The sequence below is a fragment of the Schistocerca nitens genome, chromosome 6, assembly GCF_023898315.1.
Source record: "Schistocerca nitens isolate TAMUIC-IGC-003100 chromosome 6, iqSchNite1.1, whole genome shotgun sequence".
Taxonomy (NCBI): domain Eukaryota; kingdom Metazoa; phylum Arthropoda; class Insecta; order Orthoptera; family Acrididae; genus Schistocerca; species Schistocerca nitens.
In genome coordinates this window covers 282,902,506-283,046,684 of record NC_064619.1, presented here as the reverse complement: position 1 = coordinate 283,046,684, position 144,179 = coordinate 282,902,506, and the positions used below count along the sequence as shown (strand labels likewise).

Sequence of the window (144,179 nt, the reverse complement as noted above, 5' to 3'; positions counted from 1 at the left end):
CCTGCACTTTTTTTCTAGTCACTTGGGCCTGTGCGCTGGGTGAGAGATTCACGATAATTGCAAGCTAGGTAAGGGGCCAGTTCCATTGAGTAGTCTCTGTAAAACTGAACTGAGATTTCATCTGGAAACATCATTTGCACGTTCCCTTTTGAACCCAGGGTGCAACACCCTCTGCTTCCTCATAATTTTCTGAATTTCACTGTTAAAACATGATGGGTCTTTTCCATCCTTAATACACTTTCTAGGGACATAATTCTCCTGACCATAATTTACAATCAGCTTAAAGTTTTTCCATAATTTCTTTGTGTCCATCTCTCTGTGTAAGTGAGATGCTAATAACTGCTTATCTGCTCTTTCTAGCATAAACGCTCTCCTAGCCTTCTTGACTAATTTATGAACTTTCATAACCATAGTTGCTACAATGGCATCATGATCACCAATCCTCATCTCTAATCTGACACTGTCAATAAGGTCTGCCTATTTGTAGCTACAGTATCTACGATATTTCCATTGTGTATGGGCTGCTGAACTAGGTGCTCAAGGCTGTTTTGAGAAAATAAGTTCAAAAGTACTTTGCACAACCGTCTGCCGTTTGTCTGTACACCTTGCAAGGAATTCATAGGCAGCCTAGTCTATACTTCATAGGTTAAAGTCACCTCCAGTTAGTAATGCATGATTATATGCTACTGACTGTAGACTTTCTTTTAATGACTCTAGAATTGTCACAGTAGAATCAGGTGGCCGTTAAAAACATCCAACAACTACCTTGGTTTCACGTAGATGTGTTATATGTGATCTTCCATCTTGACATTTCTTCACTGTAACTACTCTTTGCTTCACTCCATTTTAGTTTTCTACATCTCTCATTGTCTTTCCCACCTATTTTGCACCATCCCCCTCCTGCCTCATTACATACAATGCACTTAGTTTTTCACTCTTATTAACGCACGCATGATGTTTATGCAGTAATCTCTGTCTGCATTTTACCCTGTCTTCCACCTTTAAGCTTTCAGGTTTTCAAATCTCATCTGATGCAGTCCCCAACAATTAGTCTTTCCTTCTCATCCCATATGGTAAGTCTCCCCTGATCTGCGGTTCTGGATGACATTCCTAAAATCAACCCCTTTTCCTAGACCTCTCCAGTTCTTTTCCTTCAAACCTCTTCTTTTCCCTTCAACCCTTCTGCCTGAAGAAGGAGCCACTGGCTCCAAAAGCTTACCAGTTACAATCATCTTTTATATGTGTCTTCTGCTGCCACTTGGCAAGTAGATTTTTTACCTATCCTATTAAATAATTTTGCAGATAACTTCACTATCACATTCAACTTTGACCTCAATAGAGACAACTCAGCAAACATATCTTTCTATGGCTGGTCACAGTCATAGGCTTCACTGGAGGAACAGATGTACTGCAAAACTGGATCAAGCCGTCAATAACTTCTGTGGACCAACTGCAGGGTGACAAAAAGCACATGGGCACATAAAACGTAGTTTCATGCTATGTTATATGACTTCTACACAGCTGCAAAGATTACTGTTTCATTAGTTTTCACCTTCTTTGGAGAAAATAATTAGTAAATTAGTATCATATGCTATAATTGGAACACAAAAGGAACAACTGCTTGTGTGTCTTTGATAAGTAGGCAAGTGGAGAAAAAATGAAGACACAAAACTTAAACATTCAATTATATTCTAGCTTTTTAGGTCTTAGGAGGTTCATCATCAAAGAAAGATAATACAGGAAACATTGTAAAGACAGCAAAACATACAGGCACTTGCCACCCCAGTAAAGGTTTGGGCTGGGTGTGAAATAAATATGTTCTGGTGTAGACTGACATAGTACATATCCTAGCAGTCCTGCAGTCTAAAGCTAAATCTTTGAGTTCACTATGGTTCACCAAGTGCAACTAATTGCACACAAACATGGAAAATATTTTATTTATTATAGAAAACCATGTATTTTGTCAAATGTGACATTGAGATTGGTGCTACCAAAAATCCTTCCCCCACCTCAAATAGCAGCTCCCATGCACAAAAGGGTGACTAAAGTTTTTAAAGCCACTGCTTTCCTGAATGTTTTGATACAGTCCTCCATCTTTTCCTATCTTATGGTAATCTCTTCATCTCTACATTCGACATCCTCTATAATCTGTTTTGGATATTTTAGTCCTTGTCAACCAATACAGTTTTTTCCTCTTCTGTTTCTCCCATTAGGCAATACAACACCTCTCAAACCCACTGAACTGCATCATTGTAAAACCTGTCCTATGAATTCTTCCGGTATCATTTACTGACAAAATATGCATAATCAATAGTGTAATGACATGTCAGAGCTCACATATGACATATTAACTGAAGTGTAAGTTTAGTTCAGCATTTACACTGATGAATATTATTAAAGGAAAGATTATTAGGGTTTAACATCCCATCCTTACTGACATCACTTGAGATAGGAATATTATTAAACTGTTGATTATAATGATGAAGTGCTGTGGAACATAACATAAGGACCAGGGCATTTATTTCACAAATAGGAGTACCTGGAGCTTTTGTCAAATTACATGACTGTACTTGCGGATATCTTTCAGAAAATTTGAGGAGGAACAATGAAAATTTCTTAAGAGAAATAACTACAAGCAATAAGAGTATGTACAAAATAAAACAGAAACTGATGTTGGGTTGACATTAAATTGCAAGATATCACTTGGATCTAAAGAACAACAGGTAGTAAATTATATAAAATTTGAAACATTTCTATAAATGTTTGTATAGATCAAGAGATTGAAATGCAGATTAGTCAATAATTAAAATAATAACATTCCATAAGTAATACTAACTGATGTGTATAAAGGTGCCTCAGGTATGAGGAAAGGAAAAAAAAACAGTTCTTCAAAACTGGATCAATGATATAATTGTTCTTGTTCACAAGAAAGCAAACAGCAAAAACATTTTCTCCATAATGTACAAAATTTTCACTAAATACATTACAAATCACATGGGAAAAGTGCTTGATTTTAAAGAGGTAAAAAATAAGGTATTCTTAAAAAGTAAAATGCACCATTCTGTAAGACATGAATAACTTTATAGACTGGAATTAATTCTCTATCAGCACCCTGGTTTGTATACAGAAATTTTGTGACAGCTTTTCACTCAGTTTCAGCAATACTTGTAATAACAGTCCTTGGAAAAGAATGTGTTGCTTCTACCTCTGTTAGCACAATGGAGAATATATACTGAGGTGCTAAGTGTCATGGGATGTTCTTAATATTGTATCAGACCTCCTTTTGCCAGGTGTAGTGCAGCAGCTTGGTATGTCATGGACTCAAAAAGCTGTTGGAACCCCTTGCAAAAACATTGCACCATGCTGCCTTTATAACAGTCCATAATTGCAAATAAGTTGCCTGTGCAAGATTTTGTGCACAAACTGACATCTCAGTTAGTCCACTGAAATTTTGATGGAATGCAAACTGAGCAATCTGGGTGGCTAAATCATTTGCTTGAATTGTCCACAATGTTCTTCAAACCAGTCATGAAAAATTGTGAGCTGGTGACATGATGCACTGTTATTCATAAAAATTCCATTTTAGGTTGTGAACAAATGGTAATGAAGTAGCCAAACATAACCATTTCCAAGTCAATGATCAGTTCAGTTGGACCAAAGCACTCAGCCCATTCCATGTAAACACAGCCCACAACGTTGTGGAGCCACAACCAGTTTTTACAGTGCCTTGCTGACAACTTGAGTCCATGGCTTCAGGCGGTCTGTGCCATACTCGAAATCTACCATCAGATCTTATCAACTGAAATCAGGACTCATCTGACCAGGTCACGATCTTCCAGTTGACTAGGGTCCAGCTGATAAGGTAACAGGTATAGGAGAGGCATTGCAACAGTTGCTGTGCTGTTAGCAAAGCCACTCATGTCAGTTGTCTGCTGCTATAGTCCATTAACGCAAAATTCTGCCATACTCCCCTAATGCATATGTTTGTCACACTCCCACATTGATTCCTTCAGTTACTTAACAGAATGTTGCTTGTCTTTTAGCACTGACAACTCTGCACAAATGCCAAAACTCTCAGTCAATAAGTGAAGGCCATCGGCCACTATGTTCTCTGTGGTGAGAAGTAATGCCTGAAATTTTGTATCCTCAGCACAGTCTTGACACTGTAGATCTCAGAATATTCCATTTCTAAAATGGAAGTCCCATTCATATATCTCCCACTACCGTACTGCATTTGAAGTCTGTTAATTATTGTCATACGGACATAACCACATTCCAAATATTTTCTTATGAATCTCCTACTACAAATGACAGCTCCACCTATACACTGCACTTTCATACCTCGTGTACATGATATTACTACCATCAATGTGCATATCTCTATCCAATGACTTTTTCGTCACCTCAATGTATAGCTCAGAACCAAAGCTTCCTTTACATTCATTGGGATAATGGAAAGTCACAGCTGAGGACAGACACAGAGATCCAGTATCAACAAAACTATACTAATCAGCAACAATTGAATTTTTTAGATTCACAAAATTCAATAGAACATGTTGGTTTGAGATATGTATTATTTCGTATATTAAGAGGCTGAATAAGTGTCTTGTTTCTCAAGAGCTGTTAATATTGATTTGTTCAAACTGAGTCAAATGCTTTCTCAGAATTTATGAATTCCAAACAAAGAGGTAATTGTCAGTTGTCTGCTGCTATAGTCCATTAACGCAAAATTCTGCCATACTCCCCTAATGCATATGTTTGTCACACTCCCATATTGATTCCTGCAGTTACTTCACAGAATGTTGGTTGTCTTTTAGCACTGACAACTCTACACAAATGCCAAAGCTCTCAGTCAATAAGTGAAGGCCATCGGCCACTATGTTCTCTGTGGTGAGAAGTAATGCCTGAAATTTTGTATTCTCAGCACAGTCTTGACACTGTAGATCTCAGAATATTCCATTTCTGAAATTGAATGTCCCTGGCATCTATCTCCAACTACCGATTTGTGTTTGAAGTCTGTTAATTTTTGTCATACGGCAATACCCACATTCCAAATATGAGGGCGGTTCAGAAAGTAACCTCCGATTGGTCACAGTGAGGGTTGTGGGGGGAGTAGCGACGCCATCTGTGCATTCATGCACTCAACTGGTCAGTCGGCATCAAGCCGTGGTCGAGTGAACGTCGTACCTGCGCTAGTTTAGTTTTTGTGGCAGTTTGAAATGTGTGCTGCAATAGAAAACCCCGCCAAATGTGAAGTGCGTGCTGTCATAAGGTTTTTTACAGCCAAAGGATATTCTGCAGCAGCTATTCATCGTGAGCTTTGTGCCGTGTACGGACCAAGAGTTATGAGTGAAGGAGTTGTCCGTGAATGGGTACGTTTATTTAAAAGTGGACGAGAAAACGTTCATGATGAAGAGAGGAGTGGTAGACCATCATTGGTGACTGACGAACTCGTTCAGACACTTGATGCAAAAGTTCGTGAAAATCGACGTTTCTCAATGTCGGAGTTGTCTACTGGTTTTCCACAGATTTCTAAGACTCTCTTCTACGAGATAGTGACAGCAAGATTGGGTTACCGTAAGTTCTGTGCACGATGGGTGCCCAAAATTCTTACCGACCACCACAAAACTCAAAGAATGGCCTCTGCATTAGACTTTCTGTCACGTTATGAAGACGAAGGAGAACCATTGTTAAACAGAATCGTGACCGGTGACGAAACCTGGATTAAGTACGTGAACCCTGAGACAAAAGAACAATCAAAGATGTGGGCACATTCAAATTCACCTACCAAACCAAGAAAAGCCTCGCAAGATTTTTCTGCCAGAAAACTGATGGCAACGGTGTTTTGGGATGCCAAAGGGGTGTTGTTGGTTGAATTCATGGAACGTGGTACGACCATTAATCAAGACTTGTACTGTGAAACAATAAAAAAGTTACGACGGGCTATACAGAACAAACACCGTGGTATGCTGACTTCCGGTATCGTTTTTTTGCACGATAACGCCCGTCCTCACTCTGCTCGCAGAACAACGGCCCTTCTTGAGTCCTTCAAGTGGGACGTTATCAACCATCCACCTTACAGCCCAGACCTGGCGCCAAGTGATAGCACCTCTTCATGCATTTGAAGAAATGGCTCGGGTCACAGCGGTTTGATGACGACGAAGAGCTCAAAGATGCAGTCACAGGCTGGCTACAGGCACAAGCGGGTGATTTTTATGCAGAAGGAATTTCAAAGCTTGTGAAGAGATATGATAAGTGCCTCAATTGCTATGGAGGCTATGTAGAAAAATAGTGCAAAGATGTAGTTGTAAGATGTATATATTAAAATATTTTTATTTAACTTGGTGTATTTATTTAAATCAACCGGAGGTTACTTTCTGAACGGCCCTCGTATTTTTTTATGAATCTCCTAGTACAAATTACAGCTCCACCAATGTACTGCACTTTCATACCTCGTATACATGATATTACTGCCATCAATGTGCATATCACTATCCAATGACTTTTTCGTCACCTCAATGTATACACTCCTGGAAATTGAAATAAGAACACCGTGAATTCATTGTCCCAGGAAGGGGAAACTTTATTGACACATTCCTGGGGTCAGATACATCACATGATCAGACTGACAGAACCACAGGCACATAGACACAGGCAACAGAGCATGCACAATGTCGGCACTAGTACAGTGTATATCCACCTTTCGCAGCAATGCAGGCTGCTATTCTCCCATGGAGACGATCGTAGAGATGCTGGATGTAGTCCTGTGGAACGGCTTGCCATGCCATTTCCACCTGGCACCTCAGTTGGACCAGCGTTCGTGCTGGACGTGCAGACCGCGTGAGACGACGCTTCATCCAGTCCCAAACATGCTCAATGGGGGACAGATCCGGAGATCTTGCTGGCCAGGGTAGTTGACTTACACCTTCTAGAGCACGTTGGGTGGCACGGGATACATGCGGACGTGCATTGTCCTGTTGGAACAGCAAGTTCCCTTGCTGGTCTAGGAATGGTAGAACGATGGGTTTGATGATGGTTTGGATGTACCGTGCACTATTCAGTGTCCCCTCGACGATCACCAGTGGTGTACGGCCAGTGTAGGAGATCGCTCCCCACACCATGATGCCGGGTGTTGGCCCTGTGTGCCTCGGTCGTATGCAGTCCTGATTGTGGCGCTCACCTGCACGGCGCCAAACACGCATACGACCATCATTGGCACCAAGGCAGAAGCGACTCTCATCGCTGAAGACGACACGTCTCCATTTGTCCCTCCATTCACGCCTGTCACGACACCACTGGAGGCGGGCTGCACGATGTTGGGGCGTGAGCGGAAGACGGCCTAACGGTGTGCGGGACCGTAGCCCAGCTTCATGGAGATGGTTGCGAATGGTCCTCGCCGATACCGCAGGAGCAACAGTGTCCCTAATTTGCTGGGAAGTGGTGGTGCGGTCCCCTACGGCACTGCGTAGGATCCTACGGTCTTGGCGTGCATCCGTGCGTCGCTGCGGTCCGGTCCCAGGTCGACGGGCATATGCACCTTCCGCCGACCACTGGCAACAACATCGATGTACTGTGGAGACCTCACGCCCCACGTGTTGAGCAATTCGGCGGTACGTCCACCCGGCCTCCCGCATGCCCACTATACGCCCTCGCTCAAAGTCCGTCAACTGCACATACGGTTCACGTCCACGCTGTCGCGGCATGCTATCAGTGTTAAAGACTGCGATGGAGCTCCGTATGCCACGGCAAACTGGCTGACACTGACGGCGGCGGTGCACAAATGCTGCGCAGCTAGCGCCATTCGACGGCCAACACCGCGGTTCCTGGTGTGTCCGCTGTGCCGTGCGTGTGATCATTGCTTGTAGAGCCCTCTCGCAGTGTCCGGAGCAAGTATGGTGGGTCTGACACACCGGTGTCAATGTGTTCTTTTTTCCATTTCCAGGAGTGTAGCTCAGAACCAAAGCTTCCTTTACATTCGTTGGGATAATGGAAAATTCCCAGCTGAGGTCAGACAAAGAGATACAGTATCACCAAAACTATACTAAGCAGAAACAAAATTCAAAAGAACATGTTGCATTGAGGTATGTATTATTTCGTATATTAAGAGGCTGAATAAGTGTCTTGTTTGTCAAAAGCTGTTAATATTGATTTGTTCAAACTGAGTCAAACGCTTCTCAGAATTTATGAATTCCAAACAAAGTGGTAATTGTCAGTTGTCTGCTGCTGTAGTAATGCATATGTTTGTCACACTCCCATATTGATTCCTGCAGTTACTTTACAGAATGTTGCTTGTCTTTTAGCGCTGACAACTCTACACAAATTCCAAAGCTCTCAGTCAATAAGTGAAGTCCATTGGCCACTATGTTCTCTGTGGTAAGAAGTAATGCCTGAAATTTTGTATTCTCAGCACAGTCTTGACACTGTAGATCTCAGATTATTCCATTTCTGAAATGGAACGTCCCATGCATCTATCTCCAACTACCGATTTGTGTTTGAAGTCTGTTAATTCTTGTCATATGGCCATAACCACATTCCAAATATTTTCTCATGAATCTCCTAGTACAAATGACAGCTCCACCCATGCACTGCCCTTTCATACCTCGTGTACATGATATTACTACCATCAATGTGCATATCACCATTCAATGACTATTTCATCACCTCAATGTATAGCTCAGAACCAAAGCTTCCTTTACATTCGTTGGGATAATGGAAAATTCACAGCTGAGGTCAGACAAAGAGATTCAGTATCACCAAAACTATACTAAGCAGAAACAATTGAATTTGTTTGATTCACAAAATTCAGTAGAACATATTGCATTGAGATATGTATTATTTCATATATTAACAGGCTGAATAAGTGTCTTTTTTTCTCAAGAGCTGTTAGTATTGATTTATTCAAACGGAGTCAAAGGCTTTCACAGCATTTATGAATTCCAAACAAAGTGGTAATTGTCAGTTGTCTGCTGCTATAGTCCATTAACCCAAAATTCTGCCACACTCCCCTAATGCATATGTTTGTCACACTCCCATATTGATTCCTGTAGTTACTTCACAGAATGTTGGTTGTCTTTTAGCACTGACAACTCTACACAAATGCCAATTCTCTGAGTCAATAAGTGTATGCCATTGGCCACTATGTTCTCTGTGGTGCGAAGTAATACCTGAAATTTAGTATTCTTAGCACAGTCTTGACACTGTAGATCTCAGAATACTTCATTACTGAAATGGAACGTCACATGCATCTATCTCCAACTACCGATTTGCGTTTGAAGTCTGTTAATTCTTGTCATACGGCCATAACCACATTCCAAATATTTTCTCATGAATCTCCTAATACAAAGGACAGCTCCACCAATGTGCTGCCCTTTCATACCTCGTGTACATGATATTACTGCCATCAATGTGCATATCAGTATCCAATGACTTTTTCGTCACCTCAATGTATAGCTCAGAACCAAAGCTTCCTTTACATTCGTTGGGATAATGGAAAATTCCCAGCTGAGGTCAGACAAAGGGATTCAGCATCACCAAAACTATACTAAGCAGAAACAATTGAATTTTTTTGATTCACAAAATTCAATAGAAAATGTTGCATTCAGATATATATAATTCCGTATATTAACAGGCTGAATAAGTGTCTTGTTTCTCAATAGCTGTTAATATTGATTTGTTCAGATTGAGTCAAAGGCTTTCTCAGAATTTATGAATTCCAAACAAAGTGTTAATTGATACTCTTTGCTCAATTGTAAAATTTTGTTCATCACTTGTGAATGGTTCGCTATGCTGTATCCGTCTTCATACTCTCATTTTCAGCATTTATTTCTTTTTCCAAATGTTCCTTGAACCTTTTCACATCTTCCTGTAAATATCTTCAAATAGTTTTGTTTAATTTAACACATTGTATCACGTCTTTGCTTTCTCCTTAATAGCTGCCATTCGTTTCAGATTTTCTTTTCTCTGGCTCTCTTTATACCTGTGTACATAAGAAGCAATGTCATATACATTACAGGCACACCACAATCTACATCCTACCAAAGAAATTAAGAATGTTATTAACTCCTTCAAAAACAAAAACTTTCCAGTAGTTGATAACATCAAGTTGTTGTTGCAGTCTGCAATCCAAAGACTAGTTTAATGCAGCTCTCTGCACCAGTTTATTCTGGGCAGACTTTCTAAGCTCTGCATAACTAATAAAACCTACATCCATTTAACTTACTCAACATAATCAAGCCTTGATCTCCCTCTACAGTCCTGATCCCTCACTACTTCTATCCATTACCAAACTGATGTTTTCTTGATGCCTCAGGATGTGACCTTTTCAATTGACTGCTTCTTATAGTCAAGCAGTGCCATAAATTTCTTGCCTAGTTCAGCACCTCCTAACTAATTATTTGATGAACATAGCTACTGTCCATTAAATTTTGGTCATGTGGCCAGGCAAAAAAATCTTCCTCCACTGATATTTTGGCTGCGTATCGTCTGGCCATCCTCAGACTGAGTCACAAGACTGACGACAAGACACCAAGCATGGCCTTATATGTTCCCCTGTGGCAGTACTGCATGTGTGGGTCACAGACAATGGTCATTGACAAGGAAATACACTTACACATGCACCACCTGTGGTGTAGGTGTACTGGCATTGGACTGTGGTGACTCGATGACAGCTTCTCTGCAGTTTAATTATCTCAAGTGCCGGATTCCATGTTTTGTCCAAATTAAAACCATTATCTCTATTTATTAAATTATTAGCTAATCTAATCTCTATAGCTTGAAGACAGATGCCCAAAAGGAAGAGGTGGATGTTAAAATCTTCACATCACTGTAATTCAGGGAATGACCTGTATCAATACAATGTTTGGCAACAGCTGACTTGTCTGGCTGTTATAAGAATGTGTATCTTCGATGCTCCACACATCTCTCATGAACGGTGTGAGTTGTTTGACCTATGTATGACTTCTCACAATTTCTGCAAGGAATCTGATACACACCCACTTTACAAAGCAGTAAATCGTCCTTGGAGATGAGTAAAGCTGCAATCTTCATGGGTGGCCAGAAGATCACCTTAACACAGTGTTTCTCAAGAATACAGCCTATCTTCGAGGAAACAGCGCACACATAGGGCGGAAATGTATTTGATCTGATGAAATTACTATCTTCTTCCCCATCACATACCTGCTTTCTAGGTTTTACATTGAATGCTCTACGAATTTGCTGAGGAGAAAATCCATTCACATTAAAAATCTTCTTGAGGTATGTGAGCTCTTCTTGCAAATTATCTTTATTGGATATACAGTGTGCCCTATGCACTAAGGTCTTAAGAACACATATGGTCTGTGAAGCGTGATGGCAGCTACTGGCATGTAGATATAGATTTGTGTGTGTTGGTTTTTGATATACAACGTGTCCTAATGTGCCATCATCTTTACGGCAAACGACAACATCCAAAAAGGGGAGGTAGCCATCTTTTTCTATTTCCATAGTAAATTTTATACTAGCATGGACAGAATTCAGATGCTCAAGAAATTGATGTAATTCATCCATCCCGTGTGGCCATACCACAAATGTGTCATCCATATACCTCCAGAAGACCTTTGGTTTAAAACTTGCTGAGTCAAGTGCCTTGTCCTCGAAGTCTTCCATGAATAAATTAGCTGCCAGTGGAGAGAGTGGGCTTCCCATAGCAACGCCATCAATCTGCTCATAAAATTCACCATTAAACTGAAAACAAGATGATAAAAGCACATGTTCAAATAAGGCTGTAATGTTCTTATCAAAATGATGGCCGATAAGAGATAAACAGTGATTTAAAGGTACCTTGGTGTATAATGATACCACGTCAAAACTAACAAGCACATCTGTACTATTCAGCCTGACATTGCTAAGTCTCTGAATAAAATCCATAGAATTACAAATGTGGTGACTGCATTTTCCTACCAATGGTTTTAATAAGGAAGCTAAATATTTGGCAGTAAAATACGTTGGTGAACCAATAGTGCTCGTTATAGGCCTCTCAGAGAAGTCCTCTAGACGCTCATCCTTATCCATCTTGTGAACTTTAGGAAGCCCACAAAATCTCAGTGGTACTGCACCTCGCACTTTTAAACTTCTTATGACTTCCTTTGGTAGTGATGAAGCGTTCAGCAAGGCAGCAGTCCTTATTGTCACCTTTTTGGTAGGATCTTTGTTAATCTTCCAGTACATGCCAGAACTAAGTAGACCACATATCTTTTCCTTATAGACTTCCTGAGGCAAAAGGATGGTAGCATTACCTTTAACAGCACGCAGGACGACTGTGTCAGTATCCTCACACAGTTTTCATATCACACATCTTTCTTCCTTGGAAACAGTACTTCTTTGTGGATGATGTTTCGTAATTGCTCGGCAGGTTTCACGTCTGATTTCTTCAGCAGAATCCTCTGACAGCGATCGGACAGCTTCTTCAGTGGCACTGATGAAAGATGATATCGGCAAAGTCTTCGGAGTAGGGGCAAAATTACTTAAGGCAGATAATGTAGCTTCATCCAGATCATTACCCTTTAAATTTATGACAGGACGTCGAATAACAGAGTCCACCTGAGAAGGCTGGTCCTCGTCTGTACTTGGCAATCTGTCTTTTTTGTAGCCACTTCGCAAACCCAGTGAGACTTATCCCATGTCATGCAATCAATCCAGTCCCATGAGTCAGGAGATAAAACAGCTGCTACCTTCAAATGCCGATGATACAGGAGTTCAGAAACAATGTCCAGCTTCCAACAAGTGAAACGAATTCTTTCTCTGGCATTAGCAGATCCAACCCTATGCAAAATTCTATTTACTGCAGCATTCTTAACAAACTGGAGGAAGTTTTATCTACACGGCTGCATGCCCGAAATTTAATGGACTATTCATTATACCAAGAGAAGTTGAAAATGCACATCAAGTACCTATGCAGGGAGGAGATGGTTTCATGGGTCCATAGTTTGGACAAATTACGATACCAGAGAGCAAGACTATTGAGTGCCTTGAGTTTCTTACTGAAGTGCCAGGGCCATGGAGTTGTCCCAAAATTTGCAAGGTTGGTTCACTGTACTCATTTTAACCTTTTACGTTTTAAAATAACTGCGCTTACAAACGACAATTTTTTTTTTTAAACAACTTGCTAGTTTAAATAACCCTTAAGAACGAAATTCAACAATACAAGCTTGAAAATTTAACATAGGGTTTCTGTCTGGTATCATCTTCATGATTGTTCAAAATATTTTGAAGTAATCTGTCAGGATGGCAATCTACAATACAATGTTTGAAACGTTATTATTCTGAGAATGTTGTCTGCTTCTACTTAAGCCCGCCATATTTTCCCCATGAAAATGCCGGAACCCCTGAAAAGCTGTGATAAACTAATCAGCAGTTTCTTAAATACTGTAACGTGTGGGCTTCAGGATGCAAAACCTGACTCTACTTAAATTTCTTGCAGAAATTATGGGGAGTATCAATTCAACGCTCCATTACTGTAATTAATGTGAAAGCTCTGTGGTTTTCTATATTTAAGCTTTGATTTAATGACCATAGTTTAACAAAACATGTTGATATTGGGAATGTTTTACATTTTTAAACACATTCTTATACAAAAAGAACATAAGCAGAATATCTAATAATATTTGAAATAAACTTCACAACAGTTTAAAAATTTTATTTATTTATTTATTTACTTAGTTGCTTTTTTTGGCGAAAGAAGAAGAAACCAACTTTCGTTTGTCTCATTTATTGTGGTGCAGCCTGCATGATATCAAATTTCCCCCTCTGTGCAATCAAATAGTACGTGGCATTGCAAATTTTGTATTAAACTTTTTAACTAAGCTTTTTTTCTTCGAGGAAAGGTTATTTTTATTTTATGTTGGAACAAAAGGTGCATTTGCGTGAAGACATAACAGCAGTGTTCACACAAATTATAACACACCACATCAACCAACAAGACTACTTAAACTTTGTAGTCTGTCTTCTCTGCCCACAGAAACCGCTAAATTCTTATAAGAATAAATGCGAGAAGAGTCAATCCAGCACACCTAACTGCAAGAAATTGCAAAAATTATTTGCTTTTTAAATTAGAAAGACAATGTCAAGAATATTCTGAACATATTTGCGTTCCAGCTAAAATTCCGGCGTCGCTGGAAACAGAAGCCAGAAAGGGGCTGTCCCGTTTTCTTTACGAGATGAATTCCAACCAGCAGGTGTGCTTCTACTGTTCACTGACAGCGTAGAAACAGGCAGCCGGCCGAAGTGGCCGTGCGGTTAAAGGCGCTGCAGTCTGGAACCGCAAGACCGCTACGGTCGCAGGTTCGAATCCTGCCTCGGGCATGGATGTTTGTGATGTCCTTAGGTTAGTTAGGTTTAACTAGTTCTAAGTTCTAGGGGACTAATGACCTCAGCAGTTGAGTCCCATAGTGCTCAGAGCCATTTGAACCATTTGAACAGGCAAAAATGAAATTAAATTATTCTGCATTGTCATTCTTTCATAGCACAGTTACTTCGAGTAATCCGAGTTGGTCAGTTCATCACTCTGTGTTTAAAGGAAAAATCTTTGTGCTTGTGTGGCGTGTTTAAAGCAAAAAGCTTTGTGCTCATGTGCAGTGTAGTACGATTGGAACTGAATACAATCCTTCTTTCTTTCCTTTTAAATTTTTTTTCCTTTGTTTTGACTGTTGGTTAACAATTTTGTAAACGCCTTAATAGAATGACAGTGAAAAAAGCAAACGTGCTAAATTAATTGGAGCAGCATTTTGAAAATTATTGAAGGAAACGTGAGAACGAGAAGCCAATGTTCTAGAAAACGCTTGGCAGAGTAAATAAATTTTTGGCAAAAAATGTTGCTGGTTCGACTTCGAGTTCAAGTAGTACGGATGATATTTCTGGCACTGCAGCTGTTGTAAAAGACGTAAATACAGGCGAAACAAAAGTTGAAAATGAAGAAAAGCAAATAGTTCCTGATTTCGACTTTCACGATAAACTAGGTGTGAAGTCAGACATTACAAAAATAAATAACCTCGTTAGTGATGATCCTGCAGATTGGCGTGTCAATTAATCAACAATCGACATTCTCTTACAATGTGGCATTAATCAAAATTCTAACGTGATTTTTCTAATTCAAGAAGATCAATAGGCGATAAAACCAGACATTTGAACAAAAATGTATTTTACCGTAAACTTTTAAATAGTTAATCAACTTTGCGTGATTTTCTAATATACTCCTGTAGCACCGGTGCTGATTTTTGTGCAGCATGTAAATTGTTTGGAGGTAAGACTGCGATTGTTACTAATGGCACTGCAGACTGGAAAAATATTTCTAATATTTCATCTCATCCTGAGGATTCACTTGAACTCAAAAATTCTGAGTTATCACTCTTAACAAGAGAAAAGTCACTTGGAACAATACTGGTAGTTAATCATTTCGAGTCATATGTTAAGACAGAAAAAATGTACTGGCGCAGTGTGTTAAAAAGGGTGTTTGCAGTAGTGAAGAAGCTGACAAGTCATGAACTTCCCATTTGTGGACACGTTGAATCATTCTATTCATTACATAATGGTCAGTTTATGATGTCTCTTGAACTTACAGCAAAGTTTGATCCTTTTCTCACAGAGCACATTGAACAATATGGAAATCCAGGGCAGGAACATACAAGTTATCTTTCAACAACAATCTGTGATGAAATAATAGAGCTTCTTTCTGAACGAGTAAAAAGATTTATCATAAGTGAAATAAAACAGGCTAAATATTTCTCTATAGTAATAGATTCTACTGGGGACATTTCACATATTGGTCAGTTATCTTTCCTATTAAGATATGTGAACGTTTCCTTCTGTTTTTACCAAACTCGGGTCACAAGTCCGAAAACGTAGCTGAGGCCATACTAAAAGCCCTGTCTACAAATTCCATTGATATTACTGACTGTAGAGGCCAGTCGACAACACAAGAAATATGTCAGGAACCTACATTGGTTTGCAGGCATCCATTAAAGAATGAAATCAGAAAGCACATTATGTGCCTTGTACAGCACATTCTTTGAATTTAGTCGGCACTAGTGCTGCAAGCTGTTGTCAGGATGCATTTTCATTTTTCAATGTAGTGCATAATTTTATCTCTGCTTCTACACAGTGCTGGGATAAACTTCTTTCTTTCATGAAATCAGGAAGGAAAACGGTAAAAAATTTATCAAAACAAGTTTTTCACCAAGAGATGAAGTGTGTGTAAGTCTATATGAAAACTGGGCGGGCGTTATCAATGCCCTTACACATATTGGCTATAATACACTCCTGGAAATTGAAATAAGAACACCGTGAATTCATTGTCCCAGGAAGGGGAAACTTTATTGACACATTCCTGGGGTCAGATACATCACATGATCAGACTGACAGAACCACAGGCACATAGACACAGGCAACAGAGCATGCACAATGTCGGCACTAGTACAGTGTATATCCACATTTCGCAGCAATGCAGGCTGCTATTCTCCCATGGAGACGATCGTAGAGATGCTGGATGTAGTCCTGTGGAACGGCTTGCCATGCCATTTCCACCTGGCGCCTCAGTTGGACCAGCGTTCGTGCTGGACGTGCAGACCGCATGAGACGACGCTTCATCCAGTCCCAAACATGCTCAATGGGGGACAGATCTGGAGATCTTGCTGGCCAGGGTAGTTGACTTACACCTTCTAGAGCACGTTGGGTGGCACGGGATACATTCGGACGTGCATTGTCCTGTTGGAAGAGCAAGTTCCCTTGCCGGTCTAGGAATGGTAGAACGATGGGTTCGATGACGGTTTGGATGTACCGTGCACTATTCAGTGTCCCCTCGACGATCACCAGTGGTGTACGGCCAGTGTAGGAGATCGCTCCCCACACCATGATGCTGTGCAGCATTTGTGCACCGCCGCCGTCAGTGTCAGCCAGTTTGCCGTGGCATACGGAGCTCCATCGCAGTCTTTAACACTGGTAGCATGCCGCGACAGCGTGGACGTGAACCGTATGTGCAGTTGACGGACTTTGAGCGAGGGCGTATAGTGGGCATGCGGGAGGCCGGGTGGACGTACCGCCGAATTGCTCAGCACGTGGGGCGTGAGGTCTCCACAGTACATCGATGTTGTCGCCAGTGGTCGGCGGAAGGTGCACGTGCCCGTCGACCTGGGACCGGACCGCAGCGACACACGGATGCACGCCAAGACCGTAGGATCCTACGCAGTGCCGTAGGGGACCGCACCGCCACTTCCCAGCAAATTAGAGACACTGTTGCTCCTGGGGTATCGGCGAGGACCATTCGCAACCGTCTCCATGAAGCTGGGCTACGGTCCCGCACACCGTTAGGCCGTCTTCCGCTCACGCCCCAACATCATGCAGCCCGCCTCCAGTGGTGTCGCGACAGGCGTGAATGGAGGGACGAATGGAGACGTGTCGTCTTCAGCGATGAGAGGCGCTTCTGCCTTGGTGCCAATGATGGTCGTATGCATATTTGGTGCCGTGCAGGTGAGCGCCACAATCAGGACTGCATACGACCGAGGCACACAGGGCCAACACCCGGCATCATGGTGTGGGGAGCGATCTCCTACACTGGCCGTACACCACTGGTGATCGTCGAGGGGACACTGAATAGTGCACGGTACATCCAAACCGTCATCGAACCCATCGTTCTACCATTCCTAGACCGGCAAGGGAACTTGCTCTTCCAACAGGACAATGCATGTCCGCATGTATCCCGTGCCACCCAACGTGCTCTAGAAGGTGTAAGTCAACTACCCTGGCCAGCAAGATCTCCGGGTCTGTCCCCCATTGAGCATGTTTGGGACTGGATGAAGCGTCGTCTCACGCGGTCTGCACGTCCAGCACGAACGCTGGTCCAACTGAGGCGCCAGGTGGAAATGGCATGGCAAGCCGTTCCACAGGACTACATCCAGCATCTCTACGATCGTCTCCATGGGAGAACAGCAGCCTGCATTGCTGCGAAAGGTGGATATACACTGCACTAGTGCCGACATTGTGTATGCTCTGTTGCCTGTGTCTATGTGCCTGTGGTTCTGTCAGTGTGATCATGTGATGTATCTGACCCCAGGAATGTGTCAATAAAGTTTCCCCTTCCTGGGACAATGAATTCACGGTGTTCTTATTTCAATATCCAGGAGTGTATGTAGAATCGAAACATTTCTTCCAGTACTCGACAAATTTAACGCCGAATTGGTGAGGAGGAAGGAAAGGTATAGAACACTGTTGGACTCCTTCAATGTTTTCAGTAACCTTTAGAACAGTTTACCTGACGATATTGCTGAACATGTAGCAAAACTTCAGGCATCTTATGACACAGATTTAGAGACTTCCTTCCCTAGTGAATGTGTACATTTTGCAGAACTTTTGAAAGCTTCTGAGATTAGTGATATACCAGTCGAAATGAGTAAATTTTTACAAAAAGAGAGTTTACAGTCCGTGTTTCCGAATGTTGACATTGCTCTTAGAATATTTCTATGTACGGCACTTACAAATTGTTCAACAGAACGCTCATTTTCGGCTCTTAAAAGAGTGAAATTGTATCTACGTTCTACGTTGCCTGAGCGGAGACTGAACACCTTATCCATCCTTCACATCGAAGCCGATCTCCTAACTGATAACTGTCTGAGCTATGAAGATATGATAAACGAGTTTTCTGCCGTCAAAGTCAGATGGAAACTTTGTGGTGGCAGCACCATCCAACACACAAAGGGCTGACCTATGGCACTGCCGACACAAGTAGGGGCAGCTGTACCATTACGCCAAATTTCGGCAACGGTGCGTCGCACACTGGATCGCATGGGGACAAAAGCAGGCGGACAGTGCGAGCTGGTTGACGAGACGCGACACGCATCTCTGTTCTCCCGCCTCAGACCACGTGCGTCGAGTCAACGTGACTCCGCTGTAAATGCGTACGCACAGTCATAAACGCAGTCGCCATTCCGCAGTGTGCACCATACTGTTAAAGTGTCTTTCGCTCCTTCGCGGACGTTACGGCACCTCTGGTCACGCCAGGAGCAGAACATTCAGTGACGTGGCCTTTTGTCTTGCTCAGTCCATGCAGTCGCGCCAAGGCACATCACTGGAGTGTATACCCTCTGGGATCGGTGATCAAGCCGTGCCACCCAGTGAAGCGGGAATGTGTGGTATCTCCGCTTACAGTCACTCACGTGCAGTGAACCGGCTTTATCGCCACACCCACGCACTATGCTCAAGGGAGACGTACGTGGTCCGAGGCGGGAGAACAGAGACGCGTGTCGTGTCGCGTCGACCAGCTCGCACTGTCCGCCTGCTTTTGTCCCCGTGCGGTCCGGTGTGTGACACACTGTTGCCGAAATTCGGCGTAACGGTACAGCTGCCCCTACTTGTGTCAGGAGTGCCATAGTTCAGCCCTTCGTGCGTTGGACGGTGCTGCTGCCACAACTTTGTTGAATGGTGAGTTTGTTTGTTTATTCATATTAGTTTTAAAAATTTAAGATAATAATGTGATTTTTATTATGACTTACAGAACATTGATTGGACTTACAAACTACATATTACCTGTTTATTTTACAATTGCCAATGGCAGAATGTGGTACTAAACCTCGTTTACGTGAAGACGTGACCGAAGGCGCCCGACAATACCCGAATGAACCAGGCCGCTCGGCACTGTACAGTCAAGTCATACTGATACTGTTGTACATTGCAACTGATGCATATTCTTGGCGTCTGCTGAAATGTTAGTTATCGCGGAAATATACGTTATCAGAGAGTACATTCAGATGAAAAAGTGTTAATAAATAACGTGTTCTGTCGATAAATAGAAAGAGCTACAGTGTGAGCAGTAGCTGCAGTATAAGTTATACTGTATAACACTGTTCAACCCTTACATGGGTTAAAGGCATGGGTGCCGACTTATAAAATATATTTGGGGGGGGGGGGGGGGGCATACTGGGGTGGGGAGGTCTTGCCCTGGTAAATTTTCTAAATTTTAGATGAAAAATAGTGAGTTTTAAAGCTTTTTGAGAATTTTAGAGTCATATGATCAACATTAGAACCCCGAAAACTGGATTCTCGATAACTCGACACTCCGGGAAACTCGACAAGCCTAACATATTTTTTGGCTTTGAAAAAAGAAACAAAACATATAAACGCACGGTATTTTTGTAAAAAGCAAATTTAATTTACAGTAATAATCATGCTTATAGGCTATTACAGAGCAGTGAATATATAGCTCTGCAAAGACTAAAATTATATTTAAATAAATCCTAAACTATCATTAAAAGAATAAAACATAAAATGTTGCTGTCACACAGTAATAGCACTTTGATTAATAAGTGAAATAGCTAATTTAAGCTTACTTTGAATAGGGCTCAGGGTTCATTAAATAAAAATGATGTCTCAGAGATAATGCTTTAATACAGTTAATATGGTATACCTAACACTTTCAGTCGAAAAGTATGTAAATAGCGGGTTTTAATTGGGTCTTACACCCTAAAAATATTTAAGTATTTGAAAATAAATAATACAGTACTATATTAATATAGTAATACAGTACTAAACTAGTATTAATATTTCGAAACTGAATATATAACATTATGTATGTATTTAATTTTCTATTTTATAAAGATTTTTAATATTGCTCTAAATTCCATTAGTAGGGCTAGAGTGTCTTTAGAAAGGGCAAATGTCAACCGTCTGACTGGATTACTGAATATGAAGTCGTTGATGACTGGTCGGACATCCAGTTCATCCAAAACATCTGGTGGGCATGAAGAACAGCCAAGTTGTTCAATCGCTTCTGTCCCATTGTTGATCTAAGATACGACTTCAGACGTCTAAGGAATGACCGTTCTGCTGTTGCTGTCGTGATTGGAACTACTTGGAGAAGCTTAATGCACTTCACTACTTCACATAACATTTCTCCAACTGCAGGCTCTTGTGTAATGTAATTTCTTACATCACACATTTTTTTTTTTAAGAACAGTTGTTTTTTATTAGCGATGTTGACTAACATATTCAAGTGCAAGCGCAGTCTCTCAATGTCTAGGTCATTTTTGAAAAACTAAGTTGATTTTTTTCAAATTTGTTTCACCTCTGTTTACTAAATGCGAGCACTCTTGTTCAACTGCAATGACCTGTGTGAGTCCACTTGAAGCAAACCGCTCAGTAATGCAAGGTTGCATCATTTCACAAACTTCAATGTAAGTAGCTTTTTAGTATTCCTTTGGGGTTTTGAAAGTGTGTGGTGAGCTGGCTTCGTTGTTTTCATACTTCTCTGGTATACTTCGATTCCGAGGAAGTAAAGGACCATCTGTGTGAAAGTTTTTCTTTTAAACTCAGTTCCCAAAAGTGTTCAAAACTATCACACCTTCCATTCAATATACAAATCAAGCTCTCGTGTAGTTTTCCAGATTAGCAACATTTAGATGGGGGCATTGAATTTTTTCATTGACATCCTTTACTGTGTTCACTGCATGGCAATAAAGGTATAAAAAGAAATAATTCTTGAATTGTAACATTGACTCAAGGTGGCCTGCACATTTGTAACCTGCCTCTGTTTTGTCCTCTGCAGAAAATGTTTCAAAAAACTCTAGAAGTTCTTCAAAGTTTTTCAATATTCTCAAGACACTAGAAGCTCTCATAGTCCATCGAGTTGGGCAAAGGGGTCGCAGACCAGCTTGGTTGTTGCTGCTCTCACAGCGTATGCTTCTGAGAAGCCCCATCCTTTTGTTGGATTCCCTTGCGGTGTTTATTAAGTCCTTGGGTAAGCCATAATATCCACATCCTAGACGTAAGATGGCAGAGACTGTCTACAACTGCCAAGTCTAAACTGTGAGCAGTGCAGTGCACACACCGTGCTTTTGGTTGTATATCCAAAACTAACTCTTTTAGTCCTTTGAACTTACCTCTCATATTTGAGGCACCATCACAGCACTGTCCTCTTAAGTTATGCATTGACAAATCAAGACGAGCAAAAACGTCTTTTAAAATACTAAACAAAGTTTGTGATTCAGTGTTGGAGGCCTCGTATAAGCCAATAAAGTCTTCATTGATGATTAAGGAATCATCGACAATACGAATAGAAAATGACACTTCTTCTTGAACTGAAGAATCACTTGTTTCATCAACCATAATAGAAAATGTTCAGTCTTCTTGATTGAAGCCAATGCCTTTCTCAACACGGACTTTCCTAGTAGATCAATGATCTCGTTTTGAATATTGTGGGACGTCCACTTACACACCGAACGCCCTAACCAATCTTTAAACTCAGGTATGCCATTCTTTCAGAGTTCCAACAATAGAAAAAAAATTGGAGTTTACATCTTTGTGCCCTCTAATTCCTAGTCCTTGTCGGCATAGAAATTGCATGGTGGTAAAAATTGTCTCAAAAACTAAACGGCCTTTCTTCATATCACCATGTAACTGTTCATTCAGTTGGGAGGCCACACTTCGGTTGTCCAGGTTTCGGCTGTGAATGGTTCTCGCCTGAAGGTGACAAAACAATTGACAACACAATAATTGTTGGACGTTGACTTGCAGGCAGTATCATCAGCTTCCGAGCGCGCCTTTTTGGTAACAAATTTATCCATTGCAAACTTAATTCACACTACACTAAGGGACTAAAGTGAATGAATAAAATATATTCATATAAAATAGTCCACTAGACACTAAAATCAGAACGCTAAACACGTCTGCAACATGCACTGAATGAAACTATTCACACTGAAAGACTGTGACAACAGGCTGGGCTTTATGTAGCCGCGTCATCGTAATGTCTCGAAGCGACAAGGCGAAGCGAGGCAGAGGGTTCCAGGCGCTTCTGCTCCAGTCCTTTCCTTGTCACCGTGGCCGCAGCACTGGCCCGCTGGCGCCAGACTTTACCCGACGGTTCGCACACCGGGACAAATTCTAAGTGTGGCCGCAGCACCGTAACACTATCATGATTCACACCATTCGTTTTCAATTAACCTGCCTACTACCATAAAAATTATTTGTTTTAACTCATTACTGAATGTATTTTAAAAGGTACCGGTAACTATCATCAAACAAGGAAAATAAAAAATTCCAACATAATTTTTGATTTTACAAAGCATAATATATATAATAATTTTCTTAAATTATTGGGTGCCTCCGTCCCCACAAATGAATTTTTGAAGGGGCTCGGTCCCCCTCAGGCCCCATAGAGTCAGTGCCTGTGCTTAAAGGTATTGTGTACACTAATAATGCAGCATCTAGCTACACAGACCCTAATGCTTTACACGTTAACTATTAGATTACAAAACTAATTTGATTTTTACACACTAGTCTGTAAAATTATGTTATAGCAAATCTAGTTCTCTGTTTGTTTGTCTGTATTTATTTATTAGTTTGTGCACTGAAATCTCTATTTCATTTTCATTTCTTATGCTTTCCTATAGATTCACGTATTATTACCGTACGTGGTTTTTTATCTGCTACACATTAAAGTTATTAGATCATAAAATGACAGTTTAATTTTAATTTTGAATGCATCTCTGTAAAAGTATGCATTAATTTCTGATGTATGACACATTTGCTTCAATTTTTAGATTGTAACACAACTTTTTTATTTTCATTTTCAGAGGTTTTGTGTAAAAGAACACATTAAAAGTGAAGAAGAATCCGTTGTCTCCTACACACTCTGCTGAATTTTTACGCCATAAAAGGAAAAACTATTTTCCTTGTGTTCGTTTCTGTTGTCTTTTGATAGAAGGATGTGTTAACACAATGCAGTTTTAAGTTTTTTTTATCCGCTGCTGTAAACCAAGTACAGCTCAGGAACCATATTACCGTTTGATTGAGGGCGACTAAACCACTGATGCGTCCTTCAGAACAACAAATAGCAGAGTACAGAAACAGCTCACAGCACTATCACCCAAAACGGCAATTGTGAAGTAATAGTTGTTATTTTAAACTTTTTTTTAGGGGGGGGGGGGTTGAAAAAAATATGGTGTGACTAGGACCACAAAATTTTTAAATCCGTGACTGCTTCCTTGTATAGACCCTGTATATACTCCTTCCACATTTCAGCTCTCCCTTCTTTGCTTAGGACTGGCTTTCCATAAGAGCCCTTGATATTCATACAGCTGCTTTTCTTTTCTCCAAAAGCCTCTTAATTTTCCTGTTGGTGGTATATCTTTCCCCTAGTAGTATATGTTTCTAAACTCTTACATTCGTCCTCTAGCCATTCCTGCTTAGCCATTTTGTGCTTCCTACAGTCTCATTTTTTAAACTTTTGTATACTCTTTCACCTACTTCATTTGCTGCCTTTTTATATTTTCTCCTTTCATTGATTAAATTCAATCTCTCTTGTCTTATCGAAGGATTTCTGGTAGGCCTTGTCTTTTTACATGATTCACCCTCTAATGCCATCACTATTTCATCTCTCAAAGCTACCCATTCATTTTCTACTGATTCCTTTCCCCTGTTCTAGTCAGCCGTTGCCTAATTGCTCCCTCTGAAACTCTCAAGAACCTCTGGTTCTTTCAACTTATCCAGGACCCATCTCCTTAATTTTCTACTTTTAAGCAATTTTTTCAGTTTTAATCTACAATTCATAACGAATAAATTGTAATCAGAGTCTGCATCTGCGCCCGGAAATGTCTTATAACTTAAAATCTGGTTCCAAAATCTCTGTCTTACCATCATATAGTCAATCTGAAACCTTCTGGTGTCTCCATGTCTCTTCCACGTTCACAACATTCTTTCATGGTTCTTAAATCAAGTTTTAAGCAATGATTAAATTATGCTCTGTGCAAAATTCTACCAGGTGGCTTCCTCTTTCATCCCTTTTCCCCATTCCATATTCACCTACTAATGTGAGTATGTTCCATTACTCTTGTCTTACTTTTGTTGCTGTTCATGTTATAACCTTCTTTGGAGATACTATCTATTCCATATAACAACTCTTCCAAGTTCTTTACCATCTCTTACAGAATTACATTGTCACTGTCAAGTGTTGAGTTTTTTTTCCCCTCATTGAACCTTGATTCTTTCTCCAAATTTCTCATTGGTTTCCTTTATTGCTTACTCAAAGTACACACTGAATATCAGTGTGATTCAGTGTGATCTACTACAGTCTGTCTCACTCCCTTCTGAGCTTCTGGCTCCATTTCATTTCTTCACTTCTCATACTTGCAGCATGGTATCAGTACAATTTGTTCCCTGTATTTTATTCCTGCTGCTTTAATAATTTCAGAGAGTGTGTTCCTGTAAACAATGTCATCAGGTTTCCCTAAGTTACTAGTGTTATAAATGTAGGTTTGGTGTCTTTGAGCCTACTTCCTAAGATAAGCCACAAGTCAGAATTGCCTCACATTGTTCTGTAGCACCAAACACAAAACTAGAGGGATGAATAGAGATTACCAGGAGTTATGAACAAAAATGAGAGTTATGCTATCTCTCTCTCTCTCTCTCTCTCTCTCTCTCTCTCTCTCTCTGTGTGTGTGTGTGTGTGTGTGTGTGTGTGTGTGTGTGTGTGTGTGTTTTGTACTAATTTTTTGTTGTTGAAAATATATTAGAATTATTAGAAAAGTGAAAGTGCTAACATTCATTTATTATGTTAAATGCATGAAAAGAATTAGAATTTGTTATCAGTTATTCAAAGAAATAATTTTCACATCTTTTATATCTGTGGATGGGATAAAAGCTGTAGCACATAATTACAGGGAAAAGATGAGTTACATGCTCTGTCCTTCTAAATGATGAAAGGTGATCAAAATATTTCATATTTCTTTAAAATTAATAGTGATGTTCAGATTGCATATTGTGTGAGGTACAAGGGTGCAGCACATCTGCAAGACAGGATGATGAGTTTAGTGTCTCCACTTGCTGTAAGCCATTTGTTCTTAGATGTCACAGCTTTGAGATGTGCTGTGCCAGTGGAAGAATGGTGTTCACAATAACATAAGTGATGTCACAGAAGCAAAAACGCAAGAAGTTTTTAAACTGTTATTCTGCCATCATTTATTAAGAGGATTAGCTTTGTCAAAATGTATTTCCATTTATGCAGTCTAATGAGACAAGACATTATGTAATTCAAGCAATTGTAAAATGATTGTATTATACATATCTGGTGGGAGTTATCTGTTGATATATAAAGGACTGATAATTGAAAGAAGAAATTTTCTTGGGCAATACATAGATTTGACAAGAATTTCAGCTCTCTTTCAACCTCTAGTACTGAAGCCACTGCAAAGGAAATGAAGTCCATTGAGAAGAACAGAAGCACAGTTATTTGGATCTGACTAGCAGGTTTGAATCATAATTAATTCATGACATAGGTGACCACAGAAACTATATTAAGTACCGTTTATTGATCAACTAAATAGACAAATAACCATTTCAAATGGCTGCAGTCAGGTAATTTAGAACTTCATAGAAGTGGCTGAAGTGACTTCCAAATTCAGCTTTCAACATGGCTCCCATGTGTCGTAAGTCAGAAATTCTGTGTGCTGTCTCATCTAAATAGTTATTTCACAGGACATGCAGGAGAGACAAGAGCTTGTTTTGCTATTTCTTCAAAGGACTTCAAAAGCTTAAGGCACTGCTCAGTCAGACACCACTAATGAGTTGTCAAATTAGTACACATATTGTGATCAGTCATGTACAGCAACATAAACCGTTTTTGTCCCAACAGACATCATAATACACCTACCAGTAGTGGTCATTCCTGTTACTTCAGGCTGGATCTTCACTGACCCAGTTAGAACCCTCAGAAGCAAATGTAGGAAACATCTAGCACAGTCATACTCAACTACAACATCTTTCACAATGTTAGCACCACTATTATGAATGAATAGATGTATTTTGTTTTGATCAGCATTCCAGTGATCAGCAATGGTATTAAGCTCCCTTTCTACGTCTCCAATTTGAGAACCTTCAAAAGGTTTCACAACAAGAAATTATTCCAACTAGAATTCAGGAGGCATCCAATGAGTTGTGGAACTCAAGAAGCTTGAAGTTACAGAAACCACGAAAGCACCTGAAATGTTTCTTTTGGTTTATTCATAAACTCTTTCGCATACATCAGAAACAATGTTTAGAGAAATGTATGTAGGGCTTGGTATTTTATAGAGGATTAAGTCTTGTTCAAGGACTTTTGTAAATATGTTTTTTTGTATGATGGTGCAACCTTTTCTGTTATTAAATAATGATAGTTTTTAGCTTCATTGTTGTGGGCATCCCAAAGCAACTTCTTTTCAAAAGATTTTGACATTGTCAACTGTTTTTCAGTCAATGCCAAAGACGAACTTTTACAGGATGGCTAAAGGCAGTTTGGGCAGAGGAGCAGCTGTACTTTTATTAACTACTTGGAATTTATCTGGATATTTCATTTTAAAATGATTTCTCGTTACTGAAGAAGCTGTTAGACAAGAAATATTTCATTTGGTTCAAGATAGGTTTTGTATTTTCTATTAGTTTAAATCACTTTTTTATAACTATGTTTGGCAAAAATATGTACACATCCCAAGCCAGTTTGATCAAAACGATATTCAGTAAACAGGTACCTACTGTTTGACATTAATCATCATACCTATGGATGTTGATCAGTGTAATAAAACAACTTCAAACAGAAGAATAGAAAACAAACTTAGGCTTGAGCAAGCTTACATATCTCCTTGTTTTCCTTCTTAAAATGCAGAAAAGTGGACAAGGGTGGGGTTAGGGGTGGGGAGAGGGGGTGGGAGGGAGACTTACAACAATTTTTTGAATGATCAGATTGTTGACATATTTTTCAGTGAGAAAGTTTATTGCAACTGTAAAGCTGACTCACTCTGCATCATAGAAAGTGGACACAATTATGATTAGTGGAACATGAAATTAACTAATTAACAATCAAGTTTTGCTGTATGCATTATTACCTTCATTATTCAAATGCACCTTACTTCTACAGCTGATAATCTTTATTGTCTAAATTCTGAACTTGAAGCTTAATTTAATATTATGTATGCCTCATTATTATTAAATAAAATTCTTGTGATCTGAGTTTCTGACTGATGAGTTTGTTTCTTTCTATCTTTGTATCTGTTTTCACTCTACAGCAGCTTATGACTCTGTGACCACTTTTAAATTTACAATGGTATGGGACCTTCAGATTCCGCACAGTTACTTCACTGTTTGATAAAATGTAGGTAATTTCATTTTTAATTCTATTTTGTCCTTGCAAGGTCCAGTTTCTATACATTTTCTTCTGGAAGACTGTATTATGGACAAATATGAGGGGGTTCAATAAGGAATGGCATACATTCTTTTTCCTGGCTAATTTTGCTTCAAAAAAGGTGGTAGTCATTGCAACAATGATAAATAAAAGATTTAGGATTTTGAAAATAAACAAAGAGATACATTTCATTCTGAAATTAGTACACAATAAGGCACTCTTAACTGATGCCAGCCTCCACTGACATAAAAAAAATTCCCAGAACAACATACAGAAAGAGCACTGACCTGTAAGTACACAAGTTTAATTTGAGAACAGTTTGGAGAGAGAATACTGATCCATCAGAACTAGGTTTGGGCAATAAAAGGGGGTGGGAGACTTAAGTGAACATGATTACATGGCTGGCACTACCGTTGTCCCACAATATCACATAATATTTGTAATGACCCAGCGACCAAAAGAAAATCAAATCTGAGCATCATTACTAAATTGTGTCCAAAGTAATGAACCATTAAAATGGCAGCTGGTGGTTCCTCCATGATGATGTTGCAGAATGCCCCAGAGCAGCAGTGTACAGGAGTCTTTTCTTTTCTTGTTTCTCCTTTTTTTTTAAAAAAAAAAAGAAAGAAAGAAAAGAGCTGGTCAGCACCTCACACTAGTGTGCCTATGGCTGACAAAAGCATTTCTGGTGCCCTAAGTGATCAAGCAGCTTGTTATAGCCTGCTGGGTCATAGCACTGACTGCATTTTTCCACCCCAAAGATTTCCTAACCTGGTGCGGCATCAGCTGTTGAAGCAGCAGGTTTTTCTGTATTCATATGTGCCTTAAGACCAAGAAGATGCTATATTTAAACTTGAATCTTTTTAATGGCCACCACCATATTGAACAATTTATTAATTGCTTCCAAAATGATGCAGCCCAAATCTGTATATAGATTTTGGTTTCTCGGTATCTAGAGAATCATTATTCTAAGGTTTCTTTCATTTGTGTAATTAACTTGATGCTCTAATTTGCTGTTGAACTTCTAAGTCAAAATAAAATTGATACTCAAATTATGGACAGAGCAGCAATTTGTTCCTTATCAAAAGTTCCCAAATTTGTCACACGATTCCACATTAATTAATTACTGTTCAACTCATCCTTTGTTTCTGGCCTTGAGCAACTGCCCACAGGCTTGTCACAGCAGCAGATGGTGCTCTTAGGGCAGTTCTTAACAAGGTGTTAAAAACCCTATCCATGATGCACTAGCTTGCTAGTGCCCAAAGAGTTTAGTAAGACTTACGAATAATGCTGAACATCAGTGCAGCTATGCTCCCAACCATCTCAAAACAGGCACAAATGTTTCTGATCTTAGAGTCAAAGATCAACAGAACCAGGTGTATAATAATAATGTGCCAGTAGAGACTTCAAATATCCAGTCAGGATATTAATTTAATTCTTAGCCAATCAGTCTGTCTCTATGTTGCCCATAATAGATTTACTGGAGAAGGTAGTTTGGTGAGATAACCATCCAGATTTGTTCTTCATAAAGTGATTCACCATGAGTGATGTATTATATGTACTAACTGCTAAATGGCATCAATGTCTGGAGTGGACATTGGAATCTACCCTGGTTGGTCTCCTTACTCACACTAAGATGTAGGCTTACACAGTGTGACTGAAAAGTTGCATACATGATAATAAATGTGTGTAAAAAGGAGTTGCATTGCATTCTTTTGATCACTACAAGTATTAAACAAATGAAGATGCCAATAAAATGGGTAGAGGTCAACAAACAATCTGTAGCATTGTGCAGTTGATTGCTTGGTAAACATGTCATTTTCCCAAGAACAATGACTTTTCATGGTTCACAAGAAATGCTGTGCCCCAAAAAGTTCAGCGCATGAATTGAAAGGATTTTTTAAGTTTTATGTTGGTCGCTTAAAGGCAACGGAGGCCAGCTTGGCGTAATGGGCTAATGAAGCAGGCCACTGGGCAGTACTGCTGACATCATGTGAAACACTGTGGCCATATAGGTTTGTGACACTGTCCACAGGCCAAGCACAAGGAACGGCTAACATTGCAACACAGTGTGACCAATGTTGAAGTAATGTCTTGTAATTAGGTATACTTATATGCTGCCGAAAACCCACACACTGTGCATATGACTGCACCTAGCAAAATATGCTCAATGTGGAGCCCTGGAGCAAGTCAAGAAAAGCTGATGGGACAAGTGAAGTGGAACACACCCACCCCCTCCAGTAAGACTACATCAAAATCATAGCAAAGCGTATAAATAATCAAGCCTGGAGGTTCAAGTTATTCAATAGTACTGCCATTCTGCCTGCATATTGAACTAGAGAGAATGACGGTCTATTGAGTTTCAGAGAAACTGTGGCAAACCCTTGGGTGATGGAGATCTCCTGGGTGCCTGCCCGCTGACTTAGGAATTTCACTAATGTGAGAAGCTGGTATGTGGCCAGCTTCCACACTCTGAGGGACCTCAGTCAAGGGGCTGCAAGCTGTCTACAATCTGGTTGGGGGAGGTGTGCCCTCATGGCCTCCTAAACTTCATCGGCCACTGTCCTGGTCAACCTCTGGTGGGTGACTGGGGCTACTGCTGCTCGGCATCAAACATCTAGTGTTGGCTATGGCACCCAAATGCACAACATCAGGACCTCAAGTAAGCGCATGCATGCACAGCTGGACAGACATTGAAGGCTTGAGTAGGCCATGGCTCTTCCTTTGCCTGCTCATACTGCAGTAGCAGCTGCCTGTGACTCAGGGCAGTAGATGCTACGAGTGCCATCGGGCATTAATGCATCCTGATGCACAGTTGCCCTGTAGAGGCTGGATCATGACTGTATTTTATCAGCTGTTTGTATGCATGTGTTGAAGACATGTTCTGTGGTATAAATACAGATGCCACAGTAGCAAACATTTCAGTAATAAGGAGACTAATTGCACTGGCTGAAGTGAAGAATATGAAGCTGTGTTTGTGTTTGAGGAGACTATCTGCCCAAACTCAGATATCATATGGCAGTGTTCAGAAAGCAATGCAGGAGCTAAAATTTTGGGCATATCATGTTTGTAGTGTGCAAGAATGGAAACTACTTCATTAAGAAAAGCCTCTAGCATACTGTACTTGGTTGCAATCATTGGTTGAATTGCATGGAATTGTAGAACTGGACCATGTTTACTTACCTGATATGGTGTGGTTGGATACATGAATACTCAAAACACAAGAATTTTGTCAACAGAAAATTCACATGTATGTAAAATAAGGGAGAGGTAACCATTCACCTACAGCGAACTGTTGTGTAGCGCATACACACATAACAGAAAACAGTATTAAGTAGCTTCTGAGCTCTGGTTCTTTTTCTTGCAAAATCAAGAGCACATGGTTACTTGAGAGCATTTGCCTGGGCTGATGGAGGTGAGCAGCAGGTAGGTTGCATGAAGGAAAGGGGGTAGTTGGATAGTGCAAGGCAGGTCATTTGACAGATGACTTAGCGACTGCACAACAAGATGAAAGTTCAGATGGTAGAGAATATTAGAGATGTAAAGAGAGACAGGGGGGGGGCAGGTTGAAGAAACAGGGGGGGAAGGGAATGGGAGTGTTGTGAATTGGCAGGAGCCAATTCACGGGGTTTGGAGGAAGCCGAAAGGCACGCGTTTAAGCTCACGCAGGCTGGCATGAGGTCTGGAACAGGTAAAGTAATTATACTATCAAGAAAAGTACGTAGCTGCTGGAATACTTAACTTTAATCCATAATTGGTGAACATCGGTCTGACTGTACATGCATCACAATATAAATAGCAATTGATAATGGCGCCTTGCTAGGTCGTAGCAAATGACGTAGCTGAAGGCTATGCTAACTATCGTCTCGGCAAATGAGAGCGTAATTTGTCAGTGAACCATCTCTAGCAAAGTCGGCTGTACAACTGGGACAAGGGCTAGGAAGTCTCTCTAGACCTGCCGTGTGGCGGCACTCGGTCTGCAATCACTGACAGTGGCGACACGCGGGTCCGACGTATACTAGCGGACTGCGGCCGATTTAAAGGCTACCACCTAGCAAGTGTGGTGTCTGGTGGTGACACCACAGCGAGAAAGGTAGAAAAGTGAAGAGGGAGAGAAAGAGAAAGTGAAGGAGAGGGGTGTGAAGAAAGAGTGAGAGATTACCCACATACAAAAGCATGGGGGGGGGGCAGAGGGGAGAGGGAAGAGGAGAAGGGTGATGGGAGAAGGAAATATATGGTCTGGGCAGGGAAGGAGTGTTGTGGACAGAAGAAAGAAGTGGAAAGGTAAGGTGAGGCAGTCAGCAACAGGTTATGGAGGTTGAGGCCGGGGAGAATGTGAAAGCACAGAATACACTGGAGAGAGAATTCTCACCTGTGAAGTTCAGAAAAAAATTGTGCGGGAAGGGAGTACCCATGTGCCCTGTACAGTGAAGCAGTCGTACTCTGTGTGGTGGCGTGCAATATTTACAGCAGCTGGACGGTCAAGCCTGCAGTTTGCCACAGTTTGACAGTGGCCATTCATGTGGGTAGAGAGTTGGTTACCCGTCATGCCCACATAAAATGCTGCACAGTAATTGCAGTATAGCTGATATTTCACACATGGCCCTGCCTTTTTTGTTGGGCAGGATATACACGTGGATGGACTGCTGTAGGAGGTGCTGGGTAGGTGTTTTGGACAGGTCTTGCACATTGGTCAACCCATTAGGTGCAGGATTGGGATAGGATTGGAATAGGGATGGACATGGATATTCTTTAGGTGGGGTGGCTGGTGGAACACTGAGGTCATTGGGATTTTGGGTAGGATTATCCCTCATCTCAGAACACAATGAGAGGTAGTGAAAGCCATGATGAAGGATCTGGTTGAGCTTTTCAGGGCCAGGTGATCAAGAGTTTGGGTTGGTGGTTGGTTAACAGGTTAATATGTGTCAGAGAAGGAGATGGAATGGGAGATGCATTCACGGGTGGGGAGGCTGTAAAGAATAGACTTTCTGACATGGAAAAGGTGACAGCTGTAAAGCAGAGGTACTATTGGTGGTTCGTACACTTGATATGAATGGGCATATCTATGGAGCCATCAGAAAGATGGAAATCGACATGTAGGAAGATGGCTCATTGAGTTGACAACGACCAGGTGAAGTGGATCTAAGAGTGTATGTTGAGGTTACTGGGAAAAGAGCAAATGTTGTCATTACTATGAGTCCAGGTCGTGAAAATGTAGTCGATGAATCTGGACCAGACAAGGGGTTTTCAGTTATTGGGTGGACAGGAAAGAAACCTCCAGATGGCCCATAAATAATTTGGTACAGGATGGTGCCTTGCGAGTACCTATGGCAGTAACATGGATTGTTTATACACATGGCCTTCAAAAGGGAAATAATTGTGGGTTGGGCTGTGGTTGGCTAAGAGGATTAGGCAAGAGGCGGTGGGTTTGGTATTGGAAGGAGAGTGGGAAAGGTCATGTTCCATGGACACAAGGCCATGCATATAGAAGATGTTGGGGTATAAGGACATCACATCAACAGTGACCAACAAGGAGTTTGGAGATAAAAGTGACAAAAATGGAGGAGACACAGTAAAGAAGTGAGAAATGTCTTGAGCGTAACCTGGGAGATTACTGACAATAGTTTGGAGATGTTGGCCAACAAAGGCAGAAGTTTGTCTGTGGGAGCATTATACCCAGCCATAATGGCATGACCAGCATAAAGATCTAAGGGGCTGAGTATTTTGAGTTTGTGGAGTACATAAAAGGTGAGAGTGCGTGGGAGGAGATTGGGGTGGCGAGGTTGTTTGCTGATGGGAAGGGGGAGATGGATTCAGATGCCAGGTTTTGGGATGAACCTGAGGTTCTGAGGAGCACCTGGAGGTAATGCTGGACTTTTGAGATATAATTGTGGTCATATGCTTTGTTTGCAAAGGTGTTGGAAAGTTGGTGGAGCTCCTCAGCCACAATCACTACAATTCATGACCACTGTGGTGGAGCCTTGGTCCATGGGAAGGATGGTAAGGTCTGGACTGGTGTTTGTGTTACACATAACTGATAGACGTGTGTTACATAGGACTGACGTGGATTCATTGGGGAGGGATGTAGGATAGGATGGTGAGGAATTCCTGAAAGATTACCAGGGGACAGCTGAGTGCAATTAGAGGAGGATCATGAATGGACTGAGGCTGAAATTGTATTAAACAAGGTCCTATGTGGGGTTTGGAAGGAAAAAAAAGGCCTTTTACAAGACCAGCATGCTGGAACTTAGGTTATGGCCTAAAGGTGAGGCCTTTAGAAAATACTAAGATTTCTGCAGAGGTCAGAGTTTTGGCAGAAAGGCTGGGGACATTGTTACAGGACCAGTGTTCAGGAGCAGTGCGTTTTGTGGAGGGTTCAGTAAGGCATGGCCAGAGTGCTATGAATGTTTGACAGGGGAGTCAGGGGGGGGGGGGTCTTAATTAGCGTTAGAGTCTCTTGGCTGTAAGTAATCCCATGCTGGCATGAGGCAGGGGTAGCTGGGGCACTTTCCCAAAGGAAAGTGCTGGTAATTCTGTTCCAACTGTTGAATGACAAGAGTTTCTATTGCAATAATAGCCTTCAGGAATTTGTCGTCACAGAGAAAATGGATTTTGCAAAAAGGGCAGAGCCCGTCAAGTATAGACTGAGCTTGGATTGCATGATTATGAAAGTGCAGTGTCTTTGAATATCGAGAACAGCACAAGAAGTATCGACCATTGCAGAGATACTTCACAGAAAAGCAGTACCACAAGGCACCAATGAGATGCTAGGAAGAAGCTGTGCCTTCCGTAGTTCCAAGGCACCACTGCTGTGCCTATTCCATGAAACAGAATCGCCAGAGGAGAGGAGCGCAATTCTGTTGAAGGTTGGATCCTGCCTGCTTCCAGGAAGTTCCTCTCAGAGTAATGTCATTGTGTTGCCTACTCACTGTGAGACAGCCCATGTCGATTGTAAGGTAGTGAAGATACTTCTGTCTCCCGTGAACTGTGCCTATACACCAATGTTATTGGAACTGTGTCAACAAGTGTCTACGAGCTTTGTTTTCTAGTGACTATAGTGATGCCACTGCTCAGCCATTCTGAACTCAGTAACCACATGTTAACTAATCCTCTCTTGCAGCAGTGCTATTTTTCTGTTTGTGTGTGTTAATGCAAGCTTTGCAGGGATAAAGGATTGAACAATTATTACAAGCACTGCAAGAAATTGTGGCAACACCACGGCCACCACCCTTTTCAATTGGAATCAACTCAAAAAACGATTCAAGCACATAAATTCAGAGCATTTCTAGGGAAAGCAAAGAATAGGCTGATTATGTTGTGTAATTGATGGTGCATTTCAACACCTATGGCATAACTCGTAACCAGCGTGTTTACAATTTTCTCTCCACCAAAGGCTCAGATGTATTCTTGTTGGTAGCAAAATTGTTTCCAGATTGGCAACCTCATGAGGTCCCCCATGATGAATTAGCTGAGAAACTGTCAAATTCTTTAAATCAAAAGTGCATGTAGTGGCTGCTTGTTATAAGATTTTCAGATTAAAACAGCAGACAGGACAGTCCTACAAACAGTGGGAAACAGAATTGCATGGCCTTACTAGACAATATCACTCTCAGTGTTCACGTGGGTTGAAGGTTGGATCCTGCCCGCTTCCAGGAAGTTCCTGTCAGAGTAATGTCATTGTGTTGCCTACTCACTGTGAGACAGCCCATGTCGATTGTAAGGTAGTGAAGAGACTTCCGTCTCCTGTGAACTGTGCTGATGGGAAGGGGGAGATGGATTCAGACGCCAGGTTTTGGGATGAACCTGAGGTTCTGAGGAGCACCTGGAGGTAATACTGGACTTTTGAAATATGATTGTGGTCATATGCTTTGTTTGCAAAGGTGTTGGAAAGTTGGTGGAGCTTCTCAGCCACAATCACTACAATTCATGACCACTGTGGTGGAGCCTTGGTCCGTGGGAAGGATGCGATTACTCAGAATGTGTCCGATTCCTGTATTCGTACTGCCGTACTAAAGCATCCAAACCATGACCTTGGTATAGTTTGTCAATTATTAAGTCACAGGACATTGTCGATGTAATTGATCATGATTTTCAAGCACCTGCAATATGTGTTGTCAAGAGTGAGAGAGTTCAGGGGCCAACCACACTCCCTCCACCCACTCATTTCAGATGTCACCCAACATGTAGGTCTTGTGCACACCAGTCGCACCACCAGGCTGCGGCACAGCCCACGCAATTGCATAAGTTCTGTCTGCATTGCTTTCAAACACATGATAAAGCACAGTCTAGTTACAAGATGGCATCAGTTGCGGAAATTTTGAATATAGACGTTTGTGAAAATAATGTTATACAGTGTCAATTTTGCAAAAAGTGCACGAAACTGGTTAAAATTGGCTTTGTCTGTTTCCAGTGTAACCATAAATTTCATTTTCGTTGCGGAAAGGTTGATCCTTCCCTGAGAAGTGACGATAACTGTGCGACTGTGGAATGGTGCAGATTGTAAAAAAAAAGGCTGCATCCCTTAATGATCGAGAATCGTGTACTTGTGATGCAGCAAGGAAGACTGACAGCATCAAAAAGGAAAACCTATCATATATTACAATTATTGGACTCTTGAAGGACGAATTAAAAAAACTGTATGAGAAATATGAATTAAATCCACACAAGTCAGAGCAATGGCGTGGTAAAACAATGACCAAAGATGTGAAAATCAGTGCTTCATCCTCCAAAATGATCTGTTGTTAATTATTGCTGAGCTGCGAGAGGACACAAAAATTCTGAGAGATGAAAACAGAAGACTCAAGCTTAAATTGGAAGAGAGTGATCATCAGGTATGTCTTAATATCTCCAAACCCATGGAAGGATTGCCAGGAAGTGAAGCTATGACTAAATTGGCTCACAACAGGCCTAGCAGTAGATGGGTAACTGTAAAATTGAAGGGGAACTCTTACAAACATATTAACAATAAACATAGGCAGGACTTTGTGTTACCATTAAATAACAAATATAATTCTCTTCAAAACACAGATTACATAGAAACTGTATCAGCATACTCATCTGATAAGGTAGTGCAGGACACTCAAAACTTAGCGAACAGCCAAGTAAGGTATAAGAAAAAATGTAAAATCAAGATCTATTCAGACAGTTACGCCAGAGGATTAGCAGCTATGTTAGAAAAGCGGACCTCGTGTGATTAACGAGTTTGAAATAGAAGGTACCATTAAATCAGGAGCTGGTTTACGAGACGTTTCAACACCAATCAAGAACGAAAGCACAGCCCTCGCGGACAGAGACTTTGTAGTGGTAATGGCCGCAGCAAACAACATCAGCAGAAACAAAAGGAAGATAGCTACTTCGACACTGAAGAAGACTCTCAGGGTGTTAACCCACACCAACATGATTGTCATTAATGTGCCTCATTGACATGATTTGCCCCAGTGGTCACTTGTGAAAAAGGAAGTGGAGTAGACCAACAAGGAGTACAAAGCTATCTGTAAGCACTTTAAGAATGCTCCCTTAATTAACACCAGTAGTTGTAGCAGAGAATGGCATACCAAGCATGGTCAACATTTCATTAATCTAGGTAAATGTGTTTTAAGTGATACAATTCTTGGAATAGTATTGGATAAGCTAGAGAAGGAAAAAAGACCAGTAATGTGTTTGGATTAAGTTTCAACTGAGATGACAAAAAACTTGTATGAATAGACCAGGCTGGGTGTTCTAGTAACATAAGGACACACCCCGGTCAACTTTCATGTGGTAACATTAGGTCATGTCAACTACGTGAATATGCAAAAAAAGAAATGCCTAAAGTAGAGTTTAAAATATGCTACCTCAATATTCAGGGTATGGCAGATAAAAACTTAATAGTCAATGAATTTTCAAATGAAAACGTGGTAGATATTCTATGTTTAAGAAAACATTGGTGTAAAGAGGATGAGCTTGGGTACAAAGTATTGTATGATTACACACTACTTAGTTGCTATTGCAGAAAACAGCACTTACATGGTGGGGTAGCAATATATGCAAAAACACCTCTTGCACCAAACTGCGGCAGGATGGATCTCAATATCCTTTGTGATGAAATGCATTTTGTAATATCAGGTCTAGTAATTGAGAACGTTAAGCTAATGATAGTAGTAGTGTACAGGCCACCTAGTGGTGACCCCCATATCTTTCTGGAGAAACTTGAGGAACTCTTAATGTACATATGTATACCAAAATGGAAAAAATACAATATTGTCATTGGAGGGGATATCAATTAAAGTTTTGATGTCCTGAAGGACAGAGCTCAAAAATGTGCTTCAACAATTTAACCTGTACTGTGTTAACTGCAAACCTACCAGAGACTCATCCTGTCTAGACAATATATTTACAAATATTAAGAGAACTTGTAGGTCCACTGATGTAATTAGTTTCCCTTACTCAGACGATGATGCAGTATATCTTAGTCTTAATAATGTAACTTCAGACTGCGCCAAACCAGAATCTAAAATTGTGATTAGTAGATCAGTGAGCAGAGAGAGGATGGATAGGTTTAGACATGCCGTCACTTACTTCAGTTGGGACACACATTTTATTAGGCTTCAACACTGTTCATCTGATATTGTTTTCACCAAGTTTTTCTCCATATTTTTAAATATATTTGAAAATAACATCCCTCTGAAAAAATGTACAGTGAGTATTAGTAGTAATCACAAGAAAAGAAAAATGAAGGAATGGTATATTCCACAGTTAGGGCAAATGAAAAATACTGTTATGCTGTATTCTAGTCTGTACAAAACCAGTAAATCAGAACTGTATAAAGAACTGTATGCTAAAGCTAACTACAAGTATAGGACGGCAATAAATGAAGCAAAGAAACTGAATAACATAGTAAACATTGAAAAATTTAACAATAAATGCAAAAAGGCCTGGAGTGTAATAAACTCCATTGCTCACACTAAACACAAAGAGGAAATAGCCATTACCCCAGAAGAATTTAATAAATATTGCATTCAGTCCATTGAAGAAATTAGTAGCTCAATAAACAAACCCCCTGAAAATGCACTTAGTATTATGGACAGCTGCTTTGAAAAGCTTCCCCCAAGCGCCTTCATTTTCACAGAAGTGATCCCACATAATATCCTAAAAATAGTGAAAAATTTCAAACCTTCAGTTAGTGTTGATTACTATGATATTTCATGTAATTTGTTGAAAGATGTTATAGATTGTGTGATTTATCCCTTAACTTTTTGTATTAACAAATGCCCAGTTGAAAGTAAGTTCCCCGACATACTAAAAATTTCTAGAGTTGTGCCCATATATAAAAAAGGGGAAAGAACTGTCCCACTAGTTACAGACCTATATCCATGACCCCAATTTTTCAAAAATTTTAGAAACAATTATGTATGAGCAAGTTAGTGTCTGCTTGGGTAAACTAAATATAATTAGTGATAAACAGTTTGGATTTAGGAAAGGTAAATCCACAACGGATGCAATGGACACACTCGTAAAATTAGTACTAGATGCGTTCGAGGCTAGGGGCTACACCAAGGCTTCATTTTGTGACCTGAGCCTTTGACCAGTGCTTTCCTCTCACGCAACTATCCTGCAGACCTTGTCCACAAACAGATCTCCTAAGCAATACATTCCTCCCCATCCAACAACAATGTTTCTACCCCCAGACCACACAGAAGCATCCCCCTTGTCACCCAATAATATCCTGGCCTCAAATACATCAACAGATTACTCCGCCAGGGATATGACTTTCTCAAGTAAAGCCCTGAAATGAGATCATCCCTAGACAATATTCTCCCCACACCACCCAGAGTTGCTTTTCGTCGCCCCCCCCCCCCCCCCTAACCTCCGTAACATCCTTGTCAAATCCTACAATATTCCCAGACCACCTTCTCTACCCAGCGGTTCCTACCCCTGTAACCGACCCCGCTGCAAAATCTGCCCCATGCATCCCCCGACAACCACCTACTCGAGTCCCGCTACTGGTAAAACATACACAATTCAAGGCAGGGCCACATGTGAAACAACACATGTCATTTATCAGCTGACATGCCTGCACGGCACAGCCTTTTACATCGGTATGACGACAACTAAACTGGCTGAGCGCATGAACAGGCACAGACGAACTGTCCGCCTAGGAGATGTCCAATACCCAGTAGCAGAGAATGCCGTCCAGCATAATTGTAGGGACCTATGAACCTGGTACAACGTACGTGCCATTTGGCTTCTCCCACCCAACACCAGTCCCTCGGAACTGCGGAGATGGGAACTTGCACTCCAACACATCCTTTCATCCCGCCATCCCCCTGAATTGAACCTACGTTAACCAACCTCACTCCCATTTACTCTTCAGTCTTCCCCTTTTTCCCCCCCTCTTTAGCCATTCACGCATCTTTTCATCCTACATAGTTGTGTTTATCTTTATACTATATAGCTGTTTACTTCTGTATGCATCCTCTTTGGTTTGAAGCTGGCACAGTACTTAACAGTATAATATCTTTGGCTTCCCTCTGACAACCATGCCTCCATCCTTGCTACCCTCCCTGTTTGCCCTTTCCTGTTGCTTCATAACCTGGGTTGTGAGTACTGAATCCACTTTCCCTTTTTCCATTTTTTCCCCTCTCTCCTCCCTGATGAAGGAACAAAGTTCCAAAAGCTAGGAATGTAAATTTTCTGTTCTGTATTGTGAATCTATCGGCTGTACTGAGCTGAGGTAAGTACTGGCCAGCCCCCCCTATCTCTTTGTTAGGAATTAGAAATTTAAAAAGACATGTTCCCAATGACTATGTGAGATCAGCATATTTTGCCTTCTTATGAAGCATCATCTCTTATGGAATCTTACTGTGGGGTAGTAGCTGTCATGTAAATGACATTTTACTTTTACAGATGAAAGTAATAAGAATAATAACAGATTCTGATAAAACAGAACACTGTAAACCTCTGTTCATTAAATTACAGTGTCTTACAGTAGTAAACGTATTCATCTAAAATGTTTTATTGTACATTAGAAACAATGTGTCTAATTTTGTGTTGAGAGGTGATATTCATAGCCGCAATACTAGAAACAGAATATCTGTAGACATGCCATATCAAAAATGGCTCTGAGCACTATGGGACTCAACTGCTGTGGTCATCAGTCCCCTAGAACTTAGAACTACTTAAACCTAACTAACCTAAGGACATCACACACATCCATGCCCGAGGCAGGATTCGAACCTGCGACCGTAGCAGTCGCACGGTTCCAGACTGCGCGCCTAGAACCGCGAGACCACCGCGGGTGGCAGACGTGCCATATCATAGATTATCAAAATCGCAGAACTCCTAGCTAGTTCTTGGACTAAGGATGTTTAATAGACTAAGTGCTGACTTTAAAGAACTGCCTGTAAATATTTTTAAAGCTAAATTATACAAGCTACTAGTGAACAATCCGTTTTACACCATTGATGAACTTTTTGAAGATGAAAATACTGTATTCTAATGTGTACCTATTTTATGTAAACCAATTTACGTCAGTATAGTAGTTTATGTAGAAATATATGCTCTTGACTTTGTCTATTGCTGTAATCAGCCGAATGACAATAAAATTTTATTATTATTATTATTATTATTATTATTATTATTATTATTATTATTATTAGTGCCTGTGCAACAAAGTGTTTTGCATGTGGCAAACAATGCCACATACAGATAGTATATTTAAGTGTACATGGTGTTACGCAGCTCTCATATTCTGTGTAAGAGAGTGATTCTAATGAGGTGTATGTTGTGTCTGCTGTGCAACAGTCCGCCAATCCTGTTGTTGTTTTGTCAGATTTCCAGGACACAAACTTTGCACTTATCAATCAGCAATCCATTAAGTTGTATGTTCAGTTGTGTGTGTTCAACAAGTGTGTTAATTACCAGTTAGATACTGATGCTACTGTTACACTGCTTAACTCTGCTATGTTTGAATGGTTAGGTAGCCCACAGTTTCAAACAGTCACATAACTTGTTGTCACCATACAATGGACAACTTATTCTAGTACTTAAAGTGTGCAGTTTACCAGCCTCATTCCATGGTACTGCTAAAACAGTGTTATTTCATGTGTCGTGCTCTCGTGAGTCTACTAACGTTTTTGGCAATGACTGCTTTGACTTTTTCAGACTGTCAGTTCACGGGAAGATGTTTCAAAATTAATTCATTAGGTTTTCTGGCCAATATTAATGCATTATGTCACAGGTATGGTCCTCTGTTCCATGGTAGTTAGGCAAGACCCAAGGGTTCGAAGCCCATCTGACACTGAAAGACAGTGCGCAGCCCAAGTTATTTCACGCTCATCTAGCTCTCAGGCATTATGGGACCAGATTACCACAGGGTTGCAGGACAGTGAAGTCATAAAACCAGTCTCATCCAGCCAATGAGTGTCACCCCTGGTGCACTGTCGGGCAAGTTGAGATTCTGTGCAGAGTTTAAATCAACCATCACATTAACCCACAAACTACTGTTGTTTCTTTTCCATTGACCTGACCTGAGGATTTGATGGACAAATCTCTAACCGCCTCTCGCTCAAGAGTTAAATAAGATTTTTGTGATCAACACACACAAGGGATTACTCCAGTTTCAGCAGTTACTATTCGGTAGCACTTGCACCACAGCTATTTTCCAAAGGAACATTGAGCAACTGATATAACAAATACCTTCTTGCTCTAACTATTTAGATGATGTAGTTGTCTGTGGTCACATACCAGCAGAATACTTACAGAATTTAGAGGCATTGTTTCAGGTACTCTCCAAAGTGTGACTGATGTGTAACCATTCTAAGTGTTCCTTCTTTCTCATTGAAACTGAGTATCTTGGCCTCATGATTAATGCACACAGCATTCATCTGTCACAGTCACACTTACTGCCCATTTAGTCACACTTACTGCCCATTTGTGACTTGCTGCGCCAACCAGCGTATCTGAATTGCAATCTGTAATGGGGAAGCTAACCTGTTACATCCATTTTAATCTGAATGCTGTTCAGATCGCAGCACCTTTCAATCAGTTGTGCCACTTGGTGTTCTGTTTGTATGATCAGCTGAATGTCAGACCACTATCCAATGGCTGAAAGATGCACTACTCAGTGATTGGTGTTTGGTCCACTTACACCCCAGCAATCTTGTCATTCTTGCAGTAGGTGCCTCATCTTACGGCATCGGTACAGTGTTGTCACACCAACTGGGCTCCAATGACAGGCCAATTGAGTTTGCATCAAAGACATTGACCAAGACCCAAAGCAATTACAGCCAACTTGAAAAGGAGGCGTTGGCTATCATTTTTGGGATCACACACTTCCTTTAATACCTGTACATCTACAGATTTTCTCTAGTAATGAACCACAGACCATTGATGACTTTGTTCAGGTTCTCCCATCCTGTCCCAGCATGTACAGTGCAGAAGTTACAATGGTGGGCACTTCTCATGTCCAATCACCAGTACAAGTTGGCATACCAGCCCACTACAAACATTCCTTTGCCAAGCCCCTGTCGAGGCTCCCTATTGGCTCCGCTGCTGCATTTGATTCCTCTCAGGACTCCTATCATCACACTGATTCAGAAAAACTCTGGCTTTCGGAAGATTTTCTGGTGACACAGGAGATGGCATCGGATCCAGAATTGCAGATGGTGCTCAGATTTGTTCATCATGGGTGGCTGCGGAGTCTGAAGGAGATCTGCCACCTAGTGGTTCGTTGCTATTTTGCTCATCAGCATGCCATCTCTGTACAGATGGGTGTCATCCTGATGCACATCAAAAGTGTCAATGCAAGAGTCATGGTCCCTGAGTCCCTCCCTCAGGACATTCTTTGGTTGTTGCACCAAGGACATTGGGGTACTGACCGCACCAAGCAGTTGGCAAGGCACCATTGTACATGGTCAGGAATGGATGAACAAATACAGGCCATGACTTAGAGTAGTGTACAATTCAAATTATGTGCAGAGTATCAATAAACTTCCCCACAGTGGTACTTTGAGTGGCCATGTCCTGGCAGACCTGCACTTAGATTTTATTGTGTCACACTGGAACATATACTGGCTAGTGAATGTCAATGCATATAGCAAGTTTCCCTGCGTCCTTTCAATGAAGTCTACCACATCAGTCAGCACGTATCAGCTCTTAGTTGATCTTCTGCACTGAAGACTTACCAGATGTGACAGTATTTGATAATGGGACACAGTTAACATATAGGAAGTTTGAACAGTTTTGTGCAGACAATGGCATTCAGCAAGTCCTTACTGTGTCCTTTCATCTGCAGCTGAATGGTGAAGCCGAATGCTTGATAAGGACCTTCAAATCACAGGTGGACAAATTGCGAGCCACCAACAAACAGGACCAGGCTTTGAAAGTTTTTCTATCATTTTATTGCTCCTTGCCCAAAGATGGAAAGTCACCAGCAGAGCTCCTGAGTGGTTGATGCCACAGGACTGCTCCATTTGCTGCATCCGCCGTGGAGACCTTATGTCCCCCATCTGAGTCATAGTTTCTGCCTCAGCACCAGTGTTCCTTCTTGTGTTCGGCAGGGTTCACAGATGGGAAGGTGGTGTGGTGTCCCGTTCCACCTACATCATCCAAGGTCCGACAGGTTTGGACAGGCAACATCAGAACCAGTTATAGCCAATCCACTTGGGAGATTCTGCCACCCCATTTTTGTTCACAAATCCACATGTACCAGGGCATGCAGCAGCCACTGTCACAATCACAGACAATGCGTCTGACAGCACGGTCATCTCCTCATTGGGTGATGCCCATGGACGTTGACCTAGTGCCGCCACCAGCATTGCAGTTGTGCTGACAACCTGTGACACAGCCAGCAACAGGGTCACGACCTGTCACCCGGCCAAACGACCTGGAGGACCCGCGAGTGGGTAGTCGGTGCCTACCTCTGCAATTGCAACAGCACTCCGTCCTCCCCTCCGCTGCTGTGCCCCTTCTCCATAACCAACAGTGGGGTCAGATGTTTGTGGGGGAGAAGTGTGGTAATGTCGCATTTCGAGAGCAGTGCAAGTAGAATTGACCATTACAGAGATACTTCACAGAAAAGCAGTATCATGAGGCACCAATTCGATTCTAGGAAGAAGCTGTGCCTCCGGTGGTTCCAAGGCATCAATACTGTGTCTCTGCCATGAAATAACATTGCCAGAGGCAAGGAGGGCAGTTGTGTTGAGGTTGAATCCTGCGCATTTTCCAGAAAGTTCATGTCGGATTAATGTTGTTGTGCAGTCTACTCATTGCAACACAGCATGTGTCAACTGTCTGGTAGTGAAGAGATTTATGTCTTATTTCAACTGTGCTTATGCACCATTATCAGAACTGTGTTATTAAGTGTCTATGAACTTGTGTTTTCTAGTGACTGTAGTGCCATTCTGAACTTGTATTGATTTGCCACTCAGTAACTGTGACTCATTTAGTGTGTTCTGAACAGCATGTCCACATGTGCAGCTTCATACCTACAGCCGGGTCTTGTGAGCAAAGATAAGTTTTGTTATAATTAATAAAGTATTACTTATTCAGATTGTTCTAATCAATTGAATTATTACTATCCACCTCAGTGTCCAAAGAAGTCAGACACAACAAAAAGAACAGAATGGTGAGGAACTCATGGAATGGGAAAAGGTGAAGGTTCTTGTAGTAAGATGAGTGACAGCCTGAGATGCCAATTTTAAGGTTTAGTACATTAGATGAATACCATGCGCCAGAGAGGATTGGAGAAAGGGGATGTGTGAATAGAATTTTACAAGAGTAAAGGAGTTTTCGGAACGGCACAGTTAGAATGAGCAGGGACTCATGACTGGATAATTAGGAGACAAACAAAGTGACTGAAAAAATTGTTAAAAAAGGTCAAAAATAAGTTGGTGAAAACTTTTGGTCAAAGTGTTACAGTGGAAATATAGTATAGAAATCTATGTACAAAATTAGAAGGAGCGTCAGAAAATTATTTTAAAGGAGAAGGAAATCACAAGCACATTCAGAAATAAATACATTCACCCGCAAATTGACAAGCGGGACTGTAAGTAAACAGGCACAATCGTACAATGTGAACATAAACACACACACACACACACACACACAATTGGCCAGCAGTCAAGTTAGGCAGCATAAGTCAGTAGTGGAGAATATGTTAAAAATTGCACTGGAATTAAATGTTTAAACAGGGGCCGTTGCTGCAACACCCTACAGATGTAGTATGTCACTTAGAGTGGTAGGCCGTTACAACAGTGGTGATCAGACTGTGCAACAGAGGGTGCCCAGTGAATGTTTTGAAGACAGTTACCGTAGATGAGAAAAAAGTATAGACATATTAAGGAATAAATAATGGAAAAAGAGTTGTAGATAAGTAAAGAAAGGTAGTAACAAAGGCAATAGGGTACGGGATGGACAATCTGGACATATGACAAGGACAATCTTAACTCTCTCCTCCAGAACTTCAACACCAACTGAATTAACCATCTTCCTAGAGTTGGGTTTCCACCTCTCAGATGGCTCCATTACTAGGTTTGTTCATAGCAAGTGCACTGTTGTGTACATAGTTCCGCGTAGTCAGTGCGTACACAACTTTCCCACTACAGCGCGTACCACTAAGCACAACAGCGCAGGCGCAGCGCTTGTCCGTCTCCGCACTATGAGATGGCACTGCCATAGAGGCGGACCAAATTCTGCTTCCGCCGATCCGCGTATTAATATGTAACGCAGCCAATGAGATTGCTGCTAACATAGAACGTTTTCTCCTCGCGGATCACACTCGCGCAGTGATACATGAACACTCGAGGTATTATAACGAGTGTACAGACCTCCGATTAGTCAGTCTGCACCAGTCTGTACCAGTCTGCATTAGTCTGTACCAGTCTGCATTAGTCTGTACCAGTCTGTACGAGTTCTACATTTGTCTGTACCAGTCTATAGTCAAGTTTCAGTCTGTGCCTAATAAGATTACCATATTCCTGTACGTAGCCATGAAGATAAATGTATTGACACTTTTGTCAAGTATCAGAGATATATGTGAGAATAATATTAACGTACCAATACCAAAGGAACTTCAGATTGTCAATTGTAAATAGCATCCAGAACCAAGTTAAGTAATTTTTATGCTTGTTATTATTTTAATAAATGTGTGTGAAAATTAATCAAGTTATGTTTAAAGTCAGCCACCGTCAATCTGCTACTCTAAGCATGCAAGTGGCATTTCTATTGTCTGACCTAACGTGAGAAGATAAACACGCCACAATAAGACCACAAGACATATTGCTGACACTCGCCTACTTCGTTAGAGCGACTAGTCAAATAATCTGATGGTGTGTGTACTCAAGGTCTTACAGTACGCACACCACATGCAACTTTATCAACAGTAGTTCCATTTTGATGGCTGCCCCCTGTTCCATGTCAAAAAGTCTCTTCCTTACAACCTTGTCACCTATGGACACCATGCCTGCAGTGGAAAGCAGTAGCTGTCAAAATATACCATAAACCTTACCAAAGCCTTCATCATCACACAATGTCCTATCCAGCTTATTCAAAAAAGATGGCCAATGCCACCTCATCCCCTGACACCAGCAAACCTGTTAACCTGCCACTGAACAGCACTCCTCTGATCACCCAATATCACTCTGGCCTTGAAAAACTCAACCACATACATCTCCAGGGCTTCAACTACCTCTTGCTGTGCCCTGAGAAGAGAGGTATCCTATCCTAACCGAAATCCTACCCTCATCTCTCTCAGTAGAATATCATTTCCAACCCTATTCCAATCCTGCTCCCAATCCTGTAAGGATCATTCCCTTACGGTTGACCCCACACACACCAAACAGCTACTGTTGCAGTCCAATCAAACCATTTCTTACCCAATTAGAGGCAGGGCCACTTGTGAAAGCAGCCTTGTTATATACCAGCTATGCTGAATTGCTGTACAGCATTCTATGTGGGCGTGACAGGTAAAAAACTATCTAATAACACGAATGGCCATTGCCAAACTTCAGATCATGTTTTGCCTTCTCCCACCATTCTTCATTTCCTCCTACAAGTGGACCCTCTCTCTCTCTCTCTCTCTCTCTCTCTCTCTCTCTCTCTCTCCTGTCCTTCATCTGCATGTTCCTCTCCTTTCTCCTCTCCCTCTCTCTATATCTCTTACACGCTCAATCCTCTGAATTCCTTTTGTCTTGTTGTGCAGCATCTGAGTCGCCTGTCAAAAGACCTGCCTTCCACTATACCACCACCTCCTCTTCTCATGTCCCCTTCCCTACCCATTGCCACCCCCATCAGTCCACACAACTCTTTTCAATAATCAGTTTTGCTGAAAAAACAGAAGTGTGTAAATGAGCACACTTTTACTACAAAAGGAGCCTGAGTTCAACAACTAGTTAATACCATTTTCTGTTAAGTGTGTGTATGCACCACACAACAGTCTTCTACAGATCAGAGGTTGACTCCCTTATTTTATATATTGCTCACCCAGGAACATCCACTGCTGAAAATCCACATCTTTCATGAAAATCCCTTGATATGTCAGAAAATTGGGGTGCAGTGTGTCATATCACATCTCTGAATAATGAGCACTATTTTCTTTTAAACTATGGTGAACAGTGTTGTGTACCAAAACACCAATACACAGTTTATTTCGCTTCGTGAGGAGGCTGAACTGCGAGACTGTTTTGATCATTTTGTATAACTTTCTAAATATCATACACACTACTAGTGGTTACCTTTATTCACTATGGGAGAAAAAGAGGAGAATGAGTTCCTTAACATGAATAATGTCAAACTATTTTGTAACAATGAATATGAAGATAATCTTCTACATGAAGTGTTCAACTTTCCAAGAGCAATGAAAATCAAGAAAATATTTTAACAAATTTTAATCAAATCTGCATTAACATAATATTCCATAACAACAATAGACTTCACAACAATTTAATACTATATTTTACTCCACAACAGTTAAATAACAGTCAAAAACATTCACTGCATATATTTATTGAAAATACCTTTGCAATTTTTTAAACAAAACTTCTGTTTTATTTGTTATTCTTAAGGTAATGAGGTAGCCAAAACAAACACCAATAACAGTCACAAAGAAACTTAGAGCTTCAAAAATCAACTTTGGGGCAAATATCTTCCAGACCATCAGATGCCTGCAGTGGATTGTAGCAGCAAGCATACATGCAAAAACCTGTGAAATAATGAAAAAGCTTAATTATACAGTTGCATACCCAAACTATTGAAATTTAAATATACTATGACAATTGATATCTACATAGGTACATGGAACTGGCTGTTTAGCATAGGGCTTCTAGAGAGCATCATAGCCTTGGAAATACTCCCTGTTTATTTTGTTCACTTAGTTCTGCTACAAGAAAGAGTCACAGATATAGCTCAAAATCGATTATGTCACTCACTGTGAACATAACCTCATCTTTTCAATTAAAGAATACACATTCAGAAATTATGTAAGAAAGGAAAATTCAAAATAATAAAATAATATTAATATTTTCAAAATTTAAATCCAGAGGCAAAGGAAAATGTGACCTGTATTTAAAGGTGTAAACTGCTGCATTATATTTCTGCATTATATTTCTACTGCATTATATTTCTACTTTGCCATGCAGTCCTGTTATTATTTAGTTTATAGACTGAGTAAATAAATTTTAACAGTTAATACTGTTATATTTATTGAGGCTATCTGTTGCACATCTGTAAATTTATGCAAGACACATTTGAACTTTCTCAATGTTGATCTTTTCTCCAGTTCTTTGTATTGCCTTTTTTGTGTGGCTCCTTTCAGCTACTAAATAATGTGCTATCACTTAGTGTAATATATTCCTTTATAATCAGTTTTCCTTCAGCTACTGTTTTTTGTACGAGTACAATTTTTTCTATGTTAAGTTTTTGCTATAAGCATTGGCTGGATTTTAGTTTTTTGAAATCTGTATCACTCTGAGTTGTATAGCAGTTGTGAGCTATTAAGAGGGTAGTCAGTTCATTTGTTCCGCATTCTATAGATCACTTGTAAGATTAATTGTAATGAGGAATGAGTCATTTTACATTCTCAGTATAGACCAATACACAAATATGGGTACATGCTGACCACTTAAAAATGGCATTTTATTTTATTTTATTTACTACACACATGAATCAGTAATTTCTATCCACCACCTTTCACACATTACATAAATAGAAATTCTTCTACAGAACAGAGAAGTTGTGAAGCACAAACCTTTTCAGTTTGATTTCAAATGTAACTTCACTGTCAAACATTTCATATTATTGGGTAAGTAATTGAAACATTTAGTGGCAACATTGTGCACCAACAGAAAGCCTTAATGTGGAATAATGAATGTAATTTTTTCTTCTGGTGTAGCAATTATGAACATCGCTGTTCCTTTTCAACTGTAGTGAGTTATTTATGATAAACTTTGTGAGGGAATAATTATACTGTGAATCTCAGTAGTCAAAGTGGAAAACTTCTTAAACAACAACAGAAAATCCTGGATGGAATAATATGTAAAATAAGTAAAGGCAACCACTCACCTATAGCTGACTGATGTGTGGCACAAAAAAAAAATATTTACACTAGCTTCCAAGCTATAATCTTTCTCTGAAGTACACACATTCATACATGCAAATGCCCACACAATCCAAAGTGCACCCTATTGTAGCCACAGTGAGACTGTCGATTACCAGTTATTGAGAAAAGTTGCCTGGGTACATGGAAGTAGGGATGGGGTAGGGAAGGATACACAATGCGAGGAGGCAATGCGAGGAGGTGGTTGCGGGATAGGGTAAAGATAGCCCTTTGCCAGAAGACTCAGCAGCTGCACCACAAGAATAAAGGAATTCAGAGGGTAGAGCATATAAGAGACAGAGAAAGAGGGGGGGGGGGGCTGATAGAGAAAAGAAGATGGAGGTGAATGGGAAGATAAGGAGAGAAGAGGGGGAAGGGAGAGGGGTGGAAAAGGAGAGACGAGAAGGCCCCCCTGGCCTAAATCTATCACAGCCTCCCTCCACCCCTTTCCCATCCCTCTCCCCTTCTCTCTTCTCTCCTTGTTCTAGCTGCTTCTCCCCCCCTCCCCCCCCCCCCCTTACCACCTCTATCTATTATTTACTCTACCTTCTGAGCTCTTTCCATCTCGTTGCGCACTGCTGCATCATCTGTCAAAGGGCCTGTCTCACACTACCCTGGTACCCCTTCCTCGCCTAGTGCATCCTTCCCTATCCTCTCCGCACTTCCATCTGCCAGTGCAAAGCAACTGCTCTCAATAACTGATAATCAACAGTCAGGCTCTCGTTTGTGTGTGTGTGTGTGTGTGTGTGTGTGTGTGTGTGTGTGAATGCTTATACCTTTGCTAGAGAGCGAGCAAGAGCTTGAAAGCTATATGAATACTATTTTCTGTTATGTGTTTCTACGTGCCACCTATCAGTCATCAATAAGTGAGTGGTTGATTCCTTATTTTACATATTATAGCTCCTTAAACAGATGGCTACAAGAAGATCAAGAGCAAGCAGCACATAGTACGCTTACAGTTGTCAAAAGTACTAAATGAGCTATTTCTTTGTACAGGTCTGCAGCTCAAAATTTTATTTTAAAATTTATCCTGTCTGTCTTATGCATACTGTATAGTAAGAGTTACATATAAGTTGGAACAAACCTGATGTGTTGAATTTGCCAATGGGTGCATCTTTTAATTGTTGTTTAATTGTGTAGGGTGTTGGGTGCACACAACACGTTTATTCCTATGTATCTTATCGTTAATGCATGGTTCACACTGAGTCAATATGTGATACAACACATTGCAATAAAGGTCATGCAATGTGACACTTAGCAGTGTGACACTCATGTTCCTACTGGGGAGATGTGATATGCAATAGGACACGCAATGCCACTCTCCATACAACAAGCAACAAGACAGCACAAGTGACATTTTTGTTTCAGTTTCAATTGCAATTATGAGCACTTCTGAAGAGGACGTTATTGTGTCTTATAATTAATTAAAGCTCAAAAAACCAAAAAAGAAATGGAAGAACTGGATGCACCCATGCAATGCTATAAATATCAGACACAGTTTGGTTGTGGTTTCTCACTATGCCTCTCAATGTGAAAATTTTATGAATTCTACAGAATTAGTCCAGACAGTTCCCACTTTTTGGAGCAACTTGTATCAGCTATTCTGACAAAGCACAACATAAATTTTCTACTTACTATTTCTCTTGCTGAAGTACGACTGATTACAATATGTTAAGCTGGTTGAAGTGCATGAACGACATTAAAAACACCACTCTGAAAAGATATTTTTTTTAAGATCGCCTAATATGGTACTTTATTCAAATGTAATACTTATATAAATAATATTCAAAAATTAATAAACCTAGGACAGTAGTTCTACACCCATTCAGTTTCACAAAGTAATGTATGATCCAGCTTGAGGAGTACATAGAAGAAATGTTGCTGGATTTGAAGAGTGATCAGTCACAGTCAATGGTGTAGCAACAGGTGCTGAACTCTGTGTAGGGGTAGACAATGTATTTGAAGAAATGAAAGAAGCCCATCATATAAAAATTACTGACCATGTCTTTCTTGCCTTCATCCAGCTGCTCATTCAGAAGTAACAGGAATTTAGCTTTCAGTCTCTTTTCTCCTGTTTTGAGCTTCAGCTCGTATCGGCAGTATATGAAAGAGAGAAACATGAGGCAGCTCTTGACTTCTCGTGACAGGCCACAATAGCGTACAATAGGTGACAATAGCTGCCAACCTTGTCACTGACAAAGTTCAATGTATCATGTATTTTCTCATCACAGCAATTTTGAACCTAAAACCCATCAAACTAAACTGGCCACTGAGTACATTCTTCACTGTAAACTTCTCGACATATACTTGGTGGTTTACTTATTTGTGAAGTATCACAATATCTATGGCAGCAATGCAAAGAAACCAGTTTCAATTCCGGTTTGAACTGATGAACCCACATTTCATTGCCTGTGACAACTTTTGACGTAAAATTGTCATGATCAGTCTTGTAATGTGCAAGCAATTCTGCACAGATAGTCCTGTGTTGCTCTTTATGGTCTTCTGTTAGGCAGTGAGGAACCCAGCTGGCACACACCTTTGAGTACCCCAACTGGTAAATGAGTGTGTCAGCACTACCATAAGAGATGTCATGTTGTGCAGTGAGGTGTTTGATGTGATTCCTCAACCACATTGAATGAGAGTGCTGTACATTTGAATACTGCAGGAGCCTCAATTGTGTGCGGCGAGTCAGCACAAAGGGGACACGACCTTGTTCTGATGATGACAGAAGCCTCACCCAATGACTGCTTGGAACACAACTCTGTTACAGATGCCATTTTGAAGGCTACGTACACTGCCATCAGCTATCCAAACTCCATGGAATTATATGAGGTGAAGAGGGAATATTTCACCATGTCTCACAACAAAGTCCACATTATTTCCACCAAAATTGGCTGAGAACAAAAATGTGTTACATTACTTATTGAATTTCTCTTGCACTATCATCCTTATTCAGGCATTTTATAACATTCTATCCCACAGTTATTCTACATTTTGAAAGCTATGTACGGGGTAATACTCTTTCTGCTGCTATATGGATTTCAACAGCTGTTACCACATTCACACAATGCCTGTTTCCACAAGAGCTATAATTTCCTCAGTGTGAACAACTCTTGGACTGATGACAAAATTTCCACCCTTGGCAAACAGTTATTTTGTTGTCAGATAATAAACGTTTCAGTAAATTGGTAACAGTGCAAGAAGTGTCTAAATGCCAAATTGTCTGGTTAGGTTGCAAATTATCCAATTTCTTCTTCTGTCTACTTAGATGTTGTCAACATATGCTTTCCCACTGTATCATGTAATAGTCATTAAATTTTATCCCAGTTTTCAAAATATGTACATCACGATTCCGCACAGGAGCATGCACAAATTGAATTTTATTTCAGTCCGTAGAGAGCCAGGGTGTACGTTGGACCTCTGAAAAAGCTACATTGATGAAGTCCTCCACAGATGGGGGGGGGGGGGGGGGGGGGGTGAACATTGAGTTTCAACAAGAAATTCACCCAATCATGATATAAAAGCCCAGAATATTTTAATAAGTATGATATTTCTGGCCATGAAAGTTTAATTTTACAAACAGAACTTCATATAAGAATTAAACACAATAAAACAAAAACCTGTAGAGAACGATTTTATCAAACACGTGATAGAGAGGTTTAACCATAAAGTATGTAAACAGACTGGAACTGAATGTGCCATAACAACAATGCCACATTCAACAATCGGCATAACAGGAATCCACACATAAAACAAAACTGTACATATTCACATATAACAGTAGAATAATCCACAAAATAGGTAACATATTAATGAAACAAAGGCTTCAAATGGGATAGCAGATGGACAACATGACAGAGAAAATTCAAGACATACAACACACTTACTGACAAATTGAACAAATCAGGTGTATTCCAACTAACATGTAAGTCTTGCCAGTCAGTACACACAGAACAGACAGGTATAAATTTTAAAATAATATTTTCTAGACACCAGAACCCTGAAAAGTAATGGTTCACGTATCATAAATACTTAATAGCTCAGAACCATTATGTAACTCATGTGGCAGCACTCTGGCACATGTATGTCTTAGTTCCACATGTTCCTAGTTCATCACTACAGCCATCTGCTAAGGCAGCGAGTTTCTTTCTTAGCACGCCTACTTCCACCCCAAGCTTTCGATTCTGCCGTGCAACTGATACCCGCCTACTACGGTCACTGGCTGTTAGTACAAGACAACAGCTCAGTTATTAGAGAGGATTCCACTGACCTAGCCTTGCTTTCAGTCCTGGTCTTCTTCTTGCTGTGTCAACATCAATTTCTACACCATGCCACAACAGACACAATAGATGGCAACACGCTACACCTACTACACAGCCCGTTGTATAAATCAGTGTTTCACACTGCAAGGCTTCTGACCAGCTAGCATTAGTGCCCATGTTGGTACTGTTTAAGTTCAGAGCTCTGGCTGTCACTGCTGATACCCTTGTGTTATAACCATGCGACTTTCATGTGGAGCTCACCCTGACCATTTCTTCCACAAGAGGCAATTAATTCCACACTTAATTCTGCCCCTTGCACTTGTAAGAACAGTGTTGTACTGGTGGATGCTCTGGGACAAAATAGTGGTTTTGTTCGGTGACCCGCTATTCTTACCAAACTGCTCCTTTATCTAGTGCCATCACAACTGCAAGTGACTTTCTCCAATAACTGTTAATTTTAGACCATTTCATATTTTGTCTGTAGAAGTTTAGTTGTTTTAATACACTTATTGTTTCCTTGACCAGATGTGGACCTTGATCTTTGTGCAGTACAGGTACCTATCATGCCTTATTTCACAATTTTGTGATTATTTTAGTAAGTTATGTAAGGAAACAGTCGTACACTAAAACTGATATTTTTTTTCAAAATACTAAAATCATGGCACAGCTTGCAGCAGAAACCTACCAAAAAGAAAGTGTCTACTTACAAAAGGCAATAGCAGAAGGATGGCATACTGATTAGCACCCTAAATGAACTTTACAAGAAAATTAAAACAAACAAATGAAAAAATTCATCATACACAAACAAAAGTACATAAACAAAGTTAAAGTAAGGAGCCAGAACATCAATAGGGGCCAAGAACACAGCAGGAATATACACTTTGTTTTGTGAAACTTGTGTTAATTTGTGAATGTTGTTCAGTTCATTAAAAATATACTGTTTTTCTGTGACTATTTATTCAAGAGAGGAGCATGTGTATAACACCAATAACTATGACAAAAACTGCAAGTAATCACAAAATATTGCCACGAACTACACTATGGAGTAGCAATTAGTGTCACAGGCTGGTGTGCTGCAGGTCAGCAACACAAATTCAATAATCAGCAAACATTTATTTTATAGTATTTCTCATTTCTAGAAGACTGGGTTCCAAAACAGCAGTACACAAGTTACACATCAGGCAACTATCAGCTATTTCTGGAGACACTGGAATAGCTGAAAGATTTTGATCACATACAACAGGTGGGATGACATTAAGTGTTTGGCAAATGTATACTTTTACTTGGACAGCACAGCCCAGCAGTGGTTTGATAGCAATGAAGAGAAGTCAATAGCTGGAGCAAATCCAGACTGAACTGAAGAAAACATTTGGTGATCATCAGCACTAAGTCCATTTAACACAAGAACAATTGAAGAACAGGGCACTATATCATGTGGAAATGATACAGCCTTACATACAAAACAATTTGGTTCTATGCCATATTGTGAATCCAAATATGACAGAAACAGAAAATATCTCACACTTGATGAAAGGAGTTGCAAAAAATGTGTACCAAGGTTTTCCCGTAAAGGATGTTATAACAACAGATGAATTCATCAACAGATGAATTCATCAAAGAATTCACCAAGGATATGCTACACAAAAAGAGTCAGATGAAAGAGGTATGACTAATTCCCAAATGTAGTCCCTATAGTAGTTGTGGAAGACTACCGTGACATTAACTCACCAATACCCCAGAAAGTAAAGGAAGAAATACAGCACTTATGGCTGCCAGAAATGTCAGACTGAGTACACAAGAGAGAGCACTCATGCATGTTCACTACGTATTTCAAGATATAATACAGAATTTGGAAGAAGAGCTGTATTAATCTTCAGCACCAATCTCCACTACCAATTGAACACACCATGAAGAATGAATCTGACCAATTAAGACTTATATCATATCCATCAAACAACAATCAGCATATAAAAAACACGAGCACAACTAACTCCTTCACTAAATATAATGCCCCACAAAAGAAAAGACGTTTGGAGGACGTGATGGCAACATGCCGGTGTATTTCCTCTGTGGATGCCCTGGACACATTGTATGGTACTGCAGAGAAAGAAGACAAGCATTTGACGACTATTATGACATACGATGTCAACCATAACAACAGTCCTACTCATGCCAGTCAACTGCTGACTGTAGTCAAGCTGTGGAATAAAGTCCACCACCATACTCTGGATGAGGATGCTGTAGCCATTCCCAGCTGCTTGCCTAGCAGGAAAATTCAGGAAAACTAAGCAAGGCTATCGTCTATGGAGGTGAGGTCACCAGAGATGAAAATTTTCCTTGGACAATATGAACGAAGATGTCAAGAAAACTCACTGACATCATCATCAACAGCCAACCTGTCCAAGCACTAGTCGACTCAGGGGCTTCTTTTTCTGTAATATAAAATGCTTATCATCACCAGCTAAAGAAGGCTACGTCCTTTGATATGAAAGTGATTGTGCTGAAGTTAGCATATGGAAAATACATCCTGCTGGTGGGAACATATATTGCAATAACAACTCTCAACGACACAACACAATCCTTAAAATTTCTCATTTTAACATAGTGTAGTCATAATGTTATTCTTGGATGGGACTTCTTGCAGGCATCACAAGCAGTCATAGACTGTGGAAGATCAGAGCTCTGGATTGGAAAAGCTATTCCAACAGCATGAGAATTATTGCTTGTGGCAGTTGTTTGCTGTTGCTTCAACAAAGCAAGTTCCAGTTATCAATGAAGATGCTCATTTAAACTGTGAAGCTATTGTCGCTTGCAAAATGTTACTCAGGCTCACAAAAGAAATCTACATACCAGTGATAATTGTTAGCACAGCAGATGGTCAAGGACAATTTTGGTTCATTAATTGTCATAAGCAGCTACAAGTTCATCCCTAAAACTATGAGCACAGGATTAGCCCCAAACCTGTCCAGGATGGGGGGGCTCAGTGCCAATGATGAAGGATATTGCTCCACTACCACTACAGATAAAGCAGGGAAGGAGGTTAGTATCAAACTGTCAATAAGATCTGGCCTCACTGAGGAACAATGTTGGCACATATTATCCAGTCTGTGTCAATTTTCAGATGCTTTCAATTTAAGAGTGGAGAAAAGATAGACCAAGCGGCCCGTGGTAAAACATTGTATCAACATTGGAAGCGATTCACCAAATTACCCAATACTTGTGTAGGGACAAGATGAAATCACTGAACTTTCTGAGTGCCCTGATGCTGTCCTGTTGCCCATGTGGAGGAGGAGGACAACATATGGCATTTCTGCACTGACTACCAACAACTTAACAAAAATAACAAAAAAATGTGTCTACCCATAGACACGCATTGATGACCTCCTATATTGCTAAAAAGGAACAAAATACTTCTCAACAAGTCATGCAGAAAGGCTACTACCAAATCAAGGCTGGCTGGGAAAAGACTGCTTTCATAACTCCTAATAAACTCTACGAGTTCAGAGTTATGGCGTTTGGACTGTGTAATGATCGAGCCACCATCAAATGTATGATGGAGCATCTGCTTCAAGACCTAAAATGGACAATATATATCTGCTATCTCGATGACACTTATTTTTTCAGAGAAATTTGAAGAAAATGTAAACTGCCTGACAACTTTGTTGAAGTCTGTTCAGACCAAAGGCCTCCACCTGAATCCGAAAATGTGTCAGTTTGTGGTCCAAGAAATTAAAATCTTGGGGTAAATTATTCAATGGTGAATGAAGTCTGTGCTGATCCAGAGAAACTAAAGGAACATACACTGTTTCTGACTCTGCAGCACAATCATGACTGGCAATTCATAAAGGACTTCTGTAAAAGAACATGTCCCTTGCAAGAACTTCTACAAGGAGATGCCAAATTTTCCTGGAACAAGGGGCAGAAAAGATCTTTCCTTGGCTTTTAGGAGGTACTAATATCTTCTCCATTCCTAGCACTGTATAATGAGCATGACAGGACAGAAGTTCACATGGATCCTACTGGTTATGCGGTAGTATACTTTTTGTACAAATTCAATAAGGTGCTGAAATGATGATGTCTTATGCTTCCAGACTACTCTCAAAGTCCAAGATGTACCCCTACAACTGAGAAACAGTGACTTACAGTTGTTTCAGCCAGCAACAATTCCCAGCTACATTTATTTGGCAAACCATTCACATTTGTGATGGAGAACCATTCTCTAAGCTCCTGGATCTGTTGGGTTGATTCATAAGATGGCACTGCAGCTTCAGGGGTACCAATTTAACGTGAATACAAGGATGCTGACTGCCTTTTAACGAATCCTTTGGCCGAGCACAGCAGACACTGTGACTGAGCAGAATGAAGATCCAGCATTACTGAAAACCATGGAAGCCACAAAGTAGGGGGAACTGATCTGAGGAGAATTCCTATTAATAAATGGAACACTTATAAAAGGAACTACAATCCACTGGGATGGAAAAGGTTGCTTGTCATTCAAATCCATCAGTGGCCAACTATCCTGAAGTATTTGTATGATGCTCTAACATCTGGTTACATGGGATTCATGAAAACTTTAGACAGGACTGAATGCAGGTATCACTGGGCAGGTCTCTACTGATCCATTACACAAGATGTGAAACACTGTAAGGAATGCTGCTGATGGATGCACATGCTGCAGTTACCTCTGGAGCATCTTAAATTGGGTCCACTTGCAAGCAGCACCATTCCACTCCTCTTCGGGAGATTCAACACATGGGAATTGATGGCTAATAAGCTGCACTGATTACCTCACCTGATGTTGCTACCGAAACTGTATAAACTGTCAAAGCTCCAGAAATTGCAAGGTGTCTTGGAGAAGACATTACTCTGAAGCATGGAAATGCCAAGTGATAACTTCTGATTGTGGAAAAGTTTTTGATTTGAGACTAGTGTCAGAGGTAATTTCATATTGTGACATTACCCACAGAATGATACCTACCTACTAACCACAGAACGCTTCAACAAGATACTGGCAAATAAGCAATCAATGTACGCTGATGTCAAACAGAGAGAGTGGGTGGTTACAATACTGCTCATTCTCACATAGCTCAGAGAATCAGGACAGAACAGGCTTCACACCATTCTTTCGGCTCTGTAGTCAACAGGCAAAAATGACAATGTCCCTGTTTCAGCTGTAGAAAAGTCAGGGTGACTATGTGAAACACCTCATCACCAGGACTAAAAAAGCAAGACAGCTGGCTTGTGTACAATCCGTGGATATCCAGAAGGAGTGAGAGCACTATAATGCCAAGCGCTGGCCACTGAGATGCAGCCTGGAAACTTAATATGGATTTTTAAACCTATGTGGAATGTGGGACTATCAGAAAAGTTACTAAAGCACTATTTTCACTATATATTCTCCTTTGTTGCTTGCTGGATGTCACATACAAAGTCAAAGACTGTGGCCCCCCATCAAGAAGCTAAAAGTGCAGAGACATCACCAATGTCCTCCACATGAAGCCCTGCAACAGTCCTGAGGTGCAGATTTGATGATGGGCCCTTCTCATTCGGGGAAACTGAAAGGGCCACTCTATGATCGTGAATCTTGAATAGCAGAGGCTAACTTTAATGCTCATCTTAGTTTAGACGATGTGACAACAAGACCTGAAAACTAATATCCTCCAGTACTGTCATACATATGAGCAATGACAAGATCTACATCTAGGATCCTATAGTTGGTCCCAAAGAGAACTTCAGAAAAGCACGTCGCTGTTTGTTCAGGAGAGGGGGGGGGGGGCAATGCTGTGCTGTGCTGTGGAGTAGCAGTTAGGGTCACTGGCTGGCATGCTGCAGGGCAGTAATTCAAATTCAATTACTAGCAAATATTTGTTATTTAGCATCTATCATATTTAGAAGGGCCTCAAAATTTCTAATGTTTGTAATGTTTGCATACTCTGGAATATTTGTAGTTTGTAATGTCTGCATTTCTCAAATATTCAATGTTTGTATAAATAGCAACACACTCCGTTCACGAGGCAGTTCTATTCTGTCTGTTCATTGACGTGCACACTACATGTGCTTTCAGTGCTAGGTGTTGTACTTCACCGACAACCTTGCTTTTGGCATTGGACTTGACTGTGGTTGGTGCAATGAAATTATATTTAAAAATTTAATGATGTGTTAGCTGGTCAGTCAATTTTACAAAATGGTTAACTACATGATCATGTATAGAAACTGCTGCAGGACTTAACCTTCTACAGAATAATGTCATAATCACAATAGATACAAAATGTTTTAGGCCTGATCTTAGTTAAAATTATTATTATTATTATTACTATTATGTAAAGCATGACCCACTGGTGTTGGCACAAATGCACTGAAACATGTTTGGGCAATAAAAAGATTAGTTCTTAGCACAATCAAACAGGACTTTATTTCCATGAAGTAATGATTAGATTTGGACATACGATGCCACCTTCAGATATGAAGAGCATGATAGCTGTCATCCTCTTCTTACGAGGAGTGTTTTTATTTATTTTTTAAGTAAGAATAATTTTGAAATAAAAATAAAACAAGTGCGCTGTTCTTAGCAATTTTATTTTTACATGAAAATATGTACCTTAATCTATTTTCCTACACAATTTCACCAGGTTCATTTAAGGCACTTAATACATTGTACAACTACCTTTTGAATACTATCCTCAAAGAAACCTCTGCCTGATTAGACAACTGCATAAAGCACACTTCTTGGCACTTAAAGAAACCCAACACTAAACATCAAAATTGTAAAGTGTGTGTTCTCACTCATTTTTTATCAACTTTCTGCAGAAAATCATCAGTAATGATTGAAGACCACTCACTTTATTCCTCATCATGCATGTTTGTATGGACATCTTTACAAGCTCTCACCCATTTCCATGCCATCCCATTGCTCATAATGGTTCCTCCATACACTTCATTGATTTGATGATGAATTTCAGGTGCATTCAGACCTTTAGCACTAAGAAAACAAATCACAGCCCATATTTCAGAGTCGGTAGCATTCTCAATCTGAAGAGACATTTCAAATATGCACAAATGAACATAAACAAGGTAATAGTTGTGGGAATCATGCCGAAAAGAAGATTAAAGTACAGGCTTTCACTTAAAAATAAAATTGCTAAGAAAAATCTACCTGTTTTATTTTTATTTCAGAACAGTACTTACTTTAAAAAAAAAAAAAAAAAACATGCCTCATATTTCAAATATGAAGTTCTAGGACTGAACATTGTATGTGGATGGAAAGTCTGCATACAAGCCGAAGGGTCACAAGTTCTGCATACACTGTCATGATCTTGCTAGCATACAAACCTTTTTCATATTAAACTTTATAACTGAAAAGTTTCATGGTATGAAAACAGGGGACCACTCACTCATCAGAGAAATTCTGATAAGTAATAGGAAGGACTGATTCTCCTCCTTTCTAATCTGTACATCAGTTATTTCTGTAGCCCAGAGCTAGAACAGGTGTATTTCTGTATTCTAATGCTAGAACAGTGGTGGTCCTCTCTCTTGTACTAATTATGCCTTTCTTAATCTTTCAGTCCGTCATTATGCCTGCTATTTGGGGTGGTCAACTCCACAGTTCAGATGATTTTGTGACTCTACTATCGTTCCTTTCATGTGCATTTTATTTTGATTTGGCTGAGAATGTCGGGAGTCCATTTAACCCTGGCCTGGATTTTCTATGAACTGACTGTTAGTCCTCTTATCTGTTGTTTACGACATTTTCTTTTTTTAACTTGAGGTATAAACAACACTGTTTTATTTTTGGTCCATTTTTCCACTCAGATGTATACCTGAAGATGCAGCTTATAAGCTGCAAAATAAGTTGTTTCAATAAAGGATCATTTAACAGCTGTTGTGGTTCTTCATTTATCAGGAATCAGGATGCATTTCTGCAGCTGTGGCTGCCTGCAGTATTTTTTTTTTTTTTTTTTTTTTGCAATTTATTAACAGAAACATTGGAGAGATACTTCTTCTGTTTCAAAAGGTAATTTGTTTATCACACACTCACAGCTATTTTAGTTACTGGTATTTTTGAGATTTGTATTTTATGTTTGGAAAAGAAGAACCCCAAAATTCCATTTAGACCTCTATTAGTGGTTCTCTCTCATTTTGTATCTCACTGGTCTATGAAAATATTCATATGCATATCTCACTTTTTAACATTGCTGAAAACCTGTAAACCTACATCCATTGTCCACTGCACAAATACATATCATCATCTATTACTCAAAGCCCACGTGGCCTTATATGGTCAACTTTAAGTAATGACATAAAAACCAGTCTTGAAGTTTCAGCAGAATGAAGAATTAACCTACCCTAATTCCATGGAACATTATGTATCTGACGCTCAGACTGAAGAGCTCCTGGTACATCATATTCTTCTTCTCTAGAAGTACAAGTTCTCCTTGGTTTGTATCTTCTTTCAAATTATTATTTGCAGCAACAAATTTGGGCAACATTACGAGAAGAGTAAAAGGTGTTATCAACAGTAGTGGCAACATAAGGCCAAATATTAAATGTGAGGTGAATGTGTTGATAACAATCAATAAGCCTGGAATGATGTGGTTTGATAATTGGCCAGTAGTGCCTACAAATGCAGCATTCCACTGTATTGTACTGAATGCTGGTTGATGCCCTGTTGCATAAAAGAAGGTGACCGAAAGAAATCCCCAGCATATAACAGATGACCAAGGCACAATGAAGAGATGAGCTGAAACAAAATAAATAAGAAATAAGTTTGCTTGCAAGAAATATATGAAACAAAGACAAGAACAATGAAATATGAATAGCAATAATGTCACATTGCATTCTTAATTCTTGATATAAAGATGATTTAGTTAAGTCATAAAACCTTGAGATCAAAGACACTATGACAAATTTTCATTTTTCCCTTGATTCATTCTTTAAGTTTAGTCTGTTTGCTACATTCCACACAACAATAACATTGTTATCCAATTAATACAATAACGGAAAATCCTGGTCGGTAAACAAACACTTGAATGGGTAATGACAGATGCTCTCCGTATAAAAAAAGAGTTTAGCAATGGATCAGTGGAGGAATAAGGACTACATAAACACTGACTTCGAATGTGGGCCAAATTTGACTGGATCCATGAAGAATGCACTGTCAGAAAAAAAAGGGTCATGTTTAACCACATGTCTGTTTTGACAGCCAGAACTGAAGACTGGAAGTGGAAAACGATGAATGTGCCAAAAATAAATATTTAGGAAAATGGGATAAAAACCCTTATGGAAGTTATATTGCAAACCATTTGTATTTAATGAAATATAAATTCTGATATTTGGTATCCATTTCAACATTTCACCCAAACAAATTTTAAAAAGGAACATACGGTATTGAGCACGAAATCCTGTAAGACTTAACATTTCTGTAAGACAGAATGTGCCTTGCTTCTTAGCCAAGGGTGCCTTGCTTCTTAGCCAAGAAAATGCTGAATGTCCACTGAAGTTCTTATACCACTTACATAAAGATTCATAAAACACTCTATATTTCACATCAAGAAATGGAATCATAGTAAGGTGGTCTTTTTTTCTCTTCACTTAATCTACTTGACAGTGGAAGTTGGGGAACATTTCATCAGGATGGCAGATCATTGACGTTTTGTCCCTTTTGAAAACAGAGAACTCAGTCCAGTCTGCTTTATCAAAATGATTTTTGATTAGAAGCTTGTCTTCCTTGTCTGAAGTGAAACATATTACTGTAACTATGGTTATTTTTAATTTGCTGGTGTGTATTAGCCAAGGAACCCAGATCCATGAAATCACACCCATGTTGATCACCCTAAGAGGTTTCTTTATTCTAGCTGTGGTTATAATGTTTTTCAATTCTTCAGGCAACATTAACATTCTTTTTCCTTTTCTTTATAATGAAAATTCTCAATTGGAAGGCACGTAACTATGCTCAGAACTTGATTTCAACACTCTCAAAGATACTTTCTGAAACAAACAACATTAAAGCCATCATCATCATCCTATAATTTTTGTTCTGTCCAACACAGTTACCATACCACAAAATTAATTTCTTTATGTGTGTGTATCCCAAAGCCACAACATTTAAGAAAGGTGATGCCACTTCATTACATCCTCGACCAGTTACCTCATGCCACATGCACATGATGATTTGCCTGAATCAGCATGTATTCCCAAGTTATAATGTGAGAGCTGTCATGAGTAAAATGCGCTGCTGTGTGTTAGCGTAGGTGTAAAAGAACTTGTTGCAAATCTATGGACACAGTGAATGTTTCACTGTTTCACTTAAAGACATCTGTGAATTTGTAAAGTCAATTTTCATAAAGTCCTGAGCTTTCTTGGTGTTTTCATGATCAAGTTTTGCAGACTTCGCAGATTCATTAGAGGTAATTTCTACCTGCATACTCAGCTGATCATGTAGTTCATGTGTCATTTCTTTGTTTGCTGAAGGAAACTTTGCTGAAGAATTTCTTGAAGATGGTGGAACAATATTTGTAAGTCACTGAAGAAGTGACAGGTTTTTCTTTAAAAGAAGTATACATACTACTTTCTTCTGCCATAGTGACTTCCTTCTCTGGGAAAGCTATTAATGTGTCTTTGACTTGAGTCACGTCTTCATTGCTGAACTTCGTTTTATGAACATGCGAACTTGCAATGTGTCTTCTACAGTCGTCGTAAGTTGTTTCCCCCTTTAAAGTTTCTCTTGAAGAATCTGTAGCCATCAGGAAGGAAATCCAAAAATATCTGAGAACATTTTATTACATATTGCATGTTGCCTCCCGAACCATTAGGTATTGTGTAATGCATGCCGGCTTGCCTTCTGCTCTCATACGACTTATCATTTGTACCATGATGTCTTTTGCCAACAGATGTTACTTGAATGCACCCCATTAAGAATGTATCCTGATGCTCTTAAGAGAGGTGGTAGAACAGCACAAACAGAGGCTCTCTGTTTCCTGTATGATAATGACTTGCAGGAATATCTGCATTTACACAGCACCTGAAATCAAACCTATATAATATAAAATGGCAATAGTAATAATGAAACATAATTAATATTTCTTACAGATATTTTATTATGTAATGCATAACACCACAGAACACATGGTTCGAACTTACATCATGTGGGGGAGAAACAGCTATCTCTTTGTATGCAGAGTGTGGGCTTCCATGAATTCTTAGGCCTGAGTTTCTAAGTTAGCAACCTTTCCTTTCCTCTCCTTTATAGCAATAAACATTATCAAAACAAATACACAATATTCAAAGTACTACAATGGTAGGAGCTCACATCAAACACAGGTTACAACGATCACTGCCTTTAGGCACATGGCACATACAGCATTCACCGTGCCGCTGCCAGTGGAACATCCAGTTTCCTACATTTGTCTGATGTCTTGTGAACAAAAGGAAACCTTTGTGATACTTCCAAACTTTTCCATGTTATTTGCCTTGGCACGTACAATGGTTTCCAAGTAAAATCTGACACTGTCCAGTTTTGGCACTTCCTGTGTTTCTCATTTCCAGTCTTCAGTTTTCCCCCTCTCAAGTTGATGGATAAGAGCTTCAGTAACACTACATTAATACTTATGGGGTAAATGAAGTTTTCGTAAAAAAAAAAAAAAAAAAAAAAAAAAAAAAGTTTCTGCATAAAAAGCACCATCCATGAGTGATCAAAAGTTACTGAAAGGACTGTTTGACAACTTTCCTTTAAGTTGTTTGAAAATACAAGTTGTGAAGCCTGCAGCATGCCATCATACAAACCTGGAAACAATAGAGCTACATTTCCAATGATGACTAGGCCAGTCTATTTATTCCTCATGAATATCCTCATACAGTATTTCTTCCAGTTAATAAAGTTAGTGCCATTGTTTTATGATCAAGTTATGGCATTAACAGAAGTTTTAGAGCTTACTGAACAATTCTACATACTTGAAGATTGACAGCAATCTTACGAATGGGGTTCAAAGAAAATCTGTGACACTTTCTCTACTGATAAATCATAGTATGATCTCTCAAATTCAGTTCTGAAAGAATACAACAAGAAAAAATTATACTCTTGCCATTTTCTGTGACATTACCAAGAATTTTCATTATGTATATCACAAGATTTTAGAAGGGAACTAAGATGTTATAGTGTTCAAAGCATGCTCCTTGCATGGATGGTGTCAAATCTCAGCATCAAACAGGGGTTACACCACAAGAAAAAAATTGAATTCAGACTGCGAAAGCTATAAATATGGCATCACACAAGTTCTGGTACATCACTGATTCCAGTTCTTGATCTTCATAAATAATTTACCACAGATACTGGAGGGTTCTTCAAAAACTGTGATGTTTGAAGAAGATACAAGTACAAAGATAACAAGCACAAATACATCCATACAAGATGGGGAGAGGAGCATAGTGGAACAGACGTACAATTAGTTCACAGCAAAAGTTTACAGGTACCAGAAGTAGAGATAAAAGAAAGAAAATTGTGTGAATTCCTACGAAACCATATGTATCAACTGATGTGGTACCATCAGGTGAAAAATTAACCAACAGTCTCAGTTCTGCCTGTTTCGCACTCCGAAATCTCTCAGAGCATGTTGACCTGAAGGTAAAATGTATGCTTTTCTCAGTACTTTCATATATTATAATCATCAAGAGCATTGTAGCTAAGATCAAATAACTATTTATTTTACAGAAGCATCACAGAAATGTTAGAAAACCAACTGACAAATCTATGAATATACTACAGCTCCCTAAGAATTGTTCCGGCACGATTGCAAAGACAAGATTATATTAATTACAGTGTGCTCAGAGGTGTTTACAGAATTCTTCTCACACTACACATGCAAATGGAGCAGGAAGTGATCCTAATACATGGTGGAACGGGAAGTACCACTTCACAGTGGTCTACAGTGTGGATGTAGATGTAGAATTGGTCAGTAAGGATACTGAGTAAAGTCAATAACCTAACATCTTACAAAAGGACTTGGAACTAACATGCCAATATGTTTACTCCATAATGGCATTTGTGACCAATAATGTAACTGAATTTTGGATGAACTATGGAACTTGTAACTTAATGGTGCAAACAAAAATAATTTTTGTATAAACTCTACATTCCTCTTTCAGGTACTGAATGGAATCATACATTTTACTGCAAAATGTTGTTAACAGGTTTCCAGCAGCCATCAGGCAATAAATCTGAAATCCACAGATAGTCAAAAAATAAATAAAAGTCTCTTTAACCACTTCTAATTCATCAGAAAATTTGGACTAGAAAACGTAAATTCTGGTTAGCACTACTACTCACGTTAACATTCACTTTTCGAGTACAAGATAGCTGATAATGTTTTTCTTTTTTTTAAATCAATACAGTCACATAAAAACTTAGTAGGATGTAAAGGAAGGATACAATGAAGGAAGATCAACATTTAACATCCCACTGATCACAAAGGACAGAGAAGTAAATCAACCATTGCATTTGAAATGAACCATCCCAGCATTCACCTTAAATAATTTAGGGAAATAATAGAAAATCTACATATGGACGGCTGGATGGGAAACTGAAATACAGTCCTCCCTAACAGGAGTGTAGTTCGTATGACATAATAAAAGCAGCAGCCAAGTAGTATAACAGGAAGAGTATTGACTTTTTCCAAACTAGCTATTTTTCTGCTAATATAGACACTATTCAATGTAATTAAAAATGTTAGTAGATTAGCCCTAGTTGTTAGCAAACTTTACAGAAGAAGCCTGCAACAGTTGTCACTTCCTGTTGATGTATTACTACGTTGTTTCATATCTTTGAAGGCATCCCACCATGACTGGTTCCAGGGACCGTATGTGCACAATTGAATGAATGAATAAATCTTCTTTGGCATTGAATTGGCATCATCGAGACAATATGATAAAAAATTCAGACAGATAGATTTGACTTTGTGTCGAATTTATGACACTTTTCATTCAAGCTCCTCAATTTGACATCACAATGTTGGGTACACCCTGTTTAAGACCTCCAACCCAGGAAAAATTCCTGGTACTCCACATTACAGTAATCCACACTGACCACTCAGCTACGAAGACCTATTTTTTGTCCAATACTAATTTTAAAGGTCCACTAATTATGTCACAAAAAATTTAGTTTTTTAGTATGATCATTAATGAGAAAATGTTTATTGACACATGATTTTGAATGACTCATTGGTACGTACTGATCATTCTGATTAAACAGCCTGGATCTTAAACTCAGCCATTAAATCATATTTTTATTCATAAAGTTTAAAATCACTTCAACTTTCTTATTGAACCATGTGGATAGTAACAATCAATGGTATTAACTGGCATATCTATGTGTAATTTCACAAGCAGTGGATATTTCTCATAATGATCAGCTACAAGACTTACAAGGACTGAATGATGTTTAAATTCACTGCCTTTTTCTGTAAAGCAGAATTATATGCTCCAAAATGGGCTGGATCCCAAAAAGTTGCCAGACGAAACTTATCTTGCAGATCTGTTTAGTTATATGAAATATGATTTGTTTATACAAAAAACAGGTGTTCCCACAATACTCTGTCAAATAAATAATGCTTACATCAAGCAAATTATGTGTACCTCTCAGCATCAATATGCTGAGTACTCACGGTGCATTCGCCTTTTATAGGTGAGTGTACCTGCTGAATACATCACTGCACCACTACTGGCCGTTCACTGGATTACGACAATGTTAAGATGTTTGCCTCTCATTGTTCTGAGAATGAGATGTAAGTGAGGAATCATGTTATCAACATTTTCCCCTTTGGGTAATCGGTCTTCTGACTGGTTTGAAGCAGTAAGCCACGAATCCCTCTCCTTTGCCAAACTCTTCATCTCAGAGTAGCGAACTGCAACCTATGTCCTCAATTATTTCCTGGATGTTTTCCAATCTCTGTCTTCCTCTTCAGTTTTTACCCACTACAGCTCCTTGTAGCACCATTGACATTATTTCCTGATGTCTTAACACACCTCATAACATACTGCCCCTTCTTCTTGTCAGTGTTTGTCACATATTACTTTCTTTACAGATTCTGCAGAGAACCCCATTATTTCTTACCATATCAGTCCACCTAATTTGCAACATTCTGCTGTAGCTCAACATCTCAAATGCTTCAATTCTCTTCTATTACAGCTTTCCCACAGTCCATGATTCACTACCATATAACACCTAGCGCCAAACGTACATTCTCAGAAATTTCTTCCTCAAATTAAGGCCTATGTTCGATACAAGTAGACTTCTCTTGGCCAGAAATACCCTTCTTGCCTCTGCTAGTCTGATTTTTATGTTCTCCTTAGTTCTCCTAAGGTAGCAGAATTCCTTAACTTTATCTACTCCATGAGCACCCATTTTGATGATAAGTTTCTTGCTATTCACATTTCTGTTAATTCTCATTACTTTGTCTGTCCTCGGATTATTCTCAATCTATATTCTGTACTCACTACGCTATTCATTTCATTCAGCAGATCATGTAAATCTTCACTTTCACTAAGGGTAGCTATGCCATCAGCAAATCTTATCACTGACACCCTTTCACCCTAAATTTTAATCTCACTCTTGAATCTTTCTTTCATTTCCAGCATTGCTCCTTCTGCATACAGATTGAACCCTAAGGACAAAATACTGCATCCCTGTCTTACACCTTTTTTAATCAGAGCACTTCATTCTTGGTCTTATAATCTTGTTGTCCTCTCTTTGTTCTTGTACATATTGCATAACACCCATTATTCCCTATACCCTATTTATCTCAGAATTTCTAATACCTTGTGCCATTTTATATTGTCAAATGTTTTCCAGGTCAACAAACCCTAGGAATGTGTCTTGAGTTTTCTTCAGTCGTGCTTCCATTATCAAGCGCCTCTTAGGTGCTTTTAACTTCCCTAGAGCCCAAATGATCGTCATCTAACAGAGTCTCAATTTTCTTTTCCATTCTGCAAATCACTCTTGTCAACAGCTTGGATGCATGAGCTGTTAAGCTGCTTGTGTGATAGTCCTTGCATTTATATGTCCTTGCTCTCTTTGGAATTGAGTGGATGGCACTTTTCTAAAATCGGATGGTACTTTCCCAGTCTCGTAGATCCTACACACCAACTTGAATAGTTATTTGGCTGCCACTTCCCTCAATGATTTTAGAAATTTCGATAGAGTGTTATCTATCCCTTCTGCCTTATCTGATTTTAAGTCTTCCAAAGCTCTTTTAAATTCTGACTCTAATACTGGATCAACTGTCTCTTCCATGTGGACTCCAGTTTCTGTTCCTATTATATCATCAGACAATTTCACCACTCCTCATAGAGGCCTTCAATGCACTCATTTCACTTATCCACTCTCTTCCCTGCATATAACAGTGAGTTTCCCATTGCAACGATTGCTTTTTCACCTATAGGGGGGATGTTTTGACTTTTCTACACAATATGTCGGTCCTTCCATCAAACTTTTTTTCTGGATTCTTCACACTTTTCCTGTATCCATTTCGGATTGGCTTCCCTCTGCATTTCCCACTTATATCATTCTTAAGTGATTTACATTGCTGTGGTCCTGTCTTTCTAACATTTTTGTACTTTTTTATTTCATTTCTCAATTGAAGCATTTTTTTCTGTTACCCAAGATTTATTTGGAATTACCCTCCTAGTACGTATGTTTTGTCTTTCCAATATCTGTGATTGTCTTTTGTAGAGATGTTCAATCTTCTTCAACTGAACTGACTACTGTGGTATTCCATACTGCAGTATCCACATCTTTAGCGAACTTCAAATGCATCCCATTCTTCCTCAGTATTTCAGTATCCCACTTCCTTCCATTCCACACTAATTCTTTCGTATGATTCTCTTAAACTTCCGTCTATTCATCACTAATACTAAATTGTGATCTGAGTCTGTATCTGCTCCTGGGCATGCCTTACAAGCCAATATCTGATTTACAAGCCAATATCTGATTTCAAAATTTATGCCCGACCACGATGTAATCCAGCTGGAATCTTCCCATATCTCTAAACCTTTTCCAAGCATACCTTCTTCTTCTGTCATTCTTGAATGAAGTACTCATTATTACCAGCTGAAATCTATAGCAGAACTCAATTAGTCCTTCTCCCCAGTCATTCCTACTACCAGCCTGAATTGTCATGTAACCTTTATTCTATTCCTTCCACTAAAACCTTGTTCCAGTCCCACATGATTATTAGATTTTCACTCCAATCCCGGGAGCGGAAAGACTTACCTCAGGGGGAAAAAAGGACAGGTATACACTCGCACACACACACACACATATCCATCCGCACATACACAGACACAAGCAGACATTTGTAAAGGCCCGGGATTGGAATGACTCCTTACCCTCTCCCTTAAAACCCACATCCTTTCGTCTTTCCCTCTCCTTCCCTCTTTCCTGATGAGGCAACAGTTTGTTGCGAAAGCTTGAATTTCGTGTGTATGTTTGTGTGTCTATCGACCTGCCAGCACTTTTGTTCGGTAAGTCACATCATCTGTGTTTTTAGATAAATATAAACTTAGATGAACATGTAGATGAGTGGAGTATGTTGAAGAAGTAAAAGTTAATTGTACCTTCGTTTCCAATAAATCATGTTTCTTACACACTTCTCGTTATTTGCTTGCCACACCTCGTATATCTACATTGAGCTTTAGTGTTTCTGTTTTCAAATTTTCTACCTTCCCTAACACGTTCAAACTTCTGAAATTCCATGCGCTGAATCATAGAATGTTTTCCCTTTTGTTTGTTATTCCATCATTTCCTATGGTCACCTTCTCCTTGGCAGTTCCCTCCTAGAGATCCGAATGGGGGCTAATCTGCAACCTTTTGCCAATGGAGAGATCACCCTGGCACTTTTTCAATTACAGGCCACATATCCGCTAGATACGCCTTATGCATCTTTAATGCAGTGGCTTCCATTGCCTTCTGCATCCTTATGTCATAGATCACCGCTTATTCAACCACCTCTTACAAGCAGTTTCCCACCCCATGGTCACAAGAGAGTCTTGAACCTCTGTCTGCGCCTCCATCCTCTTTTACAAGGTTGTTGGCTGAACAAAGGTGACTTCTTATGCTGGAATGCTGCCACTGCTGATGATTTTTATTCAAAATTTACGCAGTGGCTACGTTTGAACTCAGGATGTTTTTATTACTACTCTAAGTAGCTACCCCTAGACCAAGGGTCCCAATAACTTAGTGACTGACAAAATGATTACGAATTTTTCCTTGGCAAATCCAAGAACCCAGCCTCTCTAAATTAACACATAGCTGTTCAGCTGTTTTTACCTACGACAACTTTTCATATTATGTTGAATGCACAAAGTACTTGGTAACACTGCACTGCAACCTTTGTAACAGATTACCACCATCTTCCAATCTCACTATTAACATCTGTGAGTTCCAATATCTTTCTCAAATCTTCCATATCACATCTGTAGACAAAATATGCAAAATGTGCACTACGGAGGTAATCTCTTAATCTGTCAGAAGCTGCATATGTGGTGTGTATCTGAAATGTCTGTCCACATTCAATATACTACATCTAGCTATGTGAAAGAGATATAACTGAGTACTTAGTACACACGGAAATATTGATCCATTTCTTATTCGTACAGCAAGCATCTTCAGTCATTTAGATACAGATAACTTATCTGCCTACCTCCTCTATTCAGCTGGTCACCACTTTACACCCAACCACATGCTTGCTGAGTAATAGATACAACACAGCAAGAACTCACGAGAGAGTACAGAAAAGTTCACAACTGATCCCACTGTTCACCCACAATTCTTTTATTTATTTTAAAGAGGTATATGACAGTGTACAATGTGAGATACTCAGTTTCATCACCACCATCATCCATACAAACATCAGTAGTGTTCTGAACAAAGCCAGATCCTCAGATGATCTGGAGGGTGGTGTGTCCTTTATCCTTCAGTTTCTATTATAGTTCTTTTCCATTTACTTCTATCTTCAGTTTCTTCTTTCAGCTGTCAACGTTTTCCATTGATCCTTAATTCATCCATCACCTGTGCTGCTCTGCTCATTCTGGATTTTCCTTCTACCTTATCTTTTAAACAATGGTGTAGAAAACACTTCTTTCTCAAAATACGGGTTATTCTATTAGATTTTCTGCAAAGAACTTTTGTCGCAGATTTCTTTTAATCAACTGTGTTTCATTGATTATTTTTTCATGTAATTTTATCTTTCCTGTTCTTCTCTAACAACATATCTCAAAGCTGATATTCGCTATCAGTTTTTCTTAGGGTCCAAGTTTCAGATCCATTCAGTGACAGTACATCACATGTAACATTTAAGAATTTTTTTTCTTCAGTGCAATATAATACATGGCTAGTCAGCAAAGATCATCATTTTGTGAATGACATGCAGCTACAGACATACAAATATTAAATATGTCTCTTGATGATTTTAGACACACCAACAACTAGTCATTGGAACTTTTGGAACACCAATATAACCACAGATCTACCTATATATCTATACTACAATCCAGTGTGAAGTGCATGGCAGGTGATGCTTGCCAATGAGCTATTTATTAGAGCTGTTTCACATTTCATGCCTTGCTATTGCTGTAATTAGTCTAATATTGTTTCCGCACTCCACACGGGAATGATAGGTAGGGGGTAGTGATATATTCCTAGATTCCTTACTTAGTGCTGGTTTTTTAAACCTTTCATGTAGGCTTCCATGAAATAGTTTATGCCTACCTTCAAGCACTTGCCAGATAAAGCCTTTTCAGCCTTTCTGTGACCCTCTCCTATGGTTCAAACAAACCTGTGAACATACATGTTGACCTCTTTCGTATAAAATCAATGTCCGCTTTAACCCAATTTGGTACCGAGTCCAACATAATTAATTAATATTCTACGATAGGCTGAACAAGTGGTTTGTAAATTATGTCCTTTGTAGGCTGATTACATTTTCCCTGTATGCATATAGAGCAGATAGAGCGATCAGCCATAAGAATCACAGAAATATCCACTAAATAAGACATATTCCAAGGTCATTGCATCAGCACTACCTGGCAATGCACAGCTGCGAGATTACTGAGCTCTGTACTTAAACCTTCTGGAAAGACATCAATTCAAACTTCTGGGCTGATAGGCTGGGGTTGATAAATAAAAACAACTTCCTGACATTCTGTCTCCTACTGCAAGTGACATGTTCGGAGACAAAACAGCGGCTTCTTCTAATGGAGATGGCTGGCTGCGAGAGGATGGAACCTGTTTGAACCAGTTGTTGTAATTATGTGTTACCATTCTTTATTCTTAAAGTTTCGGTGCTTATTCAGTTTTGATCAATTTTTTATGCAGGTTATGGGAAAATGATGTTTGTACTCTTATTGTTGAATTCCGGCATTAACCATGTGTTTGAGGAACAGTACATCCCTGCAGAAGAAACTTCAGCTGTATTATTAGCCTGATGTTCTGGCCTTCTGCATCTTGTCATCTTCCTCCTGTTACCTGTACTCAACTATATTATTGAGTACCTATTGCCATGTAAACTTCAATCTACTTCTTACGCAAAATAAGGGTAAGGCAACCGCTCTACCTATGGAGGATTGGTGTGTGGGGGGCAGAAACACGTAACAGCAAATAGTTAACATTAGCTTGGGTAGATGGAGATGGTGAGGGGGTAGGGAAGGACACAAGAGCCAAGCTGGGGCAACATGGTAATGTGAGACATGTCTTCTGCCAGATGACTCAGCACCTGAACAACAGGATGAAAAGAATTCATAGGGTAGAGCATATATGGGATAGAGAGGGAGAGAAAGGGAGAGGGGGAGGGAGAGAGAGGGGGAGAGAGAGGGGGGGGAAGTGAACCCACATGAGGGAGGAAGAGTGGTGGGAGAGTACAGTGCACAGTATGGATGGGGAAGGAATGAGAGAAGGGAAAAGGCAAGGTAGGCCACTGGGGAACAAGTTAGTGGAGGTTTAGGCCAGGGAGACCAAGGGAGCAGAATACAATGACGACACAATTCCCACCTGCACAGTTCACAGAAACTTATGTTGGAAGGCAGTATTGAAATTCCCCATGTAGTGAAGCAGCTGTTAAAGTAATCAGTGTTGTGGTGTGGCACATTTTCAGTAAATGGGTGGTCAAGTTTGCAGTTGGCCTCAGTTGGGCAGTGGCCATTTATGCAAGTGGGCATTTGGTTACTTGTCATGTTCTCATATAATGCTGTACAGTAACTGCAGCAAAGCTGATATATAACATGGCTGCATTCACACTTGGCCCTGCAGAAGGAGGTGGTGGGTGGGTGTGTGGAACAGGTCTTGCATCCGGAGTGGACCACAGGGGAATGACCTATGAAGTGCAGCAGGGTATTCCGTAGGTTGTGTTGGCATCAGAAAATTACTTTGGGGGATGTGGGTATGATATCCTTCATCTCAGTGCATGACAAGAGCTAGGTGATGCCCAGGTGGAGGATGCGCTGAAACTCTTCAAGGTCAAGGTGGTACTAGGTGACTAGAGGAATGCTGGTCGGTGGATGGTTAACAGGGTTATTGGTGTCAGAGTAGGAAATGGCACAAGTGATCTGGTTATCAAAGAGCTGGATAGGATATTGTCTGAAAATAAAGGTTCTGGTAAGATTACCGATACATATCGACAGCTCCTGCTTTCCACTGCAGATTTGGCATCCACAGTTAGCATGGTTGTAGGGAAGATACTTTTGTCATGGAACAGGTGACAGCTGTCAAGTTGGAGGTACTGTTGATTATTGGTGCATGTGATATGAATAAACATATTTATGGAGCCACCTGAGAAGTAGAGATCAAGATCTAGGAAGGTGGCTCATTGAGAAGGACAATGTGAAGCGGATTTGGAAACAAGTGTTCAGGTTATGGAGGAAGGAGCTTCTTGTTATTATCATTTTTGTTGTTGTTGTTGTTGTGGTCTTCAGTCCAAAGACCGGTTTGATGCAGCTCTCCATTCTACTTTAGCCTGTGCAAGCCTCTTCATACCTGAATAACTACTGCAACCTACATCCTTCTGAATCTGGTTACTGTATTCATCTCTTGGTACGCTTCTACAATTTTTACACTCAACACTTCTCTCCAGTAGCCCTGATGCCTCACAATGTGTCTGACCAACCAATCCCTTCCTCTAGTTAGGTTGTACCACAATGCTCTCTTCTCCCCAATTCTATCAGTACCCCTTTATTAGTTAAATGATCTACCCACCTAATCTTCAGAATTCTTCTATAGCACCACATTTCGAAAGCTTCCATTCTCTTCTTGTCTAAACTGTTTATTGTCCACATTTCACACTCAATGCAGATACTTTCAAGATGGGCTTCCTGGCACTTAAATCTATACTCGATGTTAACAAATTTCTCTTCTTCAGAAACGCTTTTCTTATCATTGCCAGCCTACATTTTATATCCTCTCTACTTCGACCGCCATCAGTTATTTTGCTGCCCAAATAGCAAAGCTCATCCACTACTTTAAGTGCCTTTCTCTAATTTAATTCCCTCAGCATCACCTAATTTAATTTGACTACATTATATCATTTTGCTTTTGTTGATGTTCATCTTGAATCCTCCCTGCAAGACACTGCCCATTCCATTCAACTGCTCTTCCAGGTCCTTTGCTGTCTCAAGTTTTTATTTCTTCTCCCTGGACTATTATTCCTACTCCAAATTTTTTCTTTTGTTTCCTTTACTGCTCATTCAATATACAAATTGAGTAACATTGAAGATAGGCTATAACCTGTCTCACTCATATCATAAAACCTGTTATAAATGGACTATCAGATCATGACATGCAGCTCCTTGTTTTAGATGTAAATTCTAAGCAGATTATCAAGACTGCTAAATCTGAGTACAGGAGAGTAGTCAATCAACCAAAAATTGAGTGTTTTAGAAAACTGCTCAAAGATATGAACTGGAAAGATGTTTATAGTGCTCATGACATGAATGAAAAATATAAGACATTCATGAACAATGTCAGTACCATGTTTGAAAACTGTTTTCCTCTAAAAGTTACTCAAATTAAACAGAAGTCTAATAAAACCATGGATTAAACAAGGAATAAAGATTTCCTGTAAGACAAAAAGGAAAATGTATCTGTCGACCAACAATAGCTCCAATGCTGATGATTTAGCTAAATACAAGGAATACTGTAAAATATTAAAAAAAGTAATTCAGACGTCTAAACAAATGCACTACGAGAAGAAGATAGCAATGTCAGGGAACAAAATAAAAACAATATGGGATATAGTGAAAGAGCAGACTGGTAGAACCAGAAAGGAACAGGAGCAAATATCACTAAGGGTAGACGACACATTAGTAACTGATGGGCATAGTGTGGCAAATCTATTTAACAAGTACTTTATACCTGTTACTGATAGAATGGGACTTTCAGGATCAGTAAATAATGCCCTTGATTATCTGAAACTAGCCCTTCACAAATAGCTTCAAGTGCATGAATATATCACTCACTTCACCAAAAGAAATAACGTCCATAACAAAATCTTTAAAAACAAAGCATTCTAGTGGGTACGATGAAATATCAACAAAGTTAATTAAGGCATGTTCTTGTGAGTTTAGCACAATTCTAAGTTACTTGTGTAACCAGTCAATTATAACTGGGACATTTCCTGACTGGCTAAAATATGCAGATGTTAAGCCTCTATTCAAGAAAGGGGATAAAGAGATACCATCAAACTACAGACTGATTTCACTTTTGCCAGCATTCTCAAAAATTTTAGAAAAAGTAACGGACAGGCAGCTGCTCAACCATCTGACCACAAATAACATATTATCAAGAACACAGTTTGGATTTCTGAAGGGTTCTGATATCGAGAAGGCTATTTACACCTACAGTGAAAATGTACTTAATTCATTAAATAACAAATTACAAGCAGCAGGTATTTTCTGTGATTTGTCAAAGGCATTTGATTGTGTGAACCACAACATCCTTTTAAGTAAATTAGAATTCTATGGTGTCACGGGCAGTGCTGCAAAATGGTTCAAGTCATACCTCACTAACAGGAAACAAAGGGTATCAGTGCAAGGGACTAGTGAATTAAGTCATCAGTCATCATCAGAATGGGAAGAAATTACATGTGGTGTTCCACAAGGATCCATCTTAGGGCCATTGCTTTTCCTTGTGTACATTAATGATCTCTCATCAGTTACACTGCCAGAAGCAGAGTTCGTTTTGTTTGCAGATGACACAAGTATTGCAATAAATAGTCTGTCAAGTGTAGTTCTAGAAAGATCTGCTAATGATATTTTCATGGATATTATTAAATGGTTTAAAGCCAACTCACTGACATTAAACTTCGAAAAGACTCACTATATGCAATTCAGAACCTGTAAGAGGTTTCCACTCAGCATATGCATAAAATACAAAGAAGAGCAGATAGAAGAGGTTGACAGTCTTAAATTCCTGGGATTACAACTTGATAATAAATTCAGTTGGGAAGAGCACACCACAGGACTGCAGAAATGCCTTAACAAATCTGTATTTGCAATTTGAGTGTTAGCAGACATAGGCGACATAAAAATGAAAAAGCTTGCATACTTTGCCTACTTTCATTCCATAATGTCATATGGTATAATATTTTGGGTAACTCCTCAAGTCAAACAAAAGTTTTCAGAGTCCAAAAGCGTGTAATACGTATTATTTGTGGAGTAAATTCACGGACGTCCTGTAGAAACCTCTTCAAAGAACTGGGTATACTAACTACTGCCTCTCAGTATATTTACTCATTAATGAAATTTGTTCTAAATAATATATCTCTTTTTCCAACAGCTCAGTTCATACATACAATACCAAGAACAAAAATGATCTGCACAAGGACTTAAAAGCATTTACTTTAGTTCAAAAAGGGGTCCACTACTCAGGAACACCCATCTTCAATAATTTGCCAGTAAACATAAAAAATTTAGTTACAAATAAAGATCAGTTTAAAAGGAGCCTGAAAGACTTACTACTGGCCAACTCCTTCTACTCCATTGACGAATTTTTTAATAGAAACAAATGATGTATTGTATATATTCATACTAATAGTATTGTTATTTCAGCTTAAAAAAATAAAAAAAAAGACATGTTCCACATCCACGAGGATCTCCTCAGCACGGATCTATGGAACGAAAACTAATCTAATCTAAATCTAATCTAAACTCCCTTTCCGACCACTGCTTCCATTTCATGCCCTCGACTCTTATAACTGCCATCTGGTTTCTTAGAAATTATACATAGCCTTTCGCTCCCTGTATTTTACTCCTGCCAACTTAAGAATTTGAAAGAAGGTATTTCAGTCAATGTTGTCAAAAGCTTTCTCAAAGTCTACAAATGCTATAAATGTAGATTTGCCTTTCCTTAACCTATATTCTATGAGAAGTTATAAAGTCAGTATTGCCTTGAGCATTCCTACATTTCTCCAGAATCCAAATTAGTCTTCCCCAAGGTCGGCTTCTACCAGTTTTTCCATTATTCTGTAAAGGATTCATGTTAGTATTTTGCAACCATGACTCAGTAAACTGACAGTTCAGTAATAATCACACCTGTCAGCACCTGCTTTCTTTGGAATCATTATTATTATATTCTGAGAAGGAAAGTTGTTACTCACCATATAGTGGAGATGCTGAGACACAGATAGGCACAACAAAAAGATTCTCGCATTTATAGCTTTCGGCCATTAAGGCCTTTGTCAACAATAGACAGACATACTCGTGCATGCTGCTGTGGTTTCAGTTACCTGAGACTGCAGTCGTGTGTGTGTGTGTGTGTGTGTGTGTGTGTGTGTGTGTGTGTGTGGGCGCGCGCGCGACTTAATACCTAAAATGGCTCTGAGCACTATGGGACTCAACTTCTGAGGTCATCAGTCCCCTAGAACGACTTAAATCTAACTAACCTAAGGACATCACACACATCCATGCCCGAGGAAGGATTCGAACCTGCCACCATAGTGGTCGCACAGTTCCAGAATGGAGCACCTAGAACCGCTCGGCCACCCCGGCCGGCGCTTAACGGCCGAAAGCTGTAATTGTGAGGGTCTTTTAGTTGTATCTGCGACTCAGCATCTCCGCTATATGGTGAGTAGCAACTTTCCTTCTCATAATACTGTTACATTCCATCCAGGATTTTCCATTGTTTAGTTATTATATTCTTCTTGAAGTCAGGATATTTTGCCTGTCTCGTACATCTTGATCACTAGATGGAAGAGTTTTGTAATGGCTGGCTCTCCTAAGTAGCTCTAAGGGAGTGTTATCTACACCCAGGACATTGTCAAAGTCTTCACACAGTATCATATCTCTCTTATCATCATCATCATCATCATCATCGTATACTCCTCTTTCATTTCTATAATATTGTCCCCAAGTACATCTCCCTTGTATAGACCCTCTATACAGGGTGAGTCACCTAACGTTACCGCTGGATGTATTTTGTAAACCACATCAAATACTGACAAACTGATTCCACAGACCGAACGTGAGGAGAGGGGCTAGTGTAATTGTTTAATAAAAACCATACAAAAATGCATGGAAGTATGTTTTTAACACAAGCCTACGTTTTTTTAAATGGAACCATGTTAGTTTTGTTAGCACATCTGAACATATAAACAAATACGTAATCAGTGCCATTTGTTGCATTGTAAAATGTTAATTACATCCGGAGATATTGTAATCTAAAGTTGACACATGAAACCTCCGACGTTCAGTTGCGTGTTGTAACAAACACGGGCCACGGTCGGCGAGCAGCATCTGCAGGGACATGTTTACAATGACGGCCGTGTTTACGAGTATGGCTGTAGTGCACTGTTGTGGTTTGGTCTAGCTGTCGCAGTGTCCGCATGTAGCACTTGCTGCTATTGTTATTCTGCATTCGTCTCCGCACGCAGACCAACTGTACTACACCGTGTTACCAGACGGCTGTGATAGTGTAGTGTTGTAGGAACTGTGACCATAGTGTATTCGAACTCCGAAAAGGCGGAGATGATACTCATCTATGGTGAGTGTTGACGAAATGCAGCTGAAGCCTGCAGGGTGTGTGCAGAACGGTACCCAGACAGAGAGCATCCAACGTGCCGCACATTGCAAAACATCTACCGCCAACTGTATGCAACAGGTATGGTCGTAGCACGCAAACGGGTCCGTAACAGGCCCATCACAGGAGAAGCGGGTGCAGTTGGTGTGTTAGCTGCTGTTGCCATGAACCCACACATGAGTACACGGGACATTGCGAGAGCTGGTGGACTGAGTCAAAGTAGTGTCATGCGCATACTGCATCGTCACCACTTTCACCCATTTCATGCGTCGCTACATCAGCAGTTACATGGTGATGACTTTAATCATCGAGTGCAATTCTGTCAATGGGCATTAACAGAGAATGCGTTGCAGTTCTACTTGTTTATCGATGAAGCGGGTTTCACAAACCACGGGGCAGTGAATCTACGGAACATGCATTACTGATCCACGGACAATCCTCGCTGGCTCAGACAGGTAGAGCGACAGCGACCGTGGACTGTAAATGTATGGTGCGGAATCATTGGCGACCACCTCATTGGTCCTCACTTCATTGCAGGGGCCCAAACAGCTGCAACATACATCACGTTTCTACAGAATGATCTGCCAACATTGCTTGAAAATGTCCCACTGGAAACGCGTCAACGTATGTGGTATCAGCATGATGGTGCACCTGCACATTCCGCAATTAACACTAGGCTGACCCTCGACAGGATGTTCGACGGGCGTTTCATAGGACGTGGAGGACGCATAAATTGGCCAGCCCATTCTCCTGATCTTACACCTCTGGACTTCTTTCTGTGGGGTACGTTAAAGGAGAATGTGTTCCGTGATGTGCCTACAACCCCAGAGGATATGAAACAACGTATTGTGGCAGCCTGCGGCGACATTACACCAGATGTACTGCGGCGTGTACGACATTCATTACGCCAGAGATTCCAATTGTGTGCAGCAAATGATGGCCACCACATTGAACATCTATTGGCCTGACATGTCGGGACACACTCTATTCCACTCCGTAATTGAAAACGGAAACCACGTGTGTACGTGTACCTCACCCCTCATGGTAATGTACATGTGCGTCAGTGAAAAATACCAATAAAAAGGTGTTAGCATGTGGACGTAATGTGCTGTTCCAGTCTCTTCTGTACCTAAGGTCCATCACCGTTCCCTTTGGATCCCTACGTAATTCGGTGCTCTCCGATACACACGATCGAACAGCGGAGGATTGGTACTCAAGTGTCAACTTTAGGTTACAATATCTCTGGATGTAATTAACATTTTACAATGCAACAAATGGCACTGATTACGTATTTGTTTATATGTTCAGATGTGCTAACAAAGCTAACAGGGTTTCATTTAAAAAAACGTAGGTTTGTGTTAAAAAACATACTTTTGTACATTTTTTTATGGTTTGTATTAACCAATTACACTAGCCCCTCTCCTCACGTTCGGTCTGTGGAATCGATTCGTCAGTATTTGATGTGGTTTACGAAATATATCCAGCGGTAATGTTAGGTGACTCACCCTGTATACTCCTTCCACCTTTCTGCTCTTCCTTCTTTGCTTACTGGTTTTCTATCTGAACTCTTGATATTCATACAGGCGGTTCTCTGATCTCCAAGGGTCTCTCTAATTTTCCTGCAGGCAGCATCCATCTTACCCCAGTGATATATGCTTCTACATCCTTACATTTGTTCTCTAGCCATTCCTACTTAGCCATTTTGCACTTCCTTGCGATCTCATTTCTTAGACGTTTGTACTCTCTTTCGCCTGCTTCATTTATTACATTTTTATATTTTCTCCTTTCATCGATTAAATTCAGTATCTCTTGTGTCACCTAAGGATTCCTACTAGCCCTCATCTTTTTACCTATTTGATTCTCTGCTGCCTTCACTATTTCATCTCTCAAAGCTACCCAGTTTTCTTCTACTGTTCTTGTCAATCATTTTGCAGTTTCTTCAGTTTTAATCTGCAGATCATAACCTACAAATAGTGGTCAGAGTCCACATCTGCCCCTGGAAATGTCTTACATTTTAAAACCTTGTTCCAAAATCTCTGTGTTACAGTTATATAATCAATCTCAAACCTTCCGGCATCTCCAGGTACCTTCCACGTATACAGTCTTTCTTCATGATTCTTAAACCAAGCGTTAGCGATGATTAAATTGTGCTCTGTGCCAATTTCTACCAGGCGGCTTCCTCTTTCATTCCTTTGCCCCAAACCATATTCACCTAGTATTTTTACTTGTCTTGCTTTTCCTACAATCGAATTCCAGTCCCTTATGACCATTAAATTTTCATCGCCCTTAACTATCTGAATAATTTCTTTTATCTCATCACTCATTTGCTCAATCTCCTCCCCATGAGTCCAGATCATGAAAATGTTATGAATGAATCTGAACCAGACAAGGGATTCTAAGCACTGACACGTTTGAAAGAACAGATACCACACAATGATTTCTTCAGTGAGGATGCACCCCAGGCTCAAACTCTTTTGGGACTTGGCACAAAATGTTGTGAGTAATAAGGATAATCAGAAAGGGACACTACATTAGTAGTGCGTGGGTAAGTTGAGAATTTACGTCTGATGGGAGGCGTGCTACAATGGTCCATGCCAGTCACAAATTTTCAACTTTCCCAATTGATTTAAATCAATGTCCACTTGTAGCCAAAGTCTAATTCCTTTGTGTCTTAGAGCTAATTAAATTTGTGAGGTTTTTGATTAATTGAATCACTTAAGGTCAGGTTTCAAGAAAAATGAAACAATGGAAACTCCACGTCGGAATATCAACAATATAAAGAAAAGGACACATTGGTACTTACTGTAAAGATGACACACTGAGTTGCAGACAGGCACAATGAAAAGACTCTTACACATTTAACTTTTGCCCCATGCCTTTACTAGGAAGAAAACACACACGTTCTTCACACAAGCAAGCACACCTCATGCACACGTAACTACCATCACTAGCACGCAGTGACCAACTGTCTGAATCATCCATCTATTAGGTCTGTGGATTCCATCCCAGATGTCCACCATACCCTCAAATCCCTGCTTAAAACCATAGCCCCTTCCAAGAACCTCTCTGTTCAATCCATTTTTTTCTTCACCCCTACGACATCCTCCACACCCAACTTCTACAGGTTCTCCAAAATCCACTAATCCAACAATCCTGGACACTCCATTGTGACCCCACTGAAAGAATATTGGCCCTTACTGACCAACACCAACCAACTGTCCGAAATCTAGCTTCCCACATCAAAGATACCAACCACTTACTTCAATGATTCTCCACCATCCCCACTCCTATAACTCTGGGATCCCTAATCACCACTGCTGATGCCACTTCCCAATACACCAACATCCCTCACGACCGTGGCCTTGGTGCTACTGAACACTACCTTTCCCCAACATCCTTCAGACTCCAATGCACTACCTCATTCCTCATACACTTCACTAAATGTATCCTAAAACACACCTACTTCTCCTTTGAAGGGAAGATATATAAACTAACCTGCAGTACATGCTTCGGCACCCACATAGCACCTACCTATTTCAACCTGTTTACGGGCCATCTAGAGCAACCTTTCTATCCTCCTAATATGCCAAACCCTTAGTCCAGTTCAACTTCATTAATGATATGTTCATGATCTGCACTCAGGGCCTACACTCCCAATCCTCATTCCTTCACAACCTCAACACCTTCTCTCCCATCTGCTTCACCTGGTCCCCTCCTATACCCAGCATGCCACCTTCCTGGGTGTTGAGCTAGTCCTCTCTGATGGCTCAATCCATATCTCTATCCACATTAAACCCACCAATCACCAACAGTATCTGCGTTTCAACAGCTGCCATCCCTTCCACACCAAAAAAAGTCCCTCCCATACAGCCTGGCCACCTGGAGATGGTGTATCTGCAGTGTGCCCAATATGCTGCAGACCTCACTAAGGACTCCACAGACAGGCACTCTCCCCCAGACTTAGTTCGCAAACAGATATCCTGTGCCATTTCCCCAAACACACCCAATCCTCCCACCATCCCTAAGAAACATGTACAAAGGAGCGTCCCCTTCATCACTCAATACCACTCCAGACTGGAACAACTGAACCACATCCTTTGCCAGGGCTTTGATTATGTATCATCATACCCTGAAATGAAGGACATTGTACACAAGAATCTATCCACTTCTCTTAAAGTAATGTTCTGTCACCCACCCAACCTCCACAATATCTCAGTCCATCCCAGTCCCACTCCCAACCACAACCCCTTACCACATGGATCATATCACTATGTAAGATCCAGGTCAAAGCTGCCCAAACCACCCACCCAGCACTTCCTATTCCAGGTCTGTCATAGGCTGATCCTACCCCGCCAGAGACTGGGGCTACCTGTGAAAGCAGCCAGGTCATGTACCAGCTCTGCTGTAATCATTGCTCAGCTTTTTAGATTGGCACGACTACCAACAAGCTGTACACCAGGATGAAATTCTGCCACTAAACTGTGTTCAAGAGCAAAGTGGACCACGCTGTTGCATAACATACAGCTGAAAATCATTGGCTGCTTCACACAACCCCAGCCATCTGGGTTCCCCCCTCCACCACCAGCTTTTCTGAAGTTTGGAAGTGGGAGTTATCCTTACAACATGTTCTCCAATCCTGAAGTTATCCCAGCCTCAACCTACAGTAACCCTATCTGCCACAGATCACAGCTTCCACCCCAACCCCCCCCCCCCCAACAAACCTATCTCCTAATCCCTATTCATGTCCCCTCACCCTCATTGTGTTCTGCCCTCCACCAATGCACCTGTCCATCATTCCCCTTCCCTGCTCCTCTGCCTTGCCCCCCCCCCCTCCTCCTCCCCTTCCATAGCCTCCCGAAGCTGCACCTGGCAGTCTTGTCATGCTTTCCTCCTGCTCACTACACCCGACAGCACTCTCCTCCCCCCCACCCCCCACTCATATACTGCTATCCCTTACCTTGCTAATGTTGGCAGTCACATGTGCATGAGATGTGCTTGCTTGTGTGAATGAATGTGTGTGTGTTTCATTTCTGAAGAAGGCTTTGGCCAAAAGCTAAATGTGTAACAGTCTTTTTGTTGTGCCTATCTGCAGCTCAACATGTCATCTTTATCTTGAGTAGCAATATATTCTTTTCCTTATACTGTTGATTTTTTAAGAGAAATGGTTAATCCAGTAATGAGGTGGATCGAGTACTCCATCTAAGATGGAGAAAACCTGGACTAAAGAGGAACAATGGCTGTCAACTGGGACAGTTTTCTTTCTGCATATTAATAAAATTACAGATTGCATTGGGAGTGTGTTGTCGAAGTAGGTGGAAAGGATCTCCAGACCAATCAAGAAGATAAAGGAATGCTTCGGAATGACAGAAATTGTACGGCACCAACTAGTGACTTCTGGCACATACAAAATTTCATGTAGCTGAGGGTAAGTATACATTGAAACCACAAAAAGAACTGGTAACAACTACTTAACCAAAAAATAAAATTCACTGAGATGAGAGTTTTGTTGAAGATAACGCATTATTGTGCTCACATGTTTATATATGCTATAGTTTGTCACAACAAACATACTAATTTGAATAGAAAAGAAGAATGCATTAAATCAAATAAAGTATGGATGTTGACTTTGCTTCAACAGAATGGCAGTTTACTACTTTGAATCAAGATCAATGGGGGCAGACAGTGTTAACCACACAATCTGCATCACTTGATGGATGGTGACATCCTCTATGCTGATCTATCGGGAGGGGAGGGGGGGGGGGGTGGAGGGGGATGGGCATTGAGCCCTGGTTGTAGTTGTTGTCTTACCTCCAAAGAGGTCTCCCAAAGTCAGAGATGAAACATCAGGGAATAGCTTTATACGAGGGGGGATCAAATATGAATGGTATTTTTGTTCCTGAACATCAACAGTTTGTAGGGCTGGCCCTGCACTTCTGCTAGGCTTAGGTGGGACCTTTATAAGTGAGGAGAGAGTGCTGTTAGATATATCCTGCGTTTTGTCAGTAACGCTCATGATATCTGAGCAACAGATGCACCCCTCCATTGCGCAATGCATAATCGTCAAATTTCTTGCATGTGAAGGAGTTACAGCGGCAAAAATTTGCCAAAGATTGACTGCACAGTTCGGTGATAAAACATTATCAAGGACACATGTTTACCTGGCATAAAAAGTTCAAGGAAGGACAAGAACATGTGGAAAATCAGCAACACGATCGCCGTCCTCGGACCAGCATTACAGAGACAATCATTTGTGCGGTTAGAGACATTATTGACGACCATCGACGAGCGAGAGTATCAGAAATTACACAAAAAGTCAGAATCATCACAAACAACCTACAGTTCCGTAAAGTGTGTTTCAGATCGGTCCCTAAACTTTTGACCAAAAATCTGAAGTTGAGACATCTGGAGGACTATCAGAGGCTTACAGCAAGGTTTGCAGACGAAGAGGACGCATTTTTGAGTCTGATCGTCACCTGCAACGAAACATGGGTTAACCACTACACTCCAGAATCCAAACAAGCCAGTAAGGAGTGACGGAGGAAAGGGGAGGCAGCACCAGTGAAAGCCAGGATTCAACTGTCAGCTGGCAAGATTCTTTCAACAGTTTTATTCAATCAGCAAGGCATTTTGCTGATTGACTTTTTGTGTGAGTGATGCACAATCAATGCTGCTTACTACTGCTAACTGTTGAACAAGGTGAGAGTTGCATATCGCCGCAAAAGACGAGACCAATCGATTCGACGGGTCATCCTTCTCCGTGACAATGCACGACCCTGTACTGCAGCTCTAACTGCTACAAGCTACAGAAAATGCACTGGACTACACTTTATCATCCTTACAGCCTGGACTTACCACCGTGTGATTTCCATTTATTCAGACTGCTTAAAGAAGCTCTAGGAGGGTGACAATTTGAAGATGACAAGAGTGTGGAAGACTTTGTGCGCAACTGGCTGGTGACACGACCCAGTTCTTTTTATGATGACGGCATCAAAAAGCTGCCCATATGCTTGGACAAATGCATTTCCAAAGCAGAAAACTATGTGGAAAAATAAATTACAATTGCCTTGAGTTTTTCAATAAACGAATTTAAATAAAAAATAAAATCCCATTTATATTTGATCCGCCCTTGTATGTTGACCACAGCATGTCAGCTCACAAGTTTTAACTGAAGTAGACAATGACCATGAAAGCCTACACTGTATGACTTATGGGAAGAGTTTGCTTGCCATATGGGAAATGCTTCCACCCCAGATCAGTTGCCACTAACTGCAGCCAGGTAACAGGTAATGCCGTAAAGAGTAAGATTAGATTGCAAAAGGATTGTAGACTTCTGTTTATGAATAAAATTTGACAGGAAACACTTTAATAGTTGTGTCCCCCCCCCCCCCTATGACTGAACACAACATGTTTAATCTTACATAGGATATCACTTTTCACGTATACTTATCATGGAGATGCATTCACCATACTAACTATACACATGTCAATGACCTAGGGACGAAGCTGCTCTGTAGTCTGAAAAAAAAATGTTTGTTCCAATTTAACAGACTGAGTGGAAATGGTTCTGTTTGTTTTAGACATCTGAAATGAGTTTCTTGATTACAGTAAGCATGTCAAAATACCGTGGACGAAGTGATTTTCACTACATGGGCAAATGATTTGAAACTATGCACCATCCAGAGATCAGTTAAGTAAACTCGTGTCATATGCAAATATTTTCAGCTAGTGTCTGATGGGACTATGTGATCATAAATGTAAAACTTTGTTTACAATCAATGGAGGAGAACTAGGCAACACAAAAGAACACACAGCACATACTGAATATATATCAATGATAGTTAATGCCAACTGAATATGCTAGATACTTGATAATCTGCTGGAAGGAATGGAAAAGCAAAAGACTTCCACAGAGCACAACTACCCGATTGTTCGGTCCGTACCTTCAATTGAAGGTCCTCCTGTAAACAGTTAAGCAAGTCATTTCTTACAAGGGGACTATCAGACTTGTTAATCATGGATTTTAATTAATCTCAGGAATGCGGTAGAGGGACGCTCTGAGTACTTAGCTAGCAGCTTTTCATGCCCGGCCCCTGCTTCCTGAGGAAATCAATGTTGAAGTTTTGTGCATATTTCCTATACTCAAACCATTAGTCATGTTTCACCCAATCATGTGTAGCACAGTGGCTAAGGTTCAATCTTACCTCGCTGGCAGTACATGTTCAATTCCTGCCTCGGAATTATTATGCCTCCCCATCACCTCAAGTTCATCATACAGAATATCATAAAATGGCACACATCATGCAGAATTATACAAAAAGAGTTATTTTAGCTGAAGTAATTTCATTAATAAATCAATCATTACAGCACACTTTCCTTAACTGTCTACTCCATTTGTGGTTCGTAGTTAAAATTGTAAATATTTAAACAACATTTGCTTCCTGTATTTCCTGGACATGACCTCACCTCTTGTTGTCCCCTCTCCTTTGTTGCCAGCATCAGTTGTTCACGACACTCGTCAGTGCTGTGTTTGTCAAAAGAGTAATGTGAAATGGAAGGAGCAAATGATTCTACAGAAGGACAGCCAAATGAAGAGCCATTGGAAGTAGAAGTTTGTGATGGACAATCGAAAGACTAACTCACTAACACCATCAGATACACCAATTGATTGCTTCACAATTTGAATCTTCTTACAAATACACCTCCAAGCACAATTTCCACTAATTCCATTTCAATTGGAGTTTGAAGAGTTTGCAGTAACATGGAGTCTCTCAACTGAAACATAAAGCAGCTCTCTATCAATGGAAAACAGGATGTAGAATGAGGAGGAAACCATTTTGATATGTGGAAAACTAGTGACCATGAAACATCCGAATGACTCACCAAAGCTAGGAAGAACATGGGGCAGGTAAACCACATTAACAATAAATGCACTTCATACATGCTGTAAAAGAGAACAGCTTGTGAAAATATTGTCTTTTTTTCTGTGATCAGGTAACAACACAGACTTTGCAAAAATGGGCAATGAATGCCCCTTTTCCACTTTCATCAGATAATTTCAATTTTCTGACCAGCTCAGCTTGGATCGAGCAATTTAAAAATAACAGAAATGAAAAATAAAAGAAAATTTTTAAAAAATTTTAAAATCACATAGGATCAGAGGAAGGCAACAAAATCTATCAGCTCCAAAGATTTCACAACGACGGATGGAGTATTGGTACCTGCGCAAGGCTTGCTGATGCTGATGAAAGTTACTCATCCCTAATTTTTATCTCAATTGTGTAAGTGATACTGATCAAACTGGCTGCCAGCAGTAACAGACTTACAAAAGATCCCTTGAGGAACAAGGAGCAAAAACCATCCCCGTGCAGAAAAAAGATATGTTTTGGTTGCTTCTGTGACAAATACCATACTGAATTCTGCTCTTGCACAGCAAGCGACACAAGCAATAGACAGTAAGGCAATTTTGTAATCTATTCTGTAACAAACAGAAGACACATTTTAAGAAAGTGTGCTGTATTGATTGATTTATAAATGAAATTACAATGGCAAAAATGACTATTATTGAATAATTTTGCATCAAAGATACTATTTAATCATTTCCTGTATGATGATATTTTAAAAAAAGGAGTATGTGGGTAGGAACTGAACAAGTACTGCCTGCATGGTAGCTGTGAACGTTAGCCACTGTGCTACACTCACTTGGGCAAAGCATGACTGCATAAAACTAACATTGAGTTTCTCAGAAAGTAGATGCCTTGCATGGAAAGCCATTAGCCAGGTACTAAGGGTAGGTCTCCGTATAACATACCTAAGACTCATTACAATCCATTATTAACAGTTCTGATGGTTCCCTTGTTAGTTAAAAAGGAAGGGCATACCTCTGCCAACAGTACAATCTTTAATACAACTCCATGCTGATCAAACAAACCTTCAAGTTAGTGATAAATTTACTTACATGTTTAGTAAATAGCAACATTCATCTGAACACGTATTTTCTGAAAACATGGACAACAAGCATGAGGTTACTTCGAAAGTGAGGATTTTTTTTTCCCCCTATGTTTAACAAAAGTGGAAAACCTGATAGTTCTGTTAGAACTGGTTACTCTGTAACTATGAGAAATGGCCTGAAGATGGGCAACACTACCTAAAACCATTCAATTAGACATAACAAAAACAGCAACTGGCAGACAGATAAAAAGTATATTTTTTCTGTACCTGAGCATTAGCTGTAGTAACTATAACATAAAATATTTTATATTGGGAAAAATAACGAGAATGAATCATCAACACAATAGTCTCAAAAGAAATATGATGCTGTAATTAAAATACTATTAATACAATTAAAATACAACATACAAAATTTCAAAAGCAGATGCTGACTTACCAGCTGTTTGAGATTTTTCAAACTGTCCCACCGACAGCATAGCCAAAATTCCAGCTGCTGTTGACACCATCAACACTAATGATGGTGCCAGCACATCCCCATGCAAAAGTGCAGCAAGAAGAGAAACAAATACTGTGAGTACAACAAATGCTGCACTATATACAGTTGCTAGTCCACAAACAACTGGGAAGTTTTCAGTACTGTTTATCTGGTCACTGTTTACACTGCCATTCATTTTATGTTCACGGATCATACTTCTCACATGTTTGAATAAATTAGGAATCACATTCTCCTGTCCATAAAAAGATATAATTTTCTCTTTCTTCTTTGGAACAAGATATACACACAGTGGTTCAACACACAAACTAAAAACTGCTGCAATGATAAGTGTAAAGATAAACCATGGCAAAACTTGAAGATGCCAGGGAAAAAAAACATTATTTTTTGTGTCTCTGGGCAAGCTCTGGAGCACCCAAAAGCCACCAGTAGAAACTACTATTAAATTAGGGCAATACTTAAAAAGTGTAACTGTTGTTGAATACGCAGCTAAGTTCCCACAACTTCGAAGCCACAGTCTTGCTACTGTGGCAAATGCAGCAAGACAACCAACAGTGAAAAGGCACTCAGCATTTCTGTATTTATTTCCCACTGTTGCAGGTGCAGGAGATTTATGAGTAATGAAAGGCCCACAGTTAACCTGTTCTTCCCTACATCTCCAATAATAATGGGACAGCCGAATCATGATGGTCAATATTGCTGCCAAACTTAGAATTTTTAATCTAGATGGTGACAAATGCAATTTAGAAAATGATGATTTCACTGTCAAAGTCTGACTTTGCCTCGGGGATTTAAATTCATACAATATTATCCAAATCAAACTTGTAACAAAATATGATACAACAGTGGCTTCCTCCACTACAAAACTGTTGGAAAACACAGAAAATAAACCACATATTAGAAGAAATCTAGCAAATATACTTGGAATATCATTTAACTTTTGCTGGTTATACCAGTGTTTTGTTATAGATGCCCAATTCTGAATTATAATGACACACATGAAAAATAGTGATATACATCCCATAAAAAAGTAAATGTCCTGCTCTAAATTTTCTATTGCATTAAAAGATTCCGAAAATAAAACTCCAACAGTGGCCAAACCTAAAGCAAAACACATTACAATAAGAAATGCATCACTAATTACATCTATTAACAAATTACCAGGTAAACCATCAACAAGCAGGTACGAAAAGAACAGTGTTAAAAAAGTAACAATTAGGCCTCGAGACATGGACAAGGGATCAAAATGAACCCAGACTTCTTTACACATTTCTTTTAGAAATATTAAATAATCCTTTGCAAGTTGGGCAAAGTTTTTAAAACTCTCTTCACAATCAACACTTTTCACTTTCTGTACAAGGTAAATATACTTTTCATCTAATATATCAAGTTTTTCTTTTGGCAACTGATTGCTTTCATTAGAATACTGCTGGATGTAGTGTGAAGCTTGTTCCACATTTTTCCATAAATACCACAGAAGTGTTTTCCATTCAGGAAAACTCCTGCTGTTCGTAGAAAGAGAAGGCAGTGCATCCAATATCACAGTGCCTAGGTTGGGAAATGGGATATCCACATCCAGTATTGTAGATAATGTTGGTACTAGATCCACTTGACTGACTACACTAGAATAAGGCACCATACTAGAAGGTACAAGCGGAACTGACGAGTACACAAATAAAGCTGCTGTAACTTCTGCATCACTGTCTCCACCATGGTCACCTGAAAATTAAAACACTGAATTAATATTTTACATTTTTTGTTGAAGCACTGAGATAAACACATTATTAAGGGGGGATGAAATGGATTTTGGTCCAAAAAATCAATTTTTCAAAAATATTATTTTCTTGATCGACACAGTTGAATCTATGTTGTGTGTGAATTTTATAGTGATAGCAGCTTTAGAAATGCCTTTAAATTGATGAACTGATTAACTCTGCACTGGCAGCCACTCCCACCTTTTCCGACATTTGGGAAACAGCTTGCTTCAGCAGAACTTGTTTCAGTGTGAAGGCTATTTTCTTTCGATATTTCTGGCTGACATCTATATCTTTGGCTGAAAACTTTCTTGCATGTGTTTTATTTACGTTTTAACAATACTAACACATATTAGTCGGAGGAAGGCTGAATTCGCAAACCTTTACGTGCAAGTCAAGATTTATGCATAATGGGTGATGGGAAAACTGTGTTTAGGAAACATAGGTTTCATGGAAATCAGTTTACCAACAAAAAAGAGGAAGGAGCTTGAAATGAAGAACATAAGCTCTCAGCTTCAGTATCAAAACTTGGGACAGGAGAATTGTACGGGTGCGTGAATGATGATGATATGGATTCCACTGGATTTAGACTTTTTTATTTAGAGCTTCTCTAGCAGGCTATAAAGATTTCATGTTCGTGTGTTAGCTGTAACAATATGGAATGCATGATTGTTGTTGAAGAAAGAAGAGTGGGAATAGCTTGTAGTTTTAAATTGATTTGTAATTCCTGTGGCGATGAATTTTCATTTTCCTCCTCCAAAAAAACTGACACTGGTACCCATGAAAGCAATTTTAGGTTATCATATGCTCTGAGATGCCTTGGACAGGGTAAGGATGAAGGTAATTTATTGTGTGGTTTTCTGAACATGCCTCCACCTTGTGCATGGTTTGAAAAAAATAAATAAAGAAATGACTGATGCTGTGTGCGATACTGCAAAAGTTTCTATGAAGAAAGCCATGGAGGAATTGGGGGGGGGGGGGGGGGGGATAAAAAGGAAGCTCCTGGAATAGATATTCATGACAGTGAATGTTCTACAAATGTTACTAACCTGTGTGTGTCTGTAGATGGGACCTGGATGAAAAAGGGTCACATATCTCTGTATGGAGTTACATCTGTTATTGGTATTGACTCAGGTAAAGTTTTAGATGTAGAAATTATGTCTAAATACTGCCACCAGCATGCAACAAGGAAAATGTCCAACAATGAAGACAGTGAGAAACTGTGGCAAGAAAAGCATGCAGCAGCATGCTCTAAAAATTATAGTGGCTGAAGTGGGGGCATGGAGGCTGCTGCAGTTGTGAGGATGTTCTCCAGATCTGAGAACCAATATGGTGTTAGTATTACTAAATCCTTGGTGATGGAGACTCCTCTTCGTTCAGAGCTATAACAGATAAAAATCTGTACACTACAACAATAGAGAAGTTGGAATGTGTTGGCCATATCCAAAAGAGGCTTGGTGGTAGGCCTCGTCGCTTGCTGAAAGAGAAGAAAGGTGAAGTACTTGAGGGTGGAAAACCACTAGGAGCAAAAGGCAGGCTTACTCTGAAAGAAATTTATTCTCTTCAGTTATTTTATGGGAGAGCTATCAGTAAAAAACACATAATTTACAGGCAATGAGGCATGCTGTATAGGCAATTTTTTTTCCGCAAACTATCCACTGAACAGACACCAATGCACAATCTGTGTCCAAAAGACATTGGTGTAAGTTCAACTACAGAAATGAGATGTATTCACATAAACACCAATTACCAGAGCCTGTTATGAATGCAAATTAATCCCACATTTAGGTTTCTTGCAAACACTGATTTAGTGAGGAAGTGTCCTCATGGAAAGACACAAAATGTAAATGAAAGCCTCTCAATAATTTAATTTGGATTAGATGCTCAAAAAGGACATTCTGTGGGCTTGAAGTACTAAAAATAGATGTCTATGATAAAGTTTTATGTTAAAATAATGGAAATAATGGCAGAATTGAAGTGCTGAAGAAAGATGGTATAAATACTGATCTGTTTACAACAAAAAGCATTTTATACCATCGACGAGAGCAGGGTCAAGAAAGCTAATAGATCAGTGTCTTACCTGCAAATACAGGCCAGACATATTTGAAGAGAGAAGAGAAACCTGGAGGATCATGAGTATCAGTATGGAAGATATTAAAATTGAGGTAAGCTTGTTACATGAAGTATAAGAAGAAAATCTTTGAACCTCACTTTCTCTCTTACATTTTTTACATTATTAGATGCCTTTTCTCAAAAAGTATATGCTCTAATGTTATGAAATTTCAGGAACTATTCACAACGTGTTGCTGTTTCCCTGGAACTAAAAAATATGAGATCCTGCAATTACATTTTGATTTTTAGATGATTGTACGTAGAAAAAAAAGTTAATTTTGGATGTGCAAAATTAAAAACTCTATTGATGATACAATTTGTACCATAAATTGATAACTGCAGTTCAGTGGTCTTATAACCTTATCAGGACACTACAGTAATATTTTCAGATTAATTGCATGATTAGAATTTGAGTTATGGCTTTTTATTATAAAAAGGCACTAAAAAAGTTAAAAATTCAAATTTCTGGCAAAATATTAATCCTGCATACTTTATTATATTTTTCCATTAAAACACAGCTCTTTTGCTTTACACATGCAAAATTTTAGATTTGTATATTAATAAATATGGCTGTAATGATTTTTGAAATACATGTTAACATTTTCTGTTACATCCTCCCTTAAAGTAATGTTTTAATGGTAACATTTAACAATTATGCAGGGCATCAAAAAAAGTGTCTTCATATTTTGAGACGTTTCAAAACAAGAAAAAATGTCGAGTAAACTTTAGTCTAAAATACATACCTTAGATCTACAAGCACTTATTTATATTCACTAATGTGGAACACATTTCTTCTATTGAACAAATGCTTACAGCTCTTAAGATACGCATTTTAGAACTCTTGTTCACTAGAGATTTTTTGTTCTTTGTGGATACTACCACCACTCGAAATATTGAACACTTTCTTAACACACAGTACAATGAGTAATAATACTGATATCTCAGACATCCTGAGCACTGGACCCCACCATCTTAATAAAGTCAGTTACTGATTAACCAAATGATCATAAGATACATTTTTATTTATCTAGACACAAGCCAGTGGAGCATCAGATTGTGACCAAGTAAAATAACCACTCAACTGTTGTAGTTTCTTCAGGAAAGGTACATATGAATAGCTAAACCAGGAGTCAGTGTGTCCAATGTTGATTAACATGATGAATGCCGCTTGAAAGAAAATCTTGCACACAATGTTTTCTGCTTATTAAGATGGAAAAAGTAACAATTAAAAGACATCACCTGCATTTGACAAGAAATAAAAAGCGGCGAATAAGCTTAACTAGTTTGAGAACATACAAAAGAATCCACAACAAATCATTGCAGAGGTCCACACCTGAAAAATCACAAGTTAGTACAATTATCTGCTTGAAGCCATGTACCAACATATTTCCTATTGTATTCATCAGGGACCTCTAGGAACACTAAACATATTCCACTGACAATATCTCTGATGTCCCAAATGCATTACTTTTCGAATACAGGCCCCCTTTTAAGTTAATGAAAAACACACGCACGCACGCGCGCACACACACACACACACACACACACACACACACACAGATATACTGTACTCTCTGAACTCCTTTTGTCTTTTTGTACAGTAAAGACCTTCCCACCCCCTCCTCATCTCCAACTCTACAATGCAGCTTCCTACAATCAGTCTCACTGTGGCTCTGGGAATGTGTGTTTTGGTTGTCTGTAAGGTAGTGTGTATGTAGTCTTGTTAGAAAAACACCCAGAGCCCGAAAGCTAGTGAATGCTGTCTTCTGTTACGAGTGTCGTGTTTGCAATCTACATCATCTGCTACAGGTGAATGGTTGCCTTTCCTATATTTTATATAATATGAATAATTCCCTCTTCCTTCATGAAAACACTGGACATAATCTTTCTATCAGATGATTCCTCCCCCCCCCCTCCTCCCCCCACTGTTCTGATTGCCATTTTGCTTCGGTCTCATCCACACAAAGAAACTAGTGAACAATAACACCCTCCTTTCAATAAAATTTCTCATAAATAATAAATAAATTTGCTACTCACCATACAGCGGAGATGCTGAGTCGCGATAGGCACAACAAAAAGAAAAAGATTCATACAATTGTAGCTTTCGACCATTAAGGCTTCTGTCAGCAAAACACACACACACACACACACACACACACACACACACACACACCTGCAGTCTCAGACAACTGACACCACACTGTGAGCAGCAGCACTAGTGCATGATGGGAGTGGCGATGGAGTGGAGGTAAGGAGGAGGCTGGGGTGGGGAGGGGGAGGGATAGTATGGTGGGGGTGGCGGACAGTGATGTGCTGCACTTTAGATGGTGGACAGGTGAGGAGGGGGGGCTAAACAGCGTAAAGGAGAGAAATAAAAAGAAATTAAAAGACTGGTTGTGGCCATGAAATGACAGCTGTGTAGTGCTGGAATGGGAACAGGTAGGTGGCTGAATGGGTGAGGACGGTGACTAATGAAGGTTGAGGCCAGAAGGATTACGGGAACATAGGATGTATTGCAGGGAAAGTTCCCACCTGTGCAATTCAGAAAAGCTGGTGTTGGTGGGAAGGAGCCATATCGAAAGGGAAGGAGCATATCGAACAGGCTGTGAAGCAGTCATTGAGATGAGGGATATCTTGTTTGGCAGTGTGTTCAGCAACAGGGTTGTCCACTTGTTTTTTGGTCACAGTTTGTCGGTGGCCATTCATGCGGACAGACAGCTTGTTGGTTGTCATGCCTACATAGAATGCAGCACAGTGGTTGTAGCTTAGCTTGTAAATCACATGACTGGTTTCACAGGTAGTCCTGCCTGTCAGCATGAATGGCCCCTGACAAACTGTGGCCATAAAACCAGTGGACCACCCTGTTGCTGAACACACTGCCAAACATGATATCCCTAATCTCAATGACTGCTTCACAGCCTGTGCCATATGAATCCTTCCCACCAACACCAGCATTTCTGAATTGCACAGGGGGGAACTTTTCCTGCAATACATACTATGTTCCCGTAACCCTCTTGGCCTCAACCTTTGTTAGACACTGTCCTCAGCCATTCAGCCCCCCCCCCCTCCCCACCTCCCCTCGTTCCCATTCCAGCACACTACACAGTCATCATTTCACTACCACACCCAGTCATTTAATTTCTTTCTATTTCTCTCCTTTCCACTACTTAGCCCCGCCCCCTCCCCTCCATCTAAACTGCATCACCTCACTGGCCGCCACCCCCACCATACTATCCCTCCCCCTCCCCACCCCAGCCGCCTCCTTGCCCCCTCAGTCGCAACTCCCACCACGCACTGGTGCTGCTGTTTGCAGTGTGGTTTCAGTTGTCTGAGACTGCAGACGTGTGTGCGCATGCGTCTGTTGCTGACAAAGGCCTTAATGGCCGAAAGCTATAACTGTGTGAATCATTTTGTTGTGCCTATCGCGACTCAGCATCTCCATGTAAAGGTAACTATTTCACACACTTCAATTTTATAGTTAGTCAATAGCAATTTGTATAGTTTCTCAATGTTATCTGACAGAATACAAGAAAGAAAAATAATTTCTATGTAGATTTCCCTTCCTTGAATAGCATCCCACATGGGGTTTTGTACTCTGTTGCAAGGATTTTCGAAGTAACAAACTGGACATCGTTATAAATTCACAAAATTGAAAACTGATGATATCAGCAAATCCTACAAATTACCTGACTACTTAAATTCAAATACAGGAGAAACTTATTAGCTATAGCTGAAAACGCATGCAGATAACAGCAGTGGTTGAGTTGTGCGAGAGGATACTCAGTGACTTTTCTCAAGGTAGCTGAATTTCTGCTGAATCAAACAGTAGAAAGTCCAGGCTGGAATATCAACAATTACAGAATGGATAGAGTGCTATGCACCGTAAAATTGACACACTAAGTTGCATATAGGCACAACAAAAAGATTATTACACATTAAGCTTTCAGCCAAAGCTTTCATCAGAAAAGAAAAACACAAATGCATTCACAAAAGCAAGCACACCTCATACACCTGGCTGCTCAGGCCAGAGAAACTGAAATGCTTTGAACGATAACAACAATTCATAGTGGAGCAGGGAAGGAGGAGGGATAGAAGGGCACAGGTGGGGGAATAGTGAACTGTGCTGCCTGACAGAGTGTGCAGAGACTAAAGGTGGCAGACAGGGCTTACCTTGTGCATAATTGGGAGCTGGCTCCTGACACTGCGCCAGGTAGCCCTCTCTGCCATATCTACTCGCTCCACTAGCCTTGTCTGTCACCTCTATCCCTACACACTCTGCCAAGCAGCACTGCTTCCTTTTCCCATCTGTATCCTACTATCTCTCACCCTTCCCTGCTCCACTATGGCCTGTTGCTCCCATCTGATGTGTTTCAATTTCACTCTGGCCTGAGCAGCCAGAGATAGCAGTCAGTGTGTTTTGCTGTCTGATGAAGGCTTTGGCGAAAAGCTTAATGTGACTTTTCGTTGTGCCTATCTAAATAGGCTCTCGTACATGTGACTGGCTCAAGGACTTTAAATGTAGCAAAGTGGAGCACTTCCATTTTTTCTGGTATCTCTCCTAGAGCACATTAATCCTATTTTAGTTTTAACTTTGGAACTTTCTTTTGGACTAAAGTTATCCTGTGTAAGTAACAGACCAGATTCACCTATTGAGCTATATAATACATTTGACTACTAAAATCACATTACATGATAATTTGGTTATGTAACAACCAGACTACAAACAAAAGTAACTTGGTACAATTGTATTAAACAACACAATCATTTGTTTACAATGTAATCAGTATTCTTAACTTGGATGGTTGGTTGATTTCAGAGAGGGGGACAAACAATGAGGTCATTGGTCCCATCCGATTAAGGAATGATGGGAAAAGAATTCGGCCATGACCTTTCACAGGAACCATCACAGGCATTTGCCTGAAGCAATTTAGGAAAATCACGGAAAACCTAAATCAGGATGGCTGGATGCGGGTTTGAACCTTCATCCTCCAGAATGCGAGTCCAGAGTGCTAACAACAGTGCCATCTCACTCAGTTCGTATTACAACAGTGTTTTTTTTTTTTAATAAACCTTTATCATTAAAGTCACCACTATTGTGGGCCATTAGAATATCAATTTATTGTTAATGAAAGTTTACTTTTTTAATGTTGGTTGTAAAATATTACAGAAGTTAGCATGGAAAAACTTTACAAGACATAAAACAATTAATTGAAGTTAAATTTGTGTTCTCCATTGACCTTGATATCACACATGAAATTATTTGTATTAATTTTTTTGCACTGCAATTTACAAAAAAACATAAAATTGTAATAATGGTAAAAATACAACATAAGATAATTTAATTGTCATTAGACCACTACAACAATAGATAAATTTTTTATACAGTGCAATCACTACATTAGTAAATAGAACAGAAGAGCATGTTAGTTGTTAGCTTACAATTCCATGTCACAGTCAAAAAAATTAATTCATAAAAGGGGGTGGCAACAAGCCATTTATTTAATGTTTTCCTAAATGCACTCCGTTGAAGGTCTTGTGCCATCTGTGGAAGCTTATTAACCAGTTTACGTCCCATTAGCCAATAGCTACTGATTGCCTTTGATAGTCTATGGTATGACTTATATATGGACTTACTTTTTCTTGTGTTGTGATCTGTGAATACTACTTCTACAGTTTAATTCATGCGGATTCCCTTTCATGCAGATTAACACTTGGTGTACATGTATATAGATTTATAACAGTCATTATTTTATATTCAGAGAACAAGGGCTTACAATGAGCTTTATCTGAGAACATGTAATGGCTCTCATTGCTTTCTTCTGCAGAAATAAAACTTTGAACATGGCTTGAGTTTCCCCAGAGAATAATTCCACGACATAATACTTTGAAAAAATGCAAAATAAGATTTTTTAACAAGTAAATTCCTCTAGATAATTTAACACTAATGTATTTTATGTTTGCTCCCAGGGCAATTTTTCATCTAAGTATACCCAGATAACTTTATACATCTGGGGTCATTAAAATGGTGTTTTTCCATTTTTGTGTTTTGTTCTCATTCAGGAGGAATCCATTTGCACCAATCTAACATGAGGCTTGGGTGAGAACACTGTCAACAGAATCTTTTACATTATTTACACCAATGTTGTAATCATCTGCATATTGGAGCTTATAAAGGAGGGTAGGTCATTGGTCATTGCCAAATAAATCCCTGTGGAACTCCCACTTTTGTTTGTTTCTTGGTAGACTTTTCTATGCCAATGCAGATAACTTGTCTTTGGTTTTGGAGATAAGATGTTAATATTTTTTGGCTGTTATCCCTGATGCCACAGAAATGGGGTTTCTGCAGGAGTGTCATGACCTACACAGACAAATACTTGACAAAGGTCACAGAAAGTGTTAAGGTTGTCATTGCCACCCTTTTTATACACAGGAATCACCCCAGATAATTTCAGCTCCTCTGGAAAATATCCCTCTGATACACATTTATTTATGCATTGAGTTAATGTACAAACAGTGGAGTCTGTGATTTTCTTCAGCACATTGCAAGACATTTCATAAATATCAACACTATCTGATGACTTGAAGTTCCATACTATTTGTAATATAATACTAGGTGTAACATTGGAGAAAGTGAGATGATTACTGTAGGGAATTCCATGATAATTATTTTCTAAGGGTTCTGATGGATCTGTATCAGGTTTATTAATGATATTGCTTTATTCCTAGACAGATTTAACAAAATAATCATTAAAATCTTGTGGAGAGAGATTGATTTGGACCATAGGGGTGATTCTTTGACAACACTGTTTACAGGATTCCAAGCAGCTCACAAGTGTACATGACTGGCGTTTGGCATAGTGGGGCAGTAATTGTTACTGAACTGCTGTAACGCAGCTGTAATAGAGTTACTGTGGTCAAGCACCAATTTTTTATGAATAAATGAAGAAAAGTAAAAGATCATGCATCATATTTTCATTTCAAAAAAGTAAAAATATTAGAATCGTTAAAGAATGCAACATAATCAAGAAAGTAACAAACCTAGGACATCTACAGCAAACAAGAATGAGTTACAATGATCAACAATTGTCATCACCTTTGAATTCTTCAATATACATGTACAACTTACAAGTTCAGTTTCGTGCTCCTAGCCTTCTATGGATTACAAAATAACTCAGTTACTTATTGAGAAAAGCATAATTTATAACTAAAATTCTGAGCTAATTTACATCTTAACTGAGAACTAGTAAATAACAAAATTACATCACGAACCATGTTTTCTAAATTCTTGTTATCCACAGAGTAAATTATGTTTTTCTGATTCATGTGTCATTGTATTACCGAAGCATCTTTACTTTACAAAAAATCCTGATATTTCAAAGTACTGTTGCCTCTAAAAATTATGACCTTCCACTATTGATATTCAAGCTACTGTTGCTGTTGCAGTCTTCAGTCCAGAGACTGGTTTGATGCAGCTCTCCATGCTACTCTATCCTGTGCAAGCTGCTTCATCTCCCAGTACCTACTGCAACCTACATCCTTCTGAATCCACTTAGTGTATTCATCTCTTAGTCTCCCTCTACGATTTTCACCCTCCACGCTGCCCTCCAATATTAAATTGGTGGTCCCTTGATGCCTCAGAACTTGTCCTACCGACCGATCCCTTCTTCTAGTCAAGTTGTGCTACAAGTTTCTCTTCTCCCCAATTCTATTCAATGCCTCCTCATTAGTTATGTGATCTACCCATCTAATCTTCAGCATTCTTCTGTAGCACCCCATTCTCTTCTTGTCTAAACTATTTATCATCCTCATTTCACTTCCATACAAATACTTTTAGAAATGACTTCCTGGCACTTATATCTACAGTCAATGTTAACAAATTTCTCTTCTTCAGAAACGCTTTCCTTCTCATAGCCAGTCTACATTTTATATCCTCTCTACATTGACCATCATCAGTTATTTTGCTCCCCAAACAGCAAAACTCATTTACTACTTTAAGTGTCTCATTTCCTACTCTAATTCCCTCAGCATCCCCCGATTTAATTTGACTACTATCCATTATCTTCATTTTCCTTTTGTTGATGTTCATCTTATATCCTTCTTTCAAGACATTTTCCATTCCGTTCAACTGCTCTTCCAGGTCCTTTGCTGTCTCTGACAGAATTACGTAATCGGCGAACCTCCAAGTTTTTATTTCTCCTACATGGATTTTAATTCCAACTCTGAATTTTTCTTTCGTTTCCTTTACTGCTTGCTCAATATACAGACTGAATAACATCAGGGATAGGCTACAACCCTGTCTCACTCCATTCCCAACCACTGCTTCCCTTTCATGTCCCTCGACTCTTCTAACTGCCATCTGGTTTCTGTACAAATTGTAAATAGCCTTTCACTCTATGTATTTTACCCCTGCCACCTTTAGAATTTGAAAGAGAATATTCCAGTCAACACTGTCAAAAGCTTCCTCTATGTCTACAAAGGCTAGAAATGTAGGTTTGCCTTTTCTTAATCTAACTTCTAAGGTAAGTTGTAGGGTCAATATTGCCTCACGTGTTCCAACATTTCTGTGGAATCCAAACTGACCTTTCCCGAGGTCGGCTTCCGCCAGTTTTTCCATTCATCTGTAAAGAATTCGTGTTAGTGTATTGCACCTGTGACTTATTAAACTGATAGTTTGGTAATTTTCACATCAACACCTGCTTTCTCTGGGATTGGAATTATTATATTCTTCTTGAAGTCTGAGGGTATTTCACCTGTCCCATGCATCTTGCTCACCAGATGGTACAGTCTTGTCAGGGCTGGCTCTCCGAAGGCTATCAGTAGTTCTAATGGAATGTTGTCTACTCCTGGGGCCTTGTTTTGACTTAGGTCTTTCAGCGCTCTGTCAAATTCTTCACACAGTATCATGTCTCCCATTTCATCTTCATCTAAATCCTCTTCTATTTCCATAATATTGTCCTCAAGTACATTGCCCTTGTATAGACCCTCTATATACTCCTTCCACCTTTCTGCTTTCCCTTCTTTGTCTAGGACTGGGTTTCCATCTGAACTCTTGATATTCATAGAAGTGGTTCTCTTTGCTCAAAATGTATCTTTAATTTTCCTTTAGGCAGTAGCTATTTACCCCTAGTGATATATGCCTCTACATCCTTACATTTGTCCTCTAGCCATCTCTGATTTGCCACTTTGCACTTCCTGTCGACCCCATTTTTGAGAGGTTTGTATTCCTTTATGCCTGCTTCATTTACTGTATTTTTATATTTTCTCATCTCATCAATTAAATTCAATATATCTTCTGTTACCCAAGGATTTTTAATAGCTCTTGTCACAGAGCATAGCTTAATCATAGCTAACACTTAGTTTAAAAATCATGAAAGGAGGTTGTATACGTGGAAGAGGCCTGGAGACACGGGAAGGTTTCAGATAGATTATATAATGGTAAGACAGAGATTTAGGAAGCGCGTTTTAAATTGTAAGACATTTCCAGCGGCAGATGTGGACTCTGACTACAATCTATATGTTATGAACTGTAGATTAAAACTGAAGAAACTGTGAAAATGTGGGAATTTAAGGAGATGGGATCTGGATAAACTTAAAGAACCAGAGGTTATAGAGAGTTGTAGAAAGTTTCAGAAAGAGCATTACAGAACGATTGACAAGACTGGGGGAAAGAAATACAGTAGAAGAAGAATGGATAGCTTTGAGAGATGAAATAGTAAAGGCAGCAGAGGATCAAGTAGGTAAAAAGATGAGCGCTAGTGGAAATCCTTGGGTAACAGCGGAGATATTGAACTTAATTGATGAAAGGAGAAAATATAAAAATGCAGTAAATGGAGTAGGCAAAAAGGAATATAAATATCTCAAAAATGAAATTGACAGGAAGTGCAAAATAACTAAGCAGGAATGGATAGAGGACAAATGTAAGGATGTAGAGGCATATATCAAGAGCTCAGATGGAAAACTAGTTCCAAGCAAAGAAGAGAAAGCAGAAAGGTTGTTGGAACATGTAGAGGGTCTATACAAGGATGGAAAACCAGTTCTAGGCAAAGAAGGAAAAATAGAAAGGTGGATGGAATATGTAGAGCGTCTACACAAGGGCAATGTACTTGAGGGCAATATTATGGAAATGGACGAGGACGTGGATGGAGATGAAATGGGAGACATGCTAATGGGTGAAGAATTCGTCAGAGTACTAAAAGACGTAAGTCTAAAGAAGGCCCCGGGAGTAGACAGCATTCCATTATAACTACTGATAGCCTTGGGAGAGCCAGCCCTGACAAAACTCTACCATCTCATGAGCAAGATGTATGAGACAGGCAAAATACCCTCAGACTTCAAGAATATAATAATTCCAATCCCAAAGAAAGCACGTATTGACAGGTATGAAAATTACCGAACTCGGCTTAATAAGCCGCGGCTGCAAAATACGAACACAAATTCTTTACAGATAAATGGAAAAACTGGTAGAAATCGACCTCGAAGAGGATCAGTTTGGATTCCGTAGAAATGTTGGAACACGTGAGGCAATACTGACCCTATGACTTATCTTAGAAGCTAGGTTAAGGAAAGACAAACCTACATTTCCTGACAAGGCAAACCTACGTTTCTATCATCTGTAGACTTGGGGAACACTATTGACAATGTTGACTGGAATACACTCTTTCAAATTCTGAAGGTTGAAGAGGTCAAACACAGGGAGCGAAAGGCTATATACAATTTGTACAGTAACCAGATGGCAGTAATAAGAGTTGAGGGGCATGAAAGGAAGCAGTGGCTTGGAAGGGAGTAATACAGAGTTGTAGCCTATCCCCGATGTTATTCAATCTGTGTATTGTGATGTCACATGACTAGGGCCTCCCGTCGGGTAGACCGTTTGCCGGGTGCAAGACGTTTGATTTGATGACACAACATCAGCCGGGAATCGAACCTGGGCCATTAGGATTGACAATCTGTCGAGCTGACCACTCAGCCATTGGGGACGGACATCTGTATATTGAGCAAACAGAAAAAGCAAACAAAGGAAAGATTTGCAGTAGGAATTAAAATCTATGGAGAAGAAATAAAAACTTTGAGATTCGCTGATGACATTGTGGTTCTGTCAGAGACTGCAAAGGATCTGGAAGAGCAACTGAAAGGAATGAACAGTGTCTTGAAAGGAGGATATAAGATGAACATCAACAAAAGCAAAACGAGACTAACGGAATGTAGTTGAATTAAATCAAGTGATGCTGAGGGATCTAGATTAGGAAATGAGACACTTAAAGTAGTAAATGAGTTTTGCTGTTTGGGGAGCAAAATAACAGAGGATGGTCGAAGTAGAGAGGATATAAAATGTAGACTGGCAATGGCAAGGAAAGCCTTCCTGAAGAAGAGAAATTTGTTAACATCGACTATAGATTTAAGTGTCAGGAAGTCATTTATAAAAGTATTTGCATGGAGTGTAGCCATGTATGGAAGTGACACAGAGACGATAAATAGTTTAGACAAGAAGAGAATAGAAGCTTTCGAAATTTGGTGCTACAAAAGAATGCTGAAGATTAGATGGGTAGATGACATAAGGAATGAGAAGGTACTGAATCGAATTGGGAAGAAGAGGAATTTGTGGCACAACTTGACTAGATGAAAAGATCGGTTGATAGAATATGTTCTGAGGCATCAAAGGATCACCAATTCAGTATTGGAGGGTAAAAATCATAGCAGGAGACCAAGAGATGACTACACTAAGCAGATTCAGAAGAATGTAGGCTGCTGTAGTTACTTGGAGATGAAGCAGCTTGCGCAGGATAGAGTATCATGGAACGCTGCATGGAGGGACTGAAGACCACAACAACAACAACAACAACAACAACAACAACAACAAGATTACTAATTAAAGAAATTGTTCAATTTTACCTAATAGGCAATAACTTTTAAGCTATTCTAATTTAAAAGATTTTATGGCTAATATAAAAATTATCTATGAATATTACTAAATTCCATCGAAAAAGGTGGAGCCTGCCTAATATTTGAAATTGTGTATGAATTACTTTGAGGAACAAGGAAATAAGTATTAATTATGTGTGTAACTAAAATTACATTAATCATTTCCATTCCAATGGCAAGTGGCGCTCAACATTGCGAATTTTGATTTCTAATCCAATGTCGAGCCTCATTTGACACAATTTTCCATAACTCTTAATGTGACTGTACTAGGTGTCAATATTGCGTACTAGTGCCATCTAGTGAAGCTTGTGTTAAGTAGATGTCAAAGTGTAGCTTTTGTGTTGAGAGAAATGCTGTAATTATTACATTCAAGATAGGAAATAACAACAGGCTAATTCTTCATGCACAGCCCTTTCCGAAAGAAAATTTTAGAACTTTTTAAGGATTGGCTGTGCAAAAATGAGAATGATAGTGATTTTGATGATGACATTCATTCATCTGTAAAGAATTATAGTGAAATGACAATAGAAACCGTCTACCCTGAAGAGTTTCAAAGAATACCACCCACTGGATAGTTCTGGATTGTAATGATTATGTAAATATATTTGAATGAAAGCACAATTTTTGTTTTAATGTAGACCTTAACTGTTGGTCTACGGTCCCACTGGTTCCACAAAGAGACTCGCACAATTCTCTGTGGTACATTTGTCACTCGGGCGGTGGCGATCTAAATAAGAGCACACACAGACGTCTTGCATCTGCATTACGGAATGCAAAGGTTTACCATAAAGTGTATGAAGTAGGCCAATGTAAATAATTTTCTGAAGTTTTGGTACAAACATGCTCAAAATTAGGCTATATATATATAGAACCACGAAACAAGGCAAAATGTTTGTTAAGAGCTGAGTAATTACTGTCAGGAAGAATTGAATGGAGTTGCAATATAGTATTGTTGGTAGTAGCAAATGATCCTCTGTAAATCTACATATATATATTCTACAGGTCACTGTACAATCATGGTGGAGGGTATCTCTTACTAATATTAATGATACCCAGTCATATTCCATTTGTGAACTGACCAAAAGAAAAACGGCTGTCGGTATGTCTCTGTAAGTAACCTATCTTGTTCTGACGACCTCTGTGCAAGATATACAAAGGTAGTAGCAGAATGGGCAAACACTCTTCTTCAAATATAGTTGCTCTAGATTTATCCAACAGTGTTTTATGAGAACTATGTCATCTTTGTTCCGAAGATTAACACTTAAGTTCAATGAACATTTCTGTTACACTTCCATAATGAGTATACCACCCTGTTATGATCCTAGCAACATGTCTACGAGTTTGTCTGGTGTCTATTATTAGGATTCCTCAATAAGGACTTCAAATGCTGGAACAAAACTGTAGAACTGGTGACACTAGCATCTTGTATGCTGTAGAGTATACGGGCACTTCTGACACCAATTGTAAATGTATACAGGGTTTGGGAAAGGGGGGAGGCGGTTGTTACATATGCCTCGTACAACAGGGTGCAGGAGGTCGAGCAGTCAGGATTAGAGAGCGGGCATCCAGGGCTGCCGTTAAATGACAAAACAGGAAATTAGGTGCAATAAAGAGGATGTATTTCAATGTACAGTGTACAAGGGGCGCGCCTGGGGTCGGAAGTTACCAGGTTTAGGCCAGTCTAGAAGGTGGAACAATTAATCAAAATGGGCAACGGAAGGGGAAGGCTATCAGAGGCAACTTTTTATGGTCTAATGAGTTGTGGACTCACTTTATGACTTTTTTTAACTATCGTTTGTAGACCTCGTGGACCATGGCTCTTGCCACAGAGGGGTGGTTTGCATGTTTCAATGATACAGACAGACAGACAGACAGACATGCTTTCTGCATTCACATCAGAGGGTTATCTGTGTAGAGACCAAATTAACACATGATTTCTGAAAAGTGGCAGCAACCTTTTCCAATAGTTAGAGGGGTAACAGTCTACATTATTTACTGTTCTGGCCTTGTAGTATCAGCCATCATGGCCTTGTGATGTTGGTACTGTGGGTTGTTGAAAGCCATGATCTTTGGCTCCTTGTCCTCACATCAGGTTCCAAAACTAGATTAATTTCTTGCACTTTAGCTCTTTCTATTGACAGGTCTAAGAATTTTGCCTTTTGAAGTTGAATAATGGCCACCGATTTTCTCTCATAACTTCCAGAGAAAATAAATCTGGAAGTGTGGAATATTAGACCCAAGATAGCTTAGGTATGTTTAAGATATATATTATGGGAATTAATGAAATGTGGTGGTAGAAAGAACAAGATTTCTAATCAGGTGAGTACAGAGACGTTAGCACAAAATTAAGCAACCGTAACACAAGAGTAGGTATAACAATGACAAAGAAGATACAAGTGTGGTTAAACTACTAAGAACAACATAGTGAACAGGTTATCATAACCAGGTAGTCAGAAATTCACACTCCACACAGTGTACAGAACAACTTAATCATTGCTAAAACCTGGTTAAGGAATCAAGAAAGAAGGCTGTACGCTTAGAAAAGTTCTAGAGACATTCAAGTGTTTCTCTGGTTTGATAACACAAGAGACTCAGAAACCATCTTACGCACTGCAAAAACCACCCACAAGCAGCCATGGATGCTAACTAAAATTTATTAGTTATGAAATGCACATTAAAGCTGAAGAAGCTGCAGTAAGGAAGAAAATTCATGAGATAGGTGCTTGGTAAGTTGATATAACCAGAGGTCGCTGAGAGTTTCAAAGAGAGCTTTAGGCAATGGCTGAAATAGATTAAAAATGCAGTAGAAGATAGATAAGTATATAGATGAGATAGAGAGAGGAGCAACAACCAGTTAAATTAACTTGGGATCTAATATTCCACTCCCCCAGATTTATTTTCTCTGTAAAGTTATGAGATAAAATCAGTGGCCATTATTCACCTTAGATACCACACAAGATATTTAATTTGCTTGATGAAAGGAGAAATAGAAAATTAGCAAATGGAGCATCCAAAAGGGAATACAGATCACTAGTAAAATGAGAAGTGCAAAAATGGAACATATGAATGACCAAAGAAGAAATGTTAAGCTGTAGAAGGACAGACGATTATTTGAAATATACATGCTGCTTATAGGAAAGTCAAGAAACTTGTGGAGTAAAGAGAAGTAGCTATAAAAACATCAAGGGTTCAGATGACAAGCCTGTACTAAGCAAAGAAGGGGAGGCTGAAATATGAAAGCCATACATGTAGTGATGGGCTATATAAAAGGTAAAAACATGAGGGTAACATTATGCAAATGGACAGGATTTGGACAAAGATGAGATGGGGGATGGAATACTGTGAGAAGAATTTGAGAAGCACTGATAAACCGAAGTCGAAACACGGCACATGAAGCAGATCACATACCCTCAGAAATATTACAATCCTTTGGAGGATCAATCATGAAAGAAATGTGCCATCTGTTCTGTAGAAGATATGACACAGATGTAATACCCTTCTAGTCAAATATAATAAGTCCAGTATCAAAGACAGCAGTTGCTGACAGGTGTATTACCTAACCACAGTTTAATAAGTCATGGTTACCAACACCACACTGGGGAACACCAGTTTGGAGAAATTTAGTAACATGCAAAGCAATCACTAGTTCCACAACTTACCTCAGAAGATAGATTAAAGAGAGGCAAACTGACATTTACAGCAACTGTAAATATTTGTAAATCTTTGACACTCGCTTATTTATTGGCTTTTCTGTCTTAACCTTTCTGTAGTTAATGAGCATTTCTTACCAGACTTGTTTTGTTTTTGTTTGTTAAGCACCTTCTTCAGTCACTCTGGAAATATGGTACTTACCATGTCCCCGCATTTTGTTATTTATAAATTAAAAAAGTATTTCCTTACAAAATTTGGCATAACATTTACTTACACAAACAGAATATGTAAAAATGAGGCAGAGACAAAGTAAGTAAATAGCGCAAATATCTTTTAAGGAAATACTGTTTTTAATCTACAGAATCAAAATGTGGAAAAACATAATCTACCTAAATTTCCAGAATGACTACAAAAAGTGTTTTATAAATAAAAGGGAAAAAACCTCTTTAACTGGTGTAAGCTTAAAATGAAAAAAAAAAAATTATAACTGATTATAACAGCTGCTGTGCATCATGGTCATGCAAACAAATGTAAATGAGAAGTGAAAGAGAGAGGGTTGTAACCTGTGCCGCACATTATTCAATTTGTACACAGTACAAGCAGTAAAAGAATATGGGGGAAAGTCTGAAATGGAATTGAAATCCAGGAATAAGAAATAAAAGCTAAGGTTTGCAAATGATGCTGCAATTCTGTCAGAGATGGCATACAACTAACATTTGAGTGGAATGGATAGCATCGTAATGGAATGTAGCTAATTAAATCAGGTAATGCTAAGGGAATTACATTAGGAAAGAAGGCACTAAAAGTAGTAGATGAGTTCTGCTATTTGGGCAGTAAAGTAATTGATGATGGCCAAATTGGAGAGAATATAAAATGCAGACTGGCAATTGCAAGGAAAGTATTTCTGAAAAATAGAAATTTATTAACATTCAATATAAAATTAAGTGTTAAGAAGTCTTTTCTGAAAATAACTGTCTAGAGTGAAGTTTTACATTGAAGAAAAAGTGTTGACAATAAACAGCATAAACAAGATAAGCATAGCAGTTTTTGAAATGTAGTGTTCCAGATGAAGAGTGAAGATTATGAGGGTAAATCAAGTAATTAATGAAGTGGTGCTGCATAACACTGAAGCAAAAAGAGTTTTGTGCATAGGTTGGACCGGTGGAATCAAGGAAGTGACAGAATTTGGTAATGGGCAAAATTGTAGTGGAAGGCCAAGGTTTGACTAAAGTGAGCAGTTTCAAGTAGAAGTAGGATGTAGTAGTTATGTGGAGCTAAAGAGGCTGGCACAAGAGAGACTATTGTGGAAAGATACAATGAATGTGGCTTCTGTGTGAAGACTACTCAACAACAACAACAACAACAACAACAACAACAGGTTCAATGTTCTCTGCCACTGTTAGTCAGTAAGCACTGAAATTGATGGTGACTGGTTTCACAGTGTCATCATTTCTGACAGAACAATTATAGTCTATTGTAGGCGATTCGACTCACTGACTTTATTTGTTTCTTGCTTAACGATATCAGATTTTACTCTTGGAACACTGTCTTGGTGAAAGGTCAGTGAGCGGCTATATCTGGAGGTCAGCTGTTTGGTTTTCAATTGTAATAATCTGCTTATGAAGTGCTGCTATGACATTACTGACTTTACCAGAAACAGAAATGACACTTACGGAAAAGTATTTTGCAGTAATGTGACATGCTTATTGAGCAAGAGTGTCAAGGCCTCAAGCACAATATGTAAAGAAACTTCTTTTATTAACTGGTAAGAATGACAGCCATGTGATGTAGCAACTGTCATTGTATGCGATTACAATATTTCTCGCGATTTAAGATATTTTATGTTGACTGACTGTTCCACTGGTTCTTGATAGAATATTTTATACATTGTGAATGAAACAAAGACAACATTAGTATAATATTCTACAATATTTATTATTTGTTACATGAACCGGTTTTCAACTGTTACACCAACATGGGGTACAATGTGGTTCAATGAAATTCTGTTGGTTCAAAGATTTTAAACTAGTGCATCTACAGAATATCTCCATTTCCTGAGATGAAAAATGTTGATGTTAGGAATAAAACAACAGGGATTATTTAATTGTAAATGTGATGTAGTGCTCTTCAATTGAAACTTCCGGGCTGAGAGGCCATGGTCGATGTATAAAATTTCCACCTAATGTTTCGTCTCCATTTGCAGGAGACATCTTCTGAGGTCGCCTAGCTACTGTCACTGAGGCTCCAGGTACTCTCACATTTATAGAGCGCATAGAGGGCCCCACCATTCATCACGTTATGCTGACGGTATGCTTATCTTTGGAAGGCATCATCATTCTCAATTAAGAGTAATTGATTGTCATTCTGCTGGCACAACGCCGACATTCATATTTTGTCTAACTTTAAAACTTCCTCTTTTCTATTAAAATTGTTATGGTGTTTGTCAATCTCTATTGCTTCTCTGTACATGCGCGCATAATAATGGGATGTTCATGCTAGAATGCTTGTCTCATTTTATTTAATTTCGTGGTTCCCATCTCGGAAAACATGCTCAGCTACAGCCGATTTTTCGATGAGTCCTAAGCGACAATTTCTTTTATGTTTGGCTAAGCAGGTGTTTACACTTGTTTTCGTTGTTCCAATATATACTTGTCCACAACTGCATGGAATTTTGTATACCCCAGGTGTTGCTAGGGGGTGTCGGGCGTCTTTTGCAGTTCTTAAATATTCCTTAATCTTCTTGGTGGGTCTGAAGATTGTTTCGATCCCATACTTGGCCAGAACGTTCCCAATACGGTCCGTGACTTTATTAATGAAAGGTAGGAAAACTTTTCCTGTAGGTGACCGTTGTTGCTCTGGACTTCTGGCTTATTTTCTCCTTTGATCGAGGGCTCAATCAATTTCCTTGCTGGTATATCCAATTTTCATGAAGGCTGACTGTAAGTGATTTAGTTCATCTTGTAAGCAAGCCGGCTGGCAGATTTTGTTGGCTCTGTCCACCAAGGTTTTCAGGACACCTCTTTTTTGCCTAGGATGATAGTTTGATTCCTTGTGGAGGTATCGATCCGTATGAGTGTTCTTTCTATATACCTTGTGGCCCTGCATCCCATCCACCCGTTTAATCACCGACACGTCCAGGAAATTAAGTTGACCGTTGCTCTCTTTCTCCGTCGTAAACTGTATTTTTGGGTTAATACTGTTCAGATGCACCAAGAAGACATCCAACTCTTCTTCACCATGCGGCCACACTACAAATGTGTCATCACAAATGTGTCATCAACATAGCAGTACCATTTAGCTGGCTTTTTTCTGGCAGTCTGCAGTGCTTGCTGTTCAAAGATCTCCATAAATAACTTGGCAACAGCTGGGCTGAGAGGGCTTCCCATCGCCACCCCGTCGATCTGTTCGTAAAACTCGTTGTTATACTGGAAATAAGTTGTCGTCAGGCAGTGTTAAATAAAGTTACTATGTCAGTCGGAAAAATATCTGCTATATATGAAATAGCTTCGTTTACAGGCACCATGGTAAACAATGAGAGTACATCGAAGCTCACAAGAATATCACTTGAGCTGACGTTAATCTCCCTCAGTTTTTCAATAAAATGAGCCGAGTTTTTAATGTAACAGTCCGTTCTGCCAAAGTATGGTTGCAGCAAGCAGGCGAGATATCTGGCCACCTCTTGTGTTGAAGATCCTATGGCACTCACAATCTGTCTCAACGGGACCTGTTGTTTATGCACCTTTGGGAATCTATATTGTCTGAGTGGATAAGCTTCCGTTTTGCAGAGTTGTTTTATATCATCCAAAGAAAGAGAAGATTGTTTTATCAGTTGATAGGTATTTCTCAAAATTTTGGTTGTAGGATCCTTCTGAAGCTTTTTATACGTAGTGGGGTCCAAAAGGTCACTAATCTTCTGGTGATAATCTTCAGTGTTTAGCGAAAACTGTAGCATTTCCTTTATCAGCTGCAAGTACAATAATGCTCTTATCCGCATTGATCTCCCTCAGTGTCCTCCTTTCCGCTTGAGACAAATTGCTGGTAGGTGGTTTCGCTTGGCGTAATATTCTGGCTGTTTCAGTCCCGATTTCATCCGCAAAATGCGATGATAACAAACAGATTCCTGCCTCCACATTCGCTATAATGTCCTCCGTAGGAACCTTTAGTGGCGTGACTGCAAAGTTGCCTGCTTTCGATAGAACTGAATGTTCCTCTTTGTTAAGTCTCTCGCAGACATGTTAGTCACAGTTCGAGAGTTTCCAGCGACTGATGTTTCACTTCTACCTTTCTTCTTCTGCCTATTAGTTGCCATTTCTGCACTGAGCTCCATGGTCCCGAACGTTAGACAGTCCACCTTATTCCAGTCATAACACTGCATTATGTTACTGATATATAAATGGAGATATAACAGCTTACTGCTAGTTTCCGCTAGTTCTCATCGCATCTGATGAATTCAACTGCGTGGAACTAGCGATGCATGGGAACGAATTTAAATTAAATTAAATTTAATGAGACACGCGTTCTAGCACAAACATCCCATTATCATGTGCGCATGTACAGAGAAGCAATAGAGATTCGCAAACACCATAACAATTTTAATAGAAAACAGGAAGTTTTAAAGTTAGACAAGATATGGATGTCGACGTTGCACCAGCAGAATGACAATCGATTACTCTTAATCGAGAATGATGACACCTTCCAAAGATAGGCATAACGTCGGCATCACGTGACGAATGGTAGGGCCCTCTATGAGCTCTGTAAATGCGAGAGTACCTGGAGCCTCAGTGGCAGTAGCCGGACGACCTCAGAAGATGTCTCCTGCAGATGGAGACGAAACGTTAGGTGGAAATTTTATACATCGACCACGGCCTCTCAGCCCGGAAGTTTCAACTGAAGACAACACCAGCCGTGAAAGCCTACATTGTGTGATGTAGTGCTGTTTAACAAAGATAAAATATGTGGCACATTAACTAATGAACTATATAAAATTACACCAGCTGTACATAAAAGAAAAAATTTAACAATAAACTTTGGTGATATATTCCAAAGATGTGTCTGAACAAAATAATCCCATGTTTAATAGGTCCTAAATTACAAGTAGACAAGATACAATAATGACATTATGCATGCGAGTGAAGCAGCTGTGATTATACAAAGTCAAACTTTTTAACACACCAAGAGAAATTACAGTAACTGAAGTAAAGGAAAATGGGATATGTGAGTAAGAGGGGTAATTTACATGACCTGGATGGGATTATGAGCAGTATTTGCAGTTCAAAGTGCTGCATAAGAAAACTGTATTGATCATTCAGTATTAATCTTGAGTTGGTGGATGTGTGTTTATCAATTTCCAATGTTTCAACATAATTCATCTTCCTTCCCTTATGGATGTGATGTAATACTTCATGTTTCAACTTTTAACTATGGTCTTCTTCAAGCTCATGGTATACAAAGTATAGTCTCCTCTTAGTTTCCAACTTCTGCAGTGTTCCTTCAAGTGGATACTTATTGCCCTGCCAGACTGACCTATATAGAATTTGCCACAATTACTCGTAATTTTACATGTTCCACTCTTTGCCAAAGCTGGAGGTGTTGTCTTTATCATGGACAAATAGAATCCATCAGTGTTGTGCACATAAAATGATGTTTTTACTCCCCTGGATTCAAGCTTTCTGGCTACATATAGCGAAACTTTTCCTAAGTATGGAATTGTGCACCATTTATTGTGTTATTGAGGTGTGGCTTAAGGACAGGGTAAATACACCAGTTGTTTCTAGTTTTTGTGGATTATGGGGTCCACTAAGGAAGGAGGATAGCCACTGTTTGATGCTGTTTGTTTGACTGCATTTTATTCCATATGGAAGTTGTCTTCACTCATGGGGATGAATATTAGGTGGTGCATCATTGAATGAAAGGCAGCATGTTTATGGGTCACTGGGTGTTGATAATTGGCTGGTAACAAATAATAAATATTGTACAATATTACACCACTGTTGTGTGTGTTTTGTTCATAATTCAGGCTGTGAAAGTTGCTAATGAGAGCATGCTTAGTGATATTACACTTATTCATGCTTGCTAATATAGATAAAAATGTCTTTAACTTTGGTAGCCATTTATTCTTTGCAACTTTACATCTCTACTTTTATTATCAGAGTGAATAAAGATCTCTAACTGAACCACAGCACAAGACCATCTTGGCAGACTGGTGGCACTTTTACTGTGTTAATAATAATAGCAATCACTTCACTGTACCAGCATTTAACGTGTTCTACGTTGTTATTGTAGCTGCATTGATAACAATGCAGAAAATTGTTTATGGTAAGACACTATGAAAAATAAGTTTTCTTAATGCATTAAGCTTACCTAAAATTAAAGTCGCCATTGAAGTCATCATTAAAGTATTGTGCACTAATTTTACTTAATTCTTGTAACTACCATGGATACATAGCAAGAAACTTTCAAAGTTCACTTACAGAGATCTATATCAATTGTTTATTACTCTTAAAGACAGAGACAAAACAAGACAAAGCACTTCAAACCTCAACAACAGATTGTTTTTTTTAGAATGTAACTTCCTTGGACAAGGCTTTATGGGAGTTTAACTTTGACATCAGTCCGGATGAGACTGATTCTGTGAATTCGGACATAATACAACAGGAAATTTACTGGGAGAAATATGGGAAGAGATTTGCAGAAAATATAAATAAAATGTTGAATTCCTTCTTGATACTATTCTGCACATAGTTAACCTCTTTAGTTTTGGTTCCACAGCCCTTTAGTACTTTTAATCTAGACAGAACATAAACTGAAAAATAAATGGAAACAAAATTTTGTTAGCATTTGGAAAGACAGTATCATGAGACAGAACGAGAGAACTTTTATTCAATTCATGTGACTAACTGTCACTGCAAACTGTATTACAAACAGTGCTGCAAAAACCTTTATTCTGTCCTCAAAAAGATAAACAGTAAGTACTACACACAATTCTAACTGGGGAGAAATCATGTATGGCATTCCCCAAGGCTCAATCTTATGTCCACTAGTGTTCCTCATATGTGAACTATCTGTGAACCATCTTCCGTCTTATAAAACACATAATTAGTTCTTTTTGCAGATGCCACTAGTATTGTAATCATTCCAAGCACACATAGAGAAACAGAAGAAATGGTAGACAATGTTCTTACACATATAACTGACTGGTTTTCTGAAAATGGTCTTAAATAGGGTGGAAACTTCAAAATTCTTAAGTGTCCATCTCGGGGGGGGGGGGGGGGGGGGGGGGGGATAAATCAATAAGTTGACACATACTGTGCACATTTTCATTCATTAATGTCATATGGAATAATGTTCTAGTGTAACTCATCTTTAAGAAAGTAATTCTTTATTGCTCAAAAACATGCTGAAAGAATGGTATGTGATGTTCACCTATTGTTATCTTTTAAACCTCTGTTTAAGGAGCTCGGCATTCTGACTACTGCTTCACAGTATATTTATTCCCTACTGCACTTACTAAACTTCAAAAGAAACAAAGCTGTACACAGTTACAATACCAGAATGAAAAATGGCATTCTCGACTCTATGTCAAGGTTGTTTTTGGCATATAAAGGGATGCACATTGCTGCAGCTAAAATTTTTGACCACTTAACCAGTGATATAAAAGTCTGACAGATAGCAAAGTAAAATTTGAAAACAAAACGAAAAAGTTTTTCCATGACAACTCCTCCTATGGCATACACGAATTTCTGTTATAGTAATGTGTATAAGGTGGTGGGTAGGAGATGTTAATTCACACATGTATATTAATAAAATAACCTTATAAATGTCAGCATGTAGTAATATTTACAAATTAATTTGCAAAATGAATGTCAAATGCCTCATTTCACGTCATTATGATTTATCATGCAACATTATCCACACAACATGAGACAAACAAACAAACAAACACAAAGGTTTCTTCCGATTCCAATAATGTATGGAGTGCCCAAATACTGCCTCCTAAAATCCCTCTGCGTGTCCCATAAGTAGTCTAATCTTGTGTTCATGGTCACTACAGCATCAATATCTTGTCACGATAGGACAAGCAAGTCTTTTTCAGGATAAATCCGGTCAACAGGCTCCAGTGCCTTAAGAGTATCTCCAGTAGTATATATATATATATATAACTAGTGTGTATAGTAGTGTTATATGTGTATAATAGAGGGAAACATTCCACGTGGGAAAAATATATCTAAAAACAAACATGATGTGACTTACCAAATGAAAGCGCTGGCAGGTCGATAGACACACAAACAAACACAAACATACACACAAAATTCTAGCTTTCGCAACCAACGGTTGCTTCGTCAGGAAAGAGGGAAGGAGAGGGAAAGACAAAAGGATGTGGGTGTTAAGGGAGAGGGTAAGGAGTTTGTTTGTGTGTCTATCGACCTTACAGCTTCTGAGACGCTTTAAGACTGATAACAATGGCATTATTTAAATGCTGGGCAACAAATAGAGAAACATCATGCCTTTACATGTAGCATGTGCGAAGCTTTAGTGGGACCACATTTCATTATGATATGACAGCACAGCAGCAGGTAACAGGCAGATTTATGAGGGCAGTTGGATGTTATTACAAGTACATCTATTATAAAATTTGGGCTGCACAAAATTACAAACTATCTATTTTCTTTCTTCATCAGTTTAATGCTATTTAATTACTTTAATAACTCCAGATTTCACTTCAGCACTGTCACCATCAACACCACTGATATAAATAGACAGCTCAGAGTCTTGTGGTCCAGTCAACGTGTCACTACTAATACTCACGCCTAACGCAGAACCCCCAGCGTGCCATGTGCAGTCATAATTTGTAATGTCTAGTTACATGAGGAAGGAATCCCTCCATCACTCCACAGTTTTTTTTTTTTTTATACCACCAAGCATTTTAACTTCAACTAGTACAACCGCTGTACAGGAGTTAGCCATTGGCAAACTGGAGCAGAGATCAGCAAAATGCTCATCAAAAATTCCTATATTCAGATGTCATATCCACTTGAATGGATGTAATCTATGGGGAGGTTCCAACTAAAGTGAACTTTCACAACTTCAATGTACCACCAAATCCTTTCTGCAAAAAGTGTCAGTTATGGGATACTTTGGCACACAGATTCATTTGTTCAGCTCAAAATGAGATTTGGGCATCGGCAAGGATAACATTGGCTTCAATTACCAGAACGGGCTCTACCACCATCAAGTTTAATATTATTTTCCAACGGGACTGGCACATCCCAAGAACAAAACACTGGTCATATTGTTGGTACGTGGCTCATTTCACTCACTTCTAAGTGCAATGTATACAATGATTACACAATCCTGAAAGTGTTAAATCGATTCTTCCACATAAGTATCAGTAAATCAAAGTAATTGACTTACTATTCATGAATAACCTGCTGAACCAATTTCTAGGTAATTTTGTATGGAGACAGCTTTAACCCTGAGGAAAAACGTACTCTACTGTAACAAATTATACCTAATAGGTTGCAGTAAGGAATTTAACTTTTTTTTTTTCTCTCCTCCATCAATGACCACAAATAATGTTAAAATACTAACACATTTCTCGTTTAATGTACATGTTGTACAGTGCACAGATGCCCATGCCCCTAAGCATGCACCACTCAGCTATGCAACACTTACCCAAATAGGCAGACAAGTGAAGGCAGCTGATGCTATTGGATATACAACAGTTTACTTACTCACCACCACATCATAACAAAACTCATACGCAAGTACGCCTGCATGTAGGCAATAAACTAACACTGAACATCAAGAAAACAAGTGCCATGCATTTCAGTTTGAAGAGGGGGAAATGGCACTGTTAAATTGAATGTAGTTGACATCTCTATAGGTTCTAAGAGATGCAAAGGAATGAATATCAATTCTCAATAACAGTCTTGTCAACACACAGATACTTGAAAGCAAAATGCCATAGGCATGTTACTGGACTTACAGTCCCATCATTAGCGTGAAACACACAGTCAGTGTCTTTTAGTTAGCCTACATACTACTCATATGTACATGCAATCCGTAGCTACTGCATTCTTTTCTGGGGAGAGGTGCACAAAATATGAACACTATTTTCCAACTGCAGAAAATTTCCATAAAAAATAATAAACAAACATAGTAGTAGAGCTCATTGTAAAGATTTTTCAAAACACAGGATTTTAACTGTACACTGTGAGTATATTTACCAACCAGTTGTACACATCAGAAATAACACTGCTAATTATTGTACAAACAACTCTGTCTGTACAATAAATTACCACAGGAGATTAAAAAAATTCTAAAGAGGTTGTTAAGTAATATATTCTATACATTAAAGGATTACTTAGATTCACAGAGAATGGGTTTGGTAAAAAAAATGTAACAAATAAACAATAATAATAAAACAATCAACATTCCATGCAACACCTTCACACTGTATTTTTACATTTCTCTTTCCTTTTTCTGAAACAAAAAAAGAAATAAAATAAAATACTCCTACAGCTATGTGATGTATAATACTAACACCCTTATCCTTTTTCTGAGTGCAACATTTCAATCGTTACACAGGGATGGTGAGTCAGTCCAGACAGGTAATATCAAGATACACATGGTCAACAAATAGTTGAAACAAAGAATAATTTCAGCCTAACGAGGTGGTAAAGAATTAAAACGGGGAGAAGAAAAATGGCAAAGTTGCCTTGATTGACAACAAACCTGAAGCATTGAGGAATCACAGAAGCATAAAGACAGACATAGATGGGGCAGGTGAAAATCATACTTCCAATCATTGGGAAATTTACAGCAGCTTAAACTGGAGGGGACGGGGGGGGGGGGGTCAAATTTTTGGGAATCTACAAATGTTTGTATTACAAAAGGCTCAATTCTTATGTCTTTTTTGCTGCCCATTTATCCATTTGCTCGCAATCTTTTCCCATGCAGCTCGTAGAGTAGATTACAATATTAAGATGAAAATCCCAGGTTATGTTTCGGCACATACCTGTATTTGTCATTCCATGGTCTCCAACAACAAGCAGTATTGTATTATTATCCATAGTGTTAACAACATCACTGAAATTAAGACACAGACATACCAGAATTATAAAGTAGAAAAGTAATTTCTTTGGTAAATGCATCCACACTGCACTGAGTTGGTTATTCTTATCATATACAAACAAATGCAATAATGTAGGCTATTTACCTTATTACATGATTCATTTCCTTGAGCTTCCTTGCCATTTCTGGATGGTGTGGTCCATACCTGTGGCCACAATGATCTACACCCAGGAAATGCGATATTATCAAATGCCAATCTTGTTTTCTAATTTCTGGCAAAAGATGTGTCTGAATACCGCTGTCAACCGTATCCAGATCCCATACATTGAATGACGGATACGCATATTCTCTTAAAAAGCGGCCAGGATACAACCCAGACCATGTGTCATCTCCCATGAAAACGATGCTCCTATTGTGCCTTTTCAGTTGGTCTATGACATTGTCCTCATTGATTTCTGGAGTAGCAAAATTAGAGCCTATGTCAATGAAAGTCGGCAAACTGCCTGTTGTCATCCCTTTAAGGCGCTGCATTGTTGTTGTCGGTGGATCAGCAATAAATTTGTACAATCTGGTTCTTTCGGGTTTTTCCTTCAATAAATCTCGTATTACGGTCAGCTTATTTTTAAAGGGTGTTTCCTGGGCGTTCTCATCGTAGGAAACGAAATCAAATTTTAAAGCGTCGATTACAATCAGTATAACTTTAAAGCTATTTACTGCTGAAATAGATTCGTGTTGTGCAGTGCATTGGTCCGTGAATGTCTCCTCATTGCTTGAGTGACTTAAACTGTCGACTCTGTCTTTCGTAACGTATAAATCACAAATTGTACTAGGTTTAGTGCTATCATTCCGAAATAATGATTCCCTGGTAAGAAGAAAACCGCGACCGAAAAGCAAAATTCCTGTTACTAGTAAATATGAAAACCAAATTAACAAAATAAAATACTTCCACGCCCTTTCCATGCTGCCGGTTACCCCATTTACACACAATCACTCTTCAAGCCATCATCCACACACCATTCACTACCGTGCCTTACGGCGTAAACATTCGGGGAGGTGGGGTATATTTATATTTACATCAGGGCAGGCAACGTAAACGCATCTTCCGGGAAAGAAGCTATACTCAGAGATGAAACAGTAAGTTCGGAATATAAACAAGGACTTTCTAATTCAGATGCTCTGACGTATAACCACTATAATACCATAATGTTATAACAGATGAACAGCAGACTCCAACATGTGTAAAAAGCTTTTAAGTAAATGTTCGTAATTGATCTGGGAAGATTGGTATAGTGATGAGTTTTCCAATTCAACATCCGACTAAATACCATAATTGTAAAGTTTTATTACTTCATGTTGGCTACTTGCTATAATAATTGTTTCACAGAAATTTTATACCCGTTACTTTGCTTACATAATGTATATTTTTATTTAACATCTGCCGAAAACTACTCCACTAAAGAAGAGAGGTTGTCTAGGCCGATTCACACTCGCCGTCAAGTCACGCAATTTGTTTAGCCTACTACCGAAGTACCGAACAGTGAACCACGATACAAAAAGGCGGAGTGTACAATCGGAATTCTAGAATTGAGAAACTGACAAAGATAAAGTTTATTAATGGCCAAAGCAAATTTCATAACGTATTTTGCGGACATGGAGGTGCATTTCATTCATGGTTGTTAATCGGTATTGTGTGGTTAAATACACAGATGTGAAACAACATTTCAGAACATTAGCATTTAGTTGCTAGCGAAAATATACAATAAACGCATCGAACAATATTTATAAGGGATAAATAGATTCTGTTTATCTTGTCCATTGTGTTTCTCTCTCACATAACTAATAACTTCATGAACACCTGCATTTTTCTCCTTCATTGAAGTTGACTTTTTCACTTAAAATCTTATTTAATTCAAACTGCTTCAACTTACGTTCTTATTTACATACAGTGTAGGGCATCAGCTGTGTTCTGTAATTGTCAAACATACATAATTTTTCTCTTTCTGATATCTGACCTAGCTTATGGAAGAACATTTGATGGGAAAAATATCCAGATCGTCATGGAAGATTTGCAATTTGTCACGAAAAGAAACTTAATAGTAAAAATAATATTAAAAAAACAAATATGTACAAGATCCACTACAAAAAAAATAGGTGTGGTGAAAATAAGTTAACTTTTGATGTTCGAAGACAACAAGACCGCCAAAATTTTCTTTCCGAGAAACCATAACGTGACTTGACGTGACAATCCGTTGACGGCCTGTTGAATAGTACCATTTGCTATACATGATGGAATGTTGTGACGTGACAGCTAGTGCGAATTTGCCTCCAAGTGGAAATGAAATGCTGACATGTCATCTTTTTTGCTTTTCTGGCCTCTTTTCTACAACCGCAGTTTCACAAGTAGTATGGGATATATTTCCTCTTCTGCGATTCTAATAAAAGTATTTATTCAGACCACAAACGTTTTGCTTCATTTAAAACATTTAACGCCTGATTCACACTAAAACATCAATGGACCGTCACATCCCTACTACTGCAAGGTGTTTTCACACTGGCTGTCACGTCACGTCAATTCGCTTAGCCTAGCGCCGAATGGTACAAGTGAGTTTATGAGATACCAATAGTGACTCGAAAGTAGTATTACAGTACCGGAACCATGGAGGTATAAAATAAACTGAGTTGTCCTGATGTCACACGCATTATAGTTTTCCAAAAGGTGAAGGCCAGAAGGTTCTTTGGAAGTATGCTGCGAGGAGAAAGAAATCGTAAGCGTCTAAACTCTGCACTAAAAGTACCCAGCATTTACGAGAAGAAAATGAACTGAACGTCGCTTTCAACAATTTTTCTTAGAGAATATTCTGTGACATAAGATTTTCTTCCCCACCAAAAACATTTACATAAGGTACAGTACGTTAATTCATAGACTCCAAGTTAATTTTCAGTATAACATATGTGTACCACAGATAATCGAGATGTCTTGAATGATGTACTTCTGCAGCATCAATGTTCTGGAATCATATACTCACTTTACAAGCCAACAGTAATTTAATATGCATAAAGTATAAACAAGAAGCTAAATAGTTTTATAGTTCTAATTATTTCCATAAATATTGGTATTTGCAGAAGAAATTAATGGAATTGTATTAGCCCAAAGACATACAATACTAAACTTTCTCTTCAATAAGGATAAAGGTAAAACAATGAATTAAATTATTGCCATAGCCAGGACTTGAACCCAGGTCCCCTGCTTACTACACAGATGTGCTATCCATCTGTAGTTACAGTGGAATAATGGCACATCTATGTGGCAAGCAGGAGACCTGAGTTAAAACCTGGCTGTGGCACAAATTTTAATTCATTGCTTCTATCCTTATTGCAGAAGAATGTCTCACAGTAATGTTACTTCAATTAAGTGTCCTGTAAATAGTAGAAATAAGACACACGATAAAACTTATTTTATTGGATGTAAGGTCCGCCAGTTATGCAAAACGGTTTTTTCCATGTTCCAAAACATGTTTCAGCATCTCTGTGTCATCATCAGTGGGTTTCTGTTTTATTTAATATAATGTGAACATTTTTAGTAAATGATTACAAAATTATGGGAAGATTTAGTTCAAACATTTTTTTTTTCTTTTAGCTAATACCTTTCAGTGAACACTGACTGGGTTGGGTCACACAATAACCACAATTACAGAGTGTTTTAGTGAAGTGCAAAGTACTTTCACATCCATATCTGTGAAAACATGTGTTATATTTACGTGTGCTTCATAACATCTCATCATAATGCTGAGAAAAAAGGACTTGCCACATAAAAACGTAATTAAAAACGAATATAGGCACGAAATAGCGCGACAAATTAAATTATGTTTAAAGCATAAAATTATTTCTCATCAACATCATTTGCTTTCAGATGACAAGCTATGTGCAATAAATAAAACACAAGTGGTCCTGAAAAACCATGCAAACCGAGTTCAAAGGTATTAACTAAAACAAACAAATTGGTGTCTGAACTAAATATTCAAGTAATTTGTAATCATTTAGTAAAAATGTTCAAATTACACATTAAATAAAACAGAAACCCACTGATGATGGCACAAAGCTGCTGAAATATGTATGGGAGCTTGGAAAAAACGGTGTTTTGCATAATTGGTGGACCTTACATCCAAAAATTTTAATTGCAGACATGGTAAACGCAAGGAGCTGCAAATCCAAATGGTGAATAAATTTATTTTATGTTACAGTTGTTTTCCTTTGTTGTTGAAAGCTGTTGCCATAGCAGCTGTCTGTACATTGTGTATTTTACTGAAATGTTTACGTTTCTCTGCCTCGTGATGGCTGGGTGTTGTGTGCTGTCCTTAGGTTAGTTAGGTTTAAGTAGTTCTAAGTTCTAGGGAACTGATGACCATAGATGTTAAGTCCCATAGTGCTCAGAGCCATTTGAACCATTTTTTTGAAATGTTTACGTTTGAGATAATTCAGTGAGTGAATGTTGTGACTAGGCAAAAAATTACTCATTAAAAATTTTCAGCGTTTAAGTTCTTCTTTGTGTGTATATGATTATTCCACTCGGTGTTACACCAGTTGTTATGTAGAAAGAGTCTTCTGTATTTTGTGAGCTGTTGTTCGAGAAAGTAATAATAGTTCATGTGCATCAAAAACTTCGACATGTAATGCTAATTTTCCGCATCAATTTGTTTTCTGGTGTCCAAAGAGACGTTCCCTCAATCCAGACGAACCATTTGATAACGTTGTCGTTCATGTCAAGAGAAAAGTGCACACCAAGTGCGAAATAATCATGAAAAACAGGAAGATATTTACGCTTCTTCGGCGGCCACATTGTCGCCTCAATCAGAGAAACAGTCATTTGAATACTGTGATAAAGCATTGCAGAAAAATCCAAGCAGAAAAGATGAAGAGCATTTTAGTACTTAAACAGTGTAACCAAAATGAAGAGCTGCCATGACAACATCCTAGAACAATAACACAGGCCGAAGAACAATTTCTTTTGAAAAACCTTCATTACTTTGATAGCTGATCTTTATAGATTTCTATGAGCTGAATCCAAATCTAGCCTTAGTTTTCTTGTATCACCAATAGTTTTCGAGCATTATACTTTTTATTATATAGTATAAAAATCCTACACTTTATGGTAAATGGGGAAATTAATGAAATGCTTTGTTACAAAATAGGTATTGTTCGTATTTGGAGTAAGCTACTTAAAACAATGATATGTGTTAATAGAGGTTTCACCTATCAGCTGGAACTGGTTTGTATTTTCTTTCTCTTTTTTCTTTGAAACTTCTTGTGTAGCTTTTTCTGTGATGAGTCACTTGCTGAACTTCAGTGACCAACAGTAGTCCCCCATCACGTTGGTGTTCCAGCGGCCTTGGTAACGTTTTTCCATCACTTTAATGTCCTGGTGAAAACGCTCTCCTTGCTCCTCACTAATATCTCCCATATTGTCTAGGAGGTAACCATAGTGACTGTTCAAAAATTAGGGGACTGATGACCATAGATGTTAAGTCCCATAGTGCTCAGAGCCATTTAAACCATTTTTGTTCAAAAATTAAACTTTCATGCTCAGTAAACATCCTAAAGTTTTAAACTTCTTTAACACTGTAGCTATAATAGAAACATATTCTGGGTCTTTTTCAAGTTCTAAGAATTTTGTAACGACTTGCTTGAATGATACTCATGCATCTTTCTCATTTAAGGTCATTGTGGATTTAAATTTAACATCAAACATCAATTTTCTAATGTCAGGTCCGACAAAGACGCCTTCTTTTAGTTTAGCTTCTGAAAGGTGTGGGAACTTTTGGCAGAGATACTTAAAGTATGATCCATCTTTGGGCAAAGCCTTTACAAACTGTTTCATTAGGCCTAACTTTATAGATAGAGGTGGTAGGAGTACGTTTTTTGGATCTACAAGGTTTTTGCATAGAATATTGTTCTCGCCAGCTTTTAAAGACCCTCACAGGCCAGTTATTTCTGTACCAGTGTTGATCCCTAGCCCTACTATCCCATTCACATAAGAATCATGGAAATTTGGAAAAGCCACCTTGCTGACCAAGGAGCATGTATGTTACTTTTAGATCGCCACATATCATCCAGTCATGAGCAGAATAGCCTATTTTATTTAGCACTATTTCTAGGTTTTCATAGCTTTCTTTCATATGCACAGAATGTCCAAAAGGTATAGATGCATACATGTTACCATTGTGTAATAAAGCAGCCTTTAAACTAGTTTTGGATTAATCAATAAACAGCCACCTTGCTGACCAAGGAGCATGTATGTTACTTTTAGATCGCCACATATCATCCAGTCATGAGCAGAATAGCCTATTTTATTTAGCACTATTTCTAGGTTTTCATAGCTTTCTTTCATATGCACAGAATGTCCAAAAGGTATAGATGCATACATGTTACCATTGTGTAATAAAGCAGCCTTTAAACTAGTTTTGGATTAATCAATAAACAGCCTCCAGTCTACCTTTTTGTATTCAATACCCAACTCATTCATCAGACTGGGAATGTCTGAGCAGTACACTAAATTACCTTCTTGTTGAAAAAACTTGGGAAATTGCTGCTCTCTCTTTCTATTCATGTTTATGCTGGTTCCAACTGCCAATAAGTTCTTTTCTTTTAATCTAGAGCCAAGCAATTTAGCTTTTTCTTTGGTTAAGCTCAGATCCCTAAACAAACTGCTACACTCGGTCTGAGTAAACAATTTGGGCTCTAGACTTTCTGTGTTACAATGGAATTCACCATCTTCTGGTTCATGTAAATCAGATTGTACATCAGAAAATACTTCTGTTGGAATAGAATTTAAATCATCTGGTGGTTCAGTAACCAGCAAATCTGCACCATGCCCTACTAGTCGGATGGCAGACAGAAGGTTGGGCTAGCTTATTACCTTCTTGGTTTTCGAATTATGACCAGTAATATCACCATTGCAAAAGTGGCAATCCTTAAAATGATTTCTTGGCTCCCTCCATATCATAGGAACAGCAAATCTAAGGGATTTTTTCTCCTTTTTGGACCATTTTCTCAGATCTTCAACATGTAACATACCTTATGCGGCGACCAAGATTTATCTTGATCACCAAATTTAGAGCCAAAGTATTATAGATAAACCTTTTAGACAAAGTCTGTAACGTTTCTTTGGCGTCTTTTAATCATAAATTCACCACAAATATACCAAAAACTGCCAGGAGAGTTTTTACAACCATGATTAGACATTGTACTGAATACATTTACAGGAAATGGGAAAGTGAGGTTAGGTTGACAGTTAACAAAACACCATCTGTTAACAAAAAAATAGAATCGACCTTATTTTGCCGGCAAATGTTTTTCAGCAGTGCTACCAACCTCATTTACATTCATTACACCTCCTTTTTAAATTATTTTTATCTATACAAAAGCTGTTAAATTCTTTAAAAATCACTCAATTTAATAAATTTAACTGTAAAATGTGAAGAAACAGTGGGTGATACAGTTTTTTAAATATCATATCTGGATTTACCACCCAAAAAAACGTAAGAATAAGATACTATCAGAAAAAAAGTTTTTCCAATGTTGGCCTGTGTAATTAGTCTGAAGGTTTCACAAGTGGCACATTTTGTATGTCCAAGAATTCCATAGATTTAGCCAGCCGGTGTGGCCGAGCGGTTTTAGATGCTTCAGTTTGGAACCGCACAACCGCTACGGTCACAGGTTCATATCCTGCCTCGGGCATGGACATGTGTGATGTCCTTAGGTTAGTTAGGTTTAAGTAGTTCTAAGTTCTAGGGGACTGATGACCTCAGATGTTAAGTCCCATAGTGCTCAGAGCCAATTCTATCGATTTAATGGTTAGTGAAGTTATGAGTAAGGGTTGAAACAAGACTTTACTTCAGAGCTTGAGTGCTGACATGAGACATCAGTGGTCAATTGGTAATACATTCCAGCATGGTTCATGCAACAAGAATGCCAAAAGTCTTTTTAGAAACAAGAGTGAATACAAACACAGTATTCTTACTATCTTTTGAAGGACAGTGAACTAGGTTAGCGATAAAGTGCTCTGGTTAATAAGTTTAAAGTTTTTTTGTTTGTGAAAGTGAAAGAAAGTCTTAATTTCACAAAGCACAGGAGCAAAGTTTTGATGAATTTAAAATGAAAATTTAAGTTCGTAACGCCTTTGTTGTAGATATTTCGTTTAACAGACATCAGAACTGAATGTAAGTCTACTATTGATTGTAATGGTAAGTTTAAATCATGATAAATTTATTTATGATTGTGCAAAATTGTTAAACGAAATTGACAGTGTGTAGAATGAGATACATGTTCTTAAAAAGAGGGAAAAATGTGTGAAGGGGGAAAAAAGATAGACTTTACACAATATTAAGTGTAAGCTTTTGATTTTAATGGTAATGCTTAATTGCTCCTAAGCTCTATCAATTTTCATACAATATTGTCATGTACTTCTGACTACCAATTGTCATTTCACTGCATACATTATGAAAGTCATACATTTTGGTAATGAAATGATCGAAAGGATCTTGTGCCATTTGTACTACTAACTACACTCAGGAGCCAAAGAAACTGGTGCACCTACCTAATATCATGTAGGGCTCCCACGAGCACGCAGAAGTGCCACAACACGCAACACGATGTGGCATGGACTTGCCTAATGTCAGAAGTAGTGCTGGAGGGAATTGACACCATGAATCCTGCAGGGCTGTCCGTAAATCCGTAAGAGTGCGAAGGGGTGGAGATCTCTTCTGAACAGCACGTTGCAAGGCATATCAGATATGCTCAATAATGTTCATGCCTGGGGAGTCTGCTGGTCAGTGAGTGTTTGAACTCAGAAGAGTGTACGTGGAGCCACTCTGTAGCAATTCTGGACGTGTGGGATGTCGCATTGTCCTGCTGAATTTGTCCAAGTCTGTGGGAATGCACAATGGACATGAACGGATGCAGGTGATCAGACAGGATGCTTACATGTGTGTCACCTGTCAGAGTCGTATCTAGACGTATCAGGGGTCCCATATCGCTACCACTGCACACTCCCCACACAATTACAGAGCTTTCACCAGCTCTAACAGCCCCCTACTGACATGTAGGGTCCATGGACTCATGAGGTTGTCTCATACCTACACACGTCCATCCGCTCGATACAATATGAAACGAGACTCGTCTGACCAGCCAACATGTTTCCAGTCATCAACAGTCCAATGTAGGTGTTGATGGATATAGGCGAGGCGTAAGGTTTTGTGTTGTGCTGTTATAAAGGGTACATGATTGGGCCCTCAGGCTCCGAAAGCCCATATCGATGATGTTTCGTTGAATGATTTGCATGCTGACGCTTGTTGATGGCCCAGCATTGAAATCTGCAGCAATTTGTGGAAGCTTTGCACTTCTTTCACGTTGGACGGCTCTCTTCAATAGTTGTTAATCTTGTTCTTGCAGGATCTTCTTCCAGTGCTGCGAAATCAGTGCCATTGTAGCAGCAGTAAGCGATCTAACAACTGCGCCAGATACTTGTTGTCTTGTATGTAGGCTTTCCGACTGCAGCGTTGTATTCTGCCTGTTAACATATCTCTGTATTTGAATACGCATGCCTGTATCATTCCTTTGGTGCTTCATTGTATAACTGCTAATAGTTCTACATAAATTAAAACGATCGGCCATTTTGCTGCGATATGGTTTCATACTAAAATACGACTGTCCCTTCAGTGGCTTTAAGTAGAGACGGGAAGTATAACACACTGTTTTAGCAGAGAAACCCTCGTTTTGATCTGAGCAAGATGATGGACTGCTCCGCTCCCTGCCTTCAGCCAATGTCTGCTTGAGCATAGGTAACTCCACTTCCCTTTATTCTTACCCCTGTGTTCGGAATTGAAGAACTAACAATTATAAAGTTTATTAATGGCCAAATAAAACTTCAAACGGATAGTATTCGTCAATATTGTATGGTAAACTGCTGAGAACTGAAAAGTCATGAAACTTCCTGGCAGATTAAAACTGTGTACCAGACCGTGACTCAAACTTAGGACCTTTGTCTTACGCGAGCAAGTGCTCTACCATCTGAGCTACCCAAGCAGGACTCACACCCCGTCCTCACAGCTTTACTTCCGCCAGTACCTCGTCTGCTACTTTTCAAACTTCACAGAAGCTCTCCTGCGAACCTTGCAGAACTAGCACTGCTGGAAGAAAGGATATTGCGGAGACATGGCTTAGCCACAGCCTGGGGGATGTTTCCAGAATGAGATTTTCCCTCTGCAGCGGAGTGTGCGCTCATATGAAACTTCCTGGGAGATTAAAACTGTGTGCCGGACCGAGACTCGAACTCGGGACCTTTGCCTTTCGCATGCAAGTGCTCTAACATCTGAGCTACCCAGACACAACTCACTGCCCGTCCTCACAGCTTTACTTCCGCCAGTACCTCGTCTCCTACTTTACAAACTTCATAGAAGCTCTCCTGTGAACCTTGCAGAACTAGCACTCCTGGAAGAAAGTATATTGTCGAGATATGACTTAGTTTCATATTAGCACACACTCCTCTGCAGAGTGAAAATCTCATTCTGGAAACATCTCCCATGCTGTGGCTAAGCCATGTCTCCGCAATATCCTTTCTTCCAGCAGTGCTAGTTCTGCAAGGTTCGCATGAGAGCTTCTGTGAAGTTTGGAAAGTAGGAGACGAGGTACTTGCGGAAGTAAAGCTGTGAGGACGGGGCGTGAGTCGTGCTTGGGTAGCTCAGACAGTCAGCCTTCAGCGGCGCAGCGGTTCGGTCGGTGTTTACGTCCCTGCCGCACGTCTGCGCGAAAGGTGTTTACGTTAAGCGTGTAGCGGTGTGCCACGGTATTTTCTTTTTTTTTTCTTTTTTTTCTTTTTTTTTTTTCACTATGGGACTCAACTGTTGAGGTCATTAGTCCCCTAGAACTTAGAACTAGTTAAACCTAATTAACCTAAGGACATCACAAACATCCATGCCCGGGGCAGGATTCGAACCTGCTACCGTAGCGGTCTTGCGGTTCCAGACTGCAGCGCCTTGAACCGCACGGCCACTTCGGCCGGCGCCACGGTATACGTAGAACGAATCATGGCCTTGTCGTTCCGCAAATCGACACTGAAATTTAGTTTTGCTAACGAATATGCTCGGCTGAAGGCTTACGAGAACGAACGTTTTTTACAGGGCGAGGTGAAAATGGAACCTGACGTTATAGTTGGAATACACTTATCTATAGTCAGCAGCGTGGTCTATGTCAATCTCATAAATGAAGCGGCATATGACGAACTACTACTCTGACACCGACAAAGACTTCGTTTCTGTCATTCGGACGTGAATGTGGGAGCGGTAACAGTTGAACACGCCGGCATGGGACTCCGAACGATTCGCGTCTTTGAGCTTCCATTCGAAGTGCCAGAAGAATTGGTGACAGACGCCCTGCGTCCTTATGGAAGAGTCCTATCCCACGTGGCTGAAAAATGGGCGAGTTTCAAGACGTATCCTGTCCTCAATGGCGTCAGACAAATACGGATAGAACTCCGAAAACACGTACCGGCATACTCGTACATCGCTGGCTGTAGGGCGATTGTCATCTACGACGGACAACCAAGGACGTGCTCTGGGTGTGGGAAGGAGGGACACATCTGTTCTGAGTGTGCTCAACGAAGATTATTACAGTTACCACGGGATGATCCATCCCTCATACAGCATCCAACTGTGCTCCCCACGACTTATGTCGCCGCAGTACGCGATGACTTGGGCCGGAAGACAGAAGTGTACCAGAACACACCGACAGCGGCAGATCGTGGCGAGCCACGGAAGGACGACGTTGCGCTGGATCGCCTGCAGCAGTCACAGGCCGCCCCCTCTTCGGTGCCACTTGCGGCCCCTTCAGATAAGGCACTTGCAGACGTCGATAATACGACGGCGCACGATTCCGACGTCACCCACGAACAATCGGAGACCACGATGACCTCTGGTTCCGAGGCCCGGCAACGAAAACAGCGATCACCAAAACGCCGGAAGAAGCGCCGCCTCACGGTGGAGAACGACCAATCTGATCTAGCAGGCAATTCTGAGACGTTTTCAGGTACAGAGCAGACGACCATGGATACAGAAGAACTGCATAGCGTGGATGCAACGGTGGCCAACGGGACGGCGACACGACCTACCGCTGACGATGGTCCAGGAACAATGAAGGAGTTCGATCGACGGCAAGAGGCTACTGAGGACACTATGGCGCCTACAACGCACGACAACGATAGGACACTAGGGACTGGTCGGAAGACCCACCCCTGTGGGGAACAGATGATGCCAGAGGAACTGCTCCCACACACTCCCCTAGTGTAGGACCGGAAGAGTGCACGGAATAACGGCAGACCATATAAGGGGGCGGCGGGGGACGTTAGTACGAAACCAACCTGTGTACGGAAGAATTAGCGACCGTACGGTGCCCTATCTACGTTGACAGCCATGCAACAAGCTTATCGGATAGGATCTGTTAACATCAATAACATTGGGATGCCAGTAAAAATCAGATGCTCAGTGACACGATAAAGGCTGCAGATTTAGACACAGCACTATTACAAGAAGTTCGGGTACTTCCCCCTTGGACTTTTACGGTTGCGATATTTACTGTTCCCCGTGTGACGAGAGAGGTATTGGCACAGCGATACTATAAAAAATTTTAAAAAAAATATCATGTGACTAGGGCCTCCCGTCGGGTAGACCGTTCGTCTGGTGCAAGTCTTTGGATTTGACGCCACTTCGGCGACTTCCGCGTCGATGGGGATGAAATGATCATGATTAGGACAACACACCCAGGAGAACACCCAGTCCCTGAGCAGAGAAAATTTCCGACCCAGCCTGGAATCGAATCCGGGCCGTTAGGATTGACATTCTGTCACGCTCACCACTCAGCTACCGGGGACAGACATTTGTGTGAAACGAAAAAACTTGAACATTTTGGGGAAAATTCTTAGAACAAATGATACTGATATCGTTTTCTTGCAAGGAGTCATTGCGATGAGATAGATTTCTTTTAGACTTATAATGTATGAAACAGTGTCGGCTATGGTGGAACGGGTTCATGTATTTTAACAAGGAACGGACTAGAATTACAGGATGTAGAAAAAGAACCAGGAGGATACATTGTCAAAGGCGTTTTGAATGCGGCAACTTTTTTAAATCTTTATGCTCCCTCTGGGTCAAATAACAGAGCTGCAAGGAATTTTTTTTTTTTTTTTTTGTTTTGCGATGAAGTCCAGTATTTTCTGACAGACAAAAGAGAGTAGAGCATCACCAAAGGAAATTTAAATTGCATTTTAATGGCGATAGAAACAAAAGCCTCAACGCTGTTCTGTAGTACCCTGCAAAATATGGTGGGAAATCTAAAAGTGACAGACGTCCCTGAATGACTTGCCATTACATGTCCTCACAGCAATGGTTGCTGTAGATTTCGATCATGCTTTTGACCGCGTGACTCGTGTGTACTTTGCGGCGGTGATGAACAGGATGGGTGTATCGCTGTCTCGCCATTATTGACCACTGCTGTGATGCGGCTGTTCCACGGCGCCAGATCAGTGATGGTGATCAACGGAGGGAGAACTGAGTATTTGAAGATCTTAAGATCAGTCAGCCAGGGTTGCCCTCGATCCTCCTATATGCGATCGCCTTAGAACCGTGCCTCGCAGGCCTTTACCGCCGTCTTACCAGGAATCCCTACAGCATCTACATTCAAATGCAGAGCATACGCGGATGACATTGTGTTCCTCGAACGGAATGAGGGGGAGACTCAATCGGCACTGTATTGGCTACAGATGTATGGGATGGCAGCTGGCAGTGAGGTCAGCTTCCGAAAATCACAATTCATGCATGTGGGGCGTGGACTAGAACCAGGGACGGAAGGACCTTTACCTGTGGTGCAAACCCTCCGCTGCTTGGGTATTACCTTCCATAAGGAGACGGCGGGAACAGCTGCGGACAAGTACCGAAGGCTGTTACTCAGAGTCCGCATGGCAGTACGACTAAACGCCCTATGGTCGATGGATATGCTGCACCGAGTGTTACTCGTCAACCTTTATCTCGCGCCCATGATGTGCCACCTGATACACCTTCTCCCCTTGACGCGCACAACGGCTATGAGGATTCAGGCGTCTTTTGGGTACTATGTAAGCCTGGGACAGCTCTTTAAGGTACAGTACAACACGCTTACCCTCCCAGCGCGAGAGGGGGGCGTTGGTTTAGTGAACATGCACGAGAAGGCGGGTGCCATGCGTATTAATACTATGCTTCAGCGTTGGCGCAACAAGAATCACTCGCTTACGGGGACGATCATCGAAGAACTAGTACCAACATCGCATCTTCCTCCAGTTAGTGTCGGCCATATATCGCCCCCGTTAACGTATGTGCGCACGTTCATCTGAAACACAGTTACGTTCGAGAGCGTTTACCGATGTCCCGACAGTCGACATCGAAGGACGTGTACCATCTGGTTCTTCGGCAGATAGCCCGGAACAGGGTGGAACGAAAACATCCAGCCGTTAATTGGCACATGGTGTGGCGCACGGTACACCACCCCCCACCTACCTACAACAGTCAGATCAACATGGCACATTGTAGTGAACCGAAAATACCCTACGAATGATAAAAAGTACGCAATACATTTGGCGGATTCGCCCATGTGTCAGCAATGCGGCGTGCTGGGTACGGACAACCATCGGGTGGTCTGCGGCGAGGCATTGGCTGTCTGGACTCTCTCATGGAAGATAATAGCGTTCATGCGGCGCACTATCTATGCAGCAGTCTCTCGTCTGACATAGTATTTTTTCCAGAGAAACTTATTTTCCGGGTCATAAGACGAACGCAGTGGCGCCGATCACAGGTATGACGGTCCATTACATCTATAGAGACACACATATGAAAGTACTGAGCGTACTGGATTACTGGCAATACTTGCAAGATGGACACACAAAACTGTTATGGCTACAAAAGTAAAAGGATTGGTACGCCAATTTCCTAGTAAAGGTTTTTGTGGACCCGCCAAATACTTAGGATGTGCGCAAAGATGAGCGGCGGTGCTGTCGTTGTGAAACCGACCAAGTAAAGTGATCAGTTAAGGACAACTATGCGAGTATGCGATCTAGGAAAAACTAACACTTGCACAGTTGGCAATGGGATGTACTTCAAATTTTGTTTTCATATCTATAAATACTTTTCTTTAGGGTGCCGGAGGTGGCCCCACTTTGACTTTGTTGTTATTTCATGCTGCGTGCTAGGACGGCAGCGAAGTTACTTCTAGGACAGTTATAATGTGTAAAGACGTACTGTGTTTATCTTGTGAATAATAAAGGTTTCTGTTTCTCCTAAAAGAAAATGGTAGAGCACTTGCCTGCTAAAGGCAAAGGTCCAGAGTTCGAGTCTCGGTCCGGCACACAGTTTTAATCTGCCAGGAAGTTTCATATCAGCGCACGCTCTGCTGCAGAGTGAAAATCTTATTCTGGAACGGAAACGTCATTTTATAACACCGACATTTATTTTCTAGCGAAAACATATAAACAAAAACACATCAACCAATCTTTATAAGGAAATACACAGAGCCTGTTTATCTTATTCACTACATTCCTTTTCCTTCATAGCAAATTCTTCTTTATACAAAGTGTATTCATTACGTCTATTATTGTAAAATATAATTCATTTTTCACTTACAGATATCTGTCCTTAATTATGAAAGAAAGCTCAATGGAAAAAAATATCAGAGCCGCCACGGAACAATTGCAGTTTGTCTTGAAAACAAGGCAAAATAATAAAATAAAGATTAAGAAGATAAAAAAGCATGAAATACAGTAGCCAACTATAGCAGCAGACGATGGCACAGTTCTCCCCTCCCACCAATGACACCGGTAAAACTTTTTTTTTTTCCCGAGAACGGTGAAATGATGTTACATGAAATGACGTAACATGATGTTGATGGCCTGAGTGAATGCTACCATTTGAAACACCCCGTAAAATGTTATGACATGATGTGATCGTAAGTGCGAATTTGTTGGGAATATATGGACAGTAATTTCGTATTTGAATGTGTATATGGCAAAGTGTAGTAAAATGGTTCAAATGGCTCTGAGCACTATGGGACTCAACTGCTGAGGTCATTAGTCCCCTAGAACTTAGAACTAGTTAAACCTAACTAACCTAAGGACATCACAAACATCCATGCCCGAGGCAGGATTCGAACCTGCGACCGTAGCGGTCTTGCGGTTCCAGACTGCAGCGCCTTTAACCGCACGGCCACGTCGGCCGGCCGCAAAGTGTAGTACACCGAGTGTAACAGACCTCTGTGACTGCCTTGTATACTCTGTGCGTTGCCTCAGTTACCGAGTGTAAATATGCTGTTCTATGTAATGGATGTTAAAATATAGCTTGCCTTATTCCAGGATTTTCCGTGTTTAGAATTAACTTATTTCACTGCGATAGTCCCAAGAGTTTAAGGGCCCAGGCACCAATAAATGTGTTGCAATAATTATTCTGACATATAGAAGGAAATATAGTCGGAATAGTCCTGGAAGTGTATAGTGAAAGCTATCGGAACGAGCCGATTGCGGCGTAGTTTAATACTGTCTTTACTACCAGTAAAAGTAATTGTGAAAATGAGTGCGGCACAAATACCGCAAATAGAGAGACTTGTAGGTCATGAGAACTACGCTACATGGAAATTTGCTGAGGAAGCATACTTACACTTGGATGATTTATGGGACGTAGTTGTTGGAATTGTGTGAACAATATATTTCGTGTGAGACGGGGGCAAAAAGCATCATGTGGAATATAATGGACCACTCTGGTGCTATTGTGCGCTCTGAGTTTTGTGTGTGAAATGTGATGTTCCTTGGTTGTTATGTTCGATGTATTTTAGCTGGAAGTGCAAATATAGTTACTGGCACTAAACGTCTTTTACTCGCTCTTATTCAACGTGTCGACTCTAGTAGGTTATGGACCTAGCGATGCATTTGAAATAAGTGTATACGTAATATGATAGTGAGAAAGTATTGGAAAAGTTCCAAGTAGTGCACTTGCGCGAAGTATCTTTACAAAACGAATGCAACTCTTTTGTATTATTCTTCAGTATTATTCTTTGCGTCAAGAAAGATCAAAGTTACCATTAAAATGAGCGCGTCACAAATTCCGCAAATTGAAAGAGTTATGGGTCGCGAAAACTATACAACCTGGAAATTTGCAGTAGAAGCGTATTTACGTTGTCTACTTATTGGATGTGGTGGGTGGGATAATGAAATCCACAGATCAGAATTATTCAAGTAAGGATAGGAAAGCAAAATCAAAACTGATATTACTAGGCGACCCAGTGAATTACGTTCACGTTGAAAAAGCTGCGACAGCGAAAGAAGTCTGGGACAAATTACGAAGTGCATTTGAGGATGGAGTTCCTACAAGGAAGGTAGGATTATTACGCGAGCTAATTACCACTCAGCTGGACAAATGCAAGAGTGTAGACGAATACATCAACTAAATAACAGCACGTCGAACCGACTGAGAAACATTGGGTTTGCGATCGCTGACGAATGGATAGGACACTAGTGTTGGCAGGACTGCTCGAAAGGTAAGCGCCTATGTTTATGGGGCTGGGAAGCTCAGGTATAGCGATCAGGTGCGACAGTTTAAAGTGCAAATCCTACATGATGTAGAGAGTACTTCAAGCTGTCACGTATTGGAGATGGACACAGCATATGTTCTTTATTCAAAAAAACAAAAAGAAGAATTCAGTGAGGTGCTATAGATGTCAGAAGAAGGGGCATATTGCACCGCAGTGCAGAGAAAGCGTAAACCCAAGGTCAGACACGCAACAAAAGAAGTATGTTGCTGATAGCCTAGAGAGAGGGACCAATAATAAAGGTAAGGCACTCTCACCTTTCTATTTTTTTGGAGATGAGGGTAATCGTCAACTGGAATGGATTTTTGTCTCCGATGCATCTGTGTATATTGTTAAAGACAAATCTCTTCCTTATGATGTTAAAGATAAGACTCATATGGGAATATCTATTGTTGATGGCAGCAAGCTCCAATGACATTTGGTTGGGAAACTAGACCTACATCTAAGTGTAAATGGTGAACCTGATGTGGCTACAGCACATGATGTTCATTATGTAAAACATGTTGCGACTAACCTACTGTCTGTAGGGGAAATTGTCAAGAAGGGAAATACAATCATTTTTGACATGCATGGAGGAAGATTAATCAATGAAAATGGTGTGAAGTTGTAACTACAGCAAGTAACGAAAGGGGTACTTTTAAGTTGGATAACATTGACGGTAAACATAGAACTGTTAGTCATTCAATACATTTGGCGGAAGTTTTTTATGGCACCAAAGACTTGGGCACCTAAATAGAAATAGTATGTCTTTAATAAGGGATATGGTAAAGGGAATACAGGATTATAGTGTATCCAAGGACCCTTGAGGGATATGCTTAAAAGGAAAACAAGCGAGGCTACCTTTTAAGACTAGTAAAAGTAAATCTACAGAGGTCTTGCAGTTACTCCATACAGATGTATGTGGCCTGATGGAGTGGGAATCCATAGGTGGAAGTTATTATTTTCTTACATTTACTGATGATTGTTCACGATGTACTCATGTTTATTTTCTTAGTTCCAAAGAAAACTAAGTGATATTTTTGAAGAATATCGGTATGTGGTCGTAAGGTGGACGGGAAAGAAGATTAAGATCATCAGGTATGATAAAGGGAGAGAATATATTAACCAGAAATTGGAGACACTTCTGGCAAAAATGGGAATCAGGCATCAAACTACCATGAGGTACAGCCCATCTCAAAATGGTGTAACTGAGAGAGCTAATAGGATCATTGTCGAAAAAGCAAGGAGCATGATAACTGATGCTGGATTATCAAAAGATTTTTTGGCACAGGCGGTATCAATAGCCATATATTTGAACAATAATCACCTACAAAAGCATTAAGGAATAGAACCGTCTATGAGATACGGCTAGGAAAGAAACCTGACCTAAACAACATAAGGGTTTTTGAGTGTGATGCAATGGCGCACATTAAAAATCAGCTGAGAGGAAAATGGGACCCAGAAGCTAGAAAGTATTTTTTGTAGGCCATTGTGAGAATACCAAGGGCTGCCGATTAATGGATCCACTGAATACAAGGATAGTTACAAGCAGAGATGTAGCATGCTTTGAAAATAGAAAGGACCCTGAAGAGGGCAAGACTGCTAAGTTAATTGCACCTAATTCTGAGAGTGAAACCTTATGTGAAGAAAGAGAAAGTGAAGAACAGGAAGAGGATAGTCAAAGGCAAATGGAGACTATTTACGATGACAGTAAGTTTGGGGACGAACAAAATGAAGAGAACAATGTAACGCATTCTTCTCGCGTACCAAAACCGAAAGAATATCCAGATTTCGAGATGTATGCAGCCCAGTCGTTTAATGATGAGCCAGTAATGAGTGGCCCAAACTCTCAAGAATGGAAAGAAGCGATGGAGAGGAAATTGGAATCTTTATCTCAGAATGAAACCTTTGAGTAGGTAAATAAGCCAGCAGATAAGAAACCATTACAGGCAAGATGGTTATTCTATTTGAAGAGTCCTGAAAATTCACCACCAAGACATAAAGCACGACTTGTAATAAAAAGATATTCGCAAAACAAGGGGTTAGATTGCAAAGAACTCTTGCACCTGAAGTCAAGTATGCCTCATTGAGATATATTTTAGCCTTGGCAGCAAAAGAAAATTTAACAATTCATCATATGGATGTAAAAACAGCATATTTAAATGGGAAATTGGAGGAGGAGGTTTATGTCATTCCACCAAGAGAAGTCAAGAAAACCAGATCGGAAAGGGAAAAGATTTGGGCTTAAACAGAGTGGACACTGCTGGAATCGATGTCTACATAAAACTCTAATAAATATGAATATGAGGCAATCTAAGGCACATCCCAGTATATACTATAAAAGGGGAAGACAAGGGATAATAATAATGGCAATATGGGTGGACGATTTCTTTACCCTGACTGAAAACGAAAGCCAAATGAGAATTTTTCAGAAACAGCTGCAAACCAAGTTTAAGGTGCATGATTTGGGAAAAGTTAAACGTTATTTAGGTATGCAGATCACCAAGGATAAAGAGAGACAAGAATTGAGCATAAATCAATCATCATATACAGAATATTTTTTAAAAAAAATCTGGCATGAGTGATTGTAAACCCATAACTGCTCCAATGGAAGTAGGACTGAAGTTAAATATAAATGAGGCCGATGTGGAATGTGATAAGAATGTTCCATATTTAGAAGCAGTAGAGAGTCTGTTATATTTGTCTCGAACATCACGACCTGACATTGCTTTCGCCACCAATGCAGTGAACAGATATTGCAGGGACCCAAAGGAAGACCACTGGGAAGCTGTGAAAAGAATATTCCGATATCTAAGAGGAACTTCAAACCACGAATTAAGATACCATAGAGAAGATAATGCAAAACTAGAAGGCTACAGCGATGCAGACTGGAGGGAGATAGGCACTCCACTACTGGCTGCTGCTTTAAATTAATGTGGGTCCTCATTTTATAGTTGTGTCAGAAGCAAAGAAACTGTTGCATTGAGTACCGTAGAGACCGAGTATATGGCGCCAGCTTACACCACACACAGGAAACATTGTGGTTAAGAATATTAATATGTGAAATAGAACCCAATTTAATCGTGGAGCCTATAACGATCTTCTGTGACAATAATGGAGCCATTAACCTAGCTAAAAATGATCTACTAGTGCCGGGACAAAACACATTGATATAAGGCACCATTTCATTTGGGACTACATAGAGCGACAGAACGTCGCCGTGGACTACCTGCGCACAGAAGACATATTGGTTGACCTTCTGACAAAACCCTTGGACAAAGAGAAGTTTGTAAAGACTGTTCGTCTATTTAATTTATCTTTTGAAAGCAAAACACAAAATATATATTCAAAGGAGGCTGTTGGAATTGTGTGAACAATATATTTTATGTGAGACGGCGGCGAAGTGCATCATGTGGAATATAATAGACCTCTCTGAGTTTTACGTGTGAAATTTAATGTTTCTTGGTTGTTGTGTTCGATGTATTTTACCAGGAAGTGCCAATATAGTCACTGGTACTTCATGTAATCGATTAAGAAACAATGGGTTCGAGTTGC

The 144,179-nt window shown here is 39.7% G+C and overlaps 1 protein-coding gene across 1 annotated transcript; it reads right to left on the bottom strand.

Annotated features, from left to right (window-relative positions):
• Positions 1–49,015: 49,015 nt before the first annotated feature.
• Positions 49,016–124,074, bottom strand: LOC126262386 (GPI ethanolamine phosphate transferase 3). The gene is made up of 5 exons (XM_049958985.1): positions 123,142–124,074; positions 122,941–123,011; positions 92,431–94,206; positions 63,343–63,737; positions 49,016–49,346 (listed from the first exon to the last, which is right to left on the bottom strand). The coding sequence occupies exons 1-5, from the start codon at positions 123,954–123,956 to the stop codon at positions 49,149–49,151; spliced, it is 3,255 nt and encodes a 1,084-aa protein (XP_049814942.1). The 5' UTR covers positions 123,957–124,074; the 3' UTR covers positions 49,016–49,148.
• Positions 124,075–144,179: the final 20,105 nt, after the last annotated feature.

Bases quoted from the DNA above. Each gene is read 5' to 3' on its own strand.
- LOC126262386 (XM_049958985.1), bottom strand. From the start codon at position 123,956: ATGGAAAGGGCGTGGAAGTATTTTATTTTGTTAATTTGGTTTTCATAT. The intron at 63,738-92,430 runs GTAAGTCAGCAT...ATTTTGTTTCAG, and splicing joins TGAAAAATCTCAAACAGCTG to CTCATCTCTTCATTGTGCCT. The intron at 49,347-63,342 runs GTAGGTTAATTC...ATTATTTCACAG, and splicing joins TAATGTTCCATGGAATTAGG to GTTTTTGCATGTATGCTTGC.